The sequence below is a fragment of the Rhinopithecus roxellana genome, chromosome 18 (genome assembly GCF_007565055.1).
Source record: "Rhinopithecus roxellana isolate Shanxi Qingling chromosome 18, ASM756505v1, whole genome shotgun sequence".
NCBI classification, from domain to species: domain Eukaryota; kingdom Metazoa; phylum Chordata; class Mammalia; order Primates; family Cercopithecidae; genus Rhinopithecus; species Rhinopithecus roxellana.
In genome coordinates, this window is record NC_044566.1 from 5263383 (window position 1) to 5407561 (window position 144179).

General features: G+C 44.1%; 1 protein-coding gene across 1 annotated transcript; it reads right to left on the minus strand.

The window, feature by feature from the left end:
* Positions 1 to 218: 218 nt before the first annotated feature.
* TUBGCP3 (tubulin gamma complex associated protein 3) lies at positions 219 to 94397 on the minus strand. The gene is made up of 22 exons (XM_010360087.2): positions 94117 to 94397; positions 75747 to 75854; positions 72338 to 72405; positions 67325 to 67402; positions 66223 to 66440; positions 63169 to 63341; positions 61997 to 62115; positions 61115 to 61240; positions 55991 to 56059; positions 55180 to 55312; positions 53347 to 53513; positions 40264 to 40374; positions 39834 to 39942; positions 35170 to 35359; positions 32510 to 32645; positions 31599 to 31667; positions 29071 to 29206; positions 17532 to 17620; positions 16933 to 17064; positions 11985 to 12125; positions 4420 to 4536; positions 219 to 1364 (listed from the first exon to the last, which is right to left on the minus strand). The coding sequence occupies exons 1-22, from the start codon at positions 94190 to 94192 to the stop codon at positions 1206 to 1208; spliced, it is 2724 nt and encodes a 907-aa protein (XP_010358389.1). The 5' UTR covers positions 94193 to 94397; the 3' UTR covers positions 219 to 1205.
* Between the last annotated feature and the right edge of the window lie 49782 nt (positions 94398 to 144179).

The window sequence follows — 144179 nt, forward strand, 5'->3', positions numbered from 1 at the left end:
CACACCTAAAGGAGTCAGAGGTGGATTCAGGTAACTAAAGCTCCTGAGGCCTGAGTGATGGCATTGCCTTTGCTTCTACGCTGAAAGTCATGCAAAGTCTAATTTCCTGGTTTCGTTGATTAAATAATTCATATGCTGTAGTATATTAAATCAAATCCTATCAACCCTCAAATCCAGCAAGTAAACTGTCCCTTCCTAACTATTCAAGAAATAACGAATGCCTCTGAAAGATAATTGCTTTTAATTTTCTAAATTTTCACTTATGCAACATAAAGGCAGATTTATGTGACCTGATAATGACATTTTTACAAAAAACAATCCCCCCCACCCCAACATCTTGGTCAGTAGTATATAAATATTTACAATGAAAAAATAGGCAAGGAAAAAGGAAATCTTCATTATCCATGTCGATTTCTTTCCAATGCTTATCAGGAACTTTGAAAATAAAATACTCCATTAACTTTTTCTCATCATTCCTATGTACACGCTGCTTTAGCTGATGCATTCACGGTATTTGGGTTGCACTGTGTAAGAGTATTTTTGTTCTCTATCACTCCTACTTTTTTCTATACTATTTTAAAAATCTGAAATAGTAAATTAAATATAAAAATGTAAACTCTGGAAGGAGAGAAAATAAGAATAAATATGTGTAAAGGTAATGCATTAAGATACAAAGGATCTCACAGAGGCTAATATTTTACAACACTCAAAAAAAATAAAATGCTCTATATATGTTCTTAGTTGGGACATTTTGTTTCAATTTAATTTTTGGTTATGTTAACAAAAATTACCTCTAAAGAGGATGTTAAAAAAATAGTAATGACGTTACCATCTTAACTAATGAATATGCTATCACCCTAATTTTTTCTAAAAGAAATGGATTTTTTAAAGTGACAAATATAAAGTATAACATAGAAAGCTTAAGAAGCCTCAGCAAATGGTGGTATCTTTTAGCGATGAAGACTTTTAGAGACAAATGTGAACAGGGCAGCCAGCCTACTTGACTTAGTGATTTACAAATGCATTCGACTCCGACGTGAGAACCACGACGTGGCTTCTCCCGCACGCCGCTCCACTGAAACATGGCGCACTCGTGGGCGGAAGGGCAGGACACCTGCCGCATGCAGGTCCTGGAGGATGTCGATGGTTTCGTGTCTAGCAGTGCAATGAACATCATCTGCAGCTCCCTGCGAGGACCGCAAGCTTCATGTGTGGGAGCTGCGCCGCCCCCTGGTACCCAGAGACACGCGGAGCCTGGGCTCCCTGGCTTTGTAATGCTCATTGAAATCCAGCCTGAAGCTAAGAAACCGAAGACTTTCATCAGAGCTGGTTGTCAGTAACACCAAAAACTGCTGCACAATACCCTGAAAAGAAGCAAAAGGAGTAAAATATTGTTTCAGAAAAGAACGACCCACAAATGTATTCCCCAGACCTTAATCCCCTTTGGGTTGGGTCTGTTTTTCCTTCCAGATCAACAGGGCCTTAGTAAATGCCCACCAGGGCAGGTGTCCAGGGAGCGAGAGCTGCTGGGACCCTGGAGTGCAGATGGCCAGTGCACCTGCATTAGGAACAGGCGCCCTTTCACAAGGACAAATTAGTGAAGAATACATTTTATTTGAAAACAACTAACCAATAGGTTTTTTCACTTTGTTCTTAAGTTCCACAAGAATAAGCAAAACAGCAAAGTAACAGATGTTAGAACATTCTATTCTTTTTATTTTGAATGCAGAACTCAGTGCCACAGAGTTCATCTTTCACATGACTCACAAAAGAGGATTTCGTCCTAGAGCCCTCACTGGAGAACAAATTGAGAGCATCGGTCGGGTCTGTGGGTCTAGCTGCTGTACGTGAGGCTGCAGCCGCCCTCTTCATGGGCACTGGTGTCACTACCATCCTGTTACTGAAGGGCGTTTGTAAAGATGTGACAGAAGTTTCCCCTAACTCTGATAAGACGAAAGGACTGGCTGCTTCTATTTCAGGCTGAAAGACTTGCGTACTGAGTACAGGCCCATGCCTGCCCAGTGCCGGAGCCTGCTCCATGCCACCGGGTGCTGATCTGTTCACGGGAGCTACTGGCCTGGAAAGGCCTCATCTGCAGAGAAAAGTCACTGAGGCACCGTGCCCTCACCAAGCCCCACCCAAGTCTTCACCAGCTATCGCTGCCCCTTCCCAGCTTCTGGTCAGAAACACGAATGCCAAAGCTCACAGGCAGGTCTGGGCACAGGCTCTGGTGTGTTGATAAAGTAACTTCACCTCTGATCAGGCAAATACTTTGTGTGTGTGTGCGCACGAGTGCATATATGTGTGTGTGTATCACTGCCTTTTTAGGTGAGGGGAGAAGAACACTCCTAAAGGGAGAAGAATACGCCTAAGAAGTTATATTGCCCAAATGACTTCCTATTTTGTGATGATGTGATGAAATCGAAATACAACGATCTGTGAAACCGACTAAAAGGAAATCTAAGAATATTTCTTCACAGGTTTGAGACTGGATGTTCTTTCCCAGTCAATGGCAGTAACACCCTGCTGTCTCCGGCACCACCACAGAGAGCAGAGACAGACTTCTGCTGTTACAGAAAAGAATCTTCTTTGTAAATCATTACCATTCAGATTTAAGACTGTAATTTGAGTAAAATTGGGATTACAGTAATTAAAATTACTTTTTAAAAATGTATTAACTCCCTCAGGGAAATGTGGAACCATGAACAAGAACATCGTTGTCTCTCTCAGAAATAAGCACAGACAAATCTTCACAATTCCACACTGCTCCCTTGTAGCCACACAAAGGATTTGTCCATCTGATGTTAGTGAGTTGTGTGGACCTAACCACTAGGTGTCCATGTTTAAGAAACAGGAATACATACTGCACAAATAACATGAGTTCAAGAAGGCATCGTGTCCAAACACCATTCAATAGGGACGCCTGTGCACACAACATGACTGCCAGTCACTACCCCTTTTATGAACTTCAACAAGAATGCAAAAAGTAGGCCAAGGTCAGAGTAAGACCACTTGTAAAAGCGACAACGTTCCTCCTTAGTTACTTTGAAGAAAAATGAATATTTAAAAAGTATGAGGGCCGGGCATGGTGACTCACGCCTGTAATCCCAGCACTTTGGGAGGCTGAGGCAGGTGGATCACTTGAGGTCAGGAGTTCAAGACCAGTCTGGCCAACATAGTGAAACCCTGTTCTCTACTAAAAATATAACAATTAGCCGGGTGTGGTGGTGCATGCTTGTAATCCCAGCTACTCAGGAGGCTGAGGCAGTAGAATCGTTTGAACCCACGAGGTGAGGGTTGCAGTGAGCCAAGATCACACCACTGCACTGCAGCCTGGGTGACAGAGCGAGACTTGATCTCAAAAAAAAAAAAAAAGGTATGAGGACCTGGGAAACAAACTAGATGCCCACAGAACAGAGCGAGTGAGTCTCACTTTCAATTCTGAACCACATGAAGGCACCAGCACACAAACCCACGATGTTGGAGGGCTACAGGATTGATGCTCCACGATTACTGATCAGCGACTAAACACAAATATTTTTCATGAAATCTTTTCATCTCTACTTCTAAGATCACACTGAGAAATGGAAGAAATGAGAAACTGGACCCATACATGGAGGCAAAAGCAGAGGTACAGACGTGCAGAGCAGCCGTCCCTAGCCTTCTGGGGTCTATACAATGTCTGCTGGCTGGCCGGCCCCTCACCCAGGCTGGGCAGCTGCCTCAGGGATGGTCCCCACTGGGAGTCACTGAAAAGCCCAAGTGAAGGCTGCAGAGATGCCTGCAGGTCCCCACAGTCCCACCACAGGGGAGCACAGAGGCCACCCCCGAGTCCCCACACCCACCACGGGGGAGCACAGGAGCTAGCCCTGGGTCCCCACATCCCACCACATGGAAGCGCAGGGGCCACCCCAGGTCCCCACACCCACCACGGGGGAGCGCAGGAGCTACCCCTGGGTCCCCATATCCCACCACAGGGAAGTGCCAGGGCCACCCCCGGGGCCCCATACCCAGCACAGAGGAGTGCAGGGGCCACCCCCGGGTCCCCACACCCACCACGGGGGAGCACAGGAGCTACCCCTGGGTCCCCATATCCCACCACAGGGAAGTGCCGGGGCCACCCCCGGGGCCCCATACCCAGCACAAAGGAGTGCAGGGGCCACCCCCGGGTCCCCACACCCACCACGGGGGAGCACAGGGGCCACCCTTTGCCAGGGTGCTCACTGGCGGCACACTGGCAATGCCCGGAGCCCAGGTATACCTGAGTCCCCCAGAGGGTCACAGGGTCCACCATGGGTGCTACTCAAACCTACACAAGTGCCAGACTGACAGGGCTGACTCAGCTCTCGTCACTGTGAAAGCAAGTGTCAGGAACAGAACATGGGTAGAGGGGTGTGAAGAGCCACTCCTCATACACACCTGGTAGAAATGGGTCAATATTCGCAACTGTGAGCACATTTTCGGTATAGATTCTTTAAATTCTCCAATCCTCTTATTTTCCTCCTCTTCCTCTGCTGCCGTCACTCCCCACTGGCCCTGGAGAATCAAAAGTACCAAATATAAGTAAAATCACGATGGAAAACAGGTTACAGAGTAGGGCTGAAAACAGGTATGTGAGGAGCGGGAGGTGTCTGCTTTTTATGCCTGTCTGTACTGTTCAACACTTTCACAGTAATTTTCTGATGCCAGACTGCTCTCCAGCTTACTTTTTCCAGTTAACAATGTATCTTGAAAATATTTCATATGAACACATTTGGGCACAGAGAACTGCCTCTGTTGTTTTTAATATCACATTGTATAACATGTAACAATGTATATAATTCATCTCATTTAGTGTGATAAACAGCCTTCTATCCTTCCCTCATGCTGTACACGCTTTTATACAACAAAGACAGTATGTGTGAAAGTGGAACCAGCTGGCTCAAAGTGTCTGCACCCTTTAAACTAGTATCTTGACTTTAATGAGAATGCTTCTAGTTCCCTAACCATGATGTATTTTTCAGTACTGGAGATATACCCATTTATTTCTATTTTTAAGATCATTTTCAATCAATGATGAATTTGACTAAATGTCTTCTCAGATAGCATATATAGGAATTTTTTTTTTTTTTTTTTTTTGAGGTGGAGTTTCGCTCTCCCAGGCTAGAATGCAATGGCGCGACCTCGGCTCACTGCAACCTCAGCCTCCTGGGTTCAAGTGATTCTTCTGCCTCAGCCTCCCGAGTAGCTGGGATTATAGGCATGAACCACCATGCGCGGCTAATTTTGTATTTTTAGTACAGACAAGGTTTCACCATGTTGACCAGGCTTGTCTCGAACTCCTGACCTCAGGTGATCTGCCCGCCTCGGCCTCCCAAAGTGCAGGGATTACAGGCAGGAGCCACCGCTCCCAGCCATGATTTAATTCGCTTGTCAAATATGGTGAATTATACTACTGGATTTTCCAAACCTACGCATTCCTGAAATAAATCCCAGTCTTCATAAATTATGCTTTTAAATTCTGCTAGCCACTTTTCAATTCTATTTTATGTGAAATTTGTCCATCAATATTTATAACCCAGATTTGTTTTTTCTCAGATAGGGCATCAGCCTCGTGATGCTTCCTACACAAGCTAGAAACTCTCCTTTTCTGACTTGAAACAATTCACAGAGCACAAAGCTGACCACTGGTGCGCTTGGGAGGCTTTCTCAGAACGGCTGACCTGATGCTTTTTGGCGGGAGCCCTTCGATGGCTCTGTTTCTTCTTTAGTATTTGTTCTGCTTACAATCTCCCTTCTCTCATGGGGCCAATTTCAGAAACCTATGGAAAATCATTTCCTTCAAGTAGATTTTTTCCACAGAGCTGAGCAAAAGAGTATGTTCTTTTCACTTGTTTTGTAAGTTTGTGCCTTCTCCTCCCACAACCTCTCAGATTCCTTCATGGCCAATTTCCCTCCACTCCTTGGCCCCCAAAAAGGCCCAGCTCTTGGACTTTATTAACTTGTTTTCTGATTCACTAATTTTCACTTTCATCTTTACTAATTATGTCCTTTGGCTTTTTCTTTAGGTTTCATTCCTGCTTTTCCAACTTTTTGAGTGGGATGTTTATTTACTTTCATTCTCTCCAATTTATTAATATAGGCAGTTATGAATTTTCATATTTTCTTATTTATGTGCATTTTATTTTCATAGTCTGTAAGAAACTGATTATTCATCTAATATCCATGTGTTTTGACCCATTTCTCCTTGTTTGCTGGTGGTTTTCTAAGTGAGTACTGATACGGCGTGACCTGGGCCTTGCAGGAAGCCTGCTCTGCGTGGTCCTCACTGTGCCCTGCTCCTCCCATCACTCCAACGCGCCCTTCCTGCCATGTTTACTGTTTTGTGCTCTGAACCACAACCTGCTTTCCTTCGAAGAATTTAATTTGCTTTATATGCCTTGTTCATGTCCACTGTTTTCTTTATAAACTATCTATCACTCTGTTCTACACCAGAACTTCCCAATTTGTCTTCTTCCCCCCTCCCGCCTTTTTGTGGAAAACGGGCAACGCCCAGGCAGGTCTCCAACTCCTGGGCTCAAGCTATCCTCCCACCTCTGCCTCTCTAAGAGCTGGGATTACAGGCGTGAGTCACCGCGCCCGGCCAGAACTTCCCAATTTGTAGGTCTGCCCAGATAATGACCTTCCGCCCTCAGCTACAAGCCATCCAGCACCGCCCCCGGGGCATCAAGCAAACACCATCTCTACTGAGCAGCTTTTTCTTTCACTATGTGGGTTGAACCCAAGTCCCCTGATTGACGTGACATACATGTGCTCTTAGTTCTGTCTTCATATTTATACTACGCTTTCCAGTTTGAGGGTGGTAATCTTCTACCATATCACCTATATTTCTTCTAATAGCCAGGCAGTGACACTGTGTCCCAGTGGTTACCTTTTTACCTATACTTCATAAAACATACCATCTTTTTCTTCAGATGATATCAATATTCTAATCTGGGCAATAATAATTATTGTCCTCCTTCCTTTTGCCATCTGATTTTAGAAAACATTCTATTCATATCTCTAACATCTTTTAACATATGTATACCTGTTTTACTTCATTTATGAGCTTTAAACAGTATCTTTTGATGCTTGGTTACAAAAGATAAAGAAATAACAGTATTTACACTACTTCCCATCTTTTCCTCACCAACTTCTTTTATTTCTTTAAACAAATTTTTGAAATATACTATTTTACTGTAGTATAACACAAATAAAAAAGTGTAAACACTCATACGTGAACAGCTTAATAAGTTATCACAAGATGAATATGCCCAGGTCACCCCTATGCAGATGCAGAGCAAGGGCAACTCAGCACCCAGATGTTCCTGTGGCCCCTTCCAATCACCACCTCTCCTCCCGGAGAAGCCCTGGCTATGGGAACGGGGCCTGGTGTGCCTGAGAGGCCCCAGCTATGGGAACGGGGCCTGGTGTGCCTGAGACGCCCTGGCTGTGGGAATGGAGCCTGGTGTGCCTGAGACGCACTTCTGTTGGGCACTACACCTAGGAGAGAGAATGCTGGGTCAGAGTAGTCCTGAGTTCAGCACTGGTCACTGCCTAACAGTATTGCAAAGTGGTTATTCCACTTTATCCAGAACCAGCAGCAGAAGAGTTGTCTCACATCCTGACCAACATTTGTTGGTGTATGCCTTTAAAATTTTAACATTAAACATCTAAACTTAGTAGAGTAAAACAGTATATTTTGAGCTGTTTAAAATTAGCCAATGCTGCCTAATTAGGCCCAGGCCCCATGGCTCTCAGCGCCACATGCCACAGAGTAAAGTCTACCTGTGGGCTTCTGGACCTTACCCTGCTCCACTTACTTGTCTTTCCTTGAGCCCACACCACTCTTTTAACTATGGTGATCTTATTCTATAACTTAAGGACATACATGTACTCGACTATAAACTTACGTCCACGGTGGCTGGACTAATTCACGTTCCCTCAGCAGTGTGCGAGGGTTCCCTTTTCTTCACATCCTCGTCAGCATTTGTTCTTGCCTGACTTTTGGATAAAAGCCATTTTAACTGGGGTGAGATGACAGCACACTGTAGTTTTGATCTGCATGTCTCCGATAATCCATGATGCTGAGCACCTTTTCAGATGCCTGTTTGCCATTTGCATGTCTTCTTTCGAGAAATGTCCTTTCAGATCCTTTGCCCATTTTTTAACTGAATTACTAGTTTTTTTCCAGTTAAGCTGTTTGAGCTCCTTATATATTCTGGTTATCAATCCCTCGCCAATGGGTAGTTTGCAGATATTTTCTCCCGTTCTCTGGGCTGCCTCTTCACTTTGTTGATTGCTTCCTTTGGGTGCAGAAGCTTGTTAACTTGTTGTGACCCCATGTGTCCATTTTTGCCATTGCTCATAGAGTATTACTCAAGACATCTTTGCCCAGACCAATGTCCTAGTTTCCCCCAATGTTTGCCTTTAGTAGTTCCATAATGTGAGGTCTTAGATTTAAGTCTTTAATCCATTTCGATCTGATTTTTGTACATGGGAAGACACAGGGGTCTAGTTTCATTCTACACAACCACAGACTTTTGTAACAACAACAAAATGCCAGCTTTCTTTCCTTCTCTCTGTACTTGCTCTCAGCTCGCAGCCCTGGCTGGGAGCATCAGTGCAGGAGTGTGTGTGTCTCATCCAGGGATGTGCTTCCAATATTTCACCCCAAGTATGATGTTTTATTATAAGATTATTCATGCAAACCTTTTTATTGGGTTTTACTTGATATTAAATGATTTTCTCCATCTATTGAGATGATCATATGATTTTTCCCCTTTAGTTTATAAACATGAATTACAATAATTTCATTAGAATGATAACAGGGAGGGTTCTATGCTTGGAATAAGCTGAAACTTGTAACACATTATCGTTTTGATCTACCAGTGTGATAATACTGTGGATTTCGCAATCCTTGTTTACAATACTAGGACACAGACAGCAACAAAACCAAACTCCCCAGATGCTCTGTTGTGGCATCAGGTTACTATCTTAGATAACTATATTCAATTCTGTTTGATAAGTAAAAGCAATCCCTACAAATTAAAAGCCAAAATTAAACCACTTAACCCAGCCGTGCAGTGAGTTGGTGGAAGACCTTTATGGGAGCAGAATAATTTCAAGGACATTACCACGTGGAATTTGAACGCTTCTATTCAGTGGAAAAAATTTCGGTAAAAAATTTTTAAAAATTATTAGAATAATAGAAGAAATATTTTTTCCCTCAAAAAAAAAACTGCAAAAAAAGTAAAACTATTTTCAAAACTATACGGTTTCCATATCGGTGGCAGCATCGGGATTCTCATTCTGAGACAGTCACACGTATGGGTGTGTGCACGGATGCATTATCATAAGACGGCAAATAATTAAGTATCATCATGTTAGAAACCAAGGTTTTCAACATTGAAGATACCTTGATAAAAAATGAAAGTAAAAGTCCTTTAATCCTACATTTGTATTGTAAAATCACTATAAATTGATATTTATAGTGTGTGAGAAGAAAAGTGGAAAGAAACAGAAGCGCCATGAGGAGGAGGAGAAGGACCCTTTGGAGTCCCCCACCCAACGGCAGCACAAGGAGGACATGGCGGCACCAGGGGGTGCAGCCGGCGGGCGCCGCTTCGGTCCCAGCACACACCCGGGCCTCTGTCCCCTTTCCAGGAGGCGACTTGCATGATCTCTTCAGAACTTTCAGGGGACCTCAGGTTGAAATGATGGCTTTGAATATCATCTTGCCTTTTGAACTTAACTAACTTCTCGGATACGGTTTTAGCTTTTGTGTCTCTTCCTGTATCCTTAAGGAAGTCTGAATGGAATATCCTGAATCAGCATGGACGTGGCCTGTTCATCTGTCCCACTCACTGTGACAGCTAAGTGCCCAAGAGAACCTTCCACTCCCACATGGCCGGCGGATGTGCTATTAGCACAGGATTAAAATCCGAAGAACTGATTTTGGTCGATTTTTAGACAGTTTAGTAATTCTCTAGAATGGAAGCTTCTCTGGGGCACACGGGCAGTTTTACAAATGGCAGTGGCCAGCATGCACTGAACGCCTACTAAATAAGCGTCATATATCATCACACACAGGTAAGTGACCCTGTGAGGTCATATTCCTTATCACCCATTTTACAGATAAGGAAACGACATCTCAGGGAGGTGAGCCACCCAAAGGCACAAAGTCAGGAAGTTACAGAGTTAGGCAGAATCGTGAGTACGTCTGACTTTAAGTTATCCACAGGGTTGCCTGGACGGGGTCCAGGAGCTTCTGTGTGCCAACTCGACAACACTTCAGAATTACCGAAATCCGCTCTGAATAATGAGAGCCCTCAGCGATACAAATGTTTCCAAAATACACCAAAGAAATAACTTGTGCTCCCCGTGGAGCACTCTCTAAGCTACATGTGGTCCTCTAACACAGGCTTTAAGGAAAACAATACTCAAAAGTAAAACTAACCGAACTGTACTGACTGAATCATGTCTTTGACAATCCCATGAGTTAGTACCGTCATATGACATTAAAGACAGACACATGCCGAGAAATGCATCGCTGGGTGGTTTTGTCCCTGTGTGAACATCACTGAGTGCCTTACACAAACCTCAGCGGTGCAGCCGCCGACACCCTGGCTATATGGCACAGCTTATGCTCCCAGGCTGCAAACCTGGGCAGCGTGTGACTGTACTAAACACTGTAGGCAACTGTAACACAATGGTAAGTATTTGTGTAGCTAACATATCTAAACGTAGAAAAGGTACAGTGAAAACACGGCATTATAATTTTATGGGACCACTGTCATATATGCAGTCTGTCATTGACCAAAATGTTGTATGGCACATGACTGTATCTTGAAAAAGTAAAAGATTATACAGATCATAGAAAATAAAAGAAATCCCATAAACAGCCAAACTTGCTTAATAAATCTGAAAATAACTGTTTAAGTACAGAAATTTGGTTCATGTACACATACATGTACACACACACATATATGCATGTACCTGTAAACACACACACATGCAATGCACACACACACATACATATATACCTATACATATTATATATACACATATACTTACATTACAGGTATATAAACATACATACACAGTCTCCAACTTAAGATTGTGTGACTTAAGGTTTTTTTTACTTTAACAATGGGTTTATCAGGGTACAGGTTGAGTATCCTTTATCTGAAATGCCTGGGACCAGAAGTATTTTGAATTTCAGATTTTGCAGTATTTGCATATACACAATGAGATGTCTTGGAGAGGGGACGCAAGTCTACACATGAAATTCATTCGTGCTTCATACACACCTTAAATACATAGTAGCCTGAAGGTAAACTTATATATTTTTTATAATTTTCTGCAGGAAACAAAGTTTGTGTACAATAAGCCATCAGAAAGCAAAGGAGTCAGGTGTGTAATTTCCCACTTGTGACATCATGTCAGAGATGAAAAAGTTTCAGGTTTAGGAGCTTTTCATATTTCAGATTAGGGATGCTCCATCTGTATTAAATGCACTTTCAATGTAGAAGGTGCTTATTGGGACATAAGCCTGCTGTAAGTTCAGGAGCATCTGTAGATGCACACGTTTACAAAATGCAGCATGGTGCATGATCCACAAGCTTCAAACACCAGAGTGATGCACAGTGGAGGCGGCTGTGGAGACTCCGACAGGTGACGTCGGCATTGTGGCACTTAGTAACGAAAACAGGCAGGAGACTTGTGATTCTCATCAATGTTGCTGTTTTTATTTATTTTGTGAAACAGGATGATGATGACAGTGAGGGTGGCCCCTCTCTCTTTACAACTGTCAGTGATTTCTCAGGACTTCAAACGCAGTATAGGCACATCTCAACCTGTCTGACAATTTTGGCAAGTAAGTTATTTGTTGGCATTTGTGATTATCGTGTGTGGCAAGGAGTTCATTATTCAAATAGATAAATTCACAAGTGTAAAGACCATACCTCAATTTCACGCTGTTTCTTTTTCTCTTCAAACTGTAATCGTCTCTGCAATTCTTCCAGAGCAGCTCTGTATATGGCATCTTGAGCATTCTGAAGTTCAATAATTTGATCAAACACAGCTCTAAGTTGATTTAAGAGTGCCTGAAAGAGATGACAATGTTTCATGAATAGAGCCTCAACAAGCTAAGTTTCTTAAAACATTGATATTTAGTGAAAAGATATAAAAGATATCAACTAAAATTCCCAAAGTGTTCATTAGCTGTTCATTCATTCCCTCACCACACATATCCTGAACCCTCCTGCCGAGCAGTGCTGCGCTGGGCACCAGCAAAACATGCACCACCTGCACCTGTAACAAGAGCAACTGTGACTGCCCGAGTCCCAGGGTGGGCCAGGAGCTCTCTGCAAATCATCTCCAATCCTCACAAGTTTACAAAAATGAAGTTCTGACCAAATTTCAAAGCTAGATAGCAGGTAGTAATAAGTAAAACTATTCCAAGACTTAAAAACGAATAGGAGCCGGGCACAGTGGCTCACGCCTGTAATCCCAGCACTTTGGGAGGCTGAGGCAGGCGGATCACGAGGTCAGGAGATCGAGACCATCCTGGCTAACACAGTGAAACCCCGCCTCTACCAAAAATACAAAAAACTAGCCGAGCGTGGTGGTGGGCACCTGTAGTCCCAGCTACTCTGGAGGCTGAGGCAGGAGAATGGCATGAACCCAGGAGGCGGAGCTTGCAGTGAGCCGAGATCATGCCACTGCACTCCAGCCTGGGTGACGAGCAAGACTCCAACTCAAAAAAAAAAAAAAAAAAAAAAAAAAAAAAAAAGAATAGGAAAGCATCTCCATTTTTCTATAGATATAGCAAAAGCAGGTAATCAAAAACATAAGAAAGGAAGTACTTAGTAAAATATAAAAAGCAAATTCAGCACGGTTTTTAAAAAGTGTATCATATTTTATACCAGGAATAAAAGGATACCTTAATATGAGGAAAAAACTCCTAATGTTTTAAACAAATATCAGTGTCACAGCAGGGATCTCCCGTTCATCCCTTATAACTACTGCACAGTAACTTTCAGTAAACAACTACTGTACTTCATTAATCTTTCTCGTAGTGTGGCATGGAAGGACATAATGAAATCTACAACACAAAATCATTTACATAAATTAAAAATGTATCCACAGAAAATACCATCTATATACCCAAGGCCATAGAGCAAACACATTAAAACTGCCGCAAACAGCAGGGAAGGGGGTAGAGGAATTGGAGTATTGGCAGGGCAGAAGATAAAATTAAACCTAACAAAATATGAGAGGCTTTTCATGGACCACTGATGGCAGTGTGCTATGACTGAAGAGAAAGGTTAATTCTACCCTCTGCCATCTTAGGTTTGAAAAACACACTAACAGTCTGAGGGCAGAGCGGGGATTAATTTCAATAGTGCAGAAGAAAACCGTGATAAAATTCAACACCCACTCATGATTTAAATAAAGCATCTAAGCAAACGAGGAGTAGGGCAGACCCTCTTAGTTTGACAAAGGTCCTATCAAATGTCTTTGCAAACACAACAGCCAATGGTGAAGCAGCAAAGCATCACTTTAACGCCAGGAATAAGACTGGGGTTCCCTTTGTGCTTAGAGTCAGCCTAGCTAACACTCTGAAGTGTGAAAAAGCAGCAAAGGCAGACTGTGTGGAATGAAAGAAACAAAACTGGTTTGATTTATAAAAAATATGTGCCAAGAAAATATTAGACTAGAAAAATTAGAGATCAAAGTCATAAAATCAATACCATTTCAGACCAGCCAAATTTCTCAAATGTAGCAATAATGTAACAAAAGATTTGCAAGAAGTTTATAGGAGAAAAATGACGCAACTGTACTTGAGAAGCATAAAAGAAACCGAGATAACAGGAAAGGTTCCAAGCCCGTGGTTGGGAAGACACAACACAGTCGATTTGGGGAGAAACTAAGAAGTTGAGTTAACTCTATTTTTAACACAATTTTACAGTTAATGAAGACATTTGCAATGCCACTTCTCACCACCCATTGTCTAATGGACTAATACTATTCTGCAAAAATATTTTCCGTTATGAAAGGCTGGCGATGCTTTGGTTCAAAATTCATTTGCTAAGTCACAGCAGCACCATTCAGAGCTGAACTAATGTCTGATCTCAAGCGAGACAAAGCTGAAATGAGTATTTGCTGACTGGTTTTGGAACAAACGGAAGCAGGAGAACTCAGTATTGGGCAGTGAACAACCCATGCTCTCTTTCACTCACTACAATGCCCTTATGCAAAATCAGGTCTCCAAAGTACATGGCAACAAAAACAATGTGGACTGATTTGGCAAATGACAGAAGGATGTGATCAAGGGATGCTGTTCCTAACATAAAACCACCACATGATGAATGCAGTAAACACATCTTCCATCTTACATGTTCTCATCTTAGAAGCTGTTCTGTCCTGTTGACAGGATCTTAAATAAGCAACATAAAAGAGACGGTTTAATCTGTTGTTTTTAGTAAAGGTTTCTCTAATTTGTTTCTTTATGTAGTCTAATAAAGAATAATTTACTATCTTTGGAAGAGTTAATCTATCTACAAGGTGACCCACTGACATCGACTTCAAGCTCAGGCTGCCAGGCAGGGCTTTGCTGGCAATCTGTCCACACACAGCACCAGGCAAGGCTTTGCTGGCAATCTGTCTGCACAGGGCACCTGCAGGAAGCCGTTCTTTGGCAACCTCAGTGGTACCAATTCACTCCAATTCACAGTTTCTCTCAACAATGCACAAACAAAAACCACAAAAACAGGCACAGACTCCAGCTTCAAAATTATATGTATCAGAACCGTCCTGGTTTTCTTAGTGAGTGACATAATAAAAATGTTATACTTAAAATTGCTTAGGTCAATAATGGATTGTTTTAATCTGCTTTACATGCTGGGTTTCTTTTTATTAAAAAAAAAACTCATTTTAAACAAATCATCAAATTAAGAGTAAAGCCATCAGCAAAGGCAAGTTCAGAAACGATCATGAAGCCTCTGGCATGACTCCTTCAACGACGTCAGGTGGGACCAACACACACACAAACACCCCACTTCCCAATTTCACAAGAGCACTGTGCTACAAATGGGAAGATTTTTCTCCCCCAGATAGGGTTCTTATCAGTGGAAACTGTCTGGAGCAAAAGCTATAACAATTTATCTTATACAGAATGTTCATACCTGTAAGTGGGCTAAATCTCCTACATTATCTGTCGGCTGTGTGGAGTGTTACTCATTTGCCACAACTGGACTGATACCAGTATGGGTATAGTCCTCAGTAGTTCAAACATTTTCTGAAATGCATGAAATCTAGTGACTGTAAACACCTCTGTAAAACCCACACCCAGGCACAAAATAGCAACTAACACCTACCTGCCAGTCACTGTGGTCAACATTATACTTAAATTATATAATTCTTACAAACTATTGAAGAGACTAGGATCACACCCTTTAAAACAGAACACTGGAGTCAAAAGCTATGAAGTGAAACTCAGCCCTCGGTCTACCTGGCTACAGAGCCCGTGTCTGTCTTGCCATGCAACTGCACCGTGAGACAGGCCACGCTGGCCAAGGGCACATGAGTCCAGGAACACAGAGGTCCTCAACATGTGCAGACGATGCTCATCGGCATCTGCTGAATACAGAGAGGCAACGGCTGGCAGTCACCATGAAACCTTCTGTGGTTTTAGTCCAGTAACATGACCAGGGTTAGTAACAGAGGTTTCAAGGGCCTCAAACCTCAAGATGTATATTTCTTTAATTATTAATTATTCTCAAAGTATTTTAAATTATTTTTCTGACATAATTTCCACATATTTATAAAAACATGAAAAACATTCCATATAGAAGCAGCTTTGATCTGAACCATTTTTTGACATGTTAGCTCTTTAATAACAGAATTCATGGCTGGTTAACCACATAACTAAAATTTAGATGAAGTAAAGGCCCTGAAGTGGTGTGTTTTCCACTGACAGGCCCCGAGGAGAGTGCAGGCCCAGCTGGAGGCAGCCTCTACCAGCCGGAAACGTCTGTGAAGTCACGGAGTTCATGTCAAAAATGCATTTGATATTTGCCCCCTGCTTCACAATATATTTGCTTCAAGTGAAAGCAATGTGGTTCCTTCTTGCCCCAGACCTCAGGATAAAAGCAGAACTCCAGGAAGATTTGCCACATGGAACGTGCAACTTTCAGAACATGGACCCTAAAGTAAAAGAATGTTTGCAAAAAATGTCATACATGTTACCATGTGTTTTGTTTTTTTTTGAGACAGAGTCTCACTCTATTGCCCAGGTTGCAGTGCAATGGCATGATCTCAGCTCACTGCAACCTCTGCCTCCCAGGTTCAAGTGATGCTCCTGTCTTAGCCTCCCAAGTAGCTGGGATTACAGGCACACACCACCACTCCCGGCTAGTGTTTCTGTATTTTTAATAGAGACAGGGTTTCACCATGTTGGCCAGGCTGGTCTCGAACTTCTGACCTCAGGTGATCCACCCGCCTCGGCCTCCCAAAGTGCTGGGATGACAAGCGTGAGCCACCGTGCCTGGCCTGTTTTGTTCTTATATTGTGTTGCTTATTTTGTTCAGATATTAACCTCAAAACTCATGATTTTCTCTTTTGAATACCACAATAGGATATCATTATATCTAGAAAATGAAAAGGCATTATTATTTTCTACCATTTTTATATCTAGTTTAGAGTATATTCTTGTTTCAGCACTACTGCACTACTGTTCCAATTCTGTTCAGAAACTGTACCTTCAACATTAAACTTGTAATACAATTATCTGAACTATTACCAAAGTGGCTGCATCAGGGGATTTCTAAGATTCCCTCACTTGACAAGAACCCAAGAAAAGAAGATTATTCTTTTGGTTTCTTATTTCTAAGCAGGTCGGAGTCTTACCCTGGAGTCACCATCCAGCAGGCAGCGGGAGATGATGGTGTCTAAGAACACCTCGTGTGCAGCAATGATGTGATCCAAATCCTGGGCCTGCTGGACTTTGTTCCAAAGCTCATCCCAAGAACATTCAAGCACCTGGGAAACAACAATTTAAAGATGCTAGATAAGCTCATGTTCTTCCCAGTGTAGCATCACTCATAAAATATATACCATCTATGGGAGGCCGAGGCGGGCGGATCACCTGAGATCAGGAGTTCGAAACCAGCCTGGCCAACATGGTGAAACCCCGTCTCTACTAAAAATACAAAAATCAGCTGGGAGTGATGGTGGGTGCCTGTAATGCCAGCTACTCAGGAGTCTGAGGCTGGAGAATTGCTTGAACCCAGGAGGGGGAGGTTGCAGTGAGCTGATATCATGCCATTGCACTCCAGCCTAGGCAATAGCAAGATTCCATCTCAAAAAAAAAAGAAAAAAAAAAATATATATATATATACACACACATACACACACACACATATATACACCCACATATATATATATACCATGTAAAAGCCAAGACATGACTTATTGAAACTAAAATCAACACAGTGACCGATGTGTACCTCAAATGTGATGTAATACTGCATCTGATGAATGAAATGGACCATCTCAGAGGCCAAAACATGACACTGGTGCAGCACCCCAGAGAACTCTGCAAGGGAAGAGCTGACATCAGAGGTGCACTGCAGGTACGCTTACCAACAACGTGCTGTTCTCCCTTACCCACCTGCAAGCTATCTGAAAACAAAAAATCAGTCATTTAAATTCTTGACCCCTTAACAGGAAACAACCTCTCCATAACCAATTTCTGAACAGTTCAAGCTAAACGAGAACTGAGCTATCTAACCAAGTAGTACTATACTACTTTACCTAATAGGAGCCTAATAAGGAATACATGAAACAAAATATAATTGTATTTAAAAATTAAATACAAAACATTTATTTTATAATAATGCAGTGCACTGAATAAACAGAAGCTCCGCTTCATGGCTTTACAATTAGTCTGCCTGCTGTGCGTGAAACATTTACTATTCCCTTGCTCTTTGGAGATAAAGGTGATATTTCTTTAAGGAACCGACTGTGGCCTTACCGCCTGTGAGAAAGAGGAGCCTCGAGGGAAGTCAGGGACGAGCTCAGACTCTCCTTTTATCCTTTAGGAGATCACAAACCATCACCAGGCTGGAAGGTCACCACAGAGCACAGTTCTCTGCTCATACTTTTAATTTTTTGTTCAAAGACTATGGCAGCATATTGTTATACTAATGTATGTGATGGCTCAAATCAGAGCTAGGCCCATCAGTGAGGTGATTACAAATCAGAGCTAGGCCCATCGGTGAGGTGATTACAAAAAGGCTTTGTAGCACAGGTCAGCTTGGACATGTTTTGTTACTGCTTCAAATACCCTCAATGAGTTACCTCGATAACGAGATCGAGACTTGCTACTCATGCAGTTATGTGAGACGTCAGTCTTGCCTCTTCTCAAGAGAGTAAAGAAGTAGTGGGACTTAAGCCTCTTTATAGAGGTGTGTAAAAATAACAATGGCAATGCAAACTTTCTAAAACACTCTTTCTGTAAGCTGAAGATTAACTGACACCTTGCAGTTTTGCTGTCTTGGTTTAACACTTGACAGCCTGGTCAGTAGAGAAAAGTGGGAGAGGAGGAGACAGAATTCTAAGCCTTACAAAAATGTAAATCCTTAAACAGATGATCAACTTATACAAGCATGAAATATGTATGTGAATTGCATGAACGCTGTCCGAAAGCACAGATTCCACTAACAGGCAGCATCACCACCCAACCCTCGTGCCTGGTCTCCAGGGATGTGCCGTGCACCAGGGAAAGGAGGAGGGCGCACTGTAGAGGAGGACACTCCTCACCTCCCTGGTGCCTGGGCCTAGGGAAGGGGCTAGAATTCTAGAACACAGAGGCTAGCCAGAGAGGTGTAAAGCAGACATCAATATACATTATATACCAGCACTTACCTAAATGAAATATATGGCAGCCAGTAAGAAAGATGTTTAAAAAAAAAATTTCAAAAGACAAAAAAAGAACTTGCTTTTAAAGAGGCAGAAGAATTTTTAGTTAGGGATCACTGATGGCAGACTTAGACTATGCACCTTTCAGAAGGAGCAAATTCATTTTTTAAAGAGAGGGATGACACACTGTCCCTCAGGCAATGAACAGGCGGGAGGTGGCAACCTAACCAACCAGGAGGCTCCGAAGGGCCCTCGTCCACATCCATGTGCCACCCAGCGCCTCACAGGGGAACACACCCACTCAAGTGCTCAAGCACCTCCCCTGCCAATGGCTATGACTGATGTATCAGAGGCATATCCAAGATTTACTTACAAAGTTTACAACTCTGCAAAGAATCCTCAGTGCTCCTTACATGGCCCCGCAGACACTTAAACACAGTGAACTATAGTGTCCACAGCCATGAGATGCACTTTCAGCTCTAACACCCTCAGAAGAGACCGAGTTGCCCTCATACCTGTGACATCTGCCTAGCATCTGTACTCATGAGGCTTCCTGCAAACCTGTGACATATGCCCAGCATCTGTACTCACAGGGCTTCTGGCAGACCCGGGACATCTGCCAGGCATCTGTACTCACGAGGTTCCTGCAGCACAGTGTGCGCTCCACATACCCCAAGTATCCTTCTTGCCATTAGGAATCTACAACCCACAGAGATGGTCAATGTGTATCCGAAGAAAGGGTTCAGCTTTGAGGTTCATCTGAAATCCTAGAATTATGAGTGTACTTTTCCCTACTAAAACTATAAATAGAGTCTAAGATTTCTAATCGAATAATACTCAAAATCCCTCGAACTACAATTACTTTTCAATGTAAAGGGGCATAATAACGTGTTGTTTTAAGTGATGTTCAGCCATGTTATGGTTTCAGTAAGATTCTAAGGAAAATACCACTTGCACTGAATTTTAGGTTTTAATGCAGAGCTCAGATGAGAGGACTGTGTCTTCCCCCACTGAAGTCACTGGACTATAACAGAAAATCTACAGCCAGTCTTCCCTGGAGAACGGTGAGTATTTAAAACATTCTACAGGTGCACGGAGCGTACACAGATTTGTCCTCAAGATATTTCTCGGATGTGATTTAATTCTCTCCAGTGCAGCAAAGTTATATGAAATAGTTTAGAAACCACTTGTGGAAGGTTTTTGTATTTTTATGTTAATATTATCACAGAACTCTGGTGGATCTTTTCATTGGGAAACAAAGTCACGAATTCTACAAGTCACAAGCCACGACTCGCAGGTCTCACCCTGACATCGACGTCTCCATCAACCCTTCCCAGGTACATGCTCAGTGTGACCCTAACATTGAGCTGTGCACCTGTGCACAGTGAGTACAATCTGTTTTATTTTCTGCCTTTTCAAGCAACTATCCAGGTTATACTTATCCATCCTGACCTCTTTCAGAAGAGGTTTAAGCCGACTGACAAAACTGTAGATTTCATCGAAAAATGAAAGGTGAAACTTCACCTATAAGTTTACCTTCACCTAAAAATGCGAAGCCGGCTACTATCAGCACTTTCTCTGAGGGACTCTAGATTTGTTACAGAAGCATAAAAATTTTTTGTGGCTATTCTCCATTTTCTAGCCCCTGCTGGGTGCTCCGCGCGTGACAGAAGCAGCTCAGTCCCATGAACGCTCAGGGCTGTGCTGCTCTGCTCCGCCTGCATTTCTGAGGCTTCCTCCAGAGTTCTTTTCAGGGTCAGTCAAGCCAGCAGCATCTGAGTAATATGCCGGTTTTTCATGGCACGAATATGCCTTTGCCAACATCTTCTACATTTCACTGTTGCTCTATTAAGAAACCAGGAATTTTTTTCCCTGGCTTCAAATCAATCTGAAAGTAGATACACAGTGATTAGTGATTAAATCACTAATTCTATTTCAGAATCTCTGATTTTCTTGAGTGTACAATTTCTCTGATTAATGCTCTAGATTCTTTAATGTCACACTGGGAAATAAAAATGCTCCCGAATGGCCACAAAACGGAACAAACACATCTACCAAACAACACTGTGATGCAATGCTCAGTGCCACCTAAACTCCTGACATCCCACTCCAGCCCATCCCAGTGCTGCCCGGGACCTTCCCCTTCTCTCCCTCACTCCCAGCCTCACCATCCTGCAGCCCTGGCTCCACCAGGTTCGCACTGCTTCGCTGTCTTGGTCTCAGCTCTGCCTGCATCCCTCGTGCCTCCCAGTCACTCCAAGCCCGCCTTTCCCTCCTAGCATGCCCTTAAAGGCTAACCCGTACCCCTCACTCTGAATCCATCTGTTCCTCCTCTGTGATTTTCAGCCTCCACTTCCTTCTCCATATGGGCATTTTAAACAGCCTCCCAACAAACAAAGCGTCTAACTTCGTTAGAAGTTTTGACTTTGATTTTGCCCAACTCTTCCATAGTATGTCTTTAAATTTTCAGATGCTATCCGGCAGCTCAGAAGGGGTCTGTTAGCTGAAAAGGTATCGTGCACCACGACAGACAGGTCTACAGCCCCCGCCCCAACCCCGTCTTCCTCCTAGCCATGCCACCCTGTGAGACTGCAGTTCCCACTCACTGATGTCCCTTCTGGATTCCACTCCACAACTTCAAGTATATCCAGGCTGATGACATCTAAAACATTTACCTCTAGATCTATCTTAAGTTTAAGATCAGTCTAATTAATGGCCTCACAAGGTATCCTAAAAAATACCTCAAATTAGCATATTTGAATGGAATCATTATCCCCCCAAAAGAAGCTCTTCCTCCAGTGCTCCCTGGGTGATAAAAGATGCCACCACCCACCAGGTCCTCAAGTCAGAGACTCAGGTGCCACCGAGATTCCAACCACCTCCTGGCCTCCGTACACGCATCACCTGGTCCTGCTGGCGCCACAGGCCAAGTCGCCCTGAAATCGATTCCCTTCCCTCCATCCCCGTGTCTGCTGTAACCATAAAGGCCAACGTCACTGCACACGGATTATTACAACTGGCTGCCCTGCTAACCGCCACGGTCGCACCCCAGGTTCATTATTCTCAATGACCTGACTCCAGACCTTCAGGACGTGCTCCCAGTTGGGCTCCCCAGCCTCATGTTGGCAGCACAGTCCCCTCCCCAGCTTTGCCAAACATGCTGCTCTCCTCCCCACTGACCCAAACAGCTCATCCTCACCTGTTAGGGGCCAGGCTGGACACTATCACCTCTGGAGCCTTCTGGAACCACCCCACATCTGTCAGATGCCTCATTTAAACATTCCCATGTCACTTGGATTTTCCCGTATTGACTGACTGTAAGTTCCTGTGTAAATGTCTGCTCTGCCCTAACAGGCCACGAGCTGCTTAGTCACAGGGAGCTGGTTTGTCACACCGTCACTGGGAACCAGCAACAGAGAGCACTAAGTGGGCCCTCAATGATGATTTCCTGAAAAAAATGCGTGATTTGGACACTCAACGTCAGAGCAGGCAGTCTGCATTCCTCCAGATCCTGAGTACTCAAACTCACACCTTTCAAAAGGTTTCTATAAGCAAGGTCAATTTAGCAACAATGTGAATATAGGTGTGCTTTCCTTTTACAGTCTTAAAGTAGTACCAGTGAATATCGTTCTCCTTCTAGAAAAATCACCTTTTACTGTGTCTACAACGAGTACAGAGGACAGCATCTCCAATGGTCTTCTCTTAAGACAAAGCCCCGTGACAGTGAGAGACATCTGGTTGCTGCTGTGAGGATGCTGCTACTGAAAAGAAACCTGGTGAAATCATCCACATGACAGAAGTCTGAAATCCCTACAATACCACAATTATTTTTCTTTCCCAAATGAGAGATTAAACACTATAGAAAATAGTATTTCTGAACTTCTACTTGCTCTAAGGCTGTAATGACTATGAACTCAATTCACAAGGCACAACTAGTCCTTTAGTTCCTAAAAAATTCCATTTACACCTGCCAACATGCCAAGGATCTCTTTACCCAGCACTCTGAATACATATTTTAGGAACGTGTTTTAAATGTGTTTTTATGGCTGACCCACAAGTAACTATACAATTATAAGAATCCCAAAAGCAAAGCAATACTGGCAATAAGGTCCAATGAATACAGGAGGCACACCTCCTGCAGGGCCGACGCCACACTGGACCGCCAACACACAAAATTGGGTGGCCACTGTCTCCTCCTGCTTGGGCAGGAGCTAAGCAACAGCTCTTCTGTAGTTCTCCACTGACCCCTAAAGGCTGTCGAAAGAACTTCAAGTTTGACTCAAACACTGGCTCTTAAGGACTAGTTCAGGCAGGCACCTTCCACCAGAACCCCTCACATCCGGAGATGCCCCTAGAGATAGCACTGAGTAGTGCTGAACATTGTATTTGTTTTTTTTAGAAAATACCTTAAAACAATTAGTTCACAATTTCAAAATCACCTCCTCAACCCATATTTATAGTGATGCTACTGTATTTAAAAGTGACCTTATCAAAGTACCCATCTGATTTATTTTTCTCAAGACTAAGGATCCAAACGACATTTGTTAAGAACTAGGATTGTTTTCAAAGTCTCTAACCACCTGTAAGGATCTCATCCTTACACCATCTGCATTCCTGCTCTTCCAGGCAAGTAACCACGGCAATGGTGAACTTGGGGGCACCCACCACAGGCAGGTGCTGTTCCAAGTACTTTCACTCAGACTTAATCCTGACAACACTAGGAAGTAAGTGCCATCAACACCTCATCCCCCCAGATGAGGAAACTGAGGCAGAAGATCAAGGTATCAGCTGAGGCCATACAATCTCAGAGACAGGTGGTGGGGTGGGGACGCCCCCAGGCAATGTAGCTCTAGCACCTACAGCTCAGCTTCAAGTTTCTATCAGTTGGAGCCAGGCACAGAGAATTTTTTTTATCTGTATTTGTATGTTTCACTAAGGATCCAAAAGACTTTTGTGAAGTATCTTTTGGATCCTTAGTGAAACACAGAAATGATGAGTGAAACATACAACGAATACAGCAAGCACACATCCTGCAGGGCTGAGGCCACACACTAAGGATATAAAACACAAGATACAAAAACACAGATAGATACACACAGAAAATTTTAAAGAGAAAAATTTCAACTCATCTTTTATCATTCACTGAGTCTAAGACACTGTCATTTGTAAGATGAATCATTACTATATGAATCATCAAGAAAGTAAAACAGTTGCCAATCACACTGACAGACACCCTGACCACAGTCCTGTGCGGGAAACACCCTCTGAACCCACTGCTCAGATGGGCCCCTCACGGGACACTGCTGGCCCGCGGGCACCTGCCTTTCCTGGGAAGATAAAATCTGCGGTGCTGCTTTACATGGAAAGGTGGTATTTTGGTTCTTCTCTCAATAATAATTATGTGCTTCATGGATTTCAAATTTATGCTCCACTGCTACTTCTACACTTTTCTGCAAACACAGTAACTTTTCATTTCAAAACAGAGCCAGGGTGGAGCCAGGGTGTAATCTTTTTGAAGGCAATGAACCGCAGCTGTGGCCAGTACTAAAGGCTATGCTGCCGGAGCACAGAAACCAGCTCCAGTCACCAAGAGGAGCTGGGGCCAGGTTTACACAGCTGCAGGCAACAGGAGCCCTGCAGCTCAACAGACTTTAAGACACATTGAGAACATGAAAACAATGTGTATCTTAGAAGTAATAAAATATGTTTGAAAGGAAAACCAAAACAAAATGTAGTATGAGCTGTTAAACCTTGATTTATCTTATTTTTCAATATATTGGGCCTAAACCAAATGTGGGCCAATCCAACCTTTTCAGATTCTGGGTCTCAGGCTGCTCTCCAATATACACTAGAAAGGTTTGACTGTGGTATCTCCAAAGTGCCTTCTACTTGAAAGCTTCCTAATTGCAAGGGACCTGCTGGTTTAGATGTGGCCCTATCAAGCTATTTCCATGGCCAGACCCTGCTCTTCGACACCTACCCCACGAAGCCTCATTTAGACACTCGCTTTCTCGAGAGCACATTTCATTCAGTGGGATTAGAAAAGATAAAGGAAAACCTGTAACTTGCTATCATTATATTTTAGACAAGAAATAATTTAGTGTCCAGTGTACAAGCTCTAATTTTAAAATGTAGTAGTATTTACATCTCATTTTAAGCGAGTGGAGTTCCATTATCTTCAACAGTGACTGAGCACAGCAGCTCATGCCCATAACCCCAGAACTTTGGGAGGCCAAGGCGGGCGGATCACTTGAGGCCAGGAGTTCGAGGCCAGCCTGGCCAACACAGTGAAACCCCATCTCTACTACAAATATTAACACAAAAAATTAGCTGGGCATGGTGCACATGCCTGTAATCCCAGCTACTGAGGAGGCTGAGCCATGAGAATCGCTTGATCCTGGGAGGCGGAGTTTGCAGTGAGCTGAGATCACACCACTGTACTCCAGCCTGGGCGATAGAGCAAGGCTCTGTCTCAAAAAAAAAAAAAAAAAAAAAAAACCTCGGGCACAGTGGCTCACACCTATAATTCCAGCCCTGGGGGAGGCCGAGGTGGGCAGATCACCTTAGGCCAGGAGCTTGAGGCCAGCCCGGACAACATGGTGAAATCCCATCTCTACTAAAACTACAAAAAAATTAGCCAGACGATGTGGCAGGCACCTGTAATTCTAGCTACTCAGGAGGCTGAGGCAGGAGAGCAGCTTGAATCTGGGAAGTGGAGGTTGCAGTGAGCCAAAATCACACCACTGCACTCCAGCCTGGGTGACAGAGTGAGATTCCATCTCAAAAAAAAGGGTAAACATAAATCTCCACAACCACTGTTCCCTGAGAACTTCAGGGACCATTTCAGAGAATTAATATTCTCTTAAGAGCCCTCTAAAAACTCACCGTCTAAACATTAATTTTTGTCTCAGATGAGTAAGTTAATGTCTTAAAAACCAGAGGAAAACAAAGAAAGTATTATTTCTGAATCAGACTTCTATTGGAACCTAACTACATAAATTTCATCTTGATTCTTCATAAAAGATGAACGCATCCTTGTTTTCCCTCAAGAACGTAAGAGATCGATTTTATTTCTAATAAAGACCAAAAGCAAATTATTTCAATGACACTGTTTTCAAAGGGGAAAGGGAGGGAAGCTGAAAGAGAAAGAAAAAGCCTCCATTCGTTCCGTCCCCACCCCACACAGAGGCTGAGAAAGAATACAGGCTCAGTTACCTGTATTGGTCTATTTCATTTTGTGAAATGTTATCTGAAACATGAATTTAGTTTCCAGTAGTAGAAATATTTTTTAGATTAACTGAATCTAACAAACCATTTTAGTATTAGCTGCTGTGTTTTGTCCAGCTGACTGGCAAATACATAAAAAACTGCTACCATCCAGGATTGGTAAAGGCAGGAAGAGCAGACAATCTTACATGAGGAATAGGTGTGATCTTCCTGGTAGACCATGATCAAAAACTCCTGTCCCCGGCAAAGGACTTTCACATGTAACTACTTACTGCACACGATGGAGCAAGTTATTACTTAGACGAATATTGTTATAACACTAGGGTAACTGCTGACACTTTAAGTAAGACTAAGCTGTCCTTTGCACACCACACCCATACGAGGCCCCGTGGCAGCTGTTGATGGGAGCTCTCTACAGGGTCCATGTGTAATCTGCTTCAGATTTATAATTAGCAGGACATTTCTAACGGGCTGGATTAGCAAGATCAGCTAGCTGATTTCTGCTCATGAAGTTGCTTGGCCATGAACTACTTTAAAATACTTTTTTATTAAAGGTAAGAACACAGACACCCCAACAGAAACACAGGTAAAACAATTCCTGAAAAAGGGAATATGGTAGTCCCCCATACAGTTTCTCTTTATGCTGTTTGTCACCTGCTGTCAACAGCAGTCCAAAAATAGTACATGGAAAATCCCAGAAATAAACAATTCATAAGTTTTCAACTGAGCACTGTTCTCAGTAGTAATGAAATCTCACACCATCCTGCTCCATCCTAGCCAGGAAGTTAATCAACCCTTTGTCCAGCAAATTCACGGCGTATACACTACCGCCCCCTTAGTCACTCAGTAGCTGTCTCAGTTATCAGGTCAACAGATCACGAGAAAAAAAGGTGAGTATAGTACAGTGAGATCTTTTGAGAGAGACATAACACCCACATAATGTTTGTTATAGTACGATGTTAAAATAATTCTATTTTGTCATTAGTTATTGCTGTTAATCACTTAATGTGCCTAACATATAAGTTAAACTTTATCATAGGTAAGTACACATGGGGAAGAGCAGTATAGGTAAGGTTTGATACTATCTGAGGTTTCAGGCATCCATGGGGTGGGGGGAGGGTCTTAGAATAGATCCCCCGTAGATAAAGGGAATACTACATAATACAGCAAAACAAAGAAAAAAGAGGCCAGGCCTGGTGGCTCATGCCTGTAATCCCAGCACTCTGGAAGGCCAAGGTGGGAGGATCACTTGAGCGCAGGAATTTGAGGCTAGCCTGGGCAAAAATGGGGACCACATCTTAAAAATAAAAGTGCTTACCCTCATCAATCATTTTAAAAGCATAACATTTAAAAAGCATAAAAGTTGAAATGAACTTCCATTTTCACCTATGAACTGATAATTTATTTGAATTAATAGCCAGTGTTAGCAAAAACAGTGATATAGACAACTTTCCACAATACGATCTGGGCTTACTGAGATGTGAACTAAATTGGTGCACATATCCCAAAAAGTGATCTGAGAATATCAATACAGTGAAAATACGAATACTTAGTAAGTAAAAAGTAACTAAATTTCAAACTGTTAAGCAAGCACTTCCACTTCTATCTATTCTCAAGAAATATTCAGAGAGGCATATCAAGATACATTTACAAAAACATGCATGGCATTATTTATATTAGCAAAAAATTGGAGGAAAAAACATGTCCAAAGAGAAATGATGAAATGATATGTACATGAGGTAGTATCGTGCTATTAAAAATGGTTCAGAAAAAGTTTCAATAGCGAGGGGAAAGGCTCAGCAAAAGAAGCTGGAGTTAAACTCTGTGAAGCAGGATCCTAGCGATATAAATAAATTTTATAAATAATAAAATATACATTTTCCCATACATAGAAAACTGATCAAAAAATTTATTAGTTATCTCCAACTAGAAAACAAAACTCATTATTGATATTCAATACAGTAAGAGAAGAGCAAATTGATACAGATGTTGCTAAACTGATAATCAGATCAGAAAACTGTAGTGCAACCAGCCCATATTTCAAGTTGGTATGGAGCTCAGCCTTCGCAGAGGCTTACTTTGACATGTGACAATGACAGCATCAGTTTGGCCTAAATTCACTATAAGACGCTGCCTCGTGAAGGGGGCAGCCAGGAACTGATCTACTCAGTGGTATTCATAAGAAGACAGAGGGAAGGAAAAGTGTAGGCAAGTAAGTACATATCCAGTTAAAACAACTCTGAGCGAGGGATCCCGCAACCATGGTGAGAGGGAAGGTGTGAAACTGTGGAGAAAGGAGACCCACAGAGCCCCAGGCGTGCATGCAGTCCTCTCAGAACGGCCCTCCTCCCGCCTCCCCACCCGCCCGTGGCAGCACATTCACAAGAAGGGCACCCAGCCCACAGTCATCACTGCCTTTAAAAGAAAATCTCCCCTTTGCTTCCCTCTCAGCTAATTCGGAGGATTCCTACCATTCATTCCCCACTACAGTCAAGTATCAACACCTAGTAAAAACTGACAGTTCTACGTGTCAGTGTTGGCTCAGACAGGCAACTCCCTGTCCCACAGCCTTCAGCGGGGGTCACTATTCTGGATCTCTGGTAGCTGCTCAGGGACCAGCCTCTGAGCTGGTAAAGAAGCAGAGATCATGAACTGCTTTCTCCAAACAACTGCTCTCTTTTTATTCCTAATAATTACTTTTCACCAAAGGATTAAAGGCATGTACCATTTAGTTCTTCTTTAGAGACGTACCTACTGAAATACTTTCTCAAGGGTTCTGACCAAACCAATTTTATATAAAGACTTCAAAATTACTTGTAATTTAAGTCATTCAATGTTTACTGGGGGCTGGACGCTGCTGGGAGTGTGTGCGGACCTGTGACCGCACAGAGGGCTCACCTGGCATGTTTCTCAGGAGCTTTGCATTGCACATGTGCCCCTTCCGTATGTCGGTGAGAATGTATTCCATCCGCTTCGCCCTCCAGAGGAAGTTAAATACTCTTAGGTAGTGGCTCATACATTCTCGAGTAAACACCTGGGATAACAGCAGAAGACGAGTTTATAGTATTCCCACATAAGAATCCTCTCAGTACAGGTCTCAATCTTTTTTTTCAAAAGGTACATTTTAGCAAACTATCATAATATAACAACCACACTGATGACTTACATGCTAGGCAGCATGCTAAGCAAACTCACAGGAACAGAAAGCAGGGAAACAGAGGCCTAATGTTACACAACTTGCAAACAGTTTATCAGGATTTTCAATCCATTTTAGACTAGTCTAAGCCTAATCTAAAATGTGGACTCTTCACTACAACTCCCCTCAGCCCGCCTGAGGGATCCGTGAGGCAGGGGTGCACTTTCTTCTGTAACAGTAGCTCCTAAGGGTGGTGAATCTCATGGAAGGTAGGCCTAGAAGAATCTCCAGTCTGAAAAGAATCCTTCAGGTTATTTTCACCGATTTACTTTTATTTTGGGTTTTTGTGGGTTTTTTTTGAGATAAGAGTCTCACTCTGTCACCCAGGCTGGAGTGCAGTGGTAAGAGCTCGGCTCACTGCAACCTCCGCCTCCTGGGTTCAAGGGATTCTCATGCCTCAGCCTCCCGAGTAGCCAGGATTACAGGTGTGTGCCACCATGCCCAGCTAATTTTTGTATTTTTCAGGAGAGATGTGTTTTTGCCATGTTAGCCAGGCTGGTCTCAAACTCCTGGCCTCAGGTGATAGATTTGCCTTTTTAAAATAAATCTATGATATAAACTTTTTTCCTTGAGTCCTTCTACTAAAGTAGGGCTTTACAAACCTAAACATTTAACAATACTGCATAAGCAATTGTTTATGTACATGGCATGACACCTTTGACACTCTTAATAAGATCTGTAATACTATGAAATAATTAATTATCTGTTCTCTAGGCAATGTTCAGTTTACCTATTTGTCAAGGCACTCAGACTTCCTGAAATAACCGATGCAATTATCTATACTATGATATCATTTATGCTATGAAAATAATACATAATGCATGCAAATTAACAAGGCAAGAGATATGGAAGTTGCTAATTTAAATAATTTGTTAAGGTCAGGCACAGTGGCTTATGCCTGTAATCCCAGCACTTTGGGAGGGAGGCAGGTGGATCACCTGAGGTCAGGAGTTTGAGACCAGCCTGGCCAACATGGTGAAACCCCATCTCTACTAAAAACACAACAATTAGCCAGGCATGGTGGCTCGTGCCTATAATCCCAGCTACCTGGGAGGGTGAGGCAGGAGAATCGCTTGAATCTGAGAGGCGGAGGTTGAAGTGAGCCAAGATCGTGCCATTGCATTCCAGCCTTGGTGCCAGAATGAGACTCCGTGTCAAAAATAAATTAAATAAATAATTTGTTAAATATCACACTGCTTTTTGCATTGTAACTATTTTAAATTGGTTAGGACATAAGTCAAAAGAGAAAAAGCTAATTTGAATATGATGAGAAATTAAATTTAAGAGAAGCTATACCCTTAAAATACAGTAGCTTTGATCAATAAAGGTTACACACCAGGAATTTATGTGTAAAAGGGAAATTGCACCAGCAGTTCCCATCTCACTGTAGACAGGAGAGACACACTTACCAGAGGCAGGTTTCTTACCCCCAAGAGGAAAGAGGGTGAGTGTGCCCTGACGCAATTATTTCAGCAGCGTGATGTGCACCCTGAGAGGCGGGAAAACAGCACAAAGCAGGCTCTACCAGAACCACTAAGAAAAAATTTTAGAGCCCAACTATATTTCTTCTCAACAAAATACTTTTCCCAATACCTCAAAGAAATGCAATGTCCTTCCTTCAGTATTTCAGATACAAAAATGACTGAAGTAAGTTTAGAGGGGTATCTTGGTCAAGGAAATTTATTCAAGTCTGAATACTTTCAAAATGAGCACTAAAAAGAGGCACTTTAACTGCAGGCATGTAAAAAGACAGCTTTCCTGGTCAGCCTTTTACAATGTGGTAACTGTTATGTAGGTAAAGGCACTATGAACAAAGTACAGCTGTTTCCTCATTGGTTTAAATGAATACTAAATACCAAATTTTAGCTAAGTAGTAAAAACATGATTCCCCTAAAATACACTTTACAGTTCCTTTCAAATTATCCTAAACTAGTTGCCACAGTCTAATAATGGAACAAAATGAACAGTCCATTTATTAAGGAGTTCCTGAAACCTATGATAGAACAATGATATTTTTAAGAATTTTTTAAATGATAGAGCATTTCAGTACTCATTAATAATCATTTAAAACACACACAATTTTGGCTTACGTATTTATTCAATGAGTATATCTTAGATGTCGAGTGATCACTTGAATTAGAAGTCCCCAGAGAAGAAAGTTAATTTCAAACAAAATGTTTAACAATCTTAACAGCTGTAAATACTATAAAATGATGCAGGATAATCTTACAGTTGCAATTGGTCCGTCGACATGATAATCAAGGCTGAAGACATCCCATCCAGTGTCACCTGGAGAGACCTAACAACAGAAACAAACACATAATTGCAAGACCTTAAGCTTATTGCTGAAGAACTTGTTGACGCAAAGAAAAAGCAGTAAAATAATGCCCCATTGTTAAAAACTGCTCAGCAATTCTGAGTGCATCTTCTGGTTAACTTCTACAACCTCACCAGTTAGGCAATAATGGGCACACAGTAGGTGCTCTGCAAACATCTGGCAAGGAATGGTGTATTTCTGAATGAATATTGTGAATATGTGTTTAAAATTCATCACCATTTGCTTACAACAAAAACCCACTGCCTCTAAATATGTTCCAAATCCTTAGTTATTCCAAGATGACTCTTGCAATATTTTAAGAAAAGCAACCATTCTGCTAATGATCCTTCATCACAACTAAGTAAACAGTGGGTTTATGTTAATACCCATACCCTTAAAGGAAAGTCATGGCCTACCAAACAGAAACTAAAAACATCAATTTCCTGATAAATATCATCACCATGTCTTGTGCTCCTGCTGGATTTACTATGAGAAGAAAGCTCCATTTTCTAAGCATCTGTGATGTGCTACCCAGCACAGGGCAAGGGCTGTCATGCATTTTCTCCGACTTAAGCCTAGCGGCCCTGCAAGATTACTCCCTGCTGCAAGATGGGCAAATGGAGACCCAGATGGTATAGAGGGAGGAGATGTGCTGACCAGGGAGTAACAAGTGACAGAGTGGAGTTCCTACTCAGGCTGCCCAGTTTCCAGAAAGATAACGGCTAGCTGTGCCTGAAATAACATGGAAAACACTTGCTAGAACACCCCAGCCCAGTGGGTCCTCAGTGCCAGGACGGCATTCCCAACATGCAGAGACGCAGTACCTCCAGCAGCCGCACGTCCAGCCTTCGCAGGATCTCAGGACTGTCAAACTGTGCGTTGGTGGCTCTGACAGCGGTTTCTAGAATTCCAGTCAAGTTATGCTGATACAAAGTTGTAGCTGGACGGACAAGTTCTGGTCTTAACAAATTTTTTAAAAATTAAAGAAAATATTACTTCAATTCTTAATGAACTTTAAAAAACGTATAAACTATAAAAAGTAAGGTTCAAATTATAAAAACTCGAAAGACAAATGGGACCAATACAATAATGTGGCAACGGAAGCTTCAGAGCATTAACTGTAAACAGGGCTTACTAATTATTGTGGAGTTACATTTCTTTAAAATCTCAAAAATACTGATTTTGGCCAGGAACATTTGTTCAATCCTGTAATCCCAGCACTTTGGGAGGCCGAGGTGGGTAGATCACCTGATGTCAGGAGTTTGAGACCAGCCTGGCCAACACAGTGAAATACCATCTCTACCAAAAATACAAAAATTAGCCGTGCATGGTGGCGGGAGCCTGTAATCCCAGCTACTCAGGAGGCTGAGGCAGGAGAATCGCTTGAACCCAGGAGGTAGAGGTTGCAGTGAGCTGAGATCGCGCCACTGCACTCCAGCCTGGGCGACAGAGTGAGACTCCATCTCAGCTTAAATTGAAAGTACTTAAATGTGCTATACATATTAACAAAGTTTTCAAACTTTAGGCTGGCCTATGAGTAGCATGAGCTGATATAATTTCATTTTAGACCCAATGGGAGGAGGAGAGGTCTCTATTGAATCAAAGCAATTAGGTATATGGAGGTCATGATTCCAAAGGGCCAAGAACCACTACACTTCCAGCAAGCATTTCTTGAGGGTTACTGATATCTGCTCTTATAAATATGAAGCTAACACGTCTCTAATCAGGGGGTTACCAAGTTAAGAACATCACTAATCAACTCAGGTAGACACGAAAGCTCTACAAAATGCAGGGCAGCGACAAGGTGAAAAAGACACAAAATGTCAAATAAACCTAAAAACTAGAAACTTAAAATACGACATGAGGAGAAATGAAGTTTTCACTTTAAAGAAAGCATTGTGACACTTTCAACATTAAGATTGGGCACAAGGCAAATGCATTCAGCCGGCTCTATGATGTGACCTATGACACCATCAGGGTCCTCCAAACCTCACTTTGGCACCAACTCACCCACATACACACCCATGGCATTAGAGAACATTTCCCCTTTAAAAGCTCATCGCCACTCACAATTCAGACAGGTGTTGACCTCATCACGGCCGGCATTTACTGTGCTAGTGAACCTTCTTTTCTTACCAACCTGTTAGCAGACATCAGCTGTGACTAAGGCATGAGCATGTCGCAAGCCAGCTATGGCTGTGTATGCCTCAAAAAGCCATATGAGTTTTCACAGAGGAGACTGGCTTCTGGCTAGAAGGTAAGATGTAAGAGCTTGCACGTCTCAAACAGTGGTTCTCAATGTGTAGTCCCCACAAACGCAGCATCACCGGCAGCTGGAACTTGCTGGAAATGCAAATCCTCCACCCCACACCTGAAAATCTCATTCTCTGAATTGGGCCCACAAGCAAGCTTTCTAGTCTGCAATCCACTGAAACTTGAGGACCTGAGGCCCTAAAACAGTTGCTTGGGCAGCACTAGCAGGGTTTAAAGGTAAGTTATGATTTTGTGTCTTTTGTTTTTTTTTGAGACGGAGTCTCGCTCTGTCGCCCAGGCTGGAGTGCAGTGGCTGGATCTCAGCTCACTGCAAGCTCTGCCTCCCAGGTTCACGCCATTCTCCTGCCTCAGCCTCCCGAGTAGCTGGGACTACAGGCGCCCGCCACCTCGCCCGGCTAGTTTTTTTGTACTTTTTAGTAGAGACGGGGTTTCACCGTGTTAGCCAGGATGGTCTTGATCTCCTGACCTCGTGATCCGCCCGTCTCAGCCTCCCAAAGTGCTGGGATTACGGGCTTGAGCCACCACGCTCGGCTGATTTTGTGTCTTAAAGGGAACATTTAGCTTACTTTAAGTGTCCTAAAAGGAACACCAAAAAAGAAGTTTGGCCCAGGCTGTGGCCCCCTGGGGTGCTCATGCCCAGGCTCACACTGCCTGGGCCGGGGTCTGCACTGCCTCTAGACCCAGGAGCATAGCAGGCTCTGGTCCAGAACTGTCTCTGTCTCTACTGGTGGAGAAGGACACACATTTAACTCTGGAAGGGAAGATGCCATGAGAAATGTCAGGGAGCAAAATAAAAAGGGCCGTAGTTTTGTTTTTATGTGAAACATTAACTACAAATATAAAAGTAAAATTCAATTTTAAAATGTGTATTTTATTTTTCAGCTTTATTTCAAACTCAAGCTAAAGTTAATTGTGATTAGACAAACTCCTCATACATGAAGACTGTAAGCGCCATAGTTTTGGTAATAAATGCCAGTTTCTCTTATGAATAAAGCACAGAACATGACAATGATGCTCTGCTGATAACCAGAGAAAAATAAAGGGGCTTTACACCTTTTGAAAATTTTACATTCGTTTCAGATTTTATTTTAAAAAGTATGCTCGAAGAATTCAACTCATTTTCCTTTAATATAATTTATTCTTTTAAACACAAGATTCCTTCTCATGTCAAATATATTACTCATTTATAGAAATCAAAATAGTGTCTTACTTTAGCAAGTCCATTAAGTGCCTTATGAAGTCTCCTTGACCAAGAAGCAGGTACCGTCTCATTGCCTGCATGTGGTCCAACAAGCTGTACTTTTTATTGAGAACATCCAACAAGTATTTGCTGGTCTCAAAATAAGCAGCATCAATTTTCCCCTGAAATGCATTTTCTAAGTCTGTGAATAGGTCTGCAGCTGTAAAGAACGACAGGGAAGAGAACACATGCATACGTAACCTATATTTTCATAAAGGAGAAATGAAGGCACACACATCCAGACTCAGGGCCAACCACTGTCTGTGGCATCAGTAACAGACTGACCTCAGGCACAGGCAGCTAGACATTCCACAAAGGAGACCAGAGCCCTAAGACCACAAAGATGAAAACACTTCTGCCAGCTGGGTTCACAGCAGACACCTACCTGTGTGTCTTCATGATTTCCAAATCCCCTACACTGTAACTAACCGGAGATCTCAACAAAACACACTGGTAACAGGGCAAGTCAGCGCTGAGTCACCCGTCCATACCCATAAGACGTTTCCATAGATTAGTCTTAAGACCAAACAGCACATGCAAATAAGCTCTGTGAATTGTACAACTCGCAGAAGTTGAGTAGTACTATCATGCATCATAGAGTGAACTCTACAGAAATTGCTGGAGACGTCTAGGGGACAAACCCAGATTGTCACCAATAAAGATGCCTGACTCTACGCAGTAACATAGGGGAAGAAAGCATTTCCATAGCTTTCTATTGAGAAGAAATCGCAGGTGGAGACTATACACATAACAGAGCTTCTTACAGTGCTGACTTACATCTGCAAAGCACAAACCGTTTTTAAAACTTACATGAATACTTCATTTCATTAAACCCACAATAACACTTAAGCTAGACAATAACCCCAGTGGGAGGAACAACCTCAGACTGAGAGAAAGCAAAACGCTAGCTAAAGACTAAGCAAGGACAAGAAAGGCGAGAGCTTCTGATTCAGAGTTTAAGTCTCTTTCCATTATCTGAGTTACCCAGTTTAACTATATCAGAAGACTCTTAAGATTTGTTTGTCCTTCAGAATAAGAAAGCAGCTAAGACAGGCCTATTTTAGTGTTGCTATTATTCCAATTACACACTGGTAGTAAAAAACTAAGACGCTCCCAGTGAAGAAACCATAGTTATCTGAGGATGAGTGAGGTCTGCCTGGAGTCACGACACCACGGAACCCCTTGATGAGCTCACCACGGTCCTGTTTTAAGGGCATGGGGTTCTATTTCCATTGATCTACGTAATTTTAATGATACGAAGATTTTTCTCTGGAAATGTTTTCATTATACCCTTGAGTCATTAAAAATTTTCATTCCAAAGAGAAGGTTTGAATCAGTCTTAATCAGTCTTAGCCCAAAGCAGCCTATGAAGACACAGAACCCGGAGCCTCCTCGGAACTCTCTTTGCTCCTTCAGGGTTGAGGCATCTCTCGTGCTCCAGTTTTTAAATTTTCACTCTTTATTCTTTATTCACACTTTTAAATCTTCATAACCTTTTCACAGACAAAGGTGAATCTGACATGTTCTCCTGTTTTTTGACCATTATTAGGAGTCTTTTAGGATTTGTATCTTCCATCTTCCCAGTTCTACAATAAATACTCAACAGCAGAAACCTTGCTCTCCACTGACCCTGGCAGCCGTGGACAGGACAATGGGGACAGCAGGAGTCATTTCAGAGAAGCAGCAGCACCCTGTCGCCCTCAGCATCTGCAGGGGACCAATCCCACAACCCCCACAGATACCGAAATCCCCTTATGCTCAAGTCTCTTCTATAAAACGGAGCAATATTTGCACCTAACCTACACACATCTTCCCATATACGTTAAATCATCTCTAAGTTACTTATAATATCTAGCACAATGTACATGCTATGCAAATAGCTGTTACACTGTATTGGGGTGTTTTTTTTTTTTTTGTATTTTTTTAATGGCTGTATTTTTTAAGTGTTGATTGAATCTCAGTTGATTGAATCTGCAGATGTGGGGCGGTGGGTGTGGGGGCCGCCGGCAGTACTGCAGACTGGGTGCTCGCACAAGCAGCAGCAACCTTCACGGAGAGTCTCCCGCACAGCAGGAGCGTGGGGACGCCCTGTCCCAGGCACAGCCCATTTGTGCACCGTCTTCTCTAGGCACTATGAAAGGTCATGACTTGAACACAACTGCTCTCCTGGTTCTTCTTCCTTCCACCTCTTCAATGTAGAAGCATTTCCCCAAAATCTGTACTGGATCACATCTGTCTCTATTCCAGGAACTAACCTGGGGTCTATGCACCTCCCCCCAAAAAAATACATGTAAAATGGTGTGTGAATGCTTTAGGGTGAGAGGGGCCATGGCTCTCACACGCCTGAAAAGGGACCTGCCCTGGACCACACGGGAGCTCTTGCTACACCATCCTGCCTTGTCCTGAGTTACCATGGGGAGATAAATGCTTCTAAAATCTCTATACTCGGCCGGCCCTACTTTTAACCAGAGTTTCAGTACAGCATTTCCAATACATGCTGGAAGCCTCCATTAGTAAGTCCTCTCAGCTACTGAAAACCAAATTGCCCTAAATGACATTCCTCTCTCAGTGCTATCCTCTTCCGAAATTCCCTGCTGCCCTTCTGACTAGGCCTCATGAGCTCAGAGTTCTAGTGCCATCACTGACTTCCTGATCCCCAGCCCTCCTGTCCAGAGAGCCAAGTCCTGTTAGAGAACATCTGTCATTCCAGTAACACCCGTAGCTAATACCACACCCAGTAACCTATCCTACTTCCTACACCAGGTCCTAGTCTGTCTATCTTTAGTCTGTCACGTTATTAAATAATAATAACTTACACTTTTTATTTTCACTACAATCTTTAGATAAGTTTAATTTGTCCTATTTCTCATCTGCACTTTCATGCACGTTCTTCCTTTGTCCTGGGCTGCACGATAACCCACAACCAAATTCTCCTCCTTCTCCATGGCCAGTGCAATTCCTGCCTCTTTCCAAAGCCTTCCTGTTGAGCCTTGCCTGAAAATACCCAAAGCGCTTCACCTGCAAATCTCACATCCCTGATCACTTTCCACCTTTATTACTGACTACTGGTTATTTTATTATGCATCTCCTCTCCAAGACCAGACTAATAAGCTCATGAAAGGAACAGTCACGGTGAAGTCATCATCTCTTTCCTGTAGCTACCACAGTGTCCTACGCAAAGTAAACCTTTTGAATGAACCATGACAATATAAATAGCAAATACAGCCAAAACTGGAGAGCTATAAATGTAAGTTAGCCATACACAAAACATCATCATGAAATTACTGAGGGTGGGGCAGGCAGCAAATGGGGAAAAGGAAGAGAACGAGGGAAAGCCTCAGCGCTTCACACAAGCTGAACCCTCACGCAGCACTCTGAATGCAATAAACACAGTAAGTGCAGTAAGTCCTGGCTCTTCTCCAAACGAAGCCTTTGCATCCCAAAGAATGGGCTACCATTAGCAATATTTCTTCTGTTGTTTCTTATTTTGGCACACTGTCACTTTATCATTTTAAAAAGTAACACAAATTAAGAAGGACAAAATAGCTATACCTATTCCAACACTTACTGTTTAACTCCGTATAAAAAGGAAATTAAAAATTTACACAGTACTATACATATACATACATAGTACTATGTATTCAGGTGTTTTAGAGAGTAATTCCAATGATCTATAAATCCCATGGTACAAAAAACACTTTTAAGTAATCTGTAACATCAGCACATCATCATCACCATCACCTCCACTATCATCACCATCATCATATCATTACTATCACCATCACAATTATCAATGTCATTACTATCATCACATCACCATCACCATCATCACCATCACCATCATCACCACCACCACTGCCACCACCACGCCATCATCACCACCCATCCCCAACACCGTCACCTCACCATAATCACACCATCACCATCACCACCACTGCCACCACCATGCCATCATCACCACCCATCCCCAACACCGTCACCTCACCATAATCACACCATCACCATCACCACCGCCACCACCACTCCATCATCACCACCCATCCCCAACACCGTCACCTCACCATAATCACACCATCACCATCACCACCACCACCATGCCATCATCACCACCCATCCCCAACACCGTCACCTCACCATCATCACCATCACCATCATCACCATCACCACCACCATCACTGCCACCACCACGCCATCATCACCACCCATCCCCAACACCGTCACCTCACCATAATCACACCATCACCATCACCACCGCCACCACCACGCCATCATCACCACCCATCCCCAACACCATCACCACCGCCACCACCACGCCATCATCACCACCCATCCCCAACACCGTCACCTCACCATAATCACACCATCACCATCACCACCACCATCACTGCCACCACGCCATCACCACCACCCATCCCCAACACCATCACCTCACCATCATCACCATCACCACCACCATCACTGCCACCACCACACCATCACCACCACCCATCCCCAACACCATTATAATCACATCCCCATCATCCCTATCATCACACCATCACCACGTCATTATCATCATCACTGTTACCGTATCACCGTCCTCACATCATCATCACACCATCGCCATCATCACCACCCCACCAGCATCATCGTACCGTCCCGGGGTGACTCTGCAGACTTGGTCACGGCTATCATCTTTGTAGTGGGAGTCTGATCATGACAAACTTGGTGCAAGAAATTTATTGATTTTCCTATCAAAAGGACCTAAAAAGAAAAATATTCTATGATTACCTTTATGTAAATTTAAAACGATTGCCCAAATCTGCAAATATTCCTAAGTGACAAATTGACTCTTGATTGAAAAGTAACAAGAGCACCCGCTACAGTATGGAGCGAATTCCAGTAACTCAAAGATACACTGAACACATACTATATTGATGTATTCAATTAACATGCACTTACTTCATCTCCAGAACATTAACAATCTCAAAACGCATGAAGTTTTATGAAAATTGGTTTTGTCACATAATCTAAGTATACATAGCCATAAAACATCAAAATCACAAAAATCTCTTCTAATCCTACCTTCCTAGACTGATCCATCGTAATAAACGAAGGAATCATCGATTTCCTCAAAGTATACTTGTCATGCCACAGTCGATCTGTTTTAACTGTTGGATCTGATGCTACAAAAAACTGAAAGTGAAGGGGCATGGAAACATTAAAGAGTGATATTTATGGCAAAACATTAACCAACAGCAACATCAAAGAATAAGTTATTCTAGAAAGCCAAGTTCTCCAGACACAGAGACTCTTACCCATTTATACAATAAAATGTGTATGAAACAGAAATCTCTCTAAATTGAACTATGTATTTCCTAAACTTTTAAAACTAAAGTGTAACAAAAACAAGTTATGTCTTCCTTGGAGACTCAGAACGTCCATTAGAGCCTTTGCAGCCTAACACTGAGGCTTCCTGGGCCGCACGGAGCTCTTCCTCAGTGACAGCGCAGGCATTTGGGGTTCCCTCCCTCACAGGCAGCAGCTGTCTCCTCCCATCAGTCTGCCTGCCCTTGCAGTCTCTCTTTTGCAGAGCCCCAAAGCCTGGAACACAGAGGGGCCCAGGCTGGCGTCCTCTGTTCACAGACAAGTCCCAAGCTCTATGGGCAGACCTTGCTGTACATGTACCCACGTGTACAAGGGGCCAGCACCAGCCAGGTGGCACTGTAGAAGGGACCCCTGTGTGGTTCCCCGGGGAACCATCTGTGCCCAGGAGCTTTCTTCCTCACTGGCACGCAGCTCCCCTGCCCTGACCCTGATGGGCACCTACAGCACGGCTGTTAGAAAGGAAACCGAGCAGTAAGGAGAAAATTCAGTGGCTGCTTCTTCCAGTTTACTTGCCACTGCAACAATGAGGCCATTCTCATTTTTCAGTCATACACCCTAACAGACTAGCGCTTTTATTTCTAAACTTGTTTTATGAAAGCACAACTGCTGAATTGAAGTAGCTTTTACAGACAATGCCAGGTTTCCTTTCCACACAGCTGTGTAGACTGACGCTCCCAGGGGCAGGATGTCCTGTTTTTGCAATCCTGGCTCATTTTAGATTTTGCCAGTTAGGTGGAATCATGGTTATCCTATATTGCTGTCATTAACCAAAAACGAAGCTGAGCATATTTTCATAGTTCTAACTGCCATTTACCATTCTTCTCCTGTGAATGGTCTTTTCATGCCCTTGACCCATCTTTCTATTCATTTTGTTCTCTCATCAATATACAAAAATTCTTTGTACATTAGGAACAGTGATCATTTGTGAATCATTAAATAGTAGAGATTTAATTTTTCCAAGTTGATCATTTGCCATTGTTTATAGTATGGTCCATATTTTGGTTCTATTTTTTGTTATATACAGATAAATGTCTGTCTTCCTTTATGGTTTCTGAGTTTCCTGTCTTCCTAAGATCTTCCCATTCCTAGATTGTGAAAATATTCTCCATCATGTTCTTTCAGTATTTCTATTGAGTTATTTTTATTACCTAGATCTTTTTTTTTTTTTTTTTTTTTTTTTTTTTGAGACAGGGTCTCACTCTCTGGCCCAGGCTGGAGTGCACCAGCACAATCTTGGCTCACTGCAACATCTGCCTCTCCAGCTCAAGCCATCCTCCCACCTCAGCCACCCAAGTAACGGGGACCACAGGAGCACACCACCACGCCCGGCTAATTTTTTGTATTTTTGGTAGAGACAGGGTTTCACCATATTGCCCAGGCTGCTCTGAAACTCCTGAGCTCAAGCGATCTGCCTGCCTCAGCCTCCCAAAGTGCTGGGATTACAGGCAGGAGCCACCATGCCTGGCCTATTACCTAGATCTTTAATTCCTCTGGAACTTGGTATAATCTTGGCACACAGTATGTTATAAGGGGGAGGTCTACTGTTTTCTCCTAGATGGCATTTTTTTCTTTACTGGCTAGGCCAGCCCCATTTAATGAATACACCATCCTTTCCTCTGAGCTAAGGGTGCCTCATCAGGAATTGTTAATATCACCATAATCAATTATATCAACAGATTAAAAGAGGAAACCATTTGACTATATCAAAAAATGCTGAGGAAGCATCTGATAATGCCTCTGTTTACATTCTCCAACGATAACCAATTTGCTTTTAATTATCATGAGAGTGTGGATTGAAGCATATCACAATTATGTGCTTCCTGGGGCTCCCCATCTCCTATGTGGGAAGGGGGAGCCAATTCAAGCTGCTCCTGAGTCCTTCACACTGGACCCGAGTGATCTGCCCTGCTTTTCTGCTATAGATCGTGATGCAGGCTTAGCTCTGTTTCTCCCAATACCTAGAATCGGCCACTTCTCCAAGGAGCCCTACTTCCTTTGAGGGAGAAATGGCACTGGGACCATGACCTCAGCACTTGGCAGTATTTTCAGTTAAAAGCTGGAAGGCCTAAGACTCAGCACTGCCCTGGGATGCATGGCTGAGTCCTCCAGTCAGGCGGTGAAACACATTTCAGTCGCATCACACCCCAAGTGCCTTTTTGGTGATCTTTCCATAAATCCTGAATTTCTGTAAAAATTACATGGCAATACAAAATTAACCATTTCTTAGCAAAATGTAATGGTCAAAAGTAACCCAAGAAGCAAGAGAGAGGAGACCCTGAAAACAGTATCTTCAGAAGAAACTGGAAATATAAAATGCTATCACTAAGGCACAGGGCTACTAACACTTTTTAAGACATAATTCTTAGGTTGCTTAACGTATTGCAGGCCACAGAAATACATACAGGATGGCCTCAGTTGATTTCATGAAACTGGCACTAGCACATGTGATTAGAAAAATACCAAAAATATTATAGGACAGTCTCATTTGTGAATATGAATAAACTCTGAATAAAATGCTATACTTGCATTACTGGAATAAAATATTCTTCATCAGCATATACTATACTTCCAATATGCTATGCTAAATGTCTTAAAAACAAGGGAATACATAAATGAATTACAAAATATTACCATGTAGTCATTAAAAATAGATTGTTCTTAACTACCACAGCCCTTTCCAATAATCTGATGAAAAGTGTGGTTCTTCCCAGGAGAAAATCGCATATACAGCTGACCCTTGAATCACACCAATCCGAACTGTGCGGATCCACTTACAGCCAACAGCACACACAGAAACACAGCCTCCTCGGGGTGTGAAACTCACTCGTACGGGAGGCCCGCTTTCCCAGCCCACAGGTTCCACAGGGCTGACTACGGGACATGAGTACCTGTGGAATTTGGTATCCACAGGGGTCCTAGAACCAATTCCCCTCGTATACCACGGGACGATTATATTCACAAAATAGAGTTTCAGAGATCATTTTAGTAAGCCTTGGTGTCAAAAAAATATTTAATGGCATAAATAATGTTCATTATTTATTTCAACAAAATAAGTTGGCAAAATACTATGCATATGATCCATACAAATGCACAGAAAAAAATTGGTATATACAAATATTAACAGAATGTGTCTGGTCCTGACAGGGTTACTGAAAATTTTAACTTCATCCTCTGTATGTGCTTATGTGATCAACACCGTTTAAACTGCAAATATTTTTCTATTAGAAAAAAAATAGTTTAATAATCAAGTAATTCTAGCCAAACACTGAACACACGCTACCAGTAAATTGTTGTTTTTTTAAATAACATCATTTTCCCAGGGCAACCAACTAAAAATGAATTTTTTTCTTTCACAGAAATCTACTTCCAAGAGTAAGTATTTCAGGAAACTAAATTTTAACGATGTCAAGATCTTCTATTTGATCTTTTAAGGGCTAGACAGTATCAATTATGTTAAGCCAATCTCCTGCATAAGTAGGCACATGAATAAGTGCCAACATGTTTATGACCATAGGGAAGAGGCTGCTACATTTATTTTCAACTAAAATGTCTTATCTTTAAGTATCAATTTAAATGACTGAAGCATTCACTGATTTATTTTAGACTTTTGTGATCTACATTACCTTTCGGGGTAAACAGCAGTACTATCACGGAGGCGTCATCACCTTAACATAGAATTACATTCTCCATGATAGAAATAAGCCTCCGTGAGTAATCTCAGCAGCGACTAAGTCACCGTGCTCATGCTGGGACTGCTCTGTACCTTGCCATACTACAGATTAGAGTAACTGCATATAAATTGTATGTCTGTTATTCCGTTGGAAGAGCTCGTTTCTACAGACAACACACTAATTTATCCTAATAGTTGGAGTACAGCTGGATTTCTATCAGTATGAACAATAAAGAAAACTTCATTTAAACCATAAAAAATCTCAGGCAATTCAGGCATCTTTAGAAGTTATGAAAGCACTGCTTCATCTAAGGGCAAAGTAGCACGCAATCACTCTAGCAGCAAACATCTCATAGCAAGCAGAGAGCCTGGGTACGCTTTCGAATATAATTAACTCTGTGAAAAAATATATAGTTATAGAGGGGAAAAAAACCAAGGTCAGAATATAATTGCTATACGCTTTTATTCTGCTAAGGCATTTTCCACTCAAGGTTCTTTAATTTTCACCATTATGTCAAACGCAGAAAGAATTAAGAAAAAAAATAAAACATAATTGTACCATGATTTTTCATTAATTGCTGGACAAATGCCAAGGCCTCCCTACTAAAAACAGAAATGAAGAGGGTAATTTTCTTAGCAAGCAACTTCTAAAAATCAGATCCACTAATACAAACCATAAAAAATTCCAACTTCAACTTGCCAATCATGCAGGCAGCTACCAAGAGATTTCTCCTAAGGCCATACTTAGATAAAATAAAATGGGCTGGGCACGGTGGCTCACGCCTGTAATCCCAGCACTTTGGGAGGCCAAGGCAGGCGGATCACGAGGTCAGGAGATGGAGACCATCCTGGCTAACACAGTGAAACCCTGTCTCTACTAAAAATACAAAAAAAAAATTAGCCGGGCATGGTGGCAGGCGCCTCTAGTCCCAGCTACTCCGGAGGCTGAGGCAGGAGAATAGCGTGAACCCGGGAGGTGGAGCGTGCAGTGAGCCGAGATCACACCACTGCACTCCAGCCTGGACAACAGAGCAAGACTCCGTCTCGAAAAAAATAAAAATAAATAAAATGGCAACTGGACCAGAAGAATGAGTAAATTGGTCAGATACTCTGTACAACAAAGGATAATTTACAAGGTAAACTTATAATTACAATATTTTAAGAGGTATGGCATAAAAATTCCAAAAGAGTAAGATATTTTATACGGTAAACTTTTAAATTTCGGTAACACAGCAAGGGTGCTAAATAGATCCAGAGATATTCTGTCTTATCCATACTTTGTGGATCTTCAAATTCAAGGACGTAGAGTTTTAGAATATTATCACAGCATTTAAGTAAACATGTGAATCAAGTCTGGAAATCTAATTTTGAAAGCAAGAGAGTTTAATTTTAACTTGTCCCATCTTTTCTTGCTGCTAGTTCAAGCACCTAATCTTTACTATCCAAAAGGCAACTGGAAACCGAGTGGTTTTGCCTGTAACTTGAATATATTGGCATAACTTGTTTACCTTCAGTTTACGGGGGAAGAAGCCGGGTTAGTTACAGAAAGGATTCACCATGCAGCTTCTCTAGATAGTAGTAACACAATGGAAAAACTTGGTTTACTTTCACAGTACTTACATTTAAGAGCAAAAAATATAAACTTTTCCCAAATGCTGAAAGTGCTTTCCAACTTAATCATTCAGAATACCTTCCAAACTCTTATAGCCCTCTATTTTTGTCTGCCTTTGCAAATATACAAGATAGAAATAAAATAAAAATAAAAGCAAAATAAAATTTAGATACCATTCTTAGCACTAGTGGGCTAAAGGTCTATATCCTTTTTATTGTTAAAAAGTAAAATCCCAGATGTTAGACTTAGAGGCAGCTTTCAATGACACCACAGCAGACACAGCAAAGCTCAGATGTCATCTAGAAGTTTTTCTCTGGGCCATCAACAAAGAGATCGAGGTCCCGGAGACTGGCAGGAGCCCAGTGTAAGGAAGTCCCTGAGGAACAGCAGTAGGCAGTAGCAGTAGTACAGACACAGCCAAGAGGGAGATGCACCGCGTCCCCATTCAACAGGTATCCTCCGACTCCCAGGCAGGAGGAACTGGAGGTCAAGGTGAATTCAGGCACCGGGTCACTACAGAAAGTGCAGCTCTCACACCAGCGCCATGCCCAGCCCATGCATCTCTCGTGTTTGCAAAAGCCCAGGTCAGAGAAAAACCCTGGGTCCTGTTCCCACTTGGGAACAGACAGACAGACAGCACAGCACGGGTCTGTGGACTCGGGAGGAAAACTCATCTCATCTTTACTTTCACTAACCTCACTAACCTCTATCTGAAATGTACCTCTTCCTTCAATTATAAATGTGACTAACAAACCACAGTACCTGTGCCTTTGTCACAACAGGAGCCACACATTTCACATCAGATGTTAAGCTGTTGCAGGTGTTTTGAAATAGGCACTAACCCTTCTTAATGTGTTAAATGTTATTTATTTATTTAAAAATAAGCCTGCATATCACCACATCACTGATGTGGCACTTATTTATTTATTTAAAAATAAGCCTGCATATCACCACATCACTGATGTGGCACTTATTTATTTATTTAAAAATAAGCCTGCATATCACCACATCACTGATGTGACACTTATTTATTTATTTAAAAATAAGCCTGCATATCACCACATCACTGATGTGGCACTTATTTATTTAAAAATAAGCCTGCATATCACCACATCACTGATGTGGACACTTATTTATTTATTTAAAAATAAGCCTGCATATCACCACATCACTGATGTGACACTCAGTGTGGACATACTAGGTAAAGCAGAGTTCTTCCTACGAGATTTTTTTTTTAATTTTCTATTTCCATAGGTTTTGGGGAAACAGGTGGTGTTTGGTTACATGAGTAAATTCTTTAGCGGTGATTTGTGTGATTTTGGTGCACCCATCACCCGAGCAGTATACACTGCACCCAATTTGCAGTCGTTTATCCCTCACTCTCTTCCCACCCTTTCCCTGCAAGGGAATTTCGTGGAGCCTGCATTACTGCACAGAGGAGTGTGAGTGTGGAAGGGAGGTGAGTGTGCAGAGCTGGTGTGGAAGGAGGTGGCACTCTGAACTCAGCCCCCTCCCATCACCTCAATTTTAGAACTAACTTTGCAGGTCCCCGCCCGACTCTGGGGGCTGCTGCAGGGAATCGGAGGGTGGGTAGGCCAGGGGTCCTCAAGTTTCAGTGCACAGCAGACACACCGCGGGACTTTGGGAATCCTCATGCCCCTATCAGTCCACATTAAAACTCCTGCGAAGCCCCATGTATGGCCAAACAGATGTGTAGCCTGAGAGCTACAGAGCTCTACTTAGGCACGGTGACTCCACTGGTGAACCGGAGCACCTCAACCCAGCAGGGAGGCAGAAGGCCCAGGAAAGAGCCACAGCAGCTACCATAGCTGGCATCCCTCACCAAGCATTTGTTTTCAGAACTTCTACATTTTTTTTTAATTGAGATGAAAATCACATAATATAAAAGTCACCATTTTAAAGTGGGCAACTCAGTGGCTTTTAGTATATTTACCATGTGGTCATGCAACCATTCCTATGATCTAACTCCAGAACATTTTCATGAGCCTGGAGAGAGACTCCGTATCCATTAAGCAGGCATTCATTCCTCTCTGCCTCCCCACCCCCAGTCCCTGACAACATTAACTACTTTCTATCTCTATGCATTTGCCAATTCTGGACACGTCATACGAATGGAATCATGCAATATATGGCCTTCTGTGTCTGGCTGATTTCACAGAGCACAATGTTCTCAAGGTTCATCCACACTGTAGCAAGTATCAGATTTTCATTTTTTTGTTAAGGCTGAATAATATTCCATTGTGTGTATATACATCATTTTATTTATCAATTCATCAGTTGATGGACACTGGAGCTGTTTTCACTTTTGACTATAAATGACGCTGCTATGAATGTTCCTAGACAAGTTTTTAGATGAATGCGTGTTTTTGTTTCTGTGGGTACACACCTAATAGTAGAACTGCTGGGTGCCATGGTAAACCCATATTTCATATTTTTAGAAACTGCCAAACTGCTTTCCAGAGTGGCTACACCATTCTGTGTTTCTACCAGCAATGATGCAGTTTCCAATTTCTCCAAATCCTTGCCAACACTTGTTATTTTCTGGCTGTTGGTTTGTTTTTGTTAACGAACCTAATGGCCGTGAAGTGGTATTTAATTGTGGTTTTGATTTGCATTTCCCTCTAACGATGATCTTTTCCTGTGCTTATTGTCCATTTCTGTATCTTCTTTGGAGAAATACCTTCTTGCATCCTTTTTAAACTGGTTTTTCTTGTTGAGTTGCTTGGGATACTAGACCATTATCAGGTAAGCGATTTGGATAAACTTTTCTCCTACTCTGTGAGTGGTTTTTTCACTTTCTCAAAAGTGCCCTTTAATGTACATAGTTTTTATCTTGATAAAGTCTGATTTACTTGTTTTCATTGCTCATGCTTTTGGTGACATATCTAAGAAACTGCTGCCAAATCCACGGTCACAAAGATTTACCACAATATCTTCTAAGTTTTATAACTTTGGCACTTAAATTTAGGTGTCTGATCCATTTTGAGTTCATCTTGACAGACGGTGTGCGACAGATCCCAACGCATTCTTCTACATGCAGCTATCCAGTTGTCCCAGTAGTCCTTTGCTGAAAAGGCTTTTTCCCCATTGAGTCATCTTGGCAGCTTTACTGAAAATCAATCAAAATGACGATGTACTTCTGGGCTCTCGCTTCTATCCCACTGACCCAGAGGTCTATCATGCCAGTATCTCATTGTTTTGATTACCCTGCATTGTAGCACGTTTTAAAATCAGAATCAGAAAGTTTGTTCAACTTTGTTCTTTTACGAGACTGTTTGGCCTCAAGGCTCCTTGCACTTCCTTGTGAATTTGAAGATCAGCTTTTCCATTTCTGCAAAGGCTGTTGGAATTTTGATAGAAATTGCATTGAAAGTGTGGCCCGTGTTGGGGGAGTACTGCCACCTTAACAATATCAAACATTAAGCCGGGCGCGGTGGCTCAAGCCTGTAATCCCAGCACTTTGGGAGGCTGAGACGGGCGGATCACGAGGTCAGGAGATCGAGACCATCCTGGCTAACACGGTGAAACCCCGTCTCTACTAAAAATAAAAAAAAAAAAACTAGCCGGGCGAGGTGGCGGGCGCCTGTAGTCCCAGCTACTCGGGAGGCTGAGGCAGGAGAATGGCGTAAACCCGGGAGGCGGAGCTTGCAGTGAGCTGAGATCCGGCCACTGCACTCCAGCCTGGGCGACAGAGCGAGACTCCGTCTCAAAAAAAAAAAAAAAAAAAATATCAAACATTGAAAGCGTGGCCCGCGTTGGGGGAGTACTGCCACCTTAACAATATCAAACACTGAAAGTGTGGCCCGTGTTGGGGGAGTACTGCCACCTTAACAATATCAAACACTGAAAGTGTGGCCCGTGTTGGGGGAGTACTGCCACCTTAACAATATCAAACACTGAAAGTGTGGCCCGTGTTGGGGGAGTACTGCCATCTTAACAATATCAAACACTGAAAGCGTGTCTCATGTTGGGGAAGCGCTGCCATCTTAGCAATATCAAATCTTCAGTCCATAAGCATGGAATGTCTTTCCATTTATTTAGGCCTTTTTCATTCTTCTCAACAATGTTCTATTGTTTTCAGAGTACAAGTCTTGTACTTCCTTGGTTAAAATTATAATATGCATTCTAAATAATCAATTGCACAGGTTTTTAAACGGCTTCCAAAATTCACCTCATCCTGTAATTATGGAATAACTGAACATAAATGCATTAAAAATGACAAGCTTCACTCTATCAAAGGAAACGCCCATTAGCTACGTGTCCTTAGAACCTTATCATGATGATAAAAACTGAATAGTACAAGAATTTAAGACTCCATTTAATCTTGAAAAATTAGGTCTAGAACTTTAAGTCAACTAAATAATTGTATAATACTTTCCAGAAACAAACCTAAAAATAAGGATTCAAACTTAAGTGATGAATACCAAATATACCTCTATAGACAACATGTAAATATATTTTAACATTGAGCATTATATAAAATTTAAAATAAGAATTGAGCTAACTACAGTGTCAGAGGTCAGGATAAAGTTTACCTTTAAGGAGAAGGGGACAACGATGGGTACACAATAGGGGTACTGATAAGTGCTATTTCTTGACTTGGATAGTGGCTTATTACAAATTGCATACAAAATATTAAAAATATAAAATAACCCAGATTTAACAACAGATATAGAGCTTAAGAGGGCAGGGCCGGGCACGGTGGTTCATGCCTGTAATCCCAGCACTTTGGGAGGCCTAGGTGGGTGGACTGCCTGAGCTCAGGAGTTCAAGACCAGCCTGGGCAGCAGGGTAAAACCCAGTCTCTACTAAAATACAAAAAACTAAGCTGGGTGTGGCAGCGCGCGCCTGCAGTCCCAGCTACTTGGGAGTCTGAGGCAGAAGAACTGCTTGAACCCCAGAGGCGGAAGCTGCAGTGAGCCGAGATGGCGCCATCGCACTCCAGAGCGAGACTCCATCTCAAAAAAAAAAAAAAAAAAACTGTGTGTGGCGGTGCATGCAAGTACGCAGAACCCGGGAAAAGGGACACAGTTCTTCATCTTAATGAAGGAAGGGGTTAAAAAAAAAAGTTTACTCGTGGTTTTAACGTTTAGGAAGATGCAGGCTCACAAAAGCTTTGAGAACCTTTGGGAGCCGTTACTGAGATAAAACACGCCTCACAAAGCTTCCATTTTTTTTTTTTTTTTTAAAGAAACTCATTCAGCAAAAGGAACACAAGAAGCCTGAAAACTCTTTTTAATCTCCAAATTCAATATGCAATCCCTATAAAAATGTTTAAAATAACTTTTAACAGAATTGACAGGCCGATTCTAAATTCATAATGTAAGTATAAATGTGCAAAAACAACAACAAAGAAATTGTGAAAAGAACAAAAGGACTGCCTCTACCAAATTACAAACCCCAGAGTAGGGTCATTTAAATAACATTGACAGACAAAAAGCAAACAGAAAAAAGGCAATCCAGAAACAGATTCAAGAACACAGAGAAATTTAGTTTATGATAAAACATGGTAAAACTTGTGTGGAGTCTCAGTTAAGGCTCAGTCAACAGTACAATGATTCTTTGTACTATTCTTCCAACTTTTTTATAAGTTTGGAAGAACGCGAAAAAAAGTTAAAAGATACAATTTTTTAAAAGAGCAATTCCATATATAAAAATTTGAAAATATAAAACCATCCATGATTCACTCCTAAAAAGAAAAATCCGTAAGAAAAATGGGCAAAGGAAAATAACAGGTAATTAGAGAAGAAATAAAAAAAAAACTATAAGCATGAAAAGCTGGTCAGTCTCACTAGTAATCAGGGAAATGTAAATAAATACCCCAGTGAGATGGCACATTTTGTGCATTACGTGAAAATATTATTATTAACATTGGGTAATACAAAGTGTTGAGAAGGACGTGGGAATGAGGACCATAACAGAAAGCTGATAGCTGGGTCAACCTGGAGAAGCACTCCTGAGCGCAACGTGGCAGAATCAAAGTTTAAAATATGCATCACCATTAAAAAATAATAATAATAATAATAATAATAAATAAAATAAAATATGTACCCCCATGGGCCAGGCGCAGTGGCTCACGCCTGTATTCCCAGCACTTTGGGAGGCTGAGGCAGGCGGATCACAAAGTCAGGAGATCGAGACCATCATGGCCAATATGGTGAAACCCCGTCTCTATTAAAAATACAAAAATTAGCCAAGCGTGGTGGCAGGCACCTGTAGTCACAACTACTTGGGAGGCTGAGGCAGGAGAATGGGGTGAACCCAGGAGGTGGAGCTTGCAGTGAGCTGAGACTGGGCCATAAATATGCTCAGGGAGACACATAAAAGGACGTTCATTTTAATACTGTTCATAAGATTAAAAACTACAAAAAACATCATCTCCATCAATAAGAGAGTGGCTAGATAAAAACAGATCTGTCCCTGCCGTGAAACAGTGTCCAGTAATAAAGAAAAACTACACACACCGTCGGGAAAGCACTACAAGACAGGCTGAGCAACTCGCCCAATGCAGATGTGCATGCGCCATGCCGCCCATGTTTTCAAAAGCACACAGAGCACCAGACTCCATTCTGCTCCAACGTTTGCTTTAAAAACAACTTGTAACAGCACCAACAATAAATTAGAAAACAAACTGAACATAATACAAACTTCACGTTTGCTTATTTGCAATTTGATCCATGAGAAACGGCAGAACACAGGCCACTACAGCCAGCAGCACCCACACACAGGCACACCTGTGTTTCAGAGGGCCAGGCCTCTGCCACTTCCCGTCACACACAGGCTGCGGCCCCAACAGCCCACGTCCACAAGCAAACGCCAGGGCTTTTCCAAGGCCAATGTGATATTTATGGCAATGCTGATGTATTTCTTAACCCTTTAACGTGTCAAACTGTACTACAACTTTCGTTAGATTCCTGTCTTTCTGTTGTTTTGTTACTGACAAACCTTTTGAGTGTGGTGCCCCTCACCCTACCTCCCACCAAAAGCCCTATCATTTCTATCATGTGATTTACTACACAAGTGATTTTTAAGCAGCACATGCTGTGTTACAGAACTGACTATATTTCAATAGCTACATATACAGCTAACTTGTTTCATTAAGCTGTTAGCACCAAAGTGAGTTTGCAAAGTAATCATGGCAAAGCAGCAGAATCTGCGATGAAGACTCCCCCAAGACTCAGGAGGCCTTGTCCTGCTTTGCCATCCACGTGCTAGTAAACTCGGACGAGTGACGCCACCTTGCTGAGGAATAAACTTGGACAATTCTCCACTAACCAAAGAACTCATGAACTCATCTGCTGTTCAGTGAGCTAACCAGCTTGTCAAGGCACTGTGTAAAAGATAAATGGTATTCAAATGAAGTGCTGTCGCGTTCCTGTTAGGAGAATATGGTAACCACGAGGGAAAAAATGAAACAGCATAACTGCATGCCCATGCTTTTTAAATCCAAGTCTCAGAACCGAACACCGATCCTTACTTCGTGGTAAGTGTCCTCAAGCTCCCCATCATATATCCAGCGGTACAGGAAGCTCAAAACAGGATGAGACACGAGGCTGAGGATGTGCTGCACCAGAGACCGCATGTACGGGTCTCCAGTTTTTGTGTAGGCGTGGACAGCTGAGGCTAGCTCACCTCCTTTCCTTCCTGGGAGAAATGGGGGAAAACACAAAAAACATCCACATTTACACTCATAGTACATACCAGTCACTTCACACTAACCACAGATGCCCAAGTAACTGAGATAAAGAGCATTTGTTTTCTTACAGTTAATACCTATTTTGGACCTAGAAGCAGCAGTAACATGCCATGATTCAGAAACCAGGAGGTCCAGACTCCAACCCTGGCTTTACACAAGTCTGTGAGTCACTCCTCTCTTTAGCTGCTGAGGAACTTTTCAGAAACAAAAAGTAGCAAAAAAATTGCTGGCTACAAAATCTAAAGTTCACATGACTTTTCATGCCTTTTTTCCTTGAGGCATACTAAGACTCACGCGTCACGGTGCAAAGGAGGGCACAAATATATGTGAAAAACAAAAGTTCTATGAATCAATACTTGCATTTTTTTTGGTATGATACGCTAGACCCAACCTATTTACTGACTTTATAACCCATTAACTGGCTACAACATACAGTGTGAGAAACACTGCTCTGCGTGGAGACAAGAGGCCCCCCGGGCCTGGGCCAGAACTACTCAGTATGAAGGACTGGGAGTGGCAAAAATCCGGTCTGGAAATAGAAGCATATGAAGAGTTTTTATGTTATGCTAAGAATTCAAGATTTTATTAGACCACCGGTAGATTTTAAGGAGAGGAGTGACAGGATCTGATTTTAAGAAGATGGCTCTGCTGTGTGTACACAAAGTGGGGATGTGAGATTGAATATGGGGATCAGACAGCAGCTCTTATAACAGCCCCTACAGCGCCAAGACCAAGCGCACAGGCTGAGCAGAGTGAGGGGAGTAAAGGACCCCAGGGGCCCGCAGGACACGGAAAGTGACAGAGGAATTTGGGGGGAATCCAGTTCTGGAGGAGCCCTGGGAACTGGAGAAAACACTGGTGTTTATTTACTGCTCTCCACTTCTCTCTTTTTTGAGGGAAATGCCAAGAGGTGAGAGAGGAGGGTGTGCAGACAGCAAGACGACCAATGGGGCCCTGCAGACTCTGGGGACCACCCCGAGCAGAGGATGGCAGTGAGAAGGGAACTCTTGTGCGGCAGATGGCCAGCTCGCCCATCTCATGTCGTCGTAACAACCCTAAGAGGTAACTGCTACTAGGATCTCAATGATACAAATGAGGGAAAAGGCAAAGAGGTTCTTGGCTAAGGTAGTACAAACAATAAGAAAAAATGTCAGAAAGCAACTAGCAATACAGAACCTAGAGACAGAGAGGCCAAAGCAAGACATGCAAATATGGGAACATCTGACCGAGAGTCACCAACACGGTCCCTGACCGCAGAGGAATAAAGGCAAAAAGCCAAATGTAAGGAAAGGCAACCAAGGGAGCGACAAGCGCTGTCAGGAGCGGTAACCGAGGACCACGCAAGAGAGAGATCTTTAAACACAAGACACCCTCCCTCCTCCTTCCCACCTCCATCTCAATGCCAGCCCGAGCTTCCACCGTATAAATACTGGGCCCCACTGGCAACTGGTTACGTTCCCTCTCGGTTCATATCTATCGATTCCTATTGAATCAACATGGCCGTGAAGGATAAAATAGGACAGGACACAAAAGCAAGCCTGGATGGCGCACCCTACAAACGAGTTCTAAAACAGAGCGAGTGCCAGACGCGCACAGGAAAGACGCGCACGGGACCTTGGCAGTGGTCCACCAGGGCCGCAAGGGTCTTCAGTCGTATTTTGGGATCATAGGTCCAAACCAACAGGCGCCGAAGTGTTAAACTACTCTCAAGTCCCAAATGCACACCCTGGTCATCCTCTAGTTGTAGCTAAAAAACAACAAAGATAGAAATGTTTAAGTACAAATAACGACATAGGTCACACTTCTTAATCTATATCAAGTGAATGTAAGAAAATGATTATCCTCATAAAAATGAAGCCAAAGTCCCCTTTAAAAAAAAACAAGAGGGCCGGGCGCGGTGGCTCAAGCCTGTAATCCCAGCACTTTGGGAGGCCGAGACGGGCGGATCACGAGGTCAGGAGATCGAGACCATCCTGGCCAACACGGTGAAACCCCATCTCTACTAAAAAATACAAAAAACTAGCCGGGCGAGGTGGCAGGCGCCTGTAGTCCCAGCTACTCGGGAGGCTGAGGCAGGAGAATGGCGTGAACCTGGGAGGCGGAGCCTGCAATGAGCTGAGATCTGGCCACTGCACTCCAGCCTGGGCAACAGAGCGAGACTCCGTCTCAAAAAAATAAAAATAAAAATAAAAAACAATAGTATTTTTAAGCTACAAATGACCTTTAACTGGTGGAACTCCGAAAATTAGCAATTAACTGGCTCTGGGATACACTGAAACTTGATATTCAAATCTTACAAATAATATTATGAAAAATATTGCTGTCTTTAAAAGTAATATATGAAGTAACTTAAAACATTCTATACAGCTTCAATTTCGTAACGCTTAGAATCATGAAGAAATAAAAATAAAAATAAAATGTTTACCTGAGAATGTAAAACAGAGAGCAATCGATAGTACTCTCTGAGTTCCTGATGCAAGGCGGCACAAAAGCTCTGTGTGGAAGAGAAATGTAATTAAAGCACGACACACTCATTATGCAGTGGCTGGTTTTAAGTGGAAAGGTATAATGCTTTTAGATCAAGTTCAGGTGGGGTGCGACAAGATTTCAATTCAGGTTTTGTCAATAATCTAATCATCTTAATCACCACAATATACATTTTAATAACATGAAAAAAGTGTTGTTCCTTAGTACAAAAAGCATGAACTTTGCAGAAGAGGAATGGAAAAAATATATATATGGTATAGTTTTCATGAAGTGCAGTCACTTTAGAGAATGATCCTTTAAGATTATATCCCCTGTAAATATTCAGGGTTAGAATGTAATTTTCTTTCATGCTCTTAATTAACAAAATTTAAAAATTAGGCAGCTCAATGCCAATCCCCCTAATTTTCGTTCTGTTTGCACTGCTTGTTCTTCTGACCTCTATTAGTAGTAAGAACTTTTCCACACATCTCCAATCTTAAATACTGAAAGGAGTCAGGTCAAAACAACAGGAATCAGAAGCTAGAAGAGGCACCCTTATACACCTGCATCCAGTCCTGTGGCAAGAGCCTTCAGGGATGAACTGTGGGATGTAACTCCAGGATGCTTGGGGGCAGCTCTGCCTACAGCAGAAGTAGCCTGCAAGGGATAAACCTGTGTTCTTTCTCATTGTTTTATCCAGCAAAAAGCCATCAAAAAATTTTTTTTTAAAAATGTTTTTTAAACTTGTTTTAAGTAAATATGTAGGTTGCATAACTTTCTGTATATTTTTTAAATACATCAGTCTCCTATAGGTGTATTTTACTGCATTTATGGTTTGTGGACTAAGACAAATGTGAACATTTTCAAGTTCAAAAATGAACATAAAACATACTAATTTTGTAGACACAAAAGAACACGTCAAAAGTGAGGTGTGCAAGAAGAAACGTCCTAGAGTCTGGAAGGAGACAGACCACGGGGCAAAATCCAGGGCTCCCGCTGGAGGCACCACCAGCGTCAGCCCCCGATGGTATGAACCTCTCGGTTCATCTACACAGGGAAGAATAAATGCAGTAACCTAGGGCAAGTACCTGGCACAGGGTGGGCCCAAGATGCTTATTAAACCATAGGTCAATTTTCTTCAGTAATCTTTACAGAGAAAATGACATGGAATCTGCTCAAGCACAGCATCACTCTTTACCAAAACTCCATCCCAGCCCCCAGGGAAGGAGGGCAGAAACACAAACACATCGAAGCTTTTAAAAACCTGCTGAATATGCGGCCAGGGCACGGTGGCTCACACCTGTAATCCCAGCACTTTGGGAGGCCGAGGCAGGCGGATCATGAGGTCAGAAGATCAAGACCATCCTGGCTAACATGGTGAAACCCCCCCGTCTCTACTAAAAGTACAAAAAGTTACCCGGACGTGCTGGCGGGCGCCTGTAGTCCCACCTACTCAGGAGGCTGAGGCAGGAGAATGGCACAAACCTGGGAGGTGGAGCTTGCAGTGAGCAGAGATGGCGCCACTGCACGCCAGCCTGGGCGACAGAGCAAGACTGTCTCAAAAAAAAGAAAAAAAAAAAAAAACCCTGCAGAAATAATCATTATCCATCGTGTAGAATCAAAGTATTTATATACAGGAGTATGTGAGTCCGCTTCTGAGAAGTCTACAACCAAAGAGTGCAAGTGCAGGTAGAGTGTGGCAGCACCGCACACACTCAAAGGGAAAGGCCTATGGTCAGCAGAGGCTGTTCCCACCTTGATTCATTAAATGCACATGTAAGTTTCATGCTTACAAAACAATATCTTCATTCATATATGATTTTGCTCCACTTGGTATGTCTAGAGCCAGGACACCTCCAAGGCTAATTGGGGGCACTGGTAATATGGACACAGGACACAAATTATGCAAGGCATAAATTAGGGCACAGAGTCACCCCACTGAGTGCACACGCTGGCTCTTCAAATAAGATAAATAAACCATCACTCCTTCAGCAACTGGATAGCACAGAGCAATGACTTCAAAAAGGAGGAAATGGAAATAGAACAGAGACAGCTTTGGAACAGAAGCGACAGGTCACACCTGGTCCATATCTGCCATCTACTAGTCAGGGCAACTTGGTCAAATCAATTACACTTGCTGAGGTTCAATTTTCACATCTGCAACATGGGGACAATCAATGCTTGCCCTGATCATTTTAGAGGGCTGCTATGATAATCAATAAGGAGATAAAAGAAGAGGCTCTCAAGTCCAGCACTATAAACAGCAGTACCCAACCTTTTTGGCACCAGGGACTGGCTTTGTGGAAGACATTTTTTCCACGGACCAGTGTGGGATGGGGGGCAGGGTGGTTCTGGGATGAAACTGTTCCCACCTCAGATAATTAGACATTAGATTCTCATAAGAAGCACGCAACCTAGATCCCTCGAATGCACGGTTCACAACAGGGTTCACACTCCTATGAAACTAATGCCGTCACTGATCTGACAGGAGGCAGAGCTCAGGCGGTCATGCCTGCTCACCCTCCACTCACCTCCTGCAGTACGGCTCAGTTCCTAACAGGCCACGAACCAGTATTGGTCCACAGCTCAGGAACTGGAACCCCTGCTATAACACATAATATGATACTACTACAGTGATGATCAATCCATCTCCTGGAATAAAATATCTACATAACGGTTTATTTAGTTATCTTGTATTGATTCTGTGTGTGTGTTTTGCTTCATGTCTACCAAGTTAACTAGGACTTATCAGTGACCCTTGCATAAGATGATGATATAAACCGAGACATGATCAAACACTCCCTTCGGGAAAGGGGACAGGGACTCTAAAATCACAGCTGGCTGCTGAGGGGATGGCCCATCAGTCCCACCTGCCTCAAGAAAGAGCCAGCTCACTTCTCTCTGCCCTTGCAATGAGGGAGAATGGGGCTGGTCATCGAGCAACTCACTAGACTGGCAAACAGAATAGAAAACAGCCCTAGCCTGGGGAGCAGCATCTTTACACACATTCTCTCCCCATCTTCACAATCCTGGAGGTAATCACTACTCCACGCTACGCAGGAAGAAACTTGTGGCCAACAGAAGATAACCTGTGCAAGATGATGTGACCATTAAAGGAGAAGCCCAAACTGGAACCCTGGGCTGCCTTGCTTCAAAGCTCAAAGTGTGACTCCTACTCAGCAGCCATGCTGCCACAGCACACTCCTACCCACTAGGCACGCTCCTCCCCACCAGCCATGCTCCTACTCACCAGCCACACTGCCACACCACAGGCCTACTCACCAGCCACGCTCCTCCCCGCCAGCCACGCTCCTCCCCGCCAGCCACGCTCCCCCCCACCAGCCACACTCCCACCCACCAGCCACACTCTTCCCCACCAGCCACACTCTTCCCCACCAGCCACACTCTCCCCACCAGCCACGCTCCCCACCAGCCACGTTCCCCCCAACCAGCCATGCTCATGCTCCTCCCCACCAGCCACGCTCTCCCCACCAGCCACACTCTCCCCACCAGCCACGCTCCCCACCAGCCACGTTCCCCCCAACCAGCCATGCTCATGCTCCTCCCCACCAGCCACACTCCTCCCCACCAGCCACATTCTTACACACACCAGTCAGGATCCCACCTACCGCCCATGCTCCTACTCCCCAGCCACACTGCCACACTACTCGTCTACTCAACAGCCACACATTCTTACCCAGCACCCACACTCCTACTCACCAGCCACACTCTCCCCACCAGCCACGCTCCCCACCAGCCATGCTCATGCTCCTCCCCACCAGCCACACTCCCACCCACTAGCCATGCTCTCCCCACCAGCCATGCTCCTCCCCACCAGCCACACTCCCACCCACTAGCCATGCTCTCCCCACCAGCCATGCTCCTCCCCACCAGCCACACTCCCACCCACTAGCCATGCTCTCCCCACCAGCCACACTCCCACCCACTAGCCATGCTCTCCCCACCAGCCATGCTCCTTCCCACCAGCCACATTCTTACACACCAGTCAGGCTCCCACCTACCGCCCATGCTCCTACTCACCAGCCACACTGCCACACTACTCGTCTACTCACCAGCCACACATTCTTACCCAGCACCCACACTCCTACTCATCAGCCACATTTTTACCCACCAGCCATGCTCCTCCCCACCAGCCACACTTCCACACTACACGCCTAATCACCAGCCATGTTCTTACCACTAGCCACACTGCCACACCACGTGCCTACTCACCAGCCACATTCTTACCCACCGGTCATGTTCCTGCCCACCAGCCACACTGCAGCACCACTCTCCTACCCACTAGTCACATTCCTATCCCCCAGCCACACTCCTACTCACCAGCCACACTGCCATGAGTCCTGTGCTATGCTGGGCTTATAGTACACAGTTGTTTTGTGAGTCAGTAATTTTTGGAGATTTCATTGGCAGTAATTACTGTCCAATAAGCAACCTACAGACAAGACCACATGTTGCTTAGCCACGAAGAAGGGCTGGACAGTGGAGATGCCACAGCTCCTGTCGGTTGCCCCCTGTCAGGCTCCACCAGGAGGAGAAGCAGCAGCAGCTCCCTCCCAGCCATGCACTGTGCCACCAGCAGTGCCCACCCAGGGCTGTGCAGACAGCCATAGCCGGATTCCCATCTCCAGCTTCAGCAGTGTTCCCAAATCCTGCCTCACTGTGCTGCCTGGGGAGTCATGCAGCTGGGAGTGTCCCCTGTCAGCAGGCCCCATCCCAGCAGGGCCCCTCCTCCACCTTCCGGAGGAGGCAGCAGCAGCTGGGCAGGGCCCTCCTTGAGCATTTGGAATCCGGCAATGCCAGCTTCCCATGGCCAGCTCTGTCTCACCATTTTCTCTGTGCTTTACAGTCCTCCAGCAGCTCCTGAGTCAACCTGCTGCATTCAATGTCCTCATCAGCACCTACTGTGGTTTCTACTTTCTTGAGTGGACCCTGACAGTTGACTCTCAAAGTTGCTTTACTTGGAAAGAGCTGCAGGAGAAGCTATTTCACAGTAAGATTTCAACTAGAATAAGCGTTTCCCAAAGTGCGCGGCATCCCAGCATCCTAGGAACCATGAACGCACCTGCCCGACGAGTCCGAATGAGCGGTCCAGGCTCCTCTGGTCCGTGTATCTTCTGATTTTATTATGCAACCATCCCAACTCAGAGAGCCTGACTGCTGTGTCTCTCAAAGACCTACTTAGATTTGCCTAAAAAGTAAATATATCAAATGTTAAACATTAAAAACCAATACCAGAGTTTTAACTAGTATTTTTCTCAAACACTTATACTTTTAATATTATAATCCTTAGGCTTCAAGACATAAAAGTTAAAACTAAGATCCCATCACTAAAAGGAAGGAAAGCACATCAAGTGACAGCGTGACAGAAAGCACCTCAAAGGGCACGGCGAGCTCTTTCACACCACCCTGCAGACAGCATGATGGAAAGCACCTCAAAGGGCACAGTGAGCTCCCTTCACACCACCCTGCAGTTGACCTGCGGTGTGGCAGAGATGGTCTGTGATCTCAGTTACGCTGTGAAAGGGCTAAAAGCCACAGTGTGACCCACACCACAAGAAATGGGCATGGTAAAGGCAGGTTATGGAAAAAGGAAGCAAAAGTGGGTGAAGACCCCTGACCTGGAATCCTGCATCAATGCCGAAGGTGCCAAGGGACCTTGTCCCCTGGGTGCCTCAGCCATCACACAGCAGGATGCAGAAATCAGCTATGGGGCGGCCCCATCAGTAGATACGAGGAAAGGAGGCACACATTAATCACAAAGGGTCCCCACAACAAAACTGAACGAGCCACAATGGACAGAAATAGAAACCAGGATTCCACAGTGCAATTTCACCTCACACTCGATTCGCAAAATCCCAGTGCCACCTTATCAATCAACAGCTCACTATCTGGATTGCATGACATTTTTTTCTTTCTGAATATTTTAAATTCGGTTTTATGTTACCTTTCCTTCTACTTTGTAACAATTTTCAGTGTTGCTCATTTTGATGTTTTTGCCATCTATGCCCTGAAAGACGTACAAAATGTCCCTCACCAGAGCTGCTTCTGTCATTTCCATAGTACCTGCAAAATCATTTTTTAAAGAGTAATTACTAGACAATACATTTTAAGATACAATAGATATTATGACGCAATTAGCTTCAGATTAGATATTTGCCACCCGGATGAAATTTACTAACTCAATAAATAAGCTCAAGATGAAAAAGAGAGTATGAAGTTAGAAAGAAACAAGGTGAGTCTCAGTCTAGAGGCTGGCCTGCTGTGCCACGAACACACAACTGTCCAACACAACATGAGTGTGGGCCGTGGACAGACAGACGCTGGATGCGGGAGCTACACATGGGGACAGGGGGAGTGGGGCAGATGGTGGAGACTGCTGCAGGGGACTAAGACTGCCAGGATGTCCTCCGGTTCTCAGATGCTCCTCACCTTTGCGTTCTACACAAGTACAGGTAGAGGTAACATCCAGAGCCATTTCAGAATCAACAGATTATGAGCCAACAGGGAAGCCCAATCCTCTATTTTCAGGACACTCATGTTTCAAACGCTGCTAACTGTAGTGTTCTCAAGAAAGAAACTTAGGCTTCCTTTTGGAATCTAGCAGGGCTTTAAAACCCTCCATGAGGTATTCATCTCACCATCGAGTAATTCCTCAGGGACTGTCTTCAACATGCTAGGCACTATGCTAAGCACCGGCCCCGTAAATGAAACAGACATAGCCCCTCTGTGGACTTAAGACTTTGGTGGAAGAAGATGACTTTTACTAGGGGGTCTAACCCAGCCTTAAAGACTTTCCCAGGGAGAATGGCAGGATGAAGACAGACAGGGAGAATGCGATGAGGAACAGCAAAGAAGAGAGATGTGTGGGGAGGAGGCCACAAGGACGAGCAGCCAAAAAGCAGACTGTGCTGGGAGGAAAAAGTCCGGGTAGCCTGGGGTGGAAAGCCAGACTCCCCAAGGTGCCGCAGACCACTAGGGACTCTGGACTTCATCATAAGAACAAGAAGAAACCACTAAAAGGTTTGAGGTGGGGCTCCTGGGCCGTACTTTAAAATAAGGAAAGGCCGAATTCCAAACGGTCACAGAAAAGCTGTATAAACATAGATCTTTACTCACAACCCGTATCCCCTTCTCTCCTGGACCTTGTCATGTTGCGAGACACAGCATTTGGGACACCTTTTGAGGTAGTGGCTTGTGAAGAAGGCTGATTTGCAGTTAAAGTCCATGCGAGTCGTGACCCCAACTGCTGTCGAAGGCAATCTCCTACTCCCGGAGCTTGATGAGACTGTCTAAAAAAAGAAACATGTATTATCTTCTAATAGCCAGACGATTCACTGAAGAGACAAAAGTGTCCCTAGAAATTTCTCTTGTATTACTATTGTGAATTATGTAAATTTATAAATCTCAGATAGCTGATACCGTGACTTTACCCTAACCCAATATATCAATAACAGACAGTCCCAAGTCCCTTGAACTTGGCCAAGCCTCCTTGGGACCCTTGGCCTAGCGTTCAGACCCAACACAGTGGCTGAAAAATCATCTTACTGCTACCTTACATATATTTTTCTTACCATTAATATCAAAATCTATTTGGCTTTTCTTCATAAACATATACCCACCCTATAACCACTTTGAAATTCTCTACTTATTTTAATTTCAGAATCAACAACTCTTGTTCAGTCCCCATGTACTGAGTAGAATTGAGTCACTGTGACACTGTCCCAGGTGCCTGGCCACACCTGTCTTCAGCCTTCAGGGTGCTCACTATGAAAAGAAACACTGTAATTTTCAATTAACTCCTAACATATACAAATATATAAAATCTAAGGCAAATGCATATTCAAGGTCAACATGGCTTGTCAGCAATTTTGAGACTATGTCAAAGTTGTTTTTTGAAAAATGTAAGAACCTCATAGCTGATTTCTAATAGCGTCAGTTTTGACAGATGCAACTAAATATCACTTCCTGGGACTGCAAAATACAAAAATGAGAACCTCAGCTGCACTAGTTTCCAGATGCCAGAGCTTGGAATTAAGTACTGGTGCAATATTAGAGGGGTTCATCCACAATCCACTCATGAAGTAAGGAGAACAGGAAAGAACTAAAACAGTTCTTATTTTATTCCATTTTCATCAGGAAAGAAGTCAACAACATTCACTAAAACTATGTCTTTGGGCATAGTTCTAAATTTAAGAGGACAATTCTAAAAGACTTTCAGTTCAAAGTTCTCTATACAGATTTTTAATACGATAACAATAATTAATTTAAATTCTAAGGTATAAATGAGAATGTCAATTGATTCTTTTAGCTGGAACTTAAATTCTAGATTAAATGTGTCAAGTTCTGTTTTTAAATGCTTTGCGTTTTCTTTATAGAATGCTAGACCCCATTAGTAATTCATATGTATAGAACACACATTCTGTTTTTGAGTATCTTGAACATAATTGTATAAATCACAAAATGATTTAATAATTCTGTTACATTCATACGGAAAACACCATTTATTTGATGCTAAATCCTTGGTCACTATTTTTCTGGAAAAATATCTACTTTATGATAATCCACTTTAATGCGATTTCCAGGAATCAACTATGGCAAAAAGCAAAGCCACCTATTTATCTACATATAGGAAGAATGCGTAATTAAAAACAAAGAAAAACAAAGTTCCATCCATGAATGACAACGGCACCTGCTTGATTCTCAGCTGTAAATCCTGTATTTCCTGAAAACGTGCTTTGACCACGTACATAACACCTTCGCTTTGCATTCCTGCATTTCATCATCTTAATTCATATGCACTAAAATGTCACAATCCTTAAAGATCTCAGCACTCAAGGAAAGTTCAACCTTATTTTAGTTTACTTAACAATTTATTAAAGAATCCAGTGAGGAGAAAAACGTACATCAACAAAGAAGTCACTATTCCCTAAGGGAAAAATCTGAGCACACAAGTCAGAGAACCTCTAGATGAAGGGCTTTGCACAGGGTACTTCAAGCTGCTTCGTGATGGACACTTCAGTGACAGCTGAGAACTGGCCAGAACTTTACAGCCAGCTCTGTCGATTACAAAGTGGAAAGAACTGCCATAGGGCAGCTCTGAAGAGGAGTAACACAGCTGTGAAGAGGAGTAACACGGCCGTGAAGAGGAGTAACACAGCCATGAAGAGGGTAACACAGCCGTGAAGAGGAGTAACACAGCCCTGAAGAGGAGTAACACAGCCGTGAAGAGGGGTAGCACGGCCGTGAAGAGGGGTAGCACGGCTGTGAAGAGGGGTAGCACGGCTGTGAAGAGGAGTGACACGGCTGTGAAGGGTGACACAGCTGTGAAGAGGAGTGACACGGCTGTGAAGGGTGACACGGCTGTGAAGAGGAGTGACATGGCTGTGAAGGGTGACACGGCTGTGAAGAGGGGTGACACGGCTGTGAAGAGGGGTGACACGGCTGTGAAGAGGAGTGACATGGCTGTGAAGGGTGACACGGCTGTGAAGAGGGGTGACACGGCTGTGAAGAGGGGTGACACGGCTGTGAAGAGGGGTGACACAGCTGTGAAGAGGAGTGACACGGCTGTGAAGGGTGACACGGCTGTGAAGAGGAGTGACATGGCTGTGAAGGGTGACACGGCTGTGAAGAGGGGTGACACGGCTGTGAAGAGGGGTGACACGGCTGTGAAGAGGGGTGACACGGCTGTGAAGAGGGGTGACACGGCTGTGAAGAGGGGTGACACGGCTGTGAAGGAGTGACATGGCTGTGAAGGGTGACACGGCTGTGAAGAGGGGTGACACGGCTGTGAAGAGGGGGTGACACGGCTGTGAAGAGGGGTGACACAGCTGTGAAGAGGAGTGACACGGCTGTGAAGGGTGACACGGCTGTGAAGAGGAGTGACATGGCTGTGAAGGGTGACACGGCTGTGAAGAGGGGTGACACGGCTGTGAAGAGGGGTGACACGGCTGTGAAGAGGGGTGACACGGCTGTGAAGAGGGGTGACACGGCTGTGAAGAGGAGTAACACTCAGAGACGGAGAGCGTGGGACACAGTGCCCAGAACGCTGTCTGGCACGTACGAAGCCCACTGACACTGACACTGCGGGTGAACACCGATGTCTGGTTAACAACTTGCAGGAGTCTCTGTTTCTAACACACAGAGAATCTGTGCACGTCGGCGTGGCCTTACCCCGGAAGGAGAGATTGTGGAGCAGGCGCGGGGCCACTGAGGGCACACAGGCCGATGCTGCTGATGCCACTGCTGCCCACGCTGCCGGAGCTCTGGGCTGACTGGGCACTCCGATCCTGGTAGCTCAGGGGAAGGGTCTGAGGCCTGGCATAGTAGTAAGGGGTTGAGTGGGCATCTCTGGGTAAGGCCTGAGCAAACAGCGTAGCATAGCTAGAGACCTGAAAAGAGAAACACGCTGAGAGCAGAGACAGAAAATGACAGAACCGTTTCCCAGACCTAAAAAGGTCATTTATATTCAGATTTTCCTTCTGTTTCTGTAAATGGATTTGGATTCCATACTTCATTAAACAATAAATTAGATGTTACGCTTTTGAAATATGCCTAAACTGATAAAGTTTTAGAAAATTTTCTGAACTCCAACAACTACTACATTGTCTGATAACTAAACACACATGCGGATTCAAGCAAACTGAAACTTAAATATTTTTTAAAGTTAGGCATTATTAAATAATGACTGCCTCTATTCATATCTATATGCTTCACATGTATATTAATATATAATGATTGCTCAGACGAAGCCTTTAGCAATAGACAGAACGCTTTCACCCACACGCTTCAACCTCTTTGCACTCCCAGGTCTCTGGTGGGTACTTTATTAGAGCAGACTCTGGGGCACAGAGCACCAGAATCACTCTGACATACTGCAGGGGACAGACACTCAGCCCGGTGATGACAGGGTTTCACTGGCACAAAAGTAAGGAACGCTCACAACTGAGAGCATGAAAAACTCCTAAAGAAGTACCAATCGGTGCCGGTATCAGTAACTTCACAAAGTAAACATCTTGAAAACTGACCATTTATTCTCTCTTTAATCATCCATTGTTGTCTGAATAACAAAATTCTGAAAAACATCTTCAAGAAACTGCACGCTGACTAAAAACGCGCTTAAAAAGAAAAAGTCAAAGAAATCTCTTGACCTTCCACGACCAGACAAGCTTGTTGCTTTCCTAGCACGATTTTCTTAGCTGCAGAAGCCGTTTCTTATCAAAGTCTGCCAGAGTGTCCCGACAGACCCAAAAACACGAAGACAAAGCCTGCTTACCTTGCTTGGCGGCCTGCGTGGGTCCTCACTGAGGCTCAGCAAGAGGTAGAGTATCGACCACTTATTTTTCAAAACTCCCTGTTTGGAAAAAAGTTAACATTAAAAGAACGATTTTTATATTACTCTCCAGTCTTATTTTCCTCTTTCCTGAACTGTATTTCCAAACTAGAAATGCATTTCAAAATTCACATAGTGACGTCAAGTCTAACAGTTCATAAGCATTTACAACAGTGCCACCCACCCGAAGGCGGAAGCAAATGTCCTCATGCAACCAACACCCTTGGGTCTTTCGCTCCCCTATTAACTAGCTCTAAAGTCCCCAATAAGAAAAGTTTTTTAAGTTACCTTATTGCTGAATAACAGTATCGTCTCCCCTGAAATAATTCTTACAATGTCCCCAAAACCATAATTATGAGACAAAGCCATCATAAAAATATATGAATTATTTTTTCCTTTATCAACATCCCATTTAAGCCACAAGCAGAAGTTAGTCTCAGCATCATGTGTACCTAAAGTCAAGATGTAGGTCTGGGCCGGGAACAGGGGCTCACGCCTGTAATCCCAGCACTTTGGGAGGCCAAAGCAGGAGGACCACCTGAGGTTAGGAGTTCAAGATCAGCCTGGCCAACATGGCAAAACCCTATCTCTACTAAAAATACAAAATTAGCCAGGCGTAGCATCATGCATCTGTACTCCCAGCTACGTGGGAGGCTGAGACACGAGAATCGCTGAACCTGGGAAGCAGAGGTTGCAGTGAGCTGAGATCGCACCACTGCACTCCAGCCTGGGAGACAGCAAGACTTTGTCTCAAAAAAATATATATATACATGGGTCTGAAGCACTTAGTTGTCAAGATAACTAACCCATAGGTTTCTATGCAAGGGTCATCACACAGATTTCATTAATTTCCAATTGTGTATCACACCAGTCTGATTCACAAACATAACAGCAGCCAAACCTCAGTACACTCTATTCATACAGCCTTACCTTTTGCATGCACAGGCTACAATATGTAAGTACCTTTATTTACAAAACAAATGACGAGATGATTGCTTATATTATGTGAACTCTCCATTACATAATACATTCTCTGAAAGTTTATTTTAAAAGTAAGCTCATCCCAGGTATTTAAATTACTGTCTAACTTCAAAAAATTGGTTGACATAGGCTTTTTCAGAAACTCAACTAATTCCCCAGCCAGGGCCACAAGGATAAGAAACAGACCCAGCCCTGATGGAGCGTGTCTCATCACAGGCAACAGACAAGTGGGCAGATGCAACGTGTCAAACGGCACTTCACAGCTCACGACAGGGCTCCTGCAGGAGACTCGAGTCTCCTAGAAAGACGGACTGTGCAGAGGGACAGACAGGTGAACACAGCAACCTGACAAAGGCCAGGAGTCAGGAGGGAAGCTGACGTCAGAATGAGGCCTCCACGCTGCACCAAGAAACTTGGATTTGGAGGTAAAGACAACAGCAGGAAGCCTGCGAAGGACGTCCCGGGGAGAGGCACCATCACCACACAAGTGACGAACTGGCTGGAGGGGACAACATGAGAGGAAGATGCGAGCAGCTGAATGCAATACAGTGAGCCAAGTGTGTGCTCAGGCACATGTCCCTGGCGAGTCCCTGCAAGCCGGCATCAGGGGCTCGTGAGGCTCAGGCACTCAGGCCCAGGACCAAGGAGCCAAGTGGCCGCCAACCTTTAGCTCTTTCCACGCATTAAATCCTGTCATCGTCACAACCACACTATGACAGGGCTTATTCTCTTCATGCCACAAATGAGAGAACGAAGGACAGCAAACATGAATAACTCACCCAAATCACAGAGCTACATGCAGGGTTCACACCCAGGTCTGTCCAACTCCAAACAAGAGGTATAGCTGGGGAGTCAAGATGACACTCAGGTTCTCATAGGGGGCAAGATCAATGGCGCTGTCATTCACCAAAAGAGAGAACACAGAAGAAAGAGCATGCAGCGTGCAGGTGGATGCGAATGGATGCCCAGAAGGGTGGAATAAGGCGCAATGCTCCCTTCAGCTCAGAGGATGCCAAGTTGTGAGAACCTGTGGGAGTTTTCAGGGAGTCTCTAAGTGAAATGACCGGTAGGTGAAGGGAAAGACGGCAGGAAATGTTCTACCTTTGCACTAAGAAACTGCTAGGTTAAAAATCTCAGATTTTATTTTAGCAAAGATGTATTTGAGGGTGAAGGGTGGAGAAATTTCAAAAATGAACAAAATTATGCACCAAAAACCTAGCAAGTGACATAAAGGAGGAGGCAGCATTTTTTAACTATAAAAAGAGCAAGTATAAAACACCCAGGATCTCTTCAGTCTGCTGAAGACCATTTGATACGAAGGTGTGGACAGAAACCACAGGAGACGGTGAGGCAGTCTGGGAACACCACCAGCCAGGACCCACTATGGGAACACCACCAGCCAGGACCCACTATGGGAACACCACCAGCCAGGACCCACTAGGGTGGAACACCACCAGCCAGGACCCACTAGGGAACACCACCAGCCAGGACCCACTAGGGAACACCACCAGCCACGACCCACTAGGGTGGAACACCACCAGCCAGAAGCTACTAATGACCCCGAGACCAGAGGGATCAGGGCTGGAGACAGTAGCCGCAGGCTCCAGGAGGGCCCAACACAGGGCAGCGCCTGCCCTCAGGAGCTGTGGGCACAGCTACGCCACTGACAAACAGCTGCCCAGCAGCAAGGGAGATGACAGTTTGGTGTCATCCCTCTCCCAACTCTGGATTCACCCTGGGGCTTAAGCCAGTTCCAGATGAAGCCAACCAGGAGACACACAGCGAGAGGCCACGAGTACAATCCACCAGGCCTCCAGAGCTCAGAGGGGGCAGGAGTGGGTAGAGGAGAGACCTGGTGGGGGAACCCCGATCGTTCCCATCACTCTGGCAGTACAGATGCTTTTAGCCATTCCGAAACCACTTCAGACCCGCCACCTCAGACTCTGAAACTACAGGACCGCAAGTTCAGGTATAAAACTTTTAAAACTGTGCACAAACTGAATTGTACATGAAGAAAGTCTTATCAGGACATGGTAAGAGCTAGAGGAACACCAAATACACATCTTTGCAAAGCAGCTGCTTAGTGCCCAGCACAAGAGCTGATCTCAGCTTTCCCGACACTGCCACACCAGAACACCCCTCGTCAACAGGGCACCACCTACCCTGTGGCCACAGCACCTGCACGTCGTTCATTCCCTGCCCTCAAAGCCCCAGCCCTGCCTGGGCAGTCCAGCTGCACAATGTTCTTGTTCTACTAGCCTCATAAGCCATCCTCCCCGCTCGGCCTTTCCTGCTCAGCCACGCTTCAGACCCAACTCAAGAACACCACGGCACTCTACTCCCACCTCCACGTCCGCCTGGACCCTCCTTCCATTCCCGACTCCTTCCCTCCAGGTCTAACAAGAACAAGAGCAAATAGTCGCCTGCACCTTTGACCTCTCATCCCCATGGTCTGCACAGCACACCCACACATGGGGCCCTGACTAAGACAAGATAAAAAAATAGGATCAACAACCTTCACACTTCTGCAGAGCCATTTTTGGTAAAATGATGGAATGGCTACTAACCTGAATCTGCCATTCTACTTTGTTTAATCGTTGGTCTTATACTATGACTTCTTAGTATTTTTCATGTTTCAGTCATGCAATGAAAAAGCCAAGCAAATCAGTTTTGGGGGCGAGCCCTAGGAAGCAGGCCACTATTTAACATTGGTATTTAGGAAGAAACATTCACAGCTCCAAACAAAATGTTGGAAAACAACCCTTCTAAGTCACAAGGTGTCTAAACATGTTTTCATCCAATGGCTGATATTAACGAGCACAACAGCTTTTACCAGATGAAATCTCCCTTTGGGGACCTTGGTAAGGCTAAGAATCTGGAGAAATATGGTATCCAATAAGCAAATCTTTTTAACATTCAGTGTGTAGAAAATGGTCTTAAACATGGAGAAAGATTTAAGAAAAGCAAATGCTACAGCAGTTTGAAATAATTTGCCTGGAAATGAATGGACAAAAAAGGTTCCTATTTCTTACTCTGTAAACATTACAAAGATAATATCACAAATATTATGGAAAAAAGCATGCTTAAAACAGTAAATCCAAGTCAAACAATTAAGGAATCAAAATGGGCAGCAAATGAACTAAGCGTGTTTCAAGAGTACAATATAACAACAGAGGAAGTTTAATTAGGCATTAGGCCTAACTCAATCACTTTCACTGTGTAACACTAATAGTATTTGTTGCGCAAAGCACTAAACCTCTCTAGATTCACTTTCTTCTCCATAAAAGGAAAGAAAGCTAGATGAACTAAGTTCCTTTATAGTCAGAATTCACAAAAATCTCACCCTACGATTCAATTAATGTATTGGCATTCCAGGCTGCCAAAATCTTTTATGAAAACACAAGGCTGGGCTTGGTGGCATGCACCTGTAGTCCCAGCTAGTTGGGAGGCCCAGGCAGGAGGATCGCTTGAGCCCAGGAGTTTGAGACCAGCCTGGGGAACACAGCGAAACCGCATCTCAAAAGAAAAAAAAGGTTAGAAAAATCATTCATTTTCAAGTATCAATATCCAACCACATTCAAAATCAATTTTTTCATTATTCACTATGGCAGTACAAATTATGACCCAATGAATAAGTTTATCAATCGAAGTTTAGCTATTATATGAAGATAAGTCAAGACTTCTACCAATGTGCTTCCTCCCAGCAGTGTATTTAAGCGACTACAATACAAACTCACAAATTGTTGACTTTCCCACTGTAGTTTCACTCATCTTTATAAGCAATTTAGCACTAAACCTAGCTAAAACTTCTAATATTGAAGCTGACACAAAAAAGCAAATACAATCTACAATTAAAAGCAATTACCAATTATAGAAAAGTTTAATAAGGTATCACAAAAAACATTCAAAGGTTCCTATACCACTTATCATATCCTCAACAATGAGTCTAATGACTTCCAGAATTCTGCACTGTACCTGTGAATGAAGTTTTCTGTGGAGTTCTGAAAATAATGCAGCATCTGCTTCTCTTCGTTGTCGAATAACTGAAAAGGCAGAAAGAAAATAAGCGTAGTAATTACAAACACCAAAATTCATTGTATGATACTATTTCACCTACAATAACATAACTCGCAAGTGATGAATTCAGAGTCAAAAGCCATTGTCAAATTAGATGATGGGCAACTTTTAAGCTCTATGAATCCGATCAATTCATCTAACCTCCCTGACATTTGTAAAGTATGGAAAATATTAGGCTGGGATCAAAGAGTTTATGTGAAAATTAGGTAAGGTAATAGAAATAATGGGATTGGCCGGGCGCGGTGGCTCAAGCCTGTAATCCCAGCACTTTGGGAGGCCGAGACGGGCGGATCACGAGGTCAGGAGATCGAGACCACCCTGGCTAACACGGTGAAACCCCGTCTCTACTAAAAATACAAAAACTAGCCGGGCGAGGTGGCGGGCGCCTGTAGTCCCCAGCTACTCGGGAGGCTGAGGCAGGAGAATGGTGTAAACCCGGGAGGCGGAGCTTGCAGTGAGCTGAGATCTGGCCACTGCACTCCAGTCCGGGCGACAGAGCGAGACTCCGCCTCAAAAAAAAAAAAAAAAAAAAAAAAAGAAATAATGGGATTACTTACAGTCCATCTACAAATATTAATCAACAGTAAGGCAAACTATGATCACTGTAACTAATTAACAGTAGTCACTTGGAGGTAGGGATGGAAAGTGAAAATACCAGGAATCCTGAATCCAAGGGCAGTAAACAGTACAATATTCATGGTCATTCATTCCACTTGGAAACTACACATCCTAAACATTTTTATTAAGATACACAGCAATGTTTCACCTTTAGTATTAAATGTCATAATCAATTACTGTTTCAAAATAAAATTCAAAATAGCTTATTAATTTTCATCCACCAATTTATCTGATTAACAAATGTCTTTGGCTGTTCCAGCTACACTTACAAATTATCTGAAAGCAGCTGCAGCAAATGAGAAGTTCATTCTATGTTCTGTTCCATGAAGGAGGAGAAGCTGCGGTCATATTGGGTTCCCTGGGGGAAGAGAACTCACTTTGCTCACATTTACAACACTGCAAACACCACCTGTGCGCAGGTGCCTCTCAAAGAAGCTCTTACACCCACTAGAAAAGGTGCCACTTTCGAAGGCTAACTTGTCATTTCAACACTCTCTAATGAACCTTTGTATTTATCCCATTTTAGTAGTATGACTTTATAAAAAGCTCATCAGTCAATCACATTTATCATTAAACGTTCTAATTCATTTGTACGAAGACAATGATTGACTTTACAGACAACCCCATGCTCTTTAGTTAAAAACGGACTTTGGTATGAAGCACGTACCAGAGATCACATAATCTAATCATAACTGTACCTTCGACTCTTCCTCTATAGAAAAGGAAAGCTATCTTAAATATACTATGTAAAATGCATTCAACAAAATGAATGCAATTAAAATTTGATATAATTTACTGTATTTACAACACATAAACAGACTCCAGTTACAACCATGAAATCAAGCGATGCTCTTTCTATAGAATGAGATTGGCACTAATTCATACATGCACTACAGTCACAGCACAATAAAATAAGAAAAATGAACACATAGTATTCACAAATAAGTGATGTTTCTCTATTAAATTGCTTCTCTATTAAATTATAACACATCTCCACTTACAATGTACCCCACCTGCCAGTGTGGAAAAGGTTTGTCACACATGATCACTTTTGCAATTTGTTTCAGTATAGAACACTAGCACTTTATATTCGAGGTCGGTTATATCAAATGGAAAATTAACTTTTCAGTATTATTCCAGAGAGCAAAGCTACCATAACTCAACTAATCTATCAACAACTGTAATCAAATTTCAAATGTCTAAGCATTCGTAAAACACGACAAATAAACAGTGTCCATCACAGGAGAGGACTATAGGTGCTGAAGGAGGTGGTGCTCACTGGAGGTTCCCAAGAAGAGCTGGGGACACCCGAGAGGCACCCGAGTCAGTCAACACACAACATGCCTTAATCTCAAAACGCAACACACACAGGAAACACAAACTCTACACTGTTGCAGTTTTCTTCTTTAAAAGGAAAATCCCAGACTCCCTTGAATATCCATTGCAGCAATGTAGCTGTCAGTTCTTTAAGTACGAGTTTAAACGAACTTGATTTTTAGCTACTGACACATGGATAGTAGTAGCATGTTTAAATACATGTAATATGCTCACCCTGAGGCCATGAAATGTGACTTTGTAAAGGAAACGGGCTGTTAATGCAGTACCTAACTGCTGGAGTCTTCAGTAATCATCTCAAATGGGTAAAATGGTTTAGGTTTCAAGGAGAGTATAGTTTTCTCATGTTGTTTTACAGACATTGAGGAAAATAAATTTTAATACGTTAACAGCAGTTTAAATACCCCATTTTTATTCCCCAGTGCTCTGCATCGTAACAGCAGATGGATCATTTCAGACTTCCACTGCTAATCCAGCCCTGAACTATGTTTAGGTGAAGTTCGCTGGGTCACACCTTCAACTCTAGCCCCAGCTGACTTGCCATCCAGTGCAGTCACACAGTTCTAAAATGGGACCTCCATAGACCATGGGCCAAACACAGTTCATAATGCAACCACCAGGTGTGGAAAACTGTGCCATGCAGAACTTCTAGAAGGTATTATTACTGAGACCCAAGGCCAAATGGGCTTCTAGAAGGAGTTATTACTGAGACCCAAGGCCAAATGGGCTTCTAGAAGGAGTTATTACTGAGACCCAAGGCCAAATGAACTTGTAGAAGGAGTTATTACTGAGACCCAAGGCCAACGCCTACTCCACTTGGGCAGTTTAATGGGGAGGCCCAGCAAGGAAATGCACTGACCTTCACACAGGCCTCTTTTCTAGGCCAGCTGACAAGTACCACTGCATTTCGGTTATACAGCCCAGAGAACTATAAGGATGGAGAGCTGGCCACCTGCAAAAACCGCCTTTCAAACAGGACTGCTCATGTGTGGCGGCTCATTACTCAGAGCCGAGCTTCCCACGCAGGCTCTCCAGAGGCGAGGCAGGGCGGCAGAGCCCTGCCAGGGATAATCAGATAATCTACTCGCCAGCCAAGAACTAACAAATGGAAAGCTTTCTTCTCTAAGGTGCCAGGATTTGCAAAAGCTTTATGCACCATCCCAGAATTAAACATTCTAAAGTACTATGTTCTCATAGTTCTGACTCTACAACAGAATTGACTTGTCCTTACTTTGTACCAATATTAAAATGTGCTTGGGAACTACACACACACCTACAGACATGCATACATACATCTGCTTAAGCTCTGACAAGTTTAAGAATCCACCACATGACATTTAAGAAAAATACATACGCTCTTTCTTGATTTTTTCAGCTACTAGAAATTCATCTCTTTCAACAGTTGGGGCGAAGTTGCTGCCAATCACCCGCACAGCATACTGGAACTGCTGGGCTACATCAGCTGAAAGGCAAACAAAAGGGTGTGGATTGTTACCAACCAGGTTAAGTTCTGGTCACCTGAAGCTTCCAGTTCAAGAACAGTGAACTAGTAATAACATCTATCTTCCATTTCCCCGAGGTCTTAACTGAGAGGACAGAAAAGCTATTAAGAAATCAAAACAGAATGAATGAATGAAATAAGAGTTCAATTTAAAATAAGAATGAGAACAGTAACACACCAGAGAGTCTGAAAAATTCTAGATGACAGAAAACAAACTGGTTCAGTAATCATGAAAAGAAAAGGAACAAGAAAGGGTCACATCCCAATACATGAACATGAGGAGGAGGCCAGGTCAAGAGAGCCTCTGAGAAGCTCCCAGGTCAACAAACACAAAAAGCCAGAAGAGGGTCACTCAACAGTCAGACAGTTAATTTGCATTTGCACCTCTAGATGAAGATGACAGCTTAAACAAATGTGCCTCCACTCCCTTCAAAAACATCATAAAATTGAGGATAAAGGAGTTTTTAAAACTAAAAGCATACACCAACAAGGACAAAGAAAACAAGGCAGAAAGGAATCAGAGAGAAGTCAAAACACGTGAGAAGCTGGACCGCAGACGGATGTGTGGTAGCTGATTCAAGAGGACAATGACACCTGAACACTAAGAATGGGGAGAGGGGAGCGGGAGGAACAAATGTCAAGAAGAAATACAGTTCCCACTGCAGAGCCCAAGCAGGCTCAGGAACGGAAGGAACTGGATACTCCCAGGACGCATGAGCAAGCAGGGCTGAAAGGGGAGACCTGGCTGCAAGTCTGGATGGAAAGAGACTCCTGGGTCCTCCACCCAATCCCACACTGCCAGACAACCACCGAGACCCGCCCAGCAAGCCTGGTCTGGATGGACACTAAGGTAGCCCCGGTCACTAAGTAAAGGTAACAGACAACTCAGGGACCCCCAGTCCTTCCCAGAACGCCAGGATGCGCAATTTGTTTATGGGAAAACTGATCAGCCCAAGAGAGAAGAGAGACAGACGGTGAAGGGTGGGGATCCCCAAAAAGCAGATGGGTCTTAGTCCTATTCAGGCAGACCACAGAGATACTGCACAACTGGTTCCAATCACCACATTAAAGAAAATATCACAGTGAGTCACATGAAACTTTTTGGTTTCCCAGTGCATATAAAAGTTAGGTTTAATATACCGTGGTCTATTAAGTACGGAACGGCATTATGTCTAAAAAGAAAAAAACATATATACACACCTTAATTCAAAAATACTTTCTTGCTTAAAAATGCTAACCATCATCTGAGCCTTCAGCAAGTCGCAATCTTTTTGCAGGCGGAGGGGCTCACCTTGATGCTGACGACTGCTGACTGACCAGGGCGGTGGCCTCACCTTGATGCTGACGACTGCTGACTGACCAGGGCGGTGGCTGCTGAAGACTGGAGGGGCTGTGGCAATTTCTTAACATAAGACAACAATGAAGTTTACCACATCCATTGACTCTTCCTTTCGTGAAAGATTTCTCTGTAGCATGTGATGTTGTTTGACAGCATTTTACCCACAGTAGAACTTCTTTTTGAAACCGAAGCCAATCCTCTCAAACCCTGCCACTGTTTTATTAAGTTTATGTAACATTCTAAATTCTTTGCTGTCATTTCAACAATGTTCACAGCACTTCAGCAGGAGTAGATTCCATCTCAAGAAACCACTTTCTTTGCCCATCAACAAGAAGCAACTCCTCATCCGTTCACATTTTATCATGAGATTGTGGCAGTTCAGTCACATCTTCAAGATCCTCTTCTAATTCTACTTCTGTTGCTATTCCCACCACATCTGCAGTTCCTTCCTCCACTGAAGGCTTGAACCCTCAAAGTCATCCATGATGGCTGGAATCACTTTCTTCCAAACTCCTGCTACTACTGACAATTTGACCTCCTCCCTAAACTCCTGTTAATGCTGACAATTTGACCTCCCCCCATGAATCACAAATGATCTTAACTCTAGAATGATGAATCCTTTCCAGAAGGTTTTCAATTTACTTTGCCCAGATCCATCAGAGGAATCACTATCTATGGCAACTATAGCCTTATAAAATGTGTTTCTTAAGTGAAAAGATTTGAAAGTTGAAGTTACTCTTTGGCCCATGGGCTGCAGAACAGATGCGTGTAAGCAGACATGAAAATAACTCCAGATGCATTCTCAACGAGCGGTACGGAATCTTCTTCTGAGCTGTAGACCTTAACAGGAGGCTTAAAATAGTCAGTGAACCATGCTATAAAAAGACGTGCTGTCACGTAGGCTGTCATTTCATCTCTAGAGCACAGGAAGAGCAGATTCAGCATCACTCCTAAGGGCCCCGGGAGTTTTGGAATGGTCAGCAAGCACTGGCTTCAACAACTTCAGTCACCTGCTTCCTGAGCCCCAGACAAGAGAGTCAGCTTGTTCTTCGTAGCTCTGAAGGAAGGCACTAACTTCTCTTCTCTAGCAATCAAAGTCCTAGATGGCATCTTCCAATAGAAGGGTGTTTCACCCACACTGAAAATCTCTTGTTAGAGTAGCCACCTTCCTCAATGATCACAGCTAGATCTGGATGACTTGCTGCAGCTTCTCCATCAGCACTTGCTGCTTCATCTTGCACTGTTACGTTACGGGGACAGCTTTTTCCCTTCAATCTCATAAACTAAAAACCCTGCCAGCTTCAAACTTCTCTTCCGCAGCTTCCTCACCTCTCTCACCCTTCAGAGTTAGTGTCTTGCTCGAGATTAGGTTTTGCCTTAAAGGAATGCTGTGGCTGGTCTGACCTTCTAGCCAGACCACTCAGATTTTCTCCGTATTAGCAATAAGGCTGTTCCAATGTATTACTCCTATGTTCACTGGAATAGCGCTTGTAATTTCCTTCAAGAACTTTTCCTATTCAATCACAACTTGACTAACTGGCAGAAAAGGCCTAGATTCTCACGTATCTCAGCTTTTGGTATGCCTTCCTCACTAAGCTTAACCATTTCTAGCTTTTGATTTAAAGTGAGAGACATGTTACTCTTCATTTCACTTGAACACTAATTTCTTTTATTATTATTTCTTCTAAAAAACAAAAAGCGGGATACATGTGCAGAATGTGCAGGTTTGTTACACAGGTATACGTGTGCCATGCTGGTAGGCGGCACCTAGCGACCCATCCTCTAAGTTCCCGCCCTCACCCCCCGACCCTCCAACAGGCCCTGGTGTGTGTTGTTCCCCTCCCTGTCCATGTGTTCTCACTGTTCAACTCCCACTTATGAACGAGAACATGTGGTGTTTGGTTTTCTGTTGATTACTAATTTCATTTAAATAGTAAAAAGTCACTGTAAGGCTATTAACTGGCCTAATTTCAATATTGCTGTGATTCAGGAAACAGAAAGGCCTGAGGAGAGGGGGCGTGGCAGGGAACCCTTGGTTGACAGAGCAGTCAGAACATACACAACATTTTTTGATTAAGTTTGTGCACTTCATGGCACCCCAAAACAATTACAATAGTAGCATCAACGACAAGTTACACATCAACGTAACAGATATAATAACATGAAAAAGTCTGAAATACTGTGAGAGTTTCCAAATATGACACAGAGATACAAAGTGAGCGCATGCTGTTGGAAAAATGGTGCCTAAAGACTTGCTCAACGCAGGGTGCCAAAAACCTCCCAATTGTCAAATAACACAGTATCCGTAAAGGACAATAAGATAACATGTGCCTGTCCTCCACAAGGAAGCTCATCACTGGGCAAATGCTGCCCTAGCCAAGACCTTCCAACAACTCCACTCTTAAAGATGAAAAGAATAGGTATCACCAGACACCCGAGGGCATCATCCTAACACAAAAAAGAGACAAACACAAGAAGGAAAAAAGGAAACTCTAAGAAAAAGTAACAACATAGGAAATAAGAAAATGGGGGGAATATGCACAAAAACAAAGAAGCTATAATGGCCTACGAGATTAGACATAACACATCCATGAAATAAAACAGGATGCCATAAATTCAGAGAAGACAAGCTCTTGAATATTAAAAGTATGAAGGCAGATGTTTTTTAAAATAAGTAGAAAGCTTGTATTTAAAATTGAAGAAGTCTCTCAAAAACAAAAACAAAAAGGCAAAAAGATGGAAATTAAGACAGCCAAGAGAAGGAAATCACCAGACCAGGCCAGGCAGAAGCGGGGAGGGAGAAACCTGGAGTGCAATAGATGTCCAAAGAAGTCACACAAGACAGAAAGGATGATAAGGGAAGGGCCTGGGAAGTTACGTGGTTCACAGAAACTGCCTTAGCCCCATGAAAAAATCCAGGCTCTCATCTCTGCAGAGGCAAACTCCCAATCTGAGGAACTCCCACCCTCAGTACAAGGGATCTGGGAGAAGAATGGTTCCCCACTACAATCTCAGCAGCAAAAGAATGTCAAGGGTCAGGAAGAAATATTTAGGAAAGCCTCCACCTTCTGAGTAAAGCAATCACTTCGATAAGTGAATTGGAGTTGGTCCCAGGGTGGGATAGCCTGCCTGTGTACCCAACTTCTAGGACTCCAGAAGTCAAGCCACCAGTAGATACCTCCAGATCCCCGTGCCCCCTGACCACTGAGTGCTGGGCCCAGTTCAACCTGAGATGCAAAGGAGCAGCCCAACAGGGCAGTGCCCAGCTGCATCTGCCAGCAAAAGCCAACACTGTTCTCTATCCGAGGAAGGAAGTGGAACTATGAGTGGCACCTGGAAATCCAAGTGAGCAGTCTAAGCTCAGTGCGGCGTCCCCCGCCCAATCCACAGAGAACCTTCAAGTGGGCACTCTGAGCTCCCAGTGTGGCTCCCCCTGCCCAATCCATAGAGAATCCAAAATCCCCAGAAATGTAAGAAAGGATTTAAGGAAGATATAAACAAAACCAGAAAAGTGGATCTAAGAAGGGCACTCTTGGTGAAACAGAAACTGAAGAATCCCTGAAAGATGTAAAGAAAATAAACAGGATTGACTTGAAAGAAGGAACTACAGACAGAAGTCATCTCAGTCAAGACCGAGTAAGCACACTCCACTACTGATGGCAAAAAATGTAAAACTCTGGCAAATTTACATAAAACACCTCTAAAAAGACTCTGAACAATAGGTAAGAGAAGCAGACTGGGTATGAAACTCATGGATCAAAGGAAAACCTGGAGTGACTTCCCCCATTTTTGCTTTTTGATATTTTGTTTATGTGTCTGCTGTCTACGACACCAGCTGGGGCTGGGTAACACTCCAAAACCCAAACCACAAACAAGCGAAGACTGATTGAAACACCTCCAATCCAGGCCCAGTCTCCCCAGCCAGGGCCCAAGTGGGGAGGGAGGGAGGAAGCACCACAGCTCTCCCAGCCCTGCGCCAGGCTACCGGCCCCTTCCACCTTCATTCAGGGGCACCCCCACAGTGGACTGCCCCATTCCACACTTGGCAAGAACCAATAATGGCCCCAAGACTCCATCACAAGTTGGCGGGCTGGGGGGTTTGGATTTTAGCCAGAACATGAGGAAGTCCTGTGTTGGGAACCAGAGAGTGAGAGCAGCAGCACTGAAGAGGAAGCTGGAAAAAGGCACCCCTTAAAGCTATGTGCTGTTGAGAAGGAGTCCAACTGAGACATGATGAAAGACATCCTTAAAAATGAAAGGATGAAGAAAGATATTCCACGAAAACACTATTCAAAATGAACGTGAACTGGCTATATTTCTATCAAAGTAGACTTTAAGAAAAATTAACAAGGATAAAGAAGGGACCACAAAATGATAAAAGGGCAATTCACCAAGATGACATAGCAATTCTAAATGCGAACACTCCACAGAGCAGAGCTGTAAGACACACGAAGCAAACTCTAATAGAACTGAAAGGAAAAACAGACATTCACAAATACATCTGGAGATACCAAGGGGCATTTCTCAGTAATCAAAAGAGCAAGTGAAGAGAAACCGAGCAAGGATATAGACTTGAACACCAACAACCAACTAAACCTAATCGGTATTCACACAACAGCCCACCCCACAACCAAACAACACACACTCTATTCAAATGCCCGTGGAACGTTCAGGACAGACTGAATCGTGGGTCACAAAGCAGTGTGATTAAACAGAAAACAATAAGATTATTCAAAGTATGTCCTCTAACACTAACAGAATTAAACTGGTAATCCTTAACAGAATGGTATCTGAAAAATCTCCAAATATCTGGCAGTCAGTCAACACACACATGGGCCAAGGAGCCAATGAGCCAAGAGCGCCACAGCCACTAGAGCCGGAAAAGGCGACACAGCACCCCCCAGAGCCTCCAGGGGGAGCCCAGCCCTGCAACCTGCAGTCAGCCCACAACACTGCCTTTGGCTCTGGCCTCCAGAAACACAGGGGGATAAATGAACTAATTTGTGGTAATTTGTTACAGTAGTCATAGGAAAATTATATATGTCCCTTTCACTATTTAAATTAAACTTTAAAAGGTTGTTTTATATAGTTATATTTTATTGCACCTTCACAGTAACAACTACAAGATTTAAAAATTCATGGAATGAATGTAATTCTGAACAGTTAAAAAATTTAATGGAAGCAAGGTTGAGCTGTCTGAAGAAAGGGGAGAACAGGCCTCAAACTGGAAAACGGCTACTCCTTTCTCTTTCTCTATAAAGGTCCTAGAAATCTCTCAGGGAAAAGCCTCAAACTGCAGTAAACGCACTTTCAAGGGGTTGCAGTAGAAGAAAGCAATGCAACTTCTTACTCCAAGAGCAAGCACTTCAAACTTGCAGTCATGGGTGAATCAGTTCTGGAGACCTAACGCACAGCATGGGGACGGCAGCTGGTGACAATGGATTGTGTACTTGAAATCTGCTGCAAGTAAATCATAGGTTCTTCTCACCACACACACACACACACACACACACACACACACACACACAAAAACGGGTACCGAGGTGAGCTGATGAACATGTTAACTAGCTTCACTGTGGTAATCATTTCACAATCCATACATACATCAAAGCAACACATTGCACACCTTAAATACATACATTTTGAATTTATCAATTATACCTCAACAAAGTTGAAAAAAAATACATGGGCAATAAAAACTGTCAAGGAAAATTAGAAAATGAATTGAATGAAAATAAAAACACAACATATCAAAATGTGTGAGATGTGGCTAAAACAGTCCTTAGAGGAAAATTTATAGCATAAAATGCTTTCTTTAAAAAAGAAGATAGATCTCAAATCAATAATCTCAGTTTATACAATAAAATCTGGAAAAAGAACAAAGTATACATTAGGAAATTAAAAAAAACAGCAATCAATGAAATTTACAACAAAAAATGGTGGGGAGGAAAACATCAATGAAACTAAAATCTAGATTCTTAAAAAAAAAAAAAGAAACAAAATGACAATAGAATTGATAAACCTTTACCAGATTGACCAAGAAAAACAAGACAAGACACAGAATCAGGAGGTATTGCCACTGATCTTATAGAAATTTAAAAGATAATAAGGGCTAAGTAATTTATGTAGACGCTTCACTCTCAAGGAAATAGCTAAAACATAACTCCACGTTGTAAGTGTGGGCTGGGCACAGTAACTTTCTTCCGAAGAGCACAACACAAGCAGAAAAAAAAGAGTCACTCACAGCAGAGAAACCTGGCACACACACCTTAGCCAAGCGAGGAAGGTCACTTTCAAGAATGATGAATCACCCTGGTGGCAGGTACCCTCCATATGATGTGATGAAAATGTCACTTCACCTCAGGGGTCTTCCTCCCAAAAATATATAACCCCAGTCTAGTCATGATAAAAATATCAGACTCAATTGAGATAGTCTACAAATAACCTTTAATCCTCAAAACTCTTAAGATCATGAAAAAAAAAAGTCTGAGAAATTGTCAATTTCAAGAGGAGCCCAAAGAGACCAGACAATGGAATGGAACATTCCTAGAGGGAGCCTAGAGACAGCAAAAGGCCACTGAGTGATAACGGAGGAAATCTGAATAACTACGGAGCTTCATTAATACTAGTGCATCATTATTGATTAATTAATTCTAACAAGTGCACCATGGGAATGTCAGATGCTAATAATAGATGAAATGGTACTGGGCTTACAGAAACTCTATATTTGCAATTTTTCTGTAAGTCTGCAATCATTCTAAAATAAAACATTTTTTTTTTTTTTAATATATTAATGCCAAGACTCACTTTTCACAAATTCTGATTTTATCAGTCTGGAGTGGGGGGCCATGGCATCAACATTTTTTAAAGGTCCGTTTTAAAACTTTTAGTCTTCAAGATAAGAAAGCAACTAAAATGTGAGGGGGGAAAAGCTTTCTTTGGTAAACTCAAAAATGAATTTCAACCTATATCACATGCCATGTATGAAAATTTGTTGGGAAAAGCTGAGTGTTGGGAGAAGCTGAGGCAGGGCATGTCTGACATCATGTAAAAGAGTCTTGGAACATGTCCGGGGTCCAGGGTCTAAAACCCCTTGTGGCCTCTGCAACACCAATCTCTGCACTAAAGGGTGGAAGAAGGCTACCCTGAGGCACCATAATTTAAGCCCAGGGCATAAAACCCCTCAGTGGCTTGGATAGAATCCAGGGCTCGTGGCTGTGGAATGTGTCTAGACTTGCTGGCTCCTCGCTCTCCCAGGATCCACTGTATCTTGAGTTAAAAGAACCTGCTCTCCATTATCTCAAGTAGCAGAGCATATGCTAAACCATCACAGCTATAAATCATGTGCTTAATGCAACATGACCTTTCAAACCCCACATTCTCACCACCTGTTTCTTTGTTTGATCACCAATAAATAGTCTGGGCTTCCAGAGCTCGAGACCTTCACAGCCTCCATACTTAGCGATGGACCCCTCGACCCACCTTCTCTATCAAACTGTCTTTTCTCATTCCTTTGACTCCACCAGACTTCGTCACCCCCACGACCTCATGTTGGGTCTGATCACCCCAACAAAAATTAACTCAAATAAAAGAGGAAAACATAAGCCTCTCTTAGAAATAAAACAAAACAAAAGAAATCTTTGCAACTTTGAGTTTGGCAGAGTTCCTACATGACACCAAAATGATGACCCTTTTTTTTTTAGAAATTCATAAATTGGCCTTCATCGAGATTAAAAATTTTTGCTTTGCAAAAGACACTGTTAAGAGAATGAAAATACTGAGAAAAAAATATTCGCAAAACACAAAGACATAAAGTTCTGAACGGATAATTCACCAAGAAGACATATGAATGGCAAAACACACACACACACACACAAAGATGTTCAACATCACTAGGAAAATGAAAATTAAAACCACACTGAGATATCACAACACACTTGCTAGAACAGCTAAGATAAAAACCACAAACACTGCTGAGTGCCAGTGGGGCCATGGCATCGCTGGAGCACTCCCACACTGCTGGTGCGGAGGCAAAGCAGCCACAGCCACAATGGAAGAGAGTCTGGCAACTTCTGAAAACAATGAACATGCACCTGACCCGAGGCCCAGCAACCCCACCTGTAGGTGTTTATCCCACAAAACTAACTTATGTTCACATAAAAAACCTGTCCATGAATGTTCATAGCAGCATTATCCATAACTGCCAAAAACGGAAGCAAGCCCAATGTCCCTCACTGGTGAAACAGATAAACTGGCTCATCATACAATGGAACACTCCTCTGCAATGAAAAGGAATGAACTGGTGACAGGGCACTGTAAATGCACCTCAAATGCGTCATGCTAAGCGAAAGAAACAAGTCTCAAGACTTCTGACTGCGTTTACACGAAATTCTAGAAGCGGGACATCCACAGACACAGGACGGTGGCTGCCAGCACAAAGGCAAAATGGTAGCACAGAGGAAATCACTGTGAACCTACACACTGAGAATTTTTTTTAATGGGCTAAACAGCAGAATGGATATACTAAAGGACACTTTAAATGCAAGCTGGAAAAATCAAACACAACAGAAGACAGAACAGTTAGAAATCATGAAGAAGAATAAAATAGTAACATTTTTCTATCATTAAAAAAAAGTCAGCCTAGCGTGGTGGCTCACGCCTGTAACTGCAACACTTTCAGAGGCTGAGGTGGATCGCTTGAGCCCAGGAGTTTGAGACCAGCCCAAAGAACACAGCAAGACCCATCTCCAAAAAAAAAAAATTTCTAAGTATGTCACTAGTTTTAAAAAAAAAAATAAATTTTAAAAAAAGAAAAAGTCCTCAGATTGAAGAGATGTAGATCTCTGATGACTCTGCTTAATCCAAGTGTTAATTCAGGTAAATTAATTCACCTAGACACATTATTGCAAAATTTCAGAACATAAAAGATTTTTTAAAAATCTTAAAAGCTACCAGATACAACTTCAAAGGAGTAAGGAAATGGATTAACACCAGACTTCCCAACAATCATGAAAGAATACCTTCAAAGTGGGCAGAGGAAAAACACTTCAGACCAAAATATCTCTATCTGACTGATGATCCAAGAGTTCGGGAATAGGAGCACGAAGGGAAATAAAGACATTTTCAGACTATTAAGTAATTATTTAGAACGGCAAATCCTGTCATTCTATTCCTAAAAGCAAATCCCAAATATGATCACTCCACAGCTACCATCCCATTACAGGAAGTCTCCTGAGGAGCTGGTCACCTGCTTCCACCTTTGCCCCCTTAGAGTGAATTATCCACCCAACAAAGTGATCCTCTTAAAATATAAATATTATCATCACTCTACTCATTCACCCCCCCCCCATCACACTCACAACAGAACCCAAACTCCTGGCCGCAGCCCAGGGAGCCAGCCCCTCGCTCCCCGCATTTCACTCCTGCTATTCCTGGAACACACCAAGCTCACCTCCAGCTTCGCGCCCGGCTTGCTCTCCACATCCTCTCAGGACTCACACCCCCCATCATTCTGTCTCTACGCTAGCTAAAACAGACACAGGTGCACTGTGTCAGCAAGGATCCAGGGAATACCTACATAGTGGGGAAAGGAACAAAATGAAACCTAAAATGTTTTGTGGGGTCACAGGGTCGGGGTAGTTTTTATTTTTTTCCTTACATTTTTCCACACTTTCTGAATTTTTACAGAATATGTATTAATTTTATAAATATTAAAAGTATCAAAAAAAATAAAAAAAAAAAAAATAAAATAAAAAATAAAAAAAATAAAAAAATAAAAAAAAAAAGTATCATTGAGGCCGGGCGCGGTGGCTCAAGCCTGTAATCCCAGCACTTTGGGAGGCCGAGACGGGCGGATCACGAGGTCAGGAGATCGAGACCTGGCTAACACGGTGAAACCCCGTCTCTACTAAAAACAAAAATACAAAAAACTAGCCAGGCGTGGTGGCAGGCACCTGTAGTCCCAGCTACTCGGGAAGCTGAGGCAGGAGAATGGCATAAACCTGGGAGGCGGAGCTTACAGTGAGCTGAGATCCGGCCACTGCACTCCAGCCTGGGCGACAGAACAAGACTCTGTCTCAAAAAAAAAAAAAAAAAAAGTATAATTGAAAAGTTTCCTTAAAAAGTTGTGTCACTATTTTAGTTAAGAAATTTTTACTTTTTTTTCTTTCCCAGACAGGGTCTCACTCTGTCGCCCAGGCTGGAGTGCAGTGGTAAGATCTCGGCTTCCTGCAACTTCTGCCTCCCAGGCTCAAGTGATCCCCCACCTCAGCCTCCCAAGTAGCTGGGACTACAAGTATGTACCACGCCCAGCTAATTTTTATATTTTCTGTAGAGACAGGGTCTCACCATGTTGCCCAGGCTGGTCTCGAACTCCTGGGATCAAGCAATCCTCCCACCTTGGCCTCCCAAAGTGCTGGGATTACAGGTGTGAGCCACCACACCCAGTCAGTAAAAATTATTTTTAGGTTACCATTTTCACACTCAAGTACATCACATAAATATCCCCACTCCAAATGTTTTATATACTTTTCAGCTTTCTCCTACCAAAAAGTCAGGAACTCTTCAATGCCAGAAACACTCTCCTCTTCGCCTCCTCACTTTCTCTGCACCTCAGATGGACGTCATCATTTCACTCCCACTTACCTCTTCAGCCACACCTGGGTCTCCCTGTCCTCTTACCAACCAAATTTCCAGTCTATCCTTCTTGCTGATTATAAAATATTCTCAAAATCCAACAGTTATTTATTAAACCAAATCTACTTAATCTGTATTTCAAAGGGAAAAGCACAGAATCCGGACTACTAAAGAAATTAGCCATGGCAATCAATCCTTGTTTAGTGAACCTGTAATCAAAGAATAAGCTGGGAAAAATCAAGCAATGTCCACCACACACTTCTGGTTTAAATACTCCCAAAATATTGTTCAGTGTTTAAAGTATAACTAAACTCAAACAGTAATTCAATTAATAACTTCTAAGTACTTACTACAGGCCAAACACATCAGGCCCTAACAATATGATGTACAGTGGTTAACGAGACGGACATAAACACAACAAATGTGGCACGAGTACCCAAGGCAGACTGTGATAAGAGCATCAAAGAAAATGAGGGCACTATGACAGCTCACGACTAGGAGGACCTCATGAAGTAGATGCTGAGGGAGGGCCTTGCAGGAAGCACCGTTAGCCTGGCAGCCAAGGCTGCCACATGAGGAGCCCAGGGAGCAGAGAGGGGAACCCACAGGGAAGGAAGGGCGGCACTGGACACTGCTGCTGCAGGAAGGCTGTGCCACGGGGCTCTAAATGCCACTTAGCCAGTCACTCCATTGAGAACCCCAGGTGACAAGGTCCAGATGTAGATCTCTGATGACGCTGCTTAATCCAAGAGTAAAAAATAGAGTACTCCATTTTTTTGGCCACAAATCACCTAAGGAGCCGTCTAGTTCTCCCACCTCTAATCTGCTCTGGGTGTGTGAGGGGTGGGTGGTTCTCAGGTTCCTGGAAGGGGAGTGAAGACTCCTCTAATGATCCTCTGAAAATATTTCAATGAATGCAAGGGCACGCTGCCTGACCAGAGAGCAGTGCTGCTGAGTTGTACACTCTAAACACAAGAGCAGGTAGCAGTGAGAAGCCATCCCACAGGCTGGGCCATGACTTGTCTCTATCAAGCACACAGAGAAATTTGCCATTGAATTCAATACTTAAGAGCAGGGATGAATTAATTCAAAATACCAAGCTGTGGAATCAGAAACCTGGGTTCCAACCTTGGCCCCGCAATTTACTAGCTAGATGATAGTGAGCAACTACTGAATCTCTCAAAGTCTCAGTTTCCTCATCTACAAAATGAGGTTCACCATAATTCTACCACGGTATAAGCACAACATCCAGCATATTTTAAGTTTTCTATAAATGTTAGCTATTTGTATTATGATTAACCTGAAAATATTATTTAAATACATACTATATCTACTACAGCCATTAAAATCACAACTCAAAAAATGCACCCAATTTTTAACCTTAAGCAAGATAATTTGGTCTTCATCCTGAAGATTATTAGTAGAGAACAAATTAAGCCATCAACAGATTCGATGAGATTGATTTTCTAGAAAGGACCCTCTGACTGCAGAGAAGCGGAACCAGAAGAGAGAACAAGCCAAGGCAAGCCCCTCAGCTGGAACTGTGGAACTCAGTCCCAAATGTGAAGGCTCCAGAGACACTTGGATGTGGGCCCAAGAGCTTTTAAACAAAAAAGTTGCCCTTTGTATCCCCAAAAGATTCTATACACCCTCAGGTTAAAAATGACAACCGAACTTCAAGATGCACAAAAATAAATGCGACTCAAGTGAATACAGAAACTCCACAGTTGGGTGCTTTCTCAAGATTCAAAAAACTGCAGAAAAGTTGAACTGTTTGGGAAGACCTAAGTTTCTGCCTTCCTGTTTCTCGTCTACAGTGTGGCTTAGTTGTTCCACACTCCTGCTTTTCTGAAGGATGGGGGAGGGGTCGGGGGGGAGTTGGGAGTAAGCCACAGAGCTCAGTAGAGGAACAGAGCACATCCACTAGCCATCCTTGACTCCCGATGCAAGTCAGAGTAACTTCCACGCATTTTAATGTTTCAGATGCCAAGCGCCAACAGAGACCTACAGGATCAGAAGCCCTAGAGATGGAGCCCACAGTATTAATTCTGAATAGGTCCCACATTTAGAGTTTAAAATGAAAAGGCATGAAGTTAGATACCATAACAAGTCCTGTTCTCAACCATTGGCCACCAGTTCCCCTTCCCACAGGCAATCTACGTCATCAGGTTCTTGTGTAATCACAGGTGATCCCAATGCATGGCTCTAGTTGAAAAGCAATGCTCTAAAACAGCAAAAACATTACTCTGGATGTGTGGTTCTCAAACTTTTTGGTCTCGGGGCTTCTTTACACCATTAAGATTGAGAACTCCAAAAAGCTTTTGTTTATGTAGGTTGTATCTATCCATAGTTACCATATTAGAAATTTAAACCAAGACAATTTTTAAATTTTAACTTATTTAAAAATAGTAAATCCATTAAGTACAACTTGAAACAAAGCCTGAAACTCTGAAATTTTAATACACAGCTAATGTATATCTTAATACACATGTAATACACATTGATCTTCCCAATGATGTAATTATATAACCAAAGGAAGATCACATGGTATTTGGAACTTCATCAAAAGCTCTTTATCATTTTGGAAAATCATGAAACCAATAGCAACACCACTTGTCGTACTGAATCACCAAAACAATACTCCTTTATCTTCTGCTAGTGGCTTGTAGTACACTCAATAGAGGTCTTGCATATTATGGCAATCATCTTCGAATATGTGGTGTACTGTAGTCATACCTGAACATTTACGATGAAATACTTATCTAACATAAATTCCTCTTTATGTATTCTTTACCTCATAGAAAAAAGATTACAAAGTAGCTATGACAAGAAGTGTAACTTCTGATAGATTTGAAACACTAACATCAAGCACACTGCTTCCAATGATAAGAATAACTACCCAAAGACATAATAAATAAATGTGCTCCCAGGAGGGGCAGGGATATGAAGACAGGATTTGACTATGACTGGCTGGCAGTATGTGTTTCAAGCAAATTCACAGATGTTATAAGTTGGAAAAGTTGGTAAATCACGCTTATGGTAACTTTATAAAATTGTCAAGCACCATTTTATGCAGGTGTTTTGCTTCTGAAGGTCCCTTGAAGGCAACTGTTTAATTTTTTAAAAGATACCTTATAAAAATGTGATTCATATGAAATTCTCATTAAAAGTAACAAGTAAGTATCTATTATGCCTTGATTTCATAGTACTAAAGAAGCAATGTATTACAAAAGCATAAGTAACATGTCATCAAAGAATAATCAAATGTTCTGTGGAGTTACCAGATAAAATGCCCACTAATCAAATTTTTTAACATCAAATATTGTAAAGGTAGTAATTAATATTGCTCCTTTGCTCACTAAGGTATAACAAATGAAAGAACAAGGTAAGCTACTATTTATAAATTCTTCAGTAAATAGCAGCATAATTTAAAATTATATCATAAATGCTTGACAATCCTAGCTATCTAGAACACAGCAAAAAGAGCATCACCTTTAATGGACTTCATGACATAATTTATTCAGAGGGCCGGGCGCAGTGGCTGGCACCTGTAATCCCAGCACTTTGGAAGGCCAAGCGGCAGGGGGGCGGGGGAGGGGGGATCACTTGAGGTCAGGAGTTCGAGACCAGCCTGGCCACATGGTGAAACCCCATCTCTACTAAAAACACAAAAATTACCCAGGAGTGCTGGCATACACCTGTAATCCCAGCTACTCGGGGGCTGAGGCAGAAGACTCACTTGAACCCAGGAGGCAGAGGTTGCAGTGAGCCAAGGTCAGGCCACGGCACTCCAGCCTAGGTGACAGAGCAAGACTCCGTCTCTAATAAATACATAAATAATTCAGAGAGGACCCTGCCAGGATTTGAGAGCCCACTTTTAATTTAGACACAATTCTAAATGGGAAGATAGTAGGATGCAGAATTTTGCTGAAAAGAAGTTTTTCAATCTCTTAGAAGGGGCAAAACTTTTATATCAAAGAATCTTCAATGTAAAAAATAAAAAGTTCTTGGCCGGGCACAGTGGCTCACGCCTGTAATCCCAGCACTTTGGGAAGCCGAGGCAGGACGATCACGAGGTCAGGAGACCGAGACCATTCTGGCTAACACGGTGAAACCCCGTCTCTACTAAAAATACAAAAAATTAGCCGGGGGTAGTAGCGGGCACCTGTAGTCCCAGCTACTCGGGAGGCTGAGGCAGGAGAACTGCATGAACGCGGGAGGCGGAGCTGGCAGTGAGCCGAGACCGCGCCATTGCATGGTAGCTTGGGTGACAGAATGAGACTCTGTCTCAAAAAAAAAGTTTTTAAGTTGAGAAATGTCATTTTAGCTCACAATGAATGACTTTCAAAATCCAATTATGACAATGGGAATGTATGAATGTGTGGTTTATCCCTAGAACAAAAAACTCTGGAACCACTGGTACAAGGAAAACACTGACATTAAGGTGGATAAGTCCTGTCAATCTTAGTTTTATCTAATTCCCCCTATGACGAGGAACATGAAACATGAGAAAGGAAACCCAGTGTACTAATGACAAAAACAAACGACGGCAGGCCATGCTCATACCTCAAGGCCTTTTCATTGGTTCTCTCTACTCAGAACCTTCCCCAGATGTTCAAATGGCCCTCCCTTACTCCATTCAGGTCTCTGTAAATATCTCAGGGGCTTTCCCTCACCTGTCTCTTCTCTCTGTATTTTTTTTTTTTTTTTTTTTTTGAGGCGGAGTCTCGCTCTGTCGCCCATGCTGGAGTGCAGTGGCACAATCTCAGCTCACTGCACGCTCCACCTCCAGGGTTCACACCATTCTCCTGCCTCAGCCTCCCGAGTAGCTGGGACTACAGGCGCCCACCACCACGCCCGGCTAATTTTCTGTATTTTTAGTAGAGAAGGGGGTTTCACTGTGTTAGCCAGGATGGTCTCGATCTCCTGACCTCGTGATCTGCCGCTCTCTATTCCTTTACCGTACTTTTTCACCACAGTACTTATTGCTAATTAACACGGTTGGTTTATCATCTGTCTCTTCCACTAGAGTGTCAGATCTGTGGGAGGAATGACTTGTGCATCTGCATCACCAGCACTTAGCATAGTTCCTGGGAGGAACTTTGAGGACAGGGTTGTCCTCAAAGATTTCTTAGATAAATAACTAGATAGAACGAAACTTTACAAAATGTAGCAATAATTGTGTGAAGTCACTCATTTAATAGTAACACAAAATAATTCATGATTGCCCAAAGATTATCATAGAACATCCAATGAATTACGCGCAGTAATTGTCATGAAGCATAAAAGGTCAAAATGCATTCCCAGTACTTTAAATGCAACTTTGAAGTCTTCCTTCAAAAATTGAATAACTTCTTTTCCACATTTTGGTGCTTAAGACGTAACACAGTTGCTTCCATTACTCAGAAAACACCCTCACGGTGCATACTCACTCCCCCACCAACCTGGCCAAAACAAGGAGCAAGAAATGGCATCCTGTACCATTTCTTTCAAAGCACCTCGGCTACAAAATGGTTTTGCCTACTGTATAGGATTAGTTTAGTTTTGCTTATTAGTAACAATATTCGCCATGTGAACTTTCCCAGAGTAGTTTTATATCAAATCCAACCCTCAACCCTTTAAACAGTAGGAAAATATGGCAGATAACAGTCGTTAACACCCATTCCCATAATACTCACGCCTGTTAAACTTTCCTAATGAAAAGGGACGATGATGTGACTCTCCAGCACCCCGCATGCTCCTCCGCGGCGTAGCCGCTCTCTCCACCCCACACAGCATGAACCCAAAGGCACGCAGAGGCGCCCTCCCCTGGTGTGTGACACCAGAGAACCGGGATAAATTGGCGAGCTGGCATTCCTCCCATTCTCACTGACGGACCCGCGCGCGGAGTGAGCGGTGACTCAGCCCGCTCCGGCCCGGACTCCGCCCTCCCGCATCCCGGCTCCGCGTTCTCGCCCCGGCCTCGGCCTCTCCACTCCCTCCGTACCGGTCCCGGCCCCCAGCCCTCCGCTCTCCTCCCTGGCTCCCTGACGCCCGAGCCCCAGCCCTCCGCTCTTCTCCCCGGTTCCCTAACCCCCGAAACCAGCCCTCCGCTCCCTCGTCCGGGCCCCACGTCCTCGGCCCGTCCCCCAGCCCTCTGCCCCGGCCCTGCATCCTCGTTCCTCCAGCCCCGAAACGTATTAGGGCTGCACGCGCAGGGAGTGGCCCCCGGGGCGCGTCTGCGGGCCCCGCGTCGCCCGGCCCCTCTACCTTCGCTCCTGCCCAGGATCCTGCAGCACAGGTTCTGCAGCAGAACGTTCGGCGACTTCTGGTCCGGGGTCGCCATCCTTGCCCGGGACTGTGCACGGGGGTCTGGGCAGAGCCGCCACCGCCGCCGCAAGCGCAGGGACCGCGGCCCGCGCCCTCCCTGCGCCCCTCAAGCTCCCAGCTCCCGACAGGCTAAGGCGCGGGCGCCGCCGGCCACCAGGGCGCCATTTTAACGGAACCCGCCGAAAGCGCGGTCGCTTCCCACAATGCCCCGCTTCTTCCCTGCGCCGCGACCGCGCGTGCGGCTGCCTAAGCGTTCCCGGCCCTGCCGTGCCTATTCCCCCGGCTGCTGCCCGTCCGGCCGGGAAAGTTCCGGGCGACAGGTGGCCTCGAGCTGCGCGGACAGAGCGGGGCTGGAGTCGCGAGCGTGACGGGCTTCCTTGGAGAGCACTTGGTGGCCGGTAGCACCTTAAAGGCCATAATTTGGTGTGTTTGTATGGGTGTGTGTGTGTGTGTTAACGGCATTGGTTTGATTCACGCTTCTGATGAAGCCTGTTTAAAGGGTGCAGGGGGTTATGCGGTGCGGCAGTTCACCCGCTACTCTCTCCAGCAGGCGCCCTGGTCAGGCCCGACCTCACCCCGCCGCGCAGGCCGCTCCCCCAGGCCCGGGTGACTGGGACGTCCTGGGAAAATAAATGAATCACGTACGGAATGAGAGAACAGAAGACCTGCCGAGAAAAAGATCGATAAGCGGACAATTACACCAAGCCATCTTCAGTGCAATCGTTAAAGCTTACACACGGGTGCACGCGGGTACCTTGTTTCAGAATTATGGGAAACCACACTATTGCCAAAATCATTAGCCATTATCAAGATTCCAGGCCTTTCAAAGACACTCAAAAAAGCAAGATAAGCCAGTTAGCAGATAGTATAGCAAACAGGGTGGCCATAAACCTATCTGAACAAAAAGATCAAACCATTTTGGCCTTTAAGGAAGTTAGATTTTTATGTAAAATTAGCTCAATCCAAATCTCCAACTCATACTTCCAACTAAGTTACAACCATCTTTCTTTCTTTTTTTTTTTTCTTTTTCAGACGGAGTCTTGCTGTGTTGCCCAGGCTGGAGTGCAATGACACAATCTCAGCTCACTGCAAGCTCCGCCTCCTGGGTTCACACAATTCTGCCTCAGCCTCCCAAGTAGCTGGGACTACAGGCGCCCGCCACCATGCCCGGCTAGTTTTTTGTATTTTTAGTAGAGCGGAGTTTTACTATGTTAGCCAGAATGGTCTCGATCTCCTGACCTCATGATCCACACACCTCGGCCTCCCAAAATGCTGGGATTACAGGCGTGAGCCACCGCACCTGGCCCAGCTGTCTTTCTTAACATGCATACACGATGTAACTCACTGGACCCCTGATAAGATTATTGATTTCTTTAGGAGAACAATGTCATCAGAAACCTTCTCCAACTGTTTCTCATAGGTATACAGTCACTGCTGTCTTCCCAGAATATAATGCAAGGAAACCCTGATCCAGTTCTCCAGGTCATTTCCCTTTACCAGAAGGCCCTTTTGAGGTGTGGCAACTAGATTTTTTCAGCTACCAACATCACAAAGATACAGGCACATCCTAGTGATGGTTTGTGTATTTTCTCCCGGGCAAAAGCATTTCCATGCAGAAGAGCAGTAGCCTGAGCGGTAAGTAGTTATCTTAGAGAAAATTATTTCGCCTTGGGGAATTCCTCAAGAACTTCATAGCAACAGAGGCACTCATTTCACTGCACAAATAATCCAGTCAGTGTGCAAAATCTGGACCATTTTTCCAGCATTTCCATTGTGCCTATCACCCCAGTCATCTGGGTTAGTAGAATGCACAAGCAGAATAATCAAAACTCAACTGACAAAATTAACTGAAGTTTTAAAACTTCCTTGACTGGGAGCTCTTTCTTGTTTTTGCTTCACCTAAGATCAGCCGTTATGGGTAAATGCTAGATGTCTCCATCTGAAATTATCATGGACAGACCTATGAAATTGTCTCCAGGAAACTGTAAATCAATGATATTAAAAAGGGACAGGTTGTAGTATTGCAGCAGCCTCATAAGGCACCTAAGTAAAAACTTACTTAGTCAAAGACTCTTTCCACATTGAGCTCCAAGAAGCAAAAACTCAAGGACCACATACTTCAGCCAGGAGACTTTGTAGGAAATAGCATCCTTTAAAGGACTTTCTCCACCAAAGAGGAAGGAACCTTATCAGGGACTCCTAACCAACCCTTGTGCCACTAAGCTTAAAGGAGTTGATTCCTGGATACCTGCCACCCATGTAAGGAAAGCTGCTTTGCCAATTTGGACTTCATCTCGGATTGGTGATCTAAAACTAAAACTCTCCAGTTCCAACAAGGATGAGAAGAAAACAACATCTGAGGCAATCAGCCTTCTCAAGACACCGGACCAGGCCTGTATCTTAATGAGAATCATCATTAATAGATGAGGAAGGTCTTCCTTTACAAGTTCCCATCACACTTCCTTCTTTTTGTCCCTAGTTCTTATGTTTTGTTGCGACTATCACCAGCCATTGCCCATGAAGCAAACAAGTAGGCTTGCGCCTGTGCTAGTCAATTACAGGACAACACTTGTTAGGTGTGTGGCCTCGCGCCCCTTTCTGGTGGTTCTGGCCTACCATGGTGGCAGCTCCTCTTCAAGGACAAGAGTAGACAGAATATCAGAAATGTGTCTGTGTTTCTCACAGACTAAGTGAGTGCTTAGCACTAGTATGACGAAGGCTAGTGTGCATCACTGGCCAATTAGTAATAATTTGCAAAGCAAAAGCCATAGAAAGAGCTTTTCAGTAAAAGGAACCAGTTCACATGCCTTAATGCTGGTACTACGCCAACAGAGAGATTAGACCACTCAGTATTGGGATGGCATAACACAAACTTGAGATGGTTTCACCTGGCTTACCCTCTCTTTTGGTCGACTTAGTCCACTTGCCCCTTTACATTGGGAACAAAAGAATAACATCAAAGATCCCTGGCCCAGTAGCACTGGAGATATGGGATGGAAATCCAGAGAACAGTGCATCCACGCCATTGTGTTACAGAGTCCTGGCTGGCATACCACTGAGTGGGCACAGTGACCAGATGTTTACTGGTTGGCTCCAGATGGAATATCTGGACTCTGTGACAATGACCTGTGGCCATGGCTACTGCCTCCAGGGTGGCCAGGACAGCGTTCTCTGCATTATGCCTGGACACAGGATGGAATAGTTCACAACTGGCATAGATAGTAGATAAAACTAGGTAGTCTGAATAAAGTATGGACTTTGATTAATAATGTTTCAATACTGGTTCTTAAATGTAATAAACGACACACTTTTAATCTGTGCATTGTGAGGCACTGAGCGGGAGGGGCCAGCTGCCAGGTGCCGGGTGGTGGGTGTGTCAAAGGCCAAACACAGTCTCCACCAGGCAGGTGTCACTCCCAGCAGGAGTAGGAGCCAGAGGCCTCACAGAGGGTGCCAGCCCCCACCCCAGTGTTTGACTTTCCCCCACAGCACTGGGTGAAGGTTAGGTGTGTCTGTGAAGACAACAGTGAAGGAATACTGTCTCACTGCCCAGAGAGCCCCTAACAAAAGGTTTCTGCCATTCTATGGCCCTGGAGTCAGGGGAAGAGCGAGAGGGAGGCAGCTTAGAGTGGAAAAGTGCTGAATACTGAGTCAGAGCGGGAAAAATGTCTTCCAGGCCCCCTGACAAGGAGGCTTTGGCAGAGGTACCTGAAACAGGCCTCAGCCAAGGGACCCGTGTGGTCTTGGAAGGGAGGTGCCTGGGCTGGGCACAAGGGGATGCCCAGGGCACCCAGGTCCTTCCCTACAACAGCATTCATACACGGCAGTGCACTGGCCACACACCATGAGGCAGCCAGGTGGGGCCTTTGTCATCGCCCGTAGTCAGACCTGAAAGATCCCATAGGCATTTGGGCTGCAGCCATCTTTCCAGGCAGCATGCTGCATTCCAACTCTGTTTCAATAAAACTAGTTTCAAAAAAGAAAGAAACATTTCAAAATATTGATGGGATGCTGCTAAGTTTTGATCCTTACATTAGAAAGGAAGAGGTAAAAGGAATAAGCTTCTGCATCAGGAATCTAGAAAAGGAAAACCAAATCAAGCTCAAACTAAGTAGAAGGAAGGGCAATAAGATCAGAATGGATACCGGGCACGGTGGCTCACGCCTGTAATCCCAGCACTGTGGGAGGCCGAAGTGGGCGGATCACCTGAGGTCAGGAGTTCATGACAAGCCTGGCCAACATGGTGAAACCCTGTCTCTACAAAAATACAAAAATTAGCTGGGCATAGTGGCATGCACCTGTAATCCCAGCTGCTCAGGAAGCTGAGGCAAGAGAATCGCTTGAACCCAGGAGGCAGAGGTTGCAGTGAGCAGCAATGATGCTACTGCTCTATAGCCTGGGGGACAGAGAGAGACTCTGTCTCAAAAGAAAAAAAATAAATAAATAAAGCCGGGCATGGTGGCTCACGCCTGTAATTCCAACACTTTGGGAGACCAAGGGCAGATCACCTGAAATTAGGAGTTAGAGACCAGCCTAACCAACATGGTGAAACCCCATCTCTACTAAAAACACAAAAATTAGCCAGGCGTGGTTCCCCACGCCTGCAATCCCAGCTACTCGGGAAGCTGAGGCAGAAGAATCACTTGAACCTAGGAAGCAGAGATTGCAGTGAGCTGAGATCACACCACTGCACTCCAGCCTGAGTGACAGAGCAAGACTCCATCTCAAAAAAAGGAAAAAAAGAAAGAAAGATCTGAATGGCAATCAGTGACATAGAAAACAGTATGACAAATACGGAAAACAGAAGAAACTAAAAGAAGTTGGCTCTAGGAAAACAAAACTGATCATATTTGCTGCACTGAACAAGCCGAAAGGAAAAGCAAAAACAGAAATTTGCCAAATCAGGAATAAAAGAAATAACATACTAGGGTCCATGGTGAAACTAAAAATATCACAAAGAAATTTAAAAATGTTTAAAAAAATAGATAATTTAGATAAAATGGGCAAATTCCTAAAGAGACATAAATTATGAGCACTGACCAACACTGACTAGAAAATTAGAATAGATGTATAAGTAACCAAGTTGAATTAGCAATTAACTACATGCCCACAAAGAAAAGATCTGAACCAAATCGCTTCACTGGTGAATCTTCTCAAATGCTTAAGAAACAAATGATATCAATCTTACAGAAAACAGAGACAAAATACTTCCCAAATATTTTACAAGGCCAGTATTAACCTGATACCAAAGCCAACCAAACACATCATAAGAAAACTACAAAATGAGAAAGATACAACTTTTTAACAAAGTGATTGCAGATTAAATCCAGCAACATGACCAAGTGGGGTTTATCTGAGGAATGCAAGGTTGGGCTAACATCTGAAAGCCAATTAATGTTGTAAATCCTCAATAGAATAAAAGAAAAAAACCATATGACCTTCTAATAGCCACAGAAAAAGCACTTGACAAAACCGACCTTTTCGTAATAAAAACTCCCAACCTATGACTAGAAAGAAACTTTCACAACCTGATAAAGGTCATCTATAAAATAAACCTGCAGCTAAGTTTCAGAGAATCATCTTTTTGTCTTGTTTCCTCTGTTATGTCTCTGCTTTTATTTCATTAATCTCTTCATTATCTCCTTCATTCTGTTTGCTTTGGGTTTATTTGCTCTTCTATTTCTAGGTTCTTGAGGTGAGCACTTAGGTTATTGTTTGATACTTTTCCTCTTTTCTAATGTAAACATTTAGTGCTATAAATTTCTGTCTAAGCACTGCTTTGCTGAGCCTTTGAATTTTGATATGCTATATTTTCATGTTTATTCTGTTCAGTGTACTTTCACTTATTTCTCTTGATCCTTATTCTTTGATCTATGGGTAATGAAAAGTGTGTTATTTATTTTTCATGTGTTTGGAGATTTTCCTGTTATTTTGTTGTTGATTTCTAGTGGTGGTAAGAGAAGACAGACTAAGATGTTAATTCTTTTAAATATGTTGAGGTTTGTTTGATGGTCAGAAGTGGTATATCTTTTTATATGTTTTGTGGGCACCTGAAAAGAATATATATTCTGCTGTTGTTGATTGCCATGTTCTCCAAATACCCATTAGATCCAGTTGATTGATCATAAGTTGTTCTCTGTCCTTGTGAATTTTCTGTTTAGTTGTTCTATCAATCAATTATTGGGAAAGGAGGGTTAGGGGTCTCTAACAATAATTGTGGATTGCTGTTTCTCTTTTCAGCTCTATCACTTAATACATTTTGCAGCTCTGTTGTTTAGTGTATATATGTTTAAAATTGCTATGCCATCTTAGCAAATTGACCTTTATGTCATTATATAATTGTCTTGGCTCTGAAGTCTACTTTATCTGATATTAATAGGACTGCTCCTGCCTCTTTTGATTGTTTGCATGGTATATATTTTGTTCGATTTTTTTCTCCTTTCATTCTACTATGTGACTGTGATTGAAGGATAGACAGCATATAGTTGGGCCATGTTTTTTTAATGCTGCCTTCTAATCTCTATCTTCTAGTTGGTATATTTAGACCATTTACATTTGATATAATATGATATGTAAGGCTTAAGTCTGCTATTATATTTTTTGTTTTCTATTCATTCTCTGTTTTCCATTTCTCTCTTTTTCGTGCTTTCCTGCGAATTATTTGAACAATTTTTTTTAGAATTCCAGTTTGATTTGTCCTTAATGTTTCCCAGTGCATCTTTTTTGAGGAGTTTCTTTAGGTACTACTTTACATGTACATAACTTATTTCTGTCTACTGCTGTTGACAATTTATGGTGTGAGTGAACCCAATCTCCTTTTATGCCCATTTACATTCCCCTGTTTATGATATAAGTATTTCCTCTACAAACATTGAGAACCACGCTAAATGGTGGTACTGTCTGTGCTTCATATATAATTTAGAAAACTCATGAGTAGAAGAGAGCCTATTGTAGTTATTCATATTTTCATTGTTCTCATTTTACTTTCTTCCTGATGTTTCAAGATTCCATCTTTTATCATTTCCTTTCTGTTTTGAGAACTACCCATTCTTTGGGGATAGGTATGATGGCAGCAAATTATTTTTGTTTCCTCCATGTGAAATATCTTGACTCTCCTTTCATTCCTGAAGACTATGTTCACAAGATATAGAATTCTGAGTTAGCACTTGATAAATGTTGTGCCACTTCTTCCCGGCCTTTGTGGTTTCTAGTGAGAATTTTTCTTTCATTCAATTAGTTTTCCCCTGATGCTAGGATGTTATTTCCCACTGGCTGTTTTCAAGAATTTTTTTTTTCTTTGCCTTCAGTTTTTAGGAGTTTGACTATGAAATGTCTTGACATGGTTTCCTTGAGTTTGTTCAGCTTCTTGAATCTATAGGTTTATGTCTTTTGCTAAATTTGGGAATTTTTCAGACATTATTCTTTGACAACTTTTTAGTCCTGTGCACATTCTGCTCTCCTTCTAGAACCCTGGTGATGTGGGTGTTAATTATTTTGTTACAGGCCCATGAGTCTCTGAGGCTTTCTTCATTTTTAAAAAATATATTTTCTCTTTGTTGTTCAAATTGAATGACTTCTATTATTCTAACATTTCAGACTTCCATTTTGGGTAATGAAAGACTAGTTAATTCAGACCAATCCTCCCATTGCAAACACATGGAAACAATGGATACAATATAAACACCATATGTTCGAAGGCACTGGAACATAAGGCAGTAAAAAAATCTGGGGACCGAGATTTGGGAGAATAAGAAAACACAGAAGGATGACCTTGGCATTTCACATAGTTTTCCCCCATGGATTTCCTCCAATTTCCAGAAGAAATGGCTGGGATACTGACAAGCAGAAACTTACTTTAAACTTACCTCTGAACTTACGAAAACAAAAATTGGAGTTTATGGCATGATAAGGAGAGTGGTGGTTGGTCTGTCAGCCTGACTAATGGGCTCTTAAGGTTGCTTAGGGATCTGGGTTGGGAACTGATGGTAAAATTGTAGAATACAGACTAAGCTGTAAATAGATTGTCCTCTTTAGGGATTTGTGCTCAGCTTTAAATTATCTCAACTTATGATTGGATTAATGTGGTGTGCAGGATTGCTAGTGCCCCTAGTACCTGCAAGAATCAAACATAAATCCCCATTAGAGAAACAAAACTTCATTCTAGCCTCAAAGTACCTCTATAAGCTTTCACATAGTGTCTCAGTCACACAATACAATTTAACCAGTCAGGTGAGGAGACAACAAGTGTTTTGGAAAACCAAGAGAAACAACAGAAAATAGAGATTTACAGGTATCACAGATAATGCACTATGAATAAGATGCTCAAGGGAAATCAAAGAAAAGATTGGGAATGGCAAAGAATTTAGAGAACAGGCCAGGCACGGTGGCTCAAGCCTGTAATCCCAGCACTTTGGGAGGCCGAGACGGGCAGATCACGAGGTCAGGAGATTGAGACCATCCTGGCTAACATGGTGAAACCCCGTCTCTACTAAAAAATACAACAAACTAGCCGGGCGCGGTGGCGGCGCCTGTAGTCCCAGCTACTTGGGAGGCTGAGGCAGGAGAATGGCGGGAACCCGGCAGGCGGAGCTTGCAGTGAGCTGAGATCCGGCCACTGCACTCCAGCCTGGGCGACAGAGCGAGACTCCATCTCAAAAAAAAAAAAAGGAATTTAGAAAACAACAACAACAAAAAAAAAGCCAGTAGAAACTCTAGAACTAAAAAACATTAACTGAAATTAAAAATCAATGTGTGACCTTAATAACAGTTTAGATACAACTAAAAAAAAATGGTGACATGAAGAAAACAGACACATTAAAACATGCTGAGAAAAGGATTTAAAATATGAGAAAGAATATGAAATACATAGGGGACAGAGTGAAAAAGCATAACATTCATATAATTGGGATCCAGAAGGAGAAGAGAAAGAAAATGTGTCAGAGACAATAACTGAAGAGATCATGGCAAGCGACACTCCTGATATGGCAAAAGACATCAAGGCAATGATAGAAGTGCCACAAACCACAGCCGCACTTGCCTAAGGAAAGTCATGCCGAGGCAAATGTAAGCAAAATCCTTGGAGAGCAAAAACAGAAACAGTCTTAATAGCCAGAGGAAAAAAGAGGTTATCATCAAAGGAGCACTAATTAACCTGATAGTTGATATTTCAGCAGAAAGAAAACATAGAGGCCAGATGAAAATGGAATTATATTTCGAAGTGCAGAAATAAAACAACTGCCAATCTAGAATTCTATACTCGGCCAAAATACATTCTACAAAGAAAGAGAAACAAAGGCTTTTTTAGAAGAATGGAAATGAAAAAGATTTGCCACCAGCAGATTTATAGTAAATGAAACACTAAAGAACATTTCCTTCGGGCAGAAGAAAAATGATACTAGCTGAAGGCTGGCACTGTAGGCAGGAACACACAACAGTGGATGCCATAAATACAAGATAAATATGAATGGATACTGATTAGAAAAAACAATAATAATTTAAGTTTAACATATGTAAACTCAAATACATAACAAAAATATCTCACCAATAAAGAAGATGGTAAATATTATTAAAGTGCTCTGTTATCCTTGAAATGTCCTAAAAGAGGTAAAAGTACCATTTATATTAAACTTTGATATGTCAAGGATATTTGTTGTAGTTTCTAGGGAAACCATTAAGTGAAAAGTAAAAATATTGATAACTACCAAACTAATAAAGGGTAAATTATGGCCGAGTGCAGTGGCTCACGCCTGTAATCCCAACACTTTGGGAGGCTGAGGCAGGCGGATCACGAGGTCAGGAGATGGAGACCATCCTGGCTAACACGGTGAAACCCCGTCTCTACTAAAAATACAAAAAATTTGCCGGGCTTCGTGGCGCACGCCTGTAGTTCCAGCTACTCAGGAGGCTGAGGCAGAAGAATCACTTGAACCTGGGAGGTGGAGATTGCAATGAGCCGAGATCGTGCCACTGCACCCCAGCCTGGGTGACAGAGCAAGCCTCCGTCTCAAAAAAAAAAAAAAAAAGTAAATTATTAGACAATAAAAGGTCTCCACCAATCAAAAAAAATAAAAAATAAAAATGAACATACTGTAAGAGAGAAAAAAGAATATAAAGATGGCGAATATAAAGAATATAAAGAGAAAAAAGAATATAAAGAAAAAAGAGTATAAAGAAAAAATATAAAGAGTTAAACCAAAATATCTCACAAATTACATCAAATATAAAAGCACTAAATCCACAGAGGTAAAGTACAGGTCTCATCACATGTTATCAAGGGTGCATACTGTCAACATGACTTGTCACTGTTGGTGGTAATAACTTTGATCACCTGACTTGGGGTGCTGTTTGTCAGGTAAAGTTATTCTATGAGGTTATTCCTTTTCTTTTTCTTTCCATACTGTAGTCTTTGGAAACAAGTCACTCTGCAGCCCACACCTAATAAATGGGTCCTTATGCTCCACTTCCTTATGGATGGAATCGCCACATAAATTATTTACCATTGTTCTGACTGAGAGAGTTGTCTATTCTCCCTTATTGTTTTATTTATTCAATAGTTTATTTATATCAGTATTTATGGGCAGTTAATTTATATTTTGAGTTATAATCTAAAACTACTTTGCTTATTTTATTGCTCAAATTGTTTCAGACTTGAATATTTGAAGTTCTTTCACTTGGTTCCTGTGTCACCTTCACATTCTTTTTTTTTTTTTTTTTTTTTTTTTTTTTTTGAGGCGGAGTCTCGCTCTGTCGCCCGGGCTGGAGTGCAGTGGCCGGATCTCAGCTCACTGCAAGCTCCGCCTCCCGGGTTTAGGCCATTCTCCTGCCTCAGCCTCCCCAGTAGCTGGGACTACAGGCGCCCGCCACCACGGCCGGCTAGTTTTTGTATTTTTAGTAGAGAGGGGGTTTCACTGTGTTAGCCAGGATGGTCTCGATCTCCTGACCTCGTGATCCGCCCATCTCGGCCTCCCAAAGTGCTGGGATTACAGGCTTGAGCCACCGCGCCCGGCCCACATTCTTTCATCATTGGGAGTTAAAAAAAAAATTAGTACACCTTACGATTTTTTGGTTTTTGTTTTTTGTTTTTTTTATAGACAGAGTCTCACTCTGTCGCCCAGGCTGGAGTGCAGTGGTGCAATCTTGGTTCACTGCAACCTCTGCCTCCTGGGTTCAAGCGATTCTCCTGCCTCAGCCTCCCGAGTACCTGGGACTACAGGCGCATGCCACCAGGCCCGCCAATTTTTTTTTTTTTTTTTTTAATAGTAGAGACGGGATTTCGCCATGTTGGTCAGGCTGGTCTCAAACTCCTGATCTCGTGATCTGCCTGCCTTGGCCTCCCAAAGTGCTGGGATTACAAGCATGAGCCACTCCACTCAGCCTACACCTTATGGTTTATACCATTTTAGATTTTATACCATTTTTATACTATTTTAGATTTACAAAAAAAATGAGAAGATAGTACAGACTGTCACACACTTCTCCCCGTCTCCCTACCCATGGCAGGTTTCCCCTATAATTAGCATCTTGCATTAGTGCACAGCGAATGGACCAATATGAAAACATGATTATTAACTGAGGTCCACAGTTTGCATTAGTCCATGCTGACTACAAATCCCACACTTGTGCCCCAACTGTCATCTCTTCTCTATGAAATGGATCCTTTTAGGTGACACGACGCTGGTGGGATGCTGCAGTGCAGAATTCCCAAAGACGGCTGTAAATCATCCATCTTGGCGTGAGTCCATTTCTTCTCTCCGTGATGTGGATTAGTTTTAAAATTCTTTTATATTCTATCTCTCATGTCACACTTGATATTATAGAGGGAAAATGCATTCAACCTGCCTAAACTGGAAGCTGTATGACTAATGAGGTTATCAGTACTCCACTCAATTAGTATCAAGAGCTTCTGATTGTTTGACTAAAACTAGTGGATGATTTTTAAAATTACAATTAATTTATAAATTTATACTCACTTTTCTTTTATGAGATCAGAATGATTTGTTGTTCTGACATCATTTCAACAGATTGAAACTTCAACCAGGCTTTGAAAAACTCCTCTCTTTCAGGAAAATGTCATTAAACTGTTGAAAGTAGATGGATAAATTACTTTAGAAGTCAAGAAGTCTTTTAAGCCATTCTCCTTTCTGTTATCTTGCTTTACGAGCATGTAGTGTTTCTTCTTATACTTTTTTAAAAAGTGGAATTAATTTTCAAAGGTTGACATTTGATAAGGCTTTACTATAAATATCACTAGGATCGAAGGATGCTTTTTGCCTCTCTCTCCAGGTTAGCAAGCAGAAGCCACTACTCCCCTCTTCTCTAGAATCATTTCTGCTTGTATTCTTCTGTCTTATAACTCAGGTCTATAGTTACGGTTTTGAGGCATATTAAGTTTTTTAGTATGGTGTTCAAGGGGAACACTGTTTCTTTGATTCTAAACGTATTTTAATTTAATTTTAAAACACAATTTAGCTCACACCTGTAATCCCAGCACTCTGAGAGGCCAACGCAGGTAGATCACTTGAGGCCAGGAGTTCAAGACCAACCTGGCCAATATGGCGAAACCCCATCTCTACTCAAAATACAAAACAGAAAAATTAGCCAGACACAGTGGCATTTGCCTGTAGTCCCAGCTACTAAGGAGCTGAGACAGAAGAATTGCTTCAACCCGGGAGGCAGAGGTTGCAGTGAGCCAAGATCGCACCACTGCACTGTAGCCTGGGCCACAAAGCAAGATTCTGTCTCAAAAATAAAACGAAACAAATTTAAAAAGAATACAAATGGCTTTTATAATGGTGATGAAATGTCCTTGTTTGGACACAAAATTCCATGACTAATGTTATAATCTTTTCTCATCTTGCTCTTCTTCATATGACCCATGTAGTAATGCACTTGCCATGAACTTTAACTTGTTTATTCATAAACTGGTTTTCTTCGTAAATTGGTTTAGTGTTCTCATTCTGTCTCCCGGGCTTGAGATGAGGATGGATTCATTCTCTCGGTAGCGTTAACAGCGCTTCACAGTTCCCACAGCCAGGGCTGCTGTGAGGAGTGGATGAGGCAACGAGAAGCGTGTGCTGAGATGTCTGTGTTCGCCCAGGTGGCCTGAGACATCTGGAATGTCAGGTTCTGAGGTCAGATCTCTCTGGAAGGTCAATACCTTTGGAGTCGAGTTGAAGGTGGCAGTTAGGTGTGCCCCAATCAGGTCCAACTCATCCCCAGCCATGTGAGGCGAGCTCCGTGTCCCCCCTTTTCAGGCTTATAAAACCTTCTCCAAGCCTTTTTCTGGACTCGGCTTGCTCCAAAACATTGATTTTCATGACAGGATATTCCTTGTGACCAATCAAGTCTATTAAGCTTCTGGAAGCCAGAGGGTAGGAGAGCCCAGGTGCCCCCGGGCCATGGCTACAGAGAGCCCAGCACCCTAGAAGTCCTGGTGTCTGCACTTCCTGCTGTGCCTCTGTAGCCCTGGGATGTCACTGCTGTTTCATAAATTAAGATCGCTGCACTACTGCTCCTTGTGCCAGGCGCTTAGCAGTTACATCTCCAATCCTCACAACAACTGAACAAGGTCAATCTTGTTCTCCCCATTTTATAGAAAGGGAAGCTGCAATCTGAAGTTGTGAGTAGCCTGCCCAAGTTCACGGCGGGGGGAGACCAGGGTTGAATCTGCGCAGCAAGCCCCCCAGGCTGTTGCTTTCCAGCTCTACAGCAGTGCCTCGCATTCAGACATTTGTGATTGCTTAATATATTTTCATACACTCTCCAGTGCCTTTAGCCCTTCAGTCCTAAGGAATTAGAGGAAAGCATCAAGGGAGAAATCTGATAAGACATTTGAAAGAAAGAAGTTAATGAGTTTCCGGATGATTAGAGCGCTTATTCCCCTTCTGCTTGAACAAAGCGCTTCACCCAGGTTAATAATGTAAAGATAGAGAGCCTATGTCCACCCCAGAACCTGCAGCTGCAAACTCTTCTGCGAGCTACCACCGTGGTCAGAGGAGGTCTCAAAAGGCCTTCTGAATACCTCTTTTTCCCTCAGCACTGAGCATTGTACTCTGTGATTGATTTGAAACACATGAACGCCCAGACAGGCCATTTATTTCTATAAATATGTTATAAATTACCTTGGCAGCGGCAGGCTTCAGTTCATCTCTGCACAGGAAAGGAAAACATTTGTTCTTTGTCATATTTTTATATTTCATCTGCCTCACAAAACAATTGAGTGGGCTAGTGACCGATCACGCACCGCCACTACTGTTTGTTCATTTTACTCAACATTAGCTTGAGTGTATTTTTAAAGATCAGCTGGAATTTACAGATGAGTCTGTATAATTTGAGGCAGACACTCAAAACCAAGAAACTCCCCTATCGTGTGTTTTACACATTAACGGTTTTATTTTGCACAAGTTATATTTCTACACAATGGCCCAGCTAACATTTAGTGTATAATGCGAATGAATATAAGATTACCATGTAAATATTCCCAAGGCAAGACCTGCATTTTAGTCTGGTGTGCAAACTCGGCTTTCTGTTTAAAAGCAGCTGACTTAATAAAGCACAGAAAGAGCCTGAGGCCAAAGGCTGGGGTTGGGTGGCTCTGCTACTGACGAGAATAAACCACTTTACTTCCTCTCGCCCACGTTCTCAGCTGAGAAACACAAACTGTGCTATTTTACCAATTTTGGATTCGTATTGAAAGAACCAAAGGGATCACGTCCCATAAAGTTTGACCTTGCCTTCCGATTCTCCTCCCAGCTTCTCCATCCATGATTACAGATTTGCACACCAAGAAGAACTGCGAAGGTATCTTTGCAGTTTCCCAGCCTATCTTTGTATTGGAAGTTCCAGAATTTACTCCACCTAAAACTGGGCGAGTCTTTGCTCTCTTTTAATGATTTTATTTAACTACTAAATATCTAATATTTGGTAGATTGTGTTTTTTTAAAACTTAGAAACTATGAAGAATTTCAAATGACAATCCTAAATGTGCTGGGCGCGGTGGCTCATGCCTGTAACCCCAGCACTTAGGGAGTCCGAGGCAGGCGGATCAAGACTTCAGGAGATTGAGACCATCCTGGCCAACATGGTGAAACCCTGTCTCTACTAAAAATACAAAAAAAATTAGCCGGGCATGGTGGCACGCACCTGTAGTCCCAGTTACTTGGGAGGCTGAGGCAGGAGAATGGCTTGAACCCAGGAGGCAGAGGTTGAAGTGAGCCAAGATCGCGCCATTGCACTCCAGCCTGGGCAACAAGAGCGAACTCCATCTCAAAAAAAAAAATCCTAAATGTTAGTAACAGTCACAAATTTATCATGCCTAACATTTTTATCTCGGCTTAGGGAATGGGGCCAAAGCTAACATACACAGAGTGAAAGGAAAGCAGAGAAGGAGGGAGGGAGAAGAGGGCAGACGGAGGATGGAGGGAGAGAGGCTGTTCTGCTCTCTTGATACAGAGAATTGCTTTCTGCCTTCCCCACCCCAGATAGGTGCTCTAACTCTCCTATTCTAGAACCAAAAGCTAGAACAGATGCTGTAACACCGTCTACTTCCTCTGTTCAAATTTAGTCCTCCCTGGGATCCTATAGCAGTTTTCCAGGCAAAAAGTCACTGCCCAAGTTCTACTTACAGAATTTCAAAAAGTGTGTTGATGATGAATTAATAGAATCACTATTTCCGGTGAGAAAACAATCCAGTCAAATTCAAATGCTTTGCTCTCATTTGACCTACCAGTCTCTTATTAGGTTTCATTCCATGTCTTTAGAGTCTTGTATTACAGCTTTTTGTTTTCAATTCATGCATTCTTTTTGTATTTTCAAGGGTTTTTTTTTTTGGTATCTTTTAGTTTGAGAAACTATCTTCAGATATTCACCAACAAAGTTGATTGTTTCGTTGTTGTTGAGACAGGGTCTCACTCTGTCATCCAGGCTGGAGTGCAGTGGTGTCATCACAGCTCCCTGCAGCCTTGACCTCCCGGACTCAAGTAATCCTCCCACCTCAGCCTCCTGAGTAGCTGGGACTACAGGCATGCACTACCATACCCAGCTCACGTTTTAATTTTTTGTAGAGATGAGGTCTTGCCATGTTGCCCAGACTGGTCTCGAACTCCTGGGCTCAAGCAACCCGCCCACCTCAGACTCCCAAAGTGCTGCGATTACAGAAGTGGGCTACCACTCCTGGCCCAAACTTATTTTTATTTCATTGGCAAAAATAAGTTTTTTCCTGCTCCCAAGATAGTAAATGTGCATTGAAAAATCTGGAAACCACAAAAAAGGAGACAGCCCTGGTAATGAGTTAGCGCTGTCCGCCCAGTCTCCTTCCACCGCATGTGTGCATACACTTGTGACTGCACTACACATGATGTTTTGTAACCTCCCTTTTCACTCAATATCATATCTCATATTTTTCTCTGTCATCAAAAAGGCTACCCCTTGGCTATTAAGGGCCTCCTAATACCCCATCACATGGATGTGCTATTCTTTATGGGATTAATTTCCCTCTTCAAACACGACATCCGGCTGGTCTTTAAATATTTTATTTTTCACTATTACATATAAAGACAGTTAAAGCCATTCTAAAAACAGCTTGGGGCCAGGCACGGTGGCTCACGCCTGTAATTCCACACTTTGGAAGGCCGAGGAGGGTGGATCACTTGAGGTCAGGAGTTTGAGACCAGCCTGGCCAACATGGTGAAACTAAAATTTTTCTACTAAAATACAAAAAAATTAGCCGGGTGTGGTGGCAGGCACCTGTAATCCCAGCTACTTGGGAGGCTGAGGCAGGAGAATCACTTGAACCCAGGAGGCAGAGGCTGCAGTGAGCCAAGATTGCACCACTGCACTCCAGCCTGGGTGACAGAGCAAGACTCCGTCTTAAATGATAATGAAAATAATAATAATAATAATAATAACAGCTTGAGACCCAAACCATTGGCAGAAGCCCATTTGTAAAGTCAGGAATTTGGAGTAGACAATCACACAAGGTCTTTATCCCAACCTTTCCATGGAGCTGAGGCTCTCTGTCAGCCACCTCTTCAGAAGCCGGAATGCCTGGGGAGCCCTTAGTCCACATGTCAGCAGCGCCTCCCTCTTCTGCCTCCACTTTGTCCTCCACCATCTGACCAGGTAGTGCTGGGAAGCAAAGGGGACGGGGCTGGAACCTTAAGTCCTGAAGCAGCTGTCGACTCTCAGTGTGGCCACTGCCCCACTGTAAAAGCCCAGAGTGGGGCAGCTGGTCGGGAAGACGATGTCACAGAGGCCTGGGAAGAGGAATGCACTGGATGAAACGCTGCATCACTGAACTCTTATTCACAGCCCTGAGCATCCACCTGTGATTATATTCATAGCCTTGAGGAAGAGCTGGAGATGAGGCACCTTTCCTCACGAAACAGCCCAGCCACAGATATCACAGCCTGGCTTTGGGCGTCAGGAGACGGGCTCAGAGACAGCAAGTGTTCTGGCCAAGCTCCCACAGCAGCCAGCGGCTGAGCGGAGGCCAGACCCCTCCCGCAGCCACTTTGGAACGGCAGCTACAATCGCCAAGACGGACTGAATTTCAAAGCCTCCATTTAAACAACGATGAGCTCCAAAATGCATTCTTACTTCTTCGGTTAACACGTTACTAATAAATTAGGAGATAAAATGTCGATATAAAATGTACAAGAAATCTTCACCAGATGACTTCCACCGTATCAGGAAGCTGCTATTTCTGTTTTACTGTTCTCTTCCCCACATCCCTGGCCTGAAAATTCGCGATTCTCTGTCACTCTTCATCTAGCTCCTAGGACTTCGTTTGAAATTCCTGCCACAGTCAGAAACATTTTGGAAGACAGCATTTGAACATCTGATGCAGAGAAAACACACTCCCGGCCACCAGCAAGATCGCTGTGTGGAATGGGCCACTTGAGAAAACCTACATTTGGCTCTGAATTTTCTCAACTTGTTTCTTTTCTCCAGGGAAACAGAGGCGCGGAAAGGCGCCCTCTCCTTCCCTCAGTCTGAGGCCCGCGCCCGCCAGGCCCTTCCCGACTCCGCCCCGGCCACGGGCTGCCCCACCCACCCCCGGCAGCCTGAGAGGAAGCGGCGGCGCCACCCGCGCGGGTCCGTCCCTGAGGCGGCCTGGTGCTGCCCCCTGCCGTCCAGCGGGAACCGCAACCGGTGTCAGAGAAGAAAATGCTGAGAATAACTCACCGCAAGGAGGGTTCTCCTAGTTCTACAAACGGGTAAGGCGGGTTCTCCTAGTTCTACAAACGGGTAACGGGGGTTCTCCTAGTTCTACAAACGGGTAACGAGGGTGCTCCTAGTTCTACAAACGGGTAACGAGGGTGCTCCTGGTTCTACAAACGAGGAAGGAGGGTTCTCCTAGTTCTACAAACGGGTAACGAGGGTGCTCCTGGTTCTACAAACGAGGAAGGAGGGTTCTCCTAGTTCTACAAACGAGGAAGGAGGGTTCTCCTAGTTCTACAAACGGGTAACGAGGGTGCTCCTGGTTCTACAAACGAGGAAGGAGGGTTCTCCTAGTTCTACAAACGAGGAAGGAGGGTTCTCCTAGTTCTACAAACGGGTAACGAGGGTGCTCCTGGTTCTACAAACGAGGAAGGAGGGTTCTCCTAGTTCTACAAACGAGGAAGGAGGGTTCTCCTAGTTCTACAACGGGTAACGAGGGTGCTCCTGGTTCTACAAACGAGGAAGGAGGGTTCTCCTAGTTCTACAAACGAGGAAGGAGGGTTCTCCTAGTTCTACAAACGGGTAACGAGGGTGCTCCTGGTTCTACAAACGAGGAAGGAGGGTTCTCCTAGTTCTACAAACGAGGAAGGAGGGTGCTCCTAGTTCTACAAACGAGTCTCTTTGATCGTGGTCCACAGTCTTTGACGACAAAAGGCGGTTTTCAGAATGCAGGACGAGCTCGTTCCGTCCTGTCACGAGTAAGAGAACGTTGGAAACAGAGTGAGACTCTGTCTCAAAAATAAATAAATAAACAAACAAATAAATGAAACAGCAAATACAACTGCAGATCCTGGAGCCGTTAAGGATAAAAAGGGATTGCTATGAACATACGTACAACTTACACTCATGCGCGTGGCAACTTCGAGGGATTAATCACATCCTTAACCCTTGAAGAAATGCAAATGAAAACTGAAGTGTGATGCGACTTTACCCTAAAATGGCCAACACAGAAAAGATGATATATCAGTTAGCAAAGGGTGTGGAGCAGCTGGACTCTCTCCTGCCATTGGGATTGTATAATAAAATGGTGCAGTTGCTTGGAAAATGTGTCACATTTCTTATAAAGCAAAACATCCACCAATCTTATGACCCAGCAACTCTCCTAGAGAAATGAAAGTATATGTCCACAAAAAAAAACTTCACAATAATGTTTAGAGCAGTTTTGTTTACAATAGCCCCAACAGAAAGCAATATCCATCAACAAGAGAACAGACACACAGTGTGGTATGATCATATAGTGGAATTCTATTCAGCAGTTGAAAAAAGAAAGAAGAATTGGAGCATAAAAATGTAGGATGAATCTCAGAAACATTATGTTGAACAAAAGAAGCTAGAAACACCCAGCACTTTGGGAGGCCAAGGCAGGCGGATCACCTGAGGTCAGGAATTCGAGACCAGCCTGGCCAACATGAAGAAACCTCATCTCTACTAAAAATACAAAATTAGCCAGGCACGTGCCTATAATCCCCTCCAGCTACTAGGGAGGCTGAGGCAGGAGAATCTCTTGAACCCAGGAGGCGGAGGTTGCAGTGAGCCGAGGTGGTGCCATTGCACTCCAGCCTAGGCAACAAGAGTGAAACTCCGTCTCAAAAAAAAAAAAAAAAAAAAAAAAAAAAGGGAAATAATTGTGTGTTATTGCCTTTATTTGAAGTTGAAATGACAAAAATCTACTCAACAGTGATAGAACTGTGGATGCTCATGTCGAGGAGAGGTCAGGCCTGACCAAAATGAAGCATGCGGAGTTTCTTGAGTGATGGAAAAGTTCTACATCTTTTTGTTTGTTCATTCAAGTCAGGGTCTGGCTCTGTCACCCAGGCTGGAGTGCAGTGGCACCATCTTGACTCACCGCAACCTCCATCTCCTGGGCTCAAGCAATCCTCCCACCTCAGCCTCCCAAGTAGCTGGGACTACAGGCACGTGCCACCATGCCTGGCTAATGTATTGTATTTTTTTTTTCTTTTTTTGGTAGAGAAGGGGTTTCACCACATAGCCCAGGCTGGTCTCAAACTCCTGAGCTCAAGCGATTCTCCCACCTCGGCCTCCCAGAGTGCTAGGATTGCAGGTATGAGATGCCACATCCGGCCACATCTCTTGGCTGCAGTGCTGGTTACCTGGGGATACACATGTGTCAAAGCCATTGAATAGGACGCTGAAGCTCCATATGCATGTCACTGTGTGCAAGTTTTACCTAAATAAAGCAAGTACATGTGCTTAACTCAAAAGCAAACATTTAAATGTTTTATCGGCCGGGCTCCATGGCTCATACCTGTAATCCCAGCACTTTGGGAGGCCAAGGCGGGTGGATCACTTGAGGTCAGGAGTTTGAGACCAGCCTGACCAACACGGTGAAACTCCGTCTCCACTAAAATAGAAAAATTAGCTGGGTGTGGTGGCGCATGCCTGTAATCCCAGCTACTCGGGAGGCTAAGGGAGGAGAATCGCTTGAACCCGAAAAGCAGAGGTTGCAGTGAGCCAAGATTGCGCCCCACTGCACTCCAGCCTGGGTGACAGCAAGACTCCATCTCAATAATAATAATAATAATAATAATGATAAATAATGTATTATTAAATAAATTCTTAAAGGGAATCCTTATATGGTATGTATAAATATTTCCTTTAAGATTAGGAATAAAATGAAGATGGCCCTGGAAGCCCTGTTGCAAACTCTAGGAAAAGAAATGAAGTAAGAGGTGAAGTATTCAAATAAATAAACACAATTATCAATATGTTTGTGGCCATTAGTCCTTTTTCAGAGTGGCCTTGCTTGGGGTTCTGTGTACGGAGGCATATGGTGGGCTTGGACCTCTGCTCCTGTGCCAGACAGTCACAGTGAATGGTACACATAAATTAAATAGCCAAAAAGGGTCCCTCAGATTTACCTTTGTCACTTAGAATCCTGCTGTCTCTTAACACGCAGTCACATGTTCCTTTATATATATTAAAAAATGCCTCGCCGGGCGCGGTGGCTCAAGCCTGTAATCCCAGCACTTTGGGAGGCCGAGACGGGTGGATCACGAGGTCAGGAGATCGAGACCATCCTGGCTAACACCGTGAAACCCCGTCTCTACTAAAAAATACAAAAAACTAGCCGGGCGAGGTGGCAGGCGCCTATAGTCCCAGCTACTCGGGAGGCTGAGGCAGGAGAATGGCGTAAACCCGGGAGGCAGAGCTTGCAGTGAGCTGAGATCCGGCCACTGCACTCCAGCCTGGGCGATAGAGTGAGACTCCGTCTCAAAAAAAAAAAAAAAAAATGCCTCAAGATGCTTCAAAGGAGAAGGAAAGTTGTCTTCTATTTTCAGTCAGCTGAGTGGTAGCTGGCCCAGGACACCTCCTTCCTGTCCACCTCAAGTTCCTTTTAGCATCTGGTTGAGATGAAAAGAAAATGGTCCTCTGATAGTAAATCGATATCCAAGCAGGATAGAAAGAGTGTTTTATATCAAGTTTCCATAATGCCACTGTCAGGTATGCGATAATGCTTAAAAATGATGCCGCCACCCCTGCCAACAACAGACTCAAAAGTGCAATTTTGGCAAAATAAATAAAATGATGGTTAAAAAAATGATTTTCTTTTGCAGTGATCTCATAGGACACAACATTGAGAAGCAAGGGCAGATTTCTTGCAAAGCTTGTAGAATCTGTGGAAGATGGTTGAGAAGCTAAAACGTGGAAGGAACTAAAAGATGCTGGAGAGGAACAGAAACTTCCTGTGTGCCCACTGAGCGCAGGCACTTTACATAAATCACCTTCAGAGCCATCCCGGGCCTGTGCTCGCCCATGCGTGGACCCAGCGCTCCCAAGCCTGGCTGTGCAACTCCCTGAAGTGCTCTCTGAAATACGAACAAGATCTCTGCAGGTTGAACTCAAGGCAGGTGTTTAAAGAACTCCTCAAAGGCTTTGAATGCAAAGTTTCATCTCCTGGGGTCGCAGACAGACCCACCTGTTCTCTCAGCCCTGGGTCCGCCCCGGCTTTGAGCTCCCGACCCTGCTCCTTTTCTTCTTTATGGAGCTTGCTTTGACTGCCTGTGCATCTCCGTTCTTCCTCCTGATCTCTGAATCATGCTGCACTAAGGAAAAACCTAAATGCTTCTTCTCTATGTGCACCTGCTGTGCGGCGCCCCAAGATATCACATCTGGGCCCTGTCAAGGACACCTTGCCTCACCCCTGGCCCCAGTGGGCCCTGTCTCCAACCTCCCCTCAATGTTTTTTGTTTGTTTGTTTGTTTTGTTTTTTTGACAGAGTCTTACTCTGTTGTCCCCCAGACTGGAGTGCAGTGATGCAGTCGCAGCTCACTGCAACCTCCGCATCCTGGGTTCAAGTGATCCTCCTGCCTCAGCCTCCTGAGTAGCTGGGTTTATAGGCACGTACTGCTACATCTGGCTAATTTTTGCATTTTTAGTAGACACGGGGTTATCATGCATTCCCAGCCCTCATTCCTTCCATATCCCGTAAAAGAGCTGCTCTGCTGGCCTAAGGTCAATGTAAGCTCCTCAGTGCCTGGTCAAAAGTCAGTGTTGAATTTTCATCCTACCTGAGCTCTCCCCAGCACTGAACAATGACCGCTTTGGAAGCTCTCTGTTCTTGGTGTTGGGAACACCACTCTTTCCTGGTTTTATAAAACTAATTGACGAATGGTTCCTCCTGTCCACTATCCCTTAAATGGCAGGTTTCGAAGCTTCCATCGGGGGCACTGTTTGGCTTCTGTGTATCTTCGTTTCCCCGACCTGCTGGTGACTTGGATACTAGGTAATTATCCACCAAGTCTGTGGGCTGCTGCCAGGGGTGCTAACCCCACTCCCTCTGCCCCACCAGCCTCATAGGCTGAGTGGACCTTGGCAGTTGGAGGGAGCCCTCAGGAAGGAGCCCAGGTACTGGCAGCAGCAGCCCTTGGTGGGTGTGCCCGGGGCAAGGCAGGGCAGTGAGGGCAGCCTCAGCGCAGAACCTCACCACTCTCGTGCAATTCATCCATTTGACTCTGAGCTCCTTGAGGGTGGAGGCCATACTTCATTAATACCTATATCCCAGCATCGATATATTGCCATTCAATAAGTGTTTGCGGTGAATAAATAAATGAAGACATATTAAATGTGATTCAAAAGGCACTTAGGGGAAAGACCTTCAGTGAATCATAAACGTTCAGAGAAGGGGCCACATAGGAGGCATTCTTCAGCATTTTACAAGGCTAAGAAAAGATACTTTTACTCCCTAAGTTTGGCTTTTGTGAAGGAACACAAGTGATGTGTGATAGTCATGTGTTTGGTGTAAAACCAATAACTTGCAAATGGCTATTTCTTCACATTGAAAAGAGTGTCAACCTGCCAGATGCATGCAGTTTCCCTGCAGCTGGCGGCCAGCCCCTCTTTGCAGGCCTCAGAGTTATCGCCGCGGTCACTCACCGTCCCCCCAGCTCAGGGTGCTGGGATCTTACAATCACAGTACAAACACCGCATTCGGGAGGGGTCCAGTGGTGCTGGAACTGACAGCAGATGGTTAAAAGTCCCAGCTGTCCTTAAGGGTGTTTTGTCTCCACCAGCAACTAATTTATTTAATCCTTTTAATTCTTCCTATTATTAATGATAGCATTAGGAGTTTCATTAATTTACTTATTATAAAAGCTCAATGCTTTCTTTGAAAAGTAGTGGATTTGCCTCTTCCAAATTAAAGAGAGGTCCCCCCAGTGCTGGGATCGGGTTTGGTGACGAGCCCGAGGTCCTCCTGACTCTAGAGAACTCAATGTTGCCCTCAAAGGCTTCCTATTTTGATTGGTAAATCCATCTCTCATCTGCTTTTTTCCCCCCAGAAATGACCATTGCAATTGGTCTTCTGGCAATATTTTTCTTGCTTCCTCCGTGCCTGGAGGTGCATGTCTGGAACTGTTCCTGGCACCTCTGCAGGGGACGTACCCTGGTTTGTCCTGGAGTATGACAATGAGCACTAAGCTCTGGCCACCGCTCTTCACTCCAAATTCCTTCCTAAGGGACCTGTCAACAGTCGCATCTGCAGACCATCAGCCTTGCTAAGAGGCCACCCTGACCCCAGGAACCGTGGCTTGGTCTGGCACAGCTAGCAAACTTTCTTATCTTAACTAACACATGGTAAAGTCAAAAGTTAGACATTCCTTTCTGTTGATCCCAAGTTTTAAACAAAGCCCTGCTCCTTCGACCAATTTCAAAATTCAGAATCTCGGAATTCACCTCTGCTTTAATAATTCCTGCCTTTTTGGCCAAGCCAATGCATAAACTCCATGTGTTGATCTGTGACTTTGCCTGTAAGGGTCACACGTCCTGGAAATGTGTGAAACAGTTACAAGCTGTCCGCCTCGGGAGCACTGGGTCAGGATCCTTGGGAGCACTCGGTCAGGATTCTAGAGCTTGTGTTTCCCTGGGCTGCAGTCACTCATATTGGCTGAGAATAAATCTCTTTAAGTATTTTGCAGAGCTTGGTTTTTCCGTTGACACGGAGGTGTGGTATTTTGTCTTTGATACCTCTTTGGATGGCCTAAAGCATTTTGTTCTCACTGTGCTCATAAATTGGTGTTTAAAAGACATCAAAGTATTTTCGATAATTTAAATTACCTCCAATGACACATGCAAACAGATTACATCTGAGACCCAGCCAAGCCCATCCACTCAGTTTTCTAGATGCAGAGGCAAACCCTCTTTATTTCAGGTCACACAAGCACAGGACTAGGAGGAACCTGGGCAATGCCCTGATTCCTTTTCTTCCCTTCAGGCAGGACCCAGTTAACTGACCCAACACAGTTAGAAACCGATCCTGTCGTTAAAGACCTTTAGGGAAGGTGATTCCATCTTCTTCCCCTGCAATCAATTCTTACTGCAAAGTGAGACCTGAATACATCAAACCCGTCCAGAAGAATCGTCTCTGCCAGAAGCTCCCTCCCCAAGGGACTCCAAGAGGAATCCCATGGTTTATGGCCCCTTATTCTTCACCAGGTCAAGGTGCAGAGCCTCTCTCTCCTGTGGGCTGGGAGGCGGCTTTGTCAGTCCAGAGGCCGGTGGTTCACGCCTGGTGGCTGGAGTCCCACTGTCCGTCTGTCTTTGTTGGGAGGCACCTGTCTGGCTGCAGTCAGGGCTGAATGTGGACAGCAGTCCTGATCCAAATGCAGGCTGCTCTCTCGGGATTCAAGATGAAGGTGAACACAGCGAGACCTGGGGCACCCCCTCCCTCCAGGGCCCAGTGACCCATCCAGAGCTGAAAAAGATCCGAAGAGAAGGAAAGAGCAGGAGGCCCCCGGCCAGGTCACAGCAGAGGTCCCTGGGAGCTCCAGATTCTTCACCGTGTGACAGACAGCATTGACCCTTGGACTCTGCTGGGCTAGGAGATGGCCTGCCTGAGACCTGGACACATGCCACACCCATGCCCGCTGAGACAGCAGCCCAGAGGCAGCCACTCAGTGCCCGTTTGCTGTCTTCCCTGGACATAGTTGTCCCAGGGCCTCAGCCTTTCCACAGGGGAGAAATTCGTGGAGAGGTCCTCTTTCACAGGACGTGCTATAGTGTGGGGTCACGCATGAGTCCGTGAACTAGCCCAGCCCCCAGCACCACACTTCTCCCCAGCCCTTATTACAAACTCTATTCTTTTTCCAAATTCTCTTGGTAGAGACCTGTTGCATCTCTACTAAGACATAAACTCAGGAACTGTCTAATCAGCCAGTAAATAATTTCTGAGCTCCTACTTCATGCCAACTCAGGCCTTGAGAGGAAGCGGCAAGGCACTGAGCCCTGGGAGGCCCCCTGAAGCTCTTGAGCTCACCTGCGCCCCTTCTTGGGGGCCTGGACACAGTGACGTCATCCCAAGCTGCTCAGAGACAGCAAGTGGCAGCCACAAAAGGAGGGCCAGTGGCATCTCCCTGGACCCAGCCACCCCCGGCCTCTCAATCCTCAGCAATGAGAAGAGTAAGGGGCCTGAGGCCGGATGCCGGTCGGCAGAAGTCAGAGTTCACCACGTTCTTGCTGTCTCATCCTGGGGGAGTTCCCCAATCTTCCTGAACTTGAGTATCCTCACCTATAAAGTTTTGTGTCTCAAGGTTGTGACAAATTATTTTTGTTTGTTTGTTTTGAGACAGAGTCTCACTCACTCTTACTCGGTTGCCCAGGCTGGAGTGCAGTGGAGAGATCTCGTCTCACTGCAACCTCTGCCTCCTGGGTTCAAGCGATTCTCGTGCCTCAGCCACCCGAGTAGCTGGGATTACAGGCACCTGCCATCACGGAGCCTGGCAAATTTTTGTATTTTGAGTAGAGACAGGGTTTTGCCATGTTGGTCAGGCTGATCTTGAACTCCTGACCTCAAGGGACTCGCCTGCCTTGGCCTCCCAAAGTGCTGGGATTACAGGCGCAAGCCACCAAGCCTGGCGGGCTGTAACACATTCTAATTGTTTCTACTATTATTGTTCCTAAGATTCCTTTTCACTCTGCTTGGCACCTGGGGACTCAGCCACTTTGAACAGAATGCTGGGTTCATCCTGCTGTGCACGCTTCCACCACCAGCCCCTGTTTTTCCAAAACCATAAACGTTTGGGGTTTAGGAAATTGAATAAATTAAAATTCATATAACATTCTGTTCTGTCTATATTTTTATGAGATACATTGTAAGGGATACATTTGCATCAATGATTCTGTATTCTTTATGGCTGAAAGGTAAAGAATAAAGGTTCTCTTCTACTTTAGAATGCACAGGTAGTCATAATAACTAGGCATGTCTTGTGTACCAAACGTAAGTATATTACATATACCAACCTACTTGATTGCCGATCTCCTGACAATCCGGTGAGGTAGTGACTATTATTATCCCCACTTTAAAGATGAGGAAAAGAGGCCCATGTGAGGCAGGAGAATAGGGAATGAGGGTAAGCAAGGGATAAGGCAGAAGTAAAAGAACAGCAGGTGCAGCCAGTTCTGGGCAGGCTCAGGCAGCACTCAAGCCACAGCCGCCCTCCTGAAATAACAAGACTGTCTCCACTTCAGCCTCTGATTGGTCGTGGGCCAATAGGATGTAGCCACTTGGAGGCCTCTGTAGGGCAACTGGGGGTGTTACCAAATTCTTTTAGGTAGTGATTTAATAAAATCCCTAACAGGGGACTCTGGAGCTGCTGGCGCAAGTTCCCTCCCACTCTGTGGAAGTACTTTTGCTTCAGTAAATCTGAGCTTTTGTTGCTTCTTTCTTCTTTCATTGCTTCATTCTTTTGTTGCTTTGTTTCTGTGTTTTGTTCAATTCTTTGTTCACTGTGCAAAGAACCTGGACGGCTCGCTGTCGAGCCCCTCCATCTGGTGACGAATGGACGTTCAGTGAGTGCTCAAGCTCAGACAGATGCCTAACAAGGTTCTCGAAGTCCCCGCCACCCCACCTCTTTTTTTTTTTTTTTTTTTTTTTTGCCTGTGTAGATAATGAAAGACAGATAAATAAATGTTCAACCAACTGGTCACAGAGATGTCCGGGCAGGGACCCCATGGGATGGCAGAACCATGGCTCTGTCAGAAGTGGGCCAGACTATTCTGAGGACAGTCTTGCCAGGAGTTCATGTGGGTACCAGGCACCCCTTGGAAGGATGTGATGGGAAGGGCACTTCTTTCCAGAACCCCAGTCAAATCATGGGTAGCACATCACAAACCCAAATCGAAGGACATTCTTCCAAACACGTGGCCAGCACACCTCAGAATGGTCCAGGTCATGACAGACGTGGAAAGGCCTAGGACTCATCACGGACCGAAGGACACTAGAGAGACAGGATGTCCACATGCAGTACACACCTTGGACGGGATTCTAGGACAGAAAGGGGCCTTCGTAGAAAAACAGTGAGGTCAGTGAAGTGTGGAGGGGAAGAGCAGCAACGTGGGTGGAAGCTCCGTTTCCTCCTGTTTCCAGGGCTGGCACTGCATGCTGGGCGCCTATGCATGGCCCTGTCTGGTTCACTGGAGCGTGTGTGTGTGTGTGTGTTTGAGACAGAGTCTTGCTCTGTCACCCAGGCTGAAGTGCAGTGGCACGATCACAGCTCATTGCAGCCTCGACCTCCTGGACTCAAGCAATCCTCCCACCTCAGCCTCTTGAGAAGCTGGGACCACAGGCATACGCTACCATGCCCAGCTAATTACAAACAATTTTTTTTTTTTTAGAGATGGGGTCTTGCTGTGTTGCCCAGGCTGGTTAAAAACTCCTGGCCTCAAGCAGTCTCCTGCCTTGGCCTCCCAAAGTGCTGAGGTGACAGGTGTGAGCCACCATGCTCAGTGGAATTTTGCTTAATTGCTTTTTTCAATGAAGCAAAAACTGATTGAATTGGCCACCGTCAGATGCACATGAAAGAAACACTACAGGGAGTATTTGCTGCAGAGGGAAAATGATCCCAAATAGAATCCCAGTGATAAAGGAATAAATCGGCAACTTCCAGTGACCTGGATGCACCAGTGCTGCCCCAGCCTCGTTCAGGGCTGCCTCCCCTGAGAAGCCTCATGCCTGTAAGCTGGGCGGGTTCTCTCAAGGCCCCTGGTGCTGCTGGGACTGCCCGTCACCTAGCAGAATCTAAACAAAAATAATTGTATAATGAATCTAATAATTGTATAGTGAATCTAAATAAAAATAATTGTATAAAATTAACAATACATCATTTATTTTTAAACATACAGAAAATTAAAATTCACGAGTCTGATATCATGTAGGTCCGGATGGGGTGCTCTATGAGGAAAAGAGTTCGAGGGCCCTTGCATTGCCTCAGAACGGGTGCTGTCTCACTTCTATTAGAGTTTAATAAGTCAAGGATACATGCCGTAAACTGTAGGCGGACCACTAAAAATAGCAAAAGAATGTCTAACTAATAAGCTACTAGGAAGAAATGTGTAAGAAACATTTCTTAAGAGCTGGGCACCGTGGCTCACACCTGTAATCCCAGCACTTTGGGAGGCTGAGGCAGGTGGTCACCTGAGGTCAGGAGTTCGAGACCAGCCTGGCCAACGTGGCGAAACCTCGTGTCTACTAAAAATGACAAAAATTAGCCAGGTGTGGTGGTGGGCACCTGTAATCCCAGCTACTCGCAAGGCTGAGAGGGAGAATCGCTTGAACCTGGGAGGCAGAGGTTGCAGTGAGCTGTTATCACACCATTGCACTCCAGCCTGAGCGACAGAGCAAGACTCCATCTCAAAAAAAAAAAAAAAAGAAAAAGTTATTAATAAAAAGTAATCAATAAAAGAGAAAAGGGGGTGGTAGAGGAAATGTGAAAAATAGTAAGCAAATAGTAAACTAACTGATAGATTTAAACCCAACAGCTGCTATAATTACACAGACTGTAAAATAGCTAACTATACTGATTGAAAAAATTGAGATTAACAGGTGGAACCAAAGAAAACCCCAAACCATAACAACTGAGTTTTTCCTAGAAGATGAAACATACCATAAAAAGTATGTACTAAAAATAAAAGAATGAGAAAAAATATATGATGCAAGCACCATCTCTACAGGAATGCTGGGGTAGTTCCTCCAGTATCAGACAAGTAGACCTTAAAGCAAGAAGATTTACTAGAAATAAAGTGGAGTGTGATGAGAAAAGTACCAATTAACAGGGAGCTGCAGCTCTTCTAAATTTGCATGTGGGGCCGGGCGCAGTGGCTCAAGCCTGTAATCCCAGCACTTTGGGAGGCTGAGACGGGCGGATCACGAGATCAGGAGATCGAGACCATCCTGGCTAACCCGGTGAAACCCCGTCTCTACTAAAAAATACAAAAACACTAGCCGGGCGAGGTGGCGGGCACCTGTAGTCCCAGCTACTGGGGAGGCTGAGGCAGGAGAATGGCGTTAACCCGGGAGACGGAGCTTGCAGTGAGCCAAGATCCGGCCACTGCACTCCAGCCTGGGCAACAGAGCGAGACTCCGTCTCAAAAAAAATAAAAATAAAAAATAAAAAATAAAAAAAATAAATTTGCATGTGGCCAATAAGAAAGTCTCAAAAGTCATAAAACACAATTGAAAGACATGAAAAGAGAATTGAACAAACTGACAATCATAATGAGGAAAGAGAATATTCCTCTTCCGGTGCCTGAGGATCATAATAAGGAAACGGAATATTCCTCTTCCGGTGGCCAATATAACACATTGACCCCCTCCCTTCTCCCCTCTCCCAAAAAGACTAATTGTGTGGCAGATTTAAACAATCTCAGGAACATAAGTAAACAAGTATAGAATACATTGTACCCAATAGCTATGAAATACACATTCTTTTAAAGGTCCTTTGAACAGTTCTAAAGCAAGCCATAGTTCAAAGCATTGCAATGACACAAAGTAGATACTCTTTTTTTTTTTTTTTTTTTTTCTGAGACAGAGTCATGCTCTATCACCCAGGTTGGAGTGCAGTGGTGTGATCTCGGCTCACTTCAACCTCTGCTTCCCAGGTTCAAGCGATTCCCCTGCCTCAGCCTCCTGAGTAGCTGGGATTATAGGTGCCTGCCACCATGCCTGGCTGATTTTTGTATTTTTGGTAGAGACTGGTTTCACCATGTTGGCCAGGCTGGTCTTGAACTCCTGACCTCAGGTGACTTGCTCACCTCGGCCTCCCAAAGTGCTGGGATTATAGGCGTGAGCCACCGCGTCTGGCTGAAGTATATACTTGTTAACCTCAGTAGGTTTAACCCGGTGTTTCTCCATCCTTTTTTCATTATTATTCTCTCTAAGGATAAAAAATTACACTTAATTTAATAGATCAGATTAAGTTAAATTTCTAATGAGAGAAATGAAATACTAATGAATAAGATTTTTGTCAAAGTTGAGCTTTAGAGTGCAAAATGCTGTAATACTGAAGGATTTTTTTGGTCCCCAAATAACTAATTTTTACCACTTCGGTGATGATGTCACCACTAAACCCTGCCCGGTTGAGACTGCATGGTTTAAATGAAATAAAAATCCCCAAATATTCTGAAATTAAGTAATTTTTATTTTTTTTATTTTATTTTTTTTTTTGAGACGGAGTCTCGCTCTGTCGCCCAGACTGGAGTGCAGTGGCCGGATCTCAGCTCACTGCAAGCTCCGCCTCCTGGGTTCACGCCATTCTCCTGCCTCAGCCTCCCGAGTAGCTGGGACTACAGGCACCCGCTACCTCGCCTGGCTAGTTTTTTGTGTTTTTTAGTAGAGACGGGGTTTCACCATGTTAGCCAGGATGGTCTCGATCTCCTGACCTCGTGATCTGCCTGTCTCGGCCTCCCAAAGTGCTGGGATTACAGGCTTGAGCCACCGCGCCCGGCCAAAATTAAGTAATATTTTAATTGTTCATGGCTGAGAAAAAAATATTGGAAATTTAAAATGTTTCAACTAAATGAAAATAAAAATAAGGCTTTTCGAAACTTGTGGCATGCAATTAAAGTCAGACTTAAAGAAAACGACATAAATGTAAAGGCATACTTTAAAGAAGATAGAAAGGCTAAGAAGTTTCTAAGTATCTGCCTTCAGAAGTTAGGGCCGGGCACGGGGGCTCACACTTCTCATTCCAGTACTTTGGGAGGCGAAGGCGGGCTGACTACAAGAGGTCAGGAATTCAAGACCAGCCTGGCCAAGATGGTGAAACCACGTCTCTACTAAAATTATAAAAATTAGCCAGGCAGTGGTGGCATGCACCTGTAACCCCAGTTACTCGGGAGGCTGACGCAGGAGAATTGCTTGAACCTGGGAGGCGGTGGTTGCCCTGAGCTCAGATTGCGCCATTGCACTCCAGCCTGGGCGACAGAGCAAGGCTCTGTCTCAAAAAAAGTTAAGAGGGGAGAGGAGATAAAGCGTAAGAAAATATGAAAAAAGTAATGATAAGAGCAGAAACTATTGATGTGGGGAAAAACAAACAGAACCAACTAGGTGAAAACTTATTTCTTTGAAGAATTTTTTAAAACCCAGACAATTAGCAAGATTGATAAAAATAACTTTAAAAAACTACACAGATTACCAATCCCAGAAATGAGAAATGAAGCATCAGCGCAGCTCTTACACATACAACAGCAATAACAAAAGGATATTTTGAACTGTTTTATGCAAGTATTTCGACATCTTAGATGAAATGGACAAATTCCTTGAAAAACACAATTTACTGCAACAGAGACAAGAAGATATAGAAAATCTGAATAGTCTTTTTTTATTAAGGAAATTGGCATCCATAACTTTAGAACTTTTCACAAAACAAAATCCAAACCTATATGCCTCTCCAGTGAATTCTTCCAAAACTTTAAGGAAACATAGCAGTCTCACATGTGTTGATGGAGAGAGAAGAAAGACGAGAAGAGTGCACCAAATCGTTTTTGGAACCAGGATAGCCTTCATACCAAACTTCTAAAAACATTGCCAGAAGTAAAACTTACAGGCCAACATACCTTATAAACATAGATGCAAAAATCGTATTAAGAATAGCAAACAGGCCGGGCATGGTGGCTCACGCCTGTAATCCCAGCACTTTGGGAGGCCAAGGTGGGTGGATCACAAGGTCAGGAGTTTGAGACCAGCCTGACCAACATGGTGAAACCCCATCTCTACTAAAAATGCAAAAAGTAGCTGGGCATGGTGGCATATGCCTGTAATCCCAGCTACTCAGGAGGCTGAGACAGGAGAATCGCTTGAATCTGGGAGGCGGAAGTTGCAGTGAGCCGAGATGGTGCCACTGCATTCCAGCCTGAGTGAGGGAGACTCTGTCTCAAAAAAAAAAAAAAAAAAAAAAAAGCAAACTATGTGTAGTAATTCTAATTAAAACGATGATACATTGTGACCAAATAGAATTAATCCCAGGAATGCAAAATTAGTCAACTTTAGAAAATCCATCAATATAACTCACCGCAGTAGTAGAATACAGGAGTGAAATGTGTGACAATCTCCAAAGATGCACAAAACATAAAATTCAACATCCATTCATGATCAAAGTTCTCAGCAATTAATACGGCAACACTTTAAATCTGAAAAATGTAATTTACAGAGCAAGTATAACAAGCTTTCTACTTAATCACACAACAGTAAATAGTGTTACCCTGAGATCAGGAACAGAAAGCAGGTTTACTATTACCACTTATGCTCTCGCCTTTTACCTGGAGTTCTAGATAGAGAACAAAAGCAAATAATAATAATAATAATACATTAAGGGTTGGAAATGAAGATATAAAACTGTGTTTACTCATGGAAATAATTATTTTATATGAAAAAAATTAAATACAGATGAAGGTGACTACAGGTCAATATTCAAAAATAAATTGTGGGCCAGGTGCAGTGGCTCACGCCTGTAATCCCAGCACCTTGGGAGGCCGATGCAGGTGGACCACTTGAGGTGAGGAGTAAAGACCAGCCTGACCAACGTGGTCAAACCCTGTCTTTAATAAAAGTTTAACAATTAGCCAGGCGTGTTGGTGCATGCCTGCAATTCCAGCTACTCGGGAGGCTGAGGCATGAGAATTGCTTGAACCTGGGAGGCAGAGGGTGCAGTGAGCTGTTATCATGCCACTGCACTCCAGCCTGGGTGACAGAGTGAGACTCTGTCGCAAAAAAAAAAACAATAAATAAACAAACAAACAATGAAGATCTGTCTCTAGCGATGACCAAGTAAGCTCCTATCAAACCAATCCTCTTGCAGAAAGTACTTATAAACTCAAGACAAAGCTTTTTTAAAAAAGAAACTAACTGGCCGGGCGCGGTGGCTCACACCTACAATCCCAGCACTTTGGGAGGTTGAGACTGGGGGATAGTTTGAGCTCAGGAGTTCAAGACCAGCCTGGGCAACATGACAAGACCCCCGTCTCCACCAAAAATTAAAAATTAGCCAGGCGTGGTGGCACGAGCCTGTGGTTCCAGCTACTTAGGAGGCTGAGGTGGGAGGATCGCTTGAGCTGGGTAAACGGAAGTTGCAGTGAGCCGAGACTATACCAGCGCACTCCAACTTGGGTGGAAGAGCAAGACCCTGTCTCAAGGAAAAAGAAATAAAAATTCAACTACCTGAAGAATGACTCAAAAGAAGACAAATCCTAGAGGGAAATTGATACTTAGAAAAAGGAAACAGCTTCCCAGTATGTTAGTTTGCTAGGGCTTCCATAACAAAGCACCACAGGCTGTGTGGCTTAAACAATAGATATTTACTTTCTCACGGTTCTAGAGCCTGGAAGTCCAAGGACAAGGTGCCAGCAGGACTGGTTCCTTCTGAGGCCTCTCCCCTTGGTTTGTAGACAGCTGTCTTCTCCCTGCGTCCTCACTCTGTCTTCCCTCTGTACATGATATAGTGAGGAACCATTACTCAAAGAACAGCTAACTGCTCATGAGAAACAAGGCCAGAGGAGAGTGGAACAATATCTTTTTTTTTTTTTTTTTTGAGACAGAATTTCACTTTGTTGCCCAGGCTGGAGTGCATTGGTGCCATCTCAGGTCTCTGTCTCCCGGGTTCAAGTGATTCTCCTGCCTCAGCCTCCTGAGTAACTGGGACTACAGGTGCCCACCACCATGTCGGATAGTTTTTGTACTTTCAGTAGAGATGGAATTTGCACCATGTTGGCCAGGCTGGTCTTGAACTCCTGACCTCAGGTAATCTGCCCACCTCGGCCTCCCAAAGTGCAGGGATTACAAGCATGAGCCACCGTGCCTGGCCTTAAGTATTAATTAACACTTTAATTAAAAGGCAAACATTATCAGTGTGGATTTCAGATAGCAAATCCCACTGTATGCTGTGCTCAGGAGTTCCTCTTTAGATATAAAGACACGAGTGGGCTAAGGACCAGTGGTGACGAAGGACACGAGTGGGCTAAGGACCAGTGGTGATGAAGGATACGCCATACAAATAATTAGCTTGAGACCACTGGACTATCAGCTCTCCTAATATCAGTAGACTTCAAGGCAGAGAATTAAGAGAAACAAAGACATTTCACAATGTCTGAGGCAAAAAAAATCTGTTTTTCTCTACTCTTACAGAATGCTACGGAAACCAAACGGGGAGATTCCCCCCCGACACCAACCAACCTCCAATGCTCCAGACACCAATGCAATGTCCTAAAACTCAGTCATGGCATTACTTGGAGCGAGTGGGACCCCATAGGTTGAGGGCTCAGTCCTGCAAGACTGCCTCCACTTCAGACACCAGTTTCAAGCAGTGGGTCCCCAAGGGAGTCCCACTTCTGTCCAGTGTAGCTACATATCAGGGATTCCCACGAACCCCTCTTCAGGTTTCATAGTTGGTCAACAGCTCACAGCACTCAGGGAAACACTTATGTTCACTGATTGATTGTAAAGACTATGGATGAACTCTCAGAAGAAGAAAGTTGCCAGTGCAGGAGCTGGGGTGCACCCCCACCAGCCCCACCCCCGGCATGTTGGGGTGCTCACCAGACGGGAAGCCCCCCAAACCTCTTAGTTGAGGATTTCACGGAGGTCTCGTCACGTGGGCATCATCCGTGATGAGCTCCATCTCCAGCTCCCCGGGGGGTTGGAGCTGAGAGTTCCACAGTTCTCATGGCGGCTCCGTCTTTCCGGTGACCAGCCCCCCCCCAGGGGCCACCAAGAGTCACCTCATTAGAACAAAAGGTGCTCTTATCACCCCAGACATTCCAAGGAATTAGGGGTTCTGTGCCAGGAACTGGGGACAAAGACCAAATATATATTTCTTGTTATTTCACGATATTACATCTCAAATTAACGTGGCAAATGAGGCAGCACCGTGAAAACCCATGCCTTGGTCACTAGAAATGGAACCTGAAGGAAACCATGAGAGAGAAAGTGCAACTGTGTGTCTCCTAGACAGAGGTTGCTCCTTGATACATCACAATTCAGCCCAGAGCCTTGAAACGTCTTGCTGGGAAACTTGCAACCCTATAGAAGATTTGCAAGAAAAGTACTAAGAATATCCAATCCTTTCCCGGATTCCCCTAGTGCTAACATTTTGCCCCTATTTGCGTCAGCATTTATTTTGCTCTCCCATCTGATATATATGTATATAAAATGTGTAAATATCACATACATACAAAAGAATAAAATATCCTATATAAATATATATTTTCCCCTAAGTTATATGATATTTGAGAATAAATTGCATACATCGTAGCCTCTAAATACTTTCTTTAGCCTCTAAACATTTATCTTCTAAATATTTCAGTGTCTTTCCTAAAACCAAAGATATTCTCTCACATAACCACAGCACAGTTATCAATTTCAGTAAATTTAACATTGATAAAATGTTTCTATCTAATCTGCAGCCTGTGTTCCAGGTTCACCACAGACCCATAATGTCCTTCAGTGTCCTCTTTCCCCCAGCACAGGATCTATTCTAGGATCATAGATGGCTTTTAATTTTCTTGTTTTTTAATCCTCAGCCTTTCTGCCTTTGATGGCATCAATGCGGTGTTTGCTTTAATGATAATACAGGACGTGTTTATGGCACTGGAGTTATTCCTCTGGTGAGAAGAGAGCCAGAGTTAGGGGCTTCTAGGATGTGGCAGGCACCCCCCCACCAACTCTCTCCAACCCAGCAGAACACCAAGCATCAACAGCCCCCACCTGTGACCCCTCCCCTAACTCTTTCTTGAATCCATTACAGGACCTGCAGGGCATATGGCCTGCAGTTACAAGGCGTGTATCTTGTCTCATGTGGGGCAGCCTGTCCCTTGCTCCCACTTTCTGCCCACAGGTGTCAGAGGACGGGAGGAAAAGAAAGAGGACTTTTGGGACCTCAAGACCCCCACCCCAGGCCTAGAGGAGGCAGGACTCAGCAATGCCATTCTTGATAGCCCAGGTATCCTGGATGTCAAAGCAAACAGAAAGATGGGCTCTGAGAACAGGAGACTCCTTCATGTTCTCCCGTCCTACAGCCACGTGTGCTCCCACCCTGACAAAGATTCGAGGAGTTCAGACTCCAATCCTCAGCTTATCTGAAACAGGCAGAGAGAACTGTGGGCGATTTGCCCGAGGAAAACATTCAAAACCAATTTTAGGCGGTATTTAAGTTATTTCAGGCTATCTGAACTCTGGGCTAAACCCAGTTATTTCAGAATTTGAAAATCTTGAAAGGAACAATAGAAAGCCCTAGAGGCATTATAGATAATGATAATAAAACATGAGTGACATTTTTAATTGCAAAATTGCTCAAGATATAGCATCTTCAAAATGGGAATTGATCTAGCTGATACTATTTGCTTATGGTTGGTTCCAAATTGTATTCTGCCCCTGACGTTTTTCCGATGGAAAAATCAACATCTCTTTCAAAGATCGAATCTTGTGTTTTCCTTAATTTAGCATCTAAATGATTTGCCCCTTCCGGTGGGTGCTTTTCCTGTCTTCGTTCTCCAGCAGGCTTCCCTTTCTCTTCTGCAGCGCTGCTTGCGAGCAGTTTCTGTCAAGCCAGTGTTCAACGTTTGTCAATTACTCATGCAAATGAGCTCGGTTGCCAATCCAGAATTAGAAGAACTGGGTTTCCCTTTATATTTTAAGATTGTGCTAGAGTGCAGGGAAAACCAGCTGTGTCCGTCAGAATGCTTTCAGCTGCAAGGGACAGAGAACCTCATGAGGGGAGCTTGGCCAGTCAGGAGAACAGGTCACCTCGAGTCACAAGTCTAGGGGCAGTGCAAGTCTGGGGACCCCGAGGAATTCAGGGGCCACAGACACCACAATTCTTCCCTGTCTCTGCTGTAGACTCCCTCCCCGAAGGGGTGCGGCTGAGGAACTCAGAAAGCAGATCAGCCCCACCACTCCCAGCTGCAGGACGAACAAGGGCTTCATCTGCAGGTCCCGTCCCCTCCAGGGAGGATGGGGGATGACAGCCAATGCCCTCGGGGGTGCACCATGGCCAAGACACTGTCCCAACGCAGGCCGTTCTTTTGACGACCCTGCGAGTGTGCCAGATGACTGACTCCCGAGTTACAGAGGAAGAGCCAGGAGCACGGAGACGTCAGGAGCCGCCCAAGACCACGCAGCCTGGCAGCCAGGATCTGCTCTGCCTGGGCTTTGCACCAACAACCTTCACTGTGCTCCACCTGGGCTTTGCACTGACAGCTTTCACTGTGCACTGGCTGGGCTTTGCACCGACATCAACAGCCTTCACTGTGCACCACCTGGGCTTTGCACCGACAGCCTTCACTGTGCACCGCCTGGGCTTTGCACCGACAGCCTTCACTGTGCACTGCCTGGGCTTTGCACCAACAGCCTTCACTGTGCACTGCCTGGGCTTTGCACCGACAGCCTTCACTGTGCGCCTCACGGGGCTGTCTGGGTCCCGGGGTTTGTATGAGTAACACGCAGGGCAGGCACGTGGTTATGCTATCCACTGCCAGCTACCAGTTTTCTGAGCACTATCCCACTTCTCTCCCGGTTCCCAGCTTGCCCCCATGTGGCACCTGGAGGCCAAAGGCAAATCTGGGGCTGTGCATGACAAGGGCTCGAGTGGGACCTCCGCCCACAGACACCCCCACCCTCCTGAAGCCCACGTCTGCTCTAGGGCAAGGCCCTGGCTTCCATCGGGTCCACGACAGGCAGGGCTCACGGGGTCATTATTTCACCCCACAGCCCGACATGCTTCTGTCAGTGGACGGTATTTACCGCAGCGAGCAGCATCACCCTTACAAAGGTGGCAGAAACATGGGAAACGGGTGGGAGGAGGGCAACGGAGCCACCCTCTGCTGCCATTGCCCGTGCGCAGTGGCTCTGCCACCTAGCAGCCAAGGCCGTGCAAGATTCTGCAGGAAGAGCCCTTGGCCACAGGGAGGAGTGGGCACAGGAGCCCACAGAAGAGGCCAGGCAGGAGGGAAGGAGGAGGGTGAGGCCCGGGCCGCTCTCCTTCCCACTTTGGCATTGGCAGACAGATCTGAGGAGCTGCCGCCGGAGCAGCCTCCAGACCCCCGAGAAGAATTCCTCGGAGACTTTGCAAAGCCAGAGTTTCCTTCACGCAGTGCCACTGTCAGAGGCGTTGGAACCAGAGCAACTCCATCTTGAGTGAGGGCTGGAAAATGAGGCTGGGCCTTGCTCGGCGGCATTCTTAGAAAGTCAGGCATTCCGAGCCTCTAGATGTTTACGGTTCAGGGAACAAATTAACAATGTTTACTAAACAGACCCAGACTTGGGAGTGTCCAGATATCCCCATATCTGGAGAACAAAGGCATTCCTAATTTTGCTTTAAAGTGAATAATATCTATTCTTGTAATTAAGAAAGTTAATCCTTTATCACAAACCCTTGTAGCACAGCATATCTCCCCATATACACAAGCATTTTCCCAGGGTGGACACTTTCCTCCTCTTACTTTCTGGAACATCCTTCTCTGTCTATGGAGCAGCTGCACTTTCACCACTTTGCTTTCTTAATAAACTTACTTTACTTTGCCCTGTGGACTCGCCCTGAGTTCTTTCTCGCGCAAGATCCAAGAACCCTCTCTTGGGGTCTGGATCAGGACCCCTGTCCTGTAACATATTTCTGGCAACCACAGAAGGAACGATAGTGCAGAATCCCTGACCTGACGGCCATCTTCGGGTAGGTGGTGGGTCCTGTAACACCCCTGCCTGGCCCACTGGCCACCTCTGCTGCAGGAGGCTTCAGCTGCCACCTCACAGCAGAAAACGTCTCGCTGTGAAAACGAGGCGGGTTCTGCAGGAACCAGGAAGATTTAATCTGATTGCAGGGGTGAAGAGAGAAAAGGTCAAAGCTGACTCTCTGGCACAGGACAGGCTTGAAGGGTGCCGAGGATGAGGTCGAACAGACGATGGCATATGCGCCTTGACCTTCCCTGTGCCCTTGCCCTGCCCTGCTCAACACGATTCTGCACAGACAGCAAATGAGAGTATGAGTCTTCATGTCTCTCCCCTGGAGCTACGCTTTGCACCTGGGAAGCTTTCAAAGCAAACTGGCCGGGACCCCACCCTCAAGTTTCTGATTCCATCACCTGGGGTGTGGCCCTGCCGTGGGGTTTCCGGCAAGTTCCCAGGTGACGCCACGATGCTGGCTGCAAAGCTCTGCTCTAGGTCTTCGTTTCGCAGTTTGGAGTAGAAGCATCTCTGCGACCCAGTTAAGCACCGATTCAATGACCCCCTATTTACTACCTGGCATATTTTGTACTGGGCATGGGACTTGGTTATTGCGCCCCAGGTGATCATAGGGTACAGTCCGGGCTGAGAGCCACTGTCCCGGGGGATACACACATCCAGCCCCTGCCAAGCAGGTGTTCCTGGTGCATCTACCTCTTCCATTAAGTATACTGTTAAGGGGAGGGATGATTTTTATAGAGAAAGCAGAATTTTGGAAATGCCAAGTCTCTTAGCTCAGTGTCCGTGCCAGACCCTGCCCTGCTCTGACGGCCCTAAGGCCCCTCTTTCCTGTTCCCTTTGGCCTCTGTCCTTGTTTTGTTGCTGAATCAGCACAGCATGAAAGTGCTGTCAGATCAACTAGCATCTCCTCAATGCCATGGCCGTGTAGGTAGGCAGTGCTTCTGTCCCACCAGCCACATGGCCACAGTAATCCAGTCGCCCAGGAGGGGAAGGGTGAGTGTAGTGTTACTGCCGCCACCCTCAGTGGCCTCTCACGCCACATCCTGTGACTCGGCCCCCATAGTCCTCTCCTCCCAGTGCCCCATCTCGAAACGTAACTCATCTGCCTCTCAAGAGGCTAAAAATCTGATAAATTAATTTTCTTTAAGATATAATTGGATTGATAAAGCTCAATACAGTTACCATCTTAGAGATGCCTCTATTCTGCTGGCCATAGTACCTCCATGTTGAAAGTGTGAAGATTCTGTAGTGTACATTGGGAGAGAATTCCCCACAGGTCTCTCATGTTGCTGCGTGTCTGGCAGGCAAGGCACTAACTGCCTTTGTCCAAGGCTATCTTTTCCAGAATGACTGTATAGCAAACAGCCTTGAAAGATACAGATAGTTTCTCTCTGGAGCAAAAGGGTGAGCATGTTTCCTGCCTATGATAAAAGATTTGTATCCTCTGAGCTCATGGTTTCTCTCTGTAATGCACCTGCTCTGTGTGGGGGCACCCACCTGTGCCCATCCACTCACCCCATGGCACTGGAAGACAAGAGGAACCGCCATAAAGATGTGGATGCCCATGCTGCCTATGCCAGGAATGACAGGCTTTTGTCTCTGACCTCGGAATCTCATGCCTCCTACAGCATCCGTGAAACTGGCAGGCTGATGTGTTAGCTCACAAGTGGTGAAATCTCAGTCTTTCACAGTTTCTGGCACTATGTTCATATGGTGGATGATTACACAGCTGTCAAAATGAATGCACTGCAGTGAGACACAACATGGTAAAACTTAGCAATGTAATAGTAAGGCAAAAAGTAAGTCTAAAACTACTACAGAAAGCATAATACCACGTCGGTAAAGTTAAGCACGTCTATACTCACCCACACTTTCTAGGAATACATACGAGTGCAAAACTATTTTTTAAAAAGTGAAAGTGGGGAAGCAGGGACATGGGATTTAGGATGATGGTCACCTGGGGGTGAAGAGCCAGGGGACGGTGCGGGAGCATGGGATGAGGTGGAGTCATGCGGTTTAAGATAGGTTACGGCCAAAATCCTGGCTTTTGTTTGGGGTGGTGGGTTATAGATGCTCTGTCTACATTGTCAGAATAAAACTAACAGCTCACCGTATTGGCCAATGATGAAACTGTGCTATATGAAGCAAGAATTACTATTAATTTAGTTTGTTTACCTGAAAACAGTTAAATAGGGATGGACAGATAAATAGATTAAATAAATAAATGCATGGATGAATAGACAGATGGATGGATACATAAACAACAGACAAAAAGCTCGGCCAAAAACCTCCTTCTTGAGGAAGTTTCTGACTCAGGAACTCTTATCCCTTCTTACCCTTCCTTAATCTAAAGATGAAATGAGACATCTTGTCGGGAATATTGGTTTGGAGGACTGAGCAACAACGCCACGTGGCAGTGCTTTTTTTTTTTTTTTTTTTTTTTTTTTTTTTTTTTTGCATAAACACCTGTGATAGCAATTTCTTACATTGCAGAGCCCAGAGACATCCTTCAAGTCCACCAGTCTGGGTGTGGTGAACTTTGCTACATGTTCAGGGAGACTCAGCCCAGCATTGATGGAATTTCTAGAAAAACTCATCAGCTGACCTCTTTGCCTGGCTCCCTGAAGTCTCAAAGAGGCTGAGGGACCCTGGGAACAACCGGAATTGTGGGTTTCTCGCTTTGGGTGCTCGCAGGCCTGGGCACAGCACGATGGGGAACGCAGGTGCCTGCCCACCCAGGCAGCAGTTCCAGGCCTGCACAGCCATGCACTCTGCACCCAGGCGAAGCTCTTGGGATCTGGCCCGCATGGCGGGGTCCACTGGCTCAGCTTGTTCCACGCCCCCAGAGCATGTGCTGCCTGTGCCAATGTCCCCTTAAAATGGGTGCCAGTTTATGCTGCCTGTGCCAATGTCCCCCTAAAAGGGGTGACAGTTTACAGACTTCTCTAGGCTTCTAGTCTTGAGGTAAATCTTACAAGTTAATTCCTTGAAAGACAGAATTGCTGTGGGTGAAGAAAGGCTTGTATGGCCTGAGCAAGGAATGAGGTGTGTAATCTAAAATTACTTCATGGCTGGTCATGACGGCTCACACCTGTAATCCCAACACTTTGGGAGCCTGAGGCAGGCGGATCACCTGAGGTCAGGAATTCAAGACCAGCCTGGGCAACATGGTGAATGAAGCCCCATCTGTACTAAAAATACAAAAATTAGCCACGCAGGGTGGCCCATGCCTGTAATCCCAGCTACTCAGGAGGCTGAGGCAGAAGAATTGCTTAAACCCGGGATATGGAGGCTGCAGTGAGCCAAGATTGCACGACTGCACTCCAACCTGGGCGACAGAGGAAGACTCTGTTAAAAAATAAATAAAATAAAATAAAATCAGTTCCTAGAAAATGAAATATCAACCATTGAAATGTGGAGTTTGTGAGGCTACGTAGCCCAGGGCCTGCCTGGAGATTTGTGCTAATAAGCCTTGTGACCCCGGGCAGAGCCCAGCTTTATCCCCTTCCCTGTCAGCCAGATGCGGAAGCGGCAGCCAGTCTCCCAGGCTGCTTGCAGTGCTGAGATGCCGTCATTCCTGCTTCCACACCACACCCTGGTCCTCACTGCAGGTGTCCGTTTCCCAGCCCCCTTAAAGAGGAATCGGAAGATAAAGATTCTATTTCAGGCACGATGACTGCTCTCTGATCCCTTGGTCTACACAGCAATTGCACATAACTCCTTTGAGGTTGTTGTTTTTCATCCGTGGCCTTCGGTTCACGATGCCCATCACGCCCCCAGTCCAGGAGGATTCATTAGACAATGTCTGTGAAGGGCTGACCTCATCAAAGGAAAGTGCTGTACGAATCCGAGGCATTAAAAATAGACGTGAAGCCAGAAGATGTTTAATCTCAAGGGTAAATTTCAAAGAGGAGCAGGCAACATAATGCAAGGAGGAGGACGGCGTCTACACGGGAAGGAAGGCCCACCGGGTACTAGAAGAAAAGGCATCCCCGTGCTTAGAGGCCCACCGTTGACGAGAGGGCCTGTCCTGGGGCCCACATACGCAGGAGGTGAGCAGCATCCCAGCGCATTGCTCGGCGTTTCCACGCGGTGTCAAGGCAACCCTCAGCGGTGGGCGCGCCCCGCAATGGGAAGGCAGGGATGGGGCCCGAACCTTTCCCTGGACCTTGGGCAAGCACTTCCTGCCTCTGAGTCCTGTCTTGGAGAGGAGGGCTGGCCGTGCACTTTTCAGTTCACACGAAGGCCTGTGATGCCTTTGCCGCGTGAATTTCATCGAACCCCTGCCTGCCTGAGAGGCGTCGGAGCACCGTGGCCGAGAACGCACATCCTGGAGCCTTGGTTCAAATCTCAGTTCTGTCACTTAATATTTCCCCCAGGAGTTTGTTACAAAAAAATTTAAACACAGAAAAGCTTCCAGAATGACTCAGTGAGCACCAACCTGCCAGCTGCCTGCCCACCACCCACTCCTACATGCTAGCAATGGACATTTTATCACATCTGCCCCATGTCCAATGCCCTGTCCACCAATCCATCTTGCTTTCATGTATTTCAAATAAACTTTAGGCCAGGCAACCTTCCTGTCAGGAAGGCCGAGGCGTTGGCCTCCCATGGCTGCTCCAGCAACGTCTCCAAACCAACTCTGCCCAAGAGCAACCAGAGTCGTGTGGATTCACTTTACAAGTAAGATGCCAGATTAAGGAGAAGGATTACAAATGGGGAGGAAAGTCAGGGATGGTCCCTGTGTGCCCGAGTGCTGTCACTGAACAGCAGCTGGCATCTGTGATTCCGACAGCCACATCAGGGCCCTTCTGAGCACCAGGCAGGCGGCGTGTCCAGCACTCCCACACCCACCAACAGACGACTTGGAAAGCCTGAGCTTTTACTGAAACATCTGTACCAAGAAGCCGTCCGCTAATAGTTTCCTTGGTCAGACTCCGTTTTCAATGTTTCATCATGAGCAACCTCAGCTTTAGAGGAAGTGTGGAGAAAAATAACTCATTGCCCACACTTAACTATTTTTTTTTTTATTTTATTTTACTTTTGCTGGGCCACTTCATGAGATCCTCATATGGTTCACCCTCGGCAACCTCAACATGTCTCTGAAAAACAAGGATGTTCTCCTGCACAAAGCACCATTCTCACACCTAAGAAAGTTAGTAACGATGCCTTAATACCATCTCCTACTGTGTCCAAATTCAGAATGTCCCCGTTGTCCCCACATGCCTTGTGTTATAGAACCAGTCCAAGTTCATGCATTATATTTTGCTTTTCTGTCTCTCTTGTCTCTTTTTATTTTATTTTTTGAGACGTAGTCACACTCTGTTGCCCAGACTGGAGCGCAGTGGTGTGATCTCGGCTCACTGCAACCTCTGCCTTCTGGGTTCAAGCGATTCTCCTGCCTCAGCCTCCTGAGTAGCTGGGACTACAGGTGCCGCCATCATGCTCAGCTAATTTTTTGTACTTTTAGTAGAGATGAAGGTTCACCATGTTGGCCGGGATGGTCTCAAACTCCTGACCTCAAGTGATCCGCCCACCTCAGCCTCCCAAAGTGCTGGGATTACAGGCGTGAGCCGCTGAGCCTGGCCTCTATTGCCTCTTTTAGTCTAGAATATCCTCCCAAATCCTTCTCTGCCTTTCTTGTCACAGTGCTGGCTTTCTGCAGAGGCCAGGCCAGTTTTCTTGCAGAAGGTCCAGTGTTCCAGGTTTATCTGATTTCTTCCTTGTTAGCCTTTATCTCATACCCTGTATTTTCTAGATACCAAAAATCATCTGCTGGTTTTAATTCCTAGGGTTGGATACAAAAGCAAGTTCTTCTTTTTATTTTTTAATATTTGAAGGTTTTTCTCTTTTCCGTTCAGGAGGAAATTCAGGTAAGGTTAAACAAGGAAAAAGAGCAGATAAGTAGAAACATGGTTTATGAGGTAATTTGTCTGTTTTCAGAAGCTGAGACTCAAATTATCCCTCTAGTTTTCTTTAGGGTACGTTTTCCCCTTATTGAAACAAGTGTGATCTCAGTTATCCCACCAAAAAGTATATTAAGGTTTAACTCAGGGCACATAGACTCTGCATTTCCCTCTGTGGCTGTAAATCAGCTGCTGGTTCTGGAGGAACAACGAGAACAGTGATAAGCTCAATGCTGATTCCTGGAACTTTTCTACCTCATACAGGAGAGATGCATTGTTGTTTTTTTTTGAGATGGAATCTCACTCTGTCACCCAGGCTGGAGAGCAGTGGCATGATCTCAGCTCACTGTGACCTCCGCCTCCCGTGTTCAAGCGATTCTTCTGTCTCAACCTCCGGAGTAGCTGGGATTATGGCACCTACCACCACACCTGGCTAATTTTTGCATTTTCAGTAGATACGGGGTTTCACCATGTTGACCAAGCTGGTTTCGAACTCCCGACCTTGCGATCCGCCTGCCTTGGCCTTCAAAGTGCTGGGACTACAGGTGTGAGCCACCGCACCTGGCCTGTTGTTCTTCTAAAATGATTCTGCTTCCTCGCTATTTTTTGACTTCTGGATCCTTAACACAACTGGAAAAGGACACGATCAGTAGGAGCTGAACATCTCCAGGGCTGAGAGGGCAGCCATTTCGCAGGCCAGAGGTTTTCCCCCACTGGGTTCCCCTCAGTGAGAAAAACCGTTTATTTTATTTTATTTTTTAAATTTATTTATTTATTTATTTGAGACGGAGTCTCGCTCTGTCAACCAGGCTGGAGTGCGGTGACGCCATCTCAGCTCACTGCGAACTCCACCTCCCGGGTTCAAGCGATTCTCCTGCTTCAGCCTCTGGAGTAGCTGGGATTACAGGCGCCCACCACCACACTCAGCTAATTTTTTTATTTTTAGTAGAGATGGGGGTTTCACCATGTTGGCCAGGCTGGTCTCGAACTCCTGACCTCAGGTGATCCACCCACCTCAGGTGATCCTCCCAAACTGTTGGTGGTGTGAGCCACCATACCTGACCTAGAAAAATAATTTACTCTTTGAACTTGATTGGATTTTAACAAAAGTATGTTCGTGCCTCCTGAATACATCTTCTATGAGAGCTGCATGTAGACGTTTACCTGTTTACAAGAAACTTTAGTAAATTATTTAAATGTTACTGTGCCCTCCCTGGATTGGACTTTGGAATTTGCCTTTCATTAACACACTACAGTCTGACATGGGGCTAAAATGTAAACACTGTCTCTATTTTAAAATAAGTGATCCTGAGTAAAATTAGCAAAGTGGAACCCTGTTAGGCTGTGAAAACGAAGTGCCCAGCGGCACGTCAGGCAAGCACGGTCTCCCCATTGCCTGACCGTCCACCAGTCTTCCTGGAGTGGTGGCCTCTGCGTCTGCCCCTGACTCGGATGTTAGTTGACTCTGGAGCGTCCCGAGTTTGCCGGCTTCCTGTGCAGCGCTAGCGTGAGACGGGCAGGCAGCCAGGAACGCACCTGCAACAGATGCCCATTGGATGGAGTTTGTCTCCCGGCTTGCCTGCCCTGCTCCCAGAGTCTCCCGGACCCTAGGCCCTCACTGCCTGCGGCCACAGCCCTGAGCATGCATCAGCTTTTCCTCCCTGAGCTGTGCCAGGGCCCTGAGTCCACCTCGTACCCCTAGGATCCCATCCCTGTCCTCTGGCTTCAGGCTGGAAAGATGGCAGTGTCAGTGGCCCCCAAAAAGGCCATGTCCACTAGAAGCTGTGAATGTGACTTTATTTGGAAATAGGGTCTTTATGGGCCGGGCACGGTGGCTCACGCCTGTAATCCCAGCACTATGGGAGGCCAAGGCAGGCGGATCACAAGGTCAAGGGATCGGGACCATCCTGGCCAACATGGTGAAACCCCATCTCTACTAAAAATACAAAAATTAGCCAGGCATGGTGGCAGGTGCCTGTAGTCCCAGCTACTTGGGAGGCTGAGGCAGAAGAATCACTTAAACCCAGGAGGCAGAGATTGCAGTGAGCCAAGATCGCGCCACTGCACTGTAGCCTGGTGACAGAGCAAGATTCTGTCTCAAAAAAAAAAAAAAGGAAATAGAGTCTTTGTGGATGGAATGAAGTTAAGGTCACACTGTAGTAGAGTGAGCTTGGATGCAACCACTAGGGTCCTTAAAAGAAGGAAATTGGACCAGATGCAGTGCCTATAATCCTAGCACTTTGGGAGGCCGATGCAGGTGGATCACCTGAGGTCAGGAGTTCAAGACCAGCCTGGCCAACATGGTGAAACTCCGTCTCTACTAAAAATACAAAAATTAGCCTGGTGTGGTGGCAGGTACCTGTGATCCTGGCTACTGAGGAGGCTGAGGCACGAGAATGGCTCAAACCCAGGAAGCGGAGGTTGCAGTGAGCAGAGATGGAGCCACTGTACTCCAGCCTGGGTGACAGAGCAAGACTCCATATCAAAAAAGAAGAAGGAATTCTGAACACAGACACACACACAGGGGAGACCAGCAAGTGATGATCAAGGCAGAGGCTGGAGCAACGTGTCCACTGGCCAGAGGACACCGAGGATGGCGAGGATGGCTAGCAGTCAGCAGGGGCTGGGAGAGGGGTGAAGGCTCTTCCCCAGAGCCTGCCAAGGGGGCATGGTTCTGCCTACTCCTTGACCTTGGCTTTCAGTCCCCAGAATGGTGAGAACGCACTTCTGTTGTGTACACTATGCAGTGTGCGACACTTTGTTGCGGCAGTCCTAGGACACGAACACAGGAGGCGTCAGGGACTGGCCAGGGTGTCCTTTCGAAGAAGGTTTTAAAGCAGGACAGCGTCTCAGCTCAGGAGAAAACATCCAAAACAGGGAAGGCGTCGGACCAGCTACTCAGCAGGAAGAGATCGTATCTCAGAATGGAAGAGGAGAATTTGAGAAAACTGCTTTGATCTGCAGGTTTTGAAGGAAACTTGGGCATTTTGATGTCACTTTTCTGGGCAATTGTGCTCAAGGTGGCCATGCAGACGTGGGAAGGCATAACTCTCTGTTTCTAAGCACTGCTCGTAACAGACACCCCTGATCAGACAACCTGATTGTTCCTCATCCCAGGCCTTGCCCTTTCCCCTGCTGAGGAGATGCTGGCCAGGGAAGAGGCGAATTCACTCAATAATTCAGCAAAATAACTCAATGACTTTTTGTTTTTTTTGAGATGGAGTCTCACTCTGTCACCCAAGCTGGAGTGCAATGGTGCCATCTCGACTCAATGCAACCTCCGCCACCTCCCAGGTTCAAGCGATTCTCCTGCCTCAGCCTCCTGAGTAGCTGGGACTACAGGAGCCCATCACCACACCTGGCTAATTTTTGTATTTTTAGTAGACACAGGGTTTCACCATGTTGGTCAGGCTAGTCTCAAACTCCTGACCTCAGGTGATCTGCCCACCTCAGCCTCCCAAAGTGCTTTAAAAAGGAAACATTCCCCTCTCCCCACTTTCATCTGGTTGTTCACATACTAATTCTGAGAAACACAGCCATTGCACTTTGATACTAGTTATTCCATTTCTTACAATCTTTAACCAATACTCTGACAAATTGTTAATTTAAGAAGAATTTGCAAAGGAAGTAACCCTACTATGTTTTTTTTTTTTTTTTTTTTTTTTTTTTTTTTTGAGACGGAGTCTTGCTCTGTCACCCAGGCTGGAGTGCTGTGGCCGGATCTCAGCTCACTGCAAGCTCCGCCTCCCGGGTTCACGCCATTCTCCTGTCTCAGCCTCCCGGGTAGCTGGGACTACAGGCGCCGCCACGTCGCCCGGCTAGTTTTTTGTAGTTTTTAGTAGAGACGGGGTTTCACCGTGTTAGCCAGGATGGTCTCGATCTCCTGACCTCGTGATCCGCCCGTCTCGGCCTCCCAAAGTGCTGGGATTACAGGCTTGAGCCACCGCGCCCGGCCCCCTACTATGTTTTTTAAAAGGCAAACAAGAAAAGAGTGTGTGAAAGTGCCTCTTACTGTAACCTTCCCTGTAAGGGTAAGCCTTTTAAAATCACAGCCTAACAAACCTGAATTCTGCATCCGGAACTTCAGCTTTCTGTGGTGTATGACCGTATAATACAAGCTGCATATTGTGGCGACCTACCAGTTTGAGTTGAATTAAATATTGAAAGCAAACTCCAGAAATATCTAAAAGGAAACACACCAGCAATATTGTATTGATTGTGCTAGGCTGCTTAATAATTAATTCCCTCACCTCGGTTTTTGAATGTCGTTCTGTTTATGCCTCGGTACCAAAAACAACTGAGAAAGGGGCCGCAGCTCCGGCCTTCATCTGCTACTGCAAAATCGGAGCAGGGTTCTGGTGGGGGTTGGGGGAGTAAAGAGAATGGGTCCTTTTCCGTGTGTCCACTTCGTAGGAACCCAG

What these genes read in the sequence shown, in the direction of transcription:
- TUBGCP3 (XM_010360087.2), bottom strand. Translation starts at nt 94,192, where the DNA reads ATGGCGACCCCGGACCAGAAGTCGCCGAACGTTCTGCTGCAGAACCTG. An exon ending in CGATGGATCAGTCTAGGAAG is followed by an intron (nt 39,943 to 40,263) that starts GTAGGATTAGAA and finishes TTTTCTTTTTAG; the next exon opens with GTCCTTTTGATAGGAAAATC. An exon ending in CACTTAATGGACTTGCTAAA is followed by an intron (nt 32,646 to 35,169) that starts GTAAGACACTAT and finishes AAATTTGTTAAG; the next exon opens with ACCAGAACTTGTCCGTCCAG.